This window comes from Strix uralensis, chromosome 9 (genome assembly GCF_047716275.1).
Source record: "Strix uralensis isolate ZFMK-TIS-50842 chromosome 9, bStrUra1, whole genome shotgun sequence".
Taxonomy (NCBI): Eukaryota; Metazoa; Chordata; class Aves; order Strigiformes; family Strigidae; genus Strix; species Strix uralensis.
Genome location: NC_133980.1, coordinates 14858176 through 14985068, shown reverse-complemented (window position 1 = coordinate 14985068; position 126893 = coordinate 14858176). Strand labels below are relative to the sequence as shown.

The 126893-nt window shown below is 46.2% G+C and overlaps 4 protein-coding genes and 2 long non-coding RNA genes across 11 annotated transcripts; all 6 read left to right on the top strand.

Moving 5' to 3' along the window:
• The first annotated feature begins 5348 nt into the window (after positions 1 to 5348).
• LOC141946990 (uncharacterized) lies at positions 5349 to 6615 on the top strand. Its single transcript, XR_012629987.1, has 2 exons — positions 5349 to 5596; positions 6258 to 6615. It is a non-coding gene; the product is annotated as an uncharacterized LOC141946990 (long non-coding RNA).
• A 1994-nt stretch (positions 6616 to 8609) lies between these two features.
• On the top strand, positions 8610 to 10400 carry LOC141946991 (uncharacterized). Its single transcript, XR_012629988.1, has 2 exons — positions 8610 to 8694; positions 10004 to 10400. It is a non-coding gene; the product is annotated as an uncharacterized LOC141946991 (long non-coding RNA).
• Positions 10401 to 11693: 1293 nt separating this feature from the next.
• On the top strand, positions 11694 to 73986 carry ATP13A3 (ATPase 13A3). Of its 4 annotated transcripts, none has more exons than XR_012629986.1 (34): positions 11694 to 11827; positions 13204 to 13257; positions 34737 to 34830; positions 36819 to 36992; positions 37800 to 37970; positions 38277 to 38347; positions 42015 to 42095; positions 43863 to 43932; positions 44782 to 44916; positions 45711 to 45783; positions 46544 to 46675; positions 47699 to 47878; positions 50749 to 50906; positions 51565 to 51753; positions 52673 to 52734; positions 53311 to 53461; positions 53896 to 54012; positions 55033 to 55050; positions 55142 to 55295; positions 55382 to 55502; positions 56693 to 56817; positions 57743 to 57921; positions 58392 to 58514; positions 58596 to 58675; positions 59345 to 59387; positions 59485 to 59594; positions 60427 to 60523; positions 61399 to 61471; positions 62300 to 62477; positions 63124 to 63311; positions 63766 to 63854; positions 64051 to 64131; positions 64625 to 64811; positions 69597 to 69702. XR_012629986.1 is itself a non-coding variant. In XM_074877476.1 (34 exons), exons 2-34 carry the CDS (start codon positions 13220 to 13222, stop codon positions 69792 to 69794), a joined length of 3816 nt encoding a protein of 1271 aa, XP_074733577.1. In that variant the 5' UTR covers positions 11694 to 11827; positions 13204 to 13219; the 3' UTR covers positions 69795 to 73986. The 4 variants fall into 4 exon arrangements, 3 of the variants coding, with proteins under 3 accessions (XP_074733577.1, XP_074733576.1, XP_074733578.1); XM_074877476.1 differs by lacking the exon at positions 64625 to 64811 and adding an exon at positions 67978 to 68067 and having other exon boundaries at positions 44809 to 44916; positions 69597 to 73986; XM_074877475.1 differs by lacking the exon at positions 64625 to 64811 and adding an exon at positions 67978 to 68067 and having other exon boundaries at positions 69597 to 73986.
• On the top strand, positions 71886 to 80620 carry GP5 (glycoprotein V platelet). The gene is made up of 2 exons (XM_074877479.1): positions 71886 to 72016; positions 77887 to 80620. Exons 1-2 carry the CDS (start codon positions 71995 to 71997, stop codon positions 79836 to 79838), a joined length of 1974 nt encoding a protein of 657 aa, XP_074733580.1. The 5' UTR covers positions 71886 to 71994; the 3' UTR covers positions 79839 to 80620.
• A 7848-nt stretch (positions 80621 to 88468) lies between these two features.
• Positions 88469 to 93992, top strand: LRRC15 (leucine rich repeat containing 15). Its single transcript, XM_074877480.1, has 2 exons — positions 88469 to 88979; positions 90680 to 93992. The coding sequence occupies exon 2, from the start codon at positions 90685 to 90687 to the stop codon at positions 92407 to 92409; it is 1725 nt and encodes a 574-aa protein (XP_074733581.1). The 5' UTR covers positions 88469 to 88979; positions 90680 to 90684; the 3' UTR covers positions 92410 to 93992.
• Positions 93993 to 94745: 753 nt separating this feature from the next.
• LOC141946986 (uncharacterized) lies at positions 94746 to 105019 on the top strand. 3 transcript variants are annotated; one of them, XM_074877472.1, is made up of 3 exons: positions 94746 to 95160; positions 99907 to 100058; positions 101595 to 105019. In XM_074877472.1, the coding sequence occupies exon 3, from the start codon at positions 101599 to 101601 to the stop codon at positions 104377 to 104379; it is 2781 nt and encodes a 926-aa protein (XP_074733573.1). In that variant the 5' UTR covers positions 94746 to 95160; positions 99907 to 100058; positions 101595 to 101598; the 3' UTR covers positions 104380 to 105019. The 3 variants fall into 3 exon arrangements, with proteins under 3 accessions (XP_074733573.1, XP_074733574.1, XP_074733575.1); XM_074877473.1 differs by lacking the exon at positions 99907 to 100058; XM_074877474.1 differs by lacking the exons at positions 99907 to 100058; positions 101595 to 105019 and adding an exon at positions 96059 to 97908 and having other exon boundaries at positions 94954 to 95160.
• Positions 105020 to 126893: the final 21874 nt, after the last annotated feature.

The window sequence follows — 126893 nt, the reverse complement described above, 5'->3', positions numbered from 1 at the left end:
TTGCAGCTGGTGTTTCAGGGACTGAGCTGCCCCTGGGGTCAGGCTGAGTGTGCCAGGGGCAGGATGGCCACGGGCCACGCTGGGTCCCTGGTGCCGTGGCAGCGTGAAGCTGAGTGTCTTTGAAGTGTCCTGCACTGCTCTCGGTACCACTGTTGGACAGGATCTGAGCAACCATTGTGCAAAGCAAAACAAATCCTTCCTATCGTGTCAGAGGCGCAGAGGGTGGCTCTGCTTCCAGCTGCGGGGCTGAAGAGTGAGCGTGGCCCTGCCAAGAGCCCCTGATAACCATCTCCCCTTGCAAAAGAGTTCAAGTCCTCGCTCTGCTCCAGGGTGATGTCACCTTATCAGCACTTGAAGGCTCCTGATAAAGGGATCAATCTAACTTCAACTGGATCCCCACCTGCAAACACAATGTACAGGGCGCAGCCAAAGCGAGCGTGGCCGGGGCCCTGCGTGCTCTTTCACCTTCAGGAGGGTCGCGGCTGCCCGGACCCCACATGGCGCAGCGCCGGGCCGGGAACAATAGTGGCCGCAGCAGTGCTGCAGCCGGTGGGCAATTACTGAAAATCATGTGCTTACCCCGGCTGTGACAGAGGCAATTTGTCAAAGTCCCATTTTCCTTTCCCTGATAAGATAGGGCTCGTGGAGTACAATAATGCTTTCCTGAGATACAATTGTGGCTCTTCTACCCGGCACACACGCAGAGGAGGCTAATTTTGTCCTTGCTGGGCTGGCAGAGGGTGAGAGGAGGCCTCTGTCTGGGCTGGGCCCACAGTCCAAGGGGTAAAGTGGCTCTCTGAGACCTGAGAACCAGGACATCCCCGGGGTCAGCAGGGTCATGCTGGCTCCCATGGGCTGGCACGCTCCCTGCTCCTTGCTGGCACACCTGGAAGGTGCCACGGCTGCAGAAGGAGCTGTTGCCGCTGGCTTCATGATACGGAGTCAATATGATGCGGCACAATGCTGCAGTCCTGCCAACACCTGGTAAACCTGCCTGAGGCAGGGACTGCCAGGATCATCAGTGCTCCCCTTTACCCTTGCAGGCACCCAGTGCATGCAGGTGCACCCTCACACCCTCTTCCCTCCTGTGCTTTGAACTTTATCCCGTCCTAAAGGTGGCACCATGATGCGAGGCCAGTGTTCATGCCCTGGCCGAGGAAAGCTGCCTGTTCCCAGCTGCCTGCGCCATGGCTTGTTGGCCAAGCACGAGCAGGAAGGTGATCTTGGCTGCCTGCTGCAAGCTGGTCCCTCTGCAGGCAGCTCCAGTGCCACCACAATCTCAAGAAGAAAGCAGTAAATGGCACCATTGACAAAGCCAGACCTTATGAAATCCCCAGCCTCTCTGGGAAATTATAATATATATATAAAATATTTGTGGGTGCTGGATCTGGCCTTCCTCAGGAGGGTAATGAGCAGCACACCCCTCTGGCGGAGCCGATGTTTCCATTCTGGCATATTGCTTGGGATGCACTTTCTGCACAGTTTGAAATCCGAGCATAATACTATCTTCATGAACCATATTCACCAGTCTGATAATGTGACCTGACAAAAGGTCAATGGAAAAGTTAATATAATTTATTGGCTGATTTAAAAAAAAAAATCTAATCATCTTCTTTTCCTTTTTCCTGACCCCCCACCCGCACCCAGAGCCCTGCTGACATTTTCCAGCCATTCCCAAAACAATGGCCAGGGTGGGAATGCTCCGAGTGGGCGCAGCTTTGGAGGAGGCTTTTCCTGAGGGGCTGCAGCTGCATCTGGCTGCTCGGCTCCCCCTCCCCGAGAGGTGCACAGGGGATGCTGTGCTCAGCAGAGGTCACCAGCCTGGCCAGGGACAGGGCTTGCACCAGGTCAGGTTTGGGCAGATCTAGTGGTTTCAGTATGTTTGCTGGGTGTCCTCTGTTCCACAGGGTGACTTGAGGTCACCTGCTTTGGGCGTGAAGGGGGACATTCATCTCTGCTGGTTTTGTAGCTGTGGACAGGAGGGAAGGAGGGACCAGCCAGGTCCTGGGTGTCAGGCATAGCTGCTGGAGCAGTGTGGCCAGATGTCTTGGATGAAGCCCTCAAGGACCCCAAGAACACCCTCTCCATGGACACAGCCCTTTGGGGAGGTCTCCGTCAGCTTGTGCTGTGCTGCTGGCGGGAAGGCTGCGGGAAGCCCCGATGCGGTGCAGAGGCACGTGCACGTGGGTGCCTTCCTTCTCACGCGTGTGTGAGTAGGTGGGACATGCTGTCACAGAAGCACCCCTCTTCCTTCCACAGTTCTCCCTTCGGGTTTCCCAACCACCAAGAGCATGTTGCTGCTCGCTCAGCCCAGGGCAGGGGCTTGAAAGCTGCTTCACCCCAAAACTACTCAGCAACCACTTGTCTCCTCATGCCCTGCAGTCTGTGCTGTCTGCAGAGCCCCAAGAGGTGTCTGGAGCAGCTGAGCAGCCAGATGGTTGGCAGGGCATGACCTGTCCTGAGGAGGCAGATGAGCTTGCTTTGTTAGGGTGGAGCTGCAAAGGTAATTAGTCATTTCTTATGCTAATACCTTACAGATGGAAAAGAAAGGACCCCAGAGGGCAAGGGATGATGGAAAGGATCCAGCAGCTTCTTGTTCAGCATTAGCTACTGCTTAGAAGTGGTGTCTTTGGAGCTGCCACCCTGCTGAGCTGTGGAAGGAAGAGCCCCGGGAAACCATCTTCTGACATGGGCTGGGGGAAGGAGAAAGCCCAGAGATGCCCATTTCTGTCAGGCTGCAGCACTGCTGAACTCTGTCACCATGCTACCATGGCCGGGCATGGAAAAACCTGGCTCTTGTCAGCAAGTGACTGTCCTCCTGGACTTTTTCCTGGTGCTGTCTCCAGGCCCAGCTGTTGCTGAGGAAAGGCTGGAGAACTGGAGGGAACCTGAGCAGTGTGGCTTGGAAAGCAGGGGACAAGGAAAAAGCAGGTAACTTCTAAAGGCTGTAGTTTTCAGAAAAGCAAAATGAGCCTCAAACATGAACTTTCCTTGTGTTTTGTAAAGCTGGTTCATGCACTTTTGTGCGTGGGGCTGGCTGTAGCCCAGGGGCCCCCCAGCTGTGCAGCTCTGCCCACTGTCCACCCTGCCCACTGTCCACCCTGCCCACTGTCCACCCTGCCCAGCGCTCTGGGGTGCAGCAAACCCAGCCTCCCCGAACTGGGCTCCCATGCTGGGGATGCTCCCCTGCCTCACCTGGGGAAGCTCAGGAAGGGAGGAGAGCCCAAGGGAGGACCCCCAGGCCTGGGCTCTGTGCCAGGTAGCCCTGGCTTCCTCCAAGCCTCTCACAAGCAGGAGCCTTTGGATGCTGCTGTGCTGCGCAGGTACACCTTGCCAAGGCCAACAGCAGGCATCCCTTGTGCAGAGCTGCTTGTCTCTTGTCCTTCTGCACTTACCAGACTGTGCTGCTTGTGTTCCCAAGGCTTTCTGCACACCCTAGGAACTGCTTTTCAGTTTCTCTGACCTTTGCACAAGATGGTCTTTGCCCATCGGCGCATTTAGCTCCTGCTCTGTTCCAGCTGGTGCTGGGCCATGTGGGCTGGGCTCACTGGTCCTGATGGCAGCAATGCTGCCGGGGTGACAGAGGGCATTGCAGCAGCATAGCTTCTCAGACTGTAATAAACTTGTGGACTTTGCCTGTTTAGTTGAAATAATGGAGATGGAAAAGTTATTAACGAGGATGACTGCCAGTGGGCCAAACGACCAGGCCGAGTAACCTGCTCAGCCTCCTTCTCCAAGGCACCATGCCAAGGAGAGGAGATGCACGCGGGCTCTGGCCCCTGTGCTTTCTGAAAGCAGGCCCAGCCCAGCCTTGCTCTGGAGAGCACGAAGCAGAAGAAAGGCTCCCCAGCCCTCTGCTTTGTTGTAGCAACACTGACTGCCGGTCTGCTGGGCAGTTTCCCAGGAGGTGCTGTGAGAACAAGGTTGCCTAAGTCACTTCAGCAATAACTCTCTTGCTCTGCCCTGGACCATGCTGTTAAAATTGTGTCCTGTCTCCAGGCACAGCAGGGGTTAGGAGTTGTTCTTTATCCTGGCAGGACAGGGGCATCTTGATTTGAGATCCATGATGAACCCCTGGAGAAGCTGAGGATGCCAAACCCCTGCCCCCATCCTGCCCATGTTGCAGCGCCGGTGGCATGGCAGTAAAAGGGAGATTTGTGTTTGATTCCCGGATGGGAGGGTACGCCAGCTCTCTCCTCACCCTGGGTTTCAGTGCACTTCAGCTCCTTGCTGCATGCTTGCCCGCTCTGGGCCAGCTCCCATCAGTGGTGGCCGGAACAATGTTCTGTGTGGACCTTCAGCCTGGCCCAGGATGGCTGCAAGAGCTGCTGCTTCTCTGCAGTTGATGTCAAAGGACAGAAGGTGAAAGCAAGCATTGCATATGCTATAAAAATCAAATCCAGGGGGCTTTTTTGTTCAATAGGGGAACTTTGCTATGATAAATGTCTCAGAAACTGGGAAACCAAACAGCAATAGTTCAAAGACATTTTTCCGGTGCTGCAAATCTAAAGCTGCTCATCACAGCACAGCCCTTGTTGGGCTAAGTGTAACGGGGATCGTGTCCTCGCTTTCCGCCAAGGGTATAAAAGCAAGGCACTAATTTGCAGATCTTGAAGAATGTGCCAGTGGTATTTCAGCAGCTCTAATGCTCTGCAGGCTGTGAAGGCTGCACAGTAACTGAAAGGAAATATCTTTGTTTTTATTCACTTGGCTTTATTCCTAATTCACTCTTTGATGCCATCAGCCTGGGATAATACATTTTCAGAGATATGCTTGAAATTAAGGAAATGAGTCTGATTAAGTCCTTTAAACATACTTTGAGAGAGAAATGTACAACAATAGAGGTATTAAAGGCCCTATTTTCAAGCAATTCTAATATGAAATCAAAACATCGTGGTGCTAGATGGCGAGGTCCATTAGTGGTGTGTGTGCATTCTTCAGCTGGAGAGGATATCTCCTTCTCCAGCTAGGAAGGTTGCCAGAGAGCTTGAATCTGTCCTCTGTGCTGGGTGGGCAGTGAGAGGCAGATTCATTTCACAGTCCCCTTGTAGCCAAATAATAAATGCACAAGCACTTGCCCTTTGCCAATTGTACTCTGCTAGGCAAAAGTGATGGTTTCTCAAGAGTCTTGCATTCGAGGTTTGCCTGCATATTTTTTTTAGCTCTGTTTAGATAGTTGCTTTATTTTTCTTAGCTGTCTTGGGGTAGTTTAGCTGTCAATAGGTTACCTAGTATTGTGTTTATGCTGTCCATTGGTGTGGGTGGAGCTCCCCCCATTTACTGGAATACTTCCCAGTGAAGTCAGTAGCTTTGCAGGTACCTGCTGGGTCCCCTTGGTAATTTTTCCCTCTGTCTGGGACAACTGCTACCAAACTCCACTCTCCTTCATAGTGCAACAGCCTTTGTTCTGCTGTTTCCATCACCAGTGCTGATGCGGTGCCCAAGGATTTCAGCCTGGCCCGGGGACTGGATGTGACAAGCCCCGTGCAAGCCATCAGGAGACTGGTGTCCTCGGTGGAGACGATCCATCAACGAGCTTTTGGGTGCACACTGCATGGCAGTGTTAAGAAATAATATGGTGGAGGCATGAAAGCAGGTAAAGGCACTCAGATCCCACTTTTCTTTAGGTATGATACAGGCTAGGCAAAGTCTGACAGTCCTATTGACTGAAAGACTTCTGCATTATTTAAAATAAAGAGGGGGGGGGGGCGGGAAAGGGACAAGTACCAACAGAAAGGACGTGCCAAGTAGCTGCACAGTGATTCAGTTATGGCTCTGTGGCAGCAGGAAGCCAGGGGAGGAGGGGATGGTAACTTCTGTGGAGGGAATAGTCTTCAAAGGGCCTGAGAAGTAACCTGGAGACAGGCGTGACCTCCTTTACTGCTTCCCATGGCAGTCATGGGGCTAGTGAGAGGAATGGGAAAGCACAGTATTACTTATTCCATCTACTATAAAAAGTGACTATTGAAGATCTTGTTGGAGTAAATGGAGCAATGAATTCCCCTTTCACTCTGACTGCTGCTGAAGGCATGTGACTTATTAAATATGCTGCTGTTGTAATGGAAATAACTAGCCAGGCTATTTTAAACCAAGAAGAACTGGATGTCTGGGGAAAGGGGGGAAAAAGGATTGGGTGGCACAAGAGAAAAGAGAGGTTTCATCTGTGACAATCTTGGGCACTTTGTACAATTTGCTCTTTAAGCTGTTTCACAAGCTCTTCTGGCAGAGAAGTGATAATAAATTGTTTAACAACTCAGGCTTGCCAAAGTAGTTTAAGGAGCTTTCAAAGGAGACTTTTTTTAAAGACTTGTGGCTTTCAACTGCCTGTGAATCATCCTCCTGAAGAGCAAAACTGTAACTGCAGATTGCTAACCACCATTTCACGGGTCACCATATACCTGCCTGTACGTTCACGAGCTCTGGCACACAGTTCGAGAGTCAGATGTTCCGGTGCGGATCCTGTGCCCACGTCCGAGAGCCCAGCGTAGCAGTGATGCCCCTGCTGTTGCCAACCTACTGAACTTGAAAATCTCAGCTGGCAGAGCCTGCAAGCAGCTGAGGTCAGGGAAAACAAATAAAGGTGGGAGGAGGAATGTCATGTCCACCCACAGCCAATTCCTTGCCCTTTGTGACTTGGAGCCTTATTCACTCTCAGCTTCTTTTCTTATGAGGTTCTTTTTATTTGCCTAGGGATGTATGGGGATTAGAGTGAGCGAGCCAGGGGGAATTCATCCTCTAACCATGTAAGACCCTTGCCAGGAAAGTCAAACAAACGGGGCCAGAGGTGTCCCACAGGAGGCCCCACAGCTGTCCCCAGGGAGGTCTTGGTGGTACAGGGCTAGCAGAGGTGTTCTTGCAGCATCTGGGACCACATGTAGCCAGCTGGGCGCCTGTGCGCTGTGGAGGTGGGTCTCATAACCTCCTCTGAGCTAAGGCACATATTTATACAGCCCTACCAGAAAAGGCAGGGTGGAACACGCTCATATATACACATTAAAGGGACTGAATAAATAAACAGTAGGTTTTGATTTATTTTCCCTGCTACTTGGATATCTTAGTTTTGGCACAAGATAGATTTCATACACAAATGTGATCTCCAGATAGGTTCTTATCCTGGCTGATTTAGAAATCATGTGCAAAGGAGAAAAACTTTGCAAATGTTCATAAAACAAAATGATATGTATGCTGTTTATCACAGAAGCATGTAAAACCCTTGGGCCCTGTCAGCTAGGTAACAGGTAACAAAGCCGGTCTGCCTTGAAAGATTTATAGTTTAAGATGAGAGATAACAGTGGATACAGTCAGTCTGGGAAAGCACGTAAAATGTGATTAGTCAGCCGGAGACTCACTAAATGCTGTACACCTAATAAGCGTTGTTCAGCACATCTGTGCCTTGCCTGGGAGAGTGCAGGGTTTGGTGGGGCAAAGCCGGACACGGAAAACAGTGTACGCCCTGGACACTGGGCAAAAGGTGGTGGGAGAGAGCCACTGAGAAATGTCATGTGTGAAAAATGTTCTATTCGCAGAAAGTTGTAAAGGAGCTGGTAAGTTTTACTGTGGAACCTGTACCCCGTTCAGGTTCTGGTGGAATATATGTAACTATGAAATCAAAATAGTCATGGGAAGCCCATTAAGAAAGGCTGCAAGACTTACTACTCCTTCTGTCCTCAAGCCCCAAGCTGTTTGCCTGCTCCCACATTACTGAGCAAAGTCTCGAGGAATTACACTGACTGTGAATGGCTGTAACGTTCCCAGAAGTGGTGACAGTGCTGGATTGTGTGCTCTGGCTCATTTCCTCCTGTCATCCAGTCTCACTAAGGTGAACTGAACAGAGAAGAACTGTTGTTTTTCTTGTAATTTTTTTTCTTGTTTCTATCAGTTTGAACACCTGATGCTTTAAAAGCACTGAACACCATGATTTCTAGGTGTATACCTAGAAATAACTTGTGATGCCCTGTGACCCGTCCCTTCCCTAGAGAAACTGCAGCCAGCAATGCTGCAGGAGGGCGGAGGTTGCCAGACACTTCCAGCAGTACAAACCGGAGTGATGCCAAGAGAGCTGGAAAGCAGCTGAGAAACAGCTTAAGGAGATGGGTGGAGGGAACGTGCCAACCACAAAATTAATCTCTGAATTAATAAAAGCCTGCATGGTTTGAGGTTTGTGAAGCAATAAACGAGTTCAAATTTGCCAGCGACTGAAAAAGAAAAGCAATTAGGTGTTAAGGGAAACCTTCTAATGGGGATAAAGATAATACATTAGAAGATGCAATTCGTTGAAAAATGTGATGAGAAATTAATCTTTAATTGAAAATGACTAAAGGAATTTTGATGAAGAACACAGAAATCTATGTATCAAAGCAAATTTTTTTACTCTTTTTACTAATAGGGAATGACAGAATAAGAGCTTCTGTTTAATAGCACTAATAACTTCATAATATTTTTCCTTTGAGTCATATGGTAGGCTCTTTTAACCAGTCAATACTTAGTCCAAAAAAAATCTCCTTGGCTTCTCATAATCATGTTTCTAGGTCTGTATGGGTGTCTGCTACTTCTGCTTATATGTTTTGCATCTGTTTTTCTCTTTCCATCAACATCCGGGTGGAGCGGTACCCACTTCCATCTCCCTGCCTTTGTATGACTTTCATGGGGACACTGCTGCTAAGTTTGCAAGGCTACAAGCAGTTATGAGCAAAAGTGAGTCTGAGGAAATACTTCAGTGTGACCCGAATGGAAATTGGGGGAGTTCTTCACCAATGTGTTATCAGATGACTCAAACGCTCACAATTTCAATGTCACCAGAAGAGGTTTTACGGGTTTTAAAATGAAATAAAACATCCTGCTCAAAAGGGGAGGCATAGGCAACAATAATGACAAATATAGGTGGAAATTTGGCAAGCTGATAGCAATCAACAGTTTGCAAACAGGGGTAATGAATTAGGGAAATTCAGTGAAAATATATATGGCCAATACTATTGATCACCACCCAGTGGCATTTCCTTGAGGTACAAAGAAAATCCTAGCAGTGTTTTAGGTTGGATGTTAGACAAGGACAATGACAATCCAGTGAAAAGCTGAAATGATTCAGTAATTTTTTCTGTTCTTCATTTGGAAAATGGAGAGAACAATGTCCCCATATTTAACTGGAGGTATTTTTGTCCTCCACGTGTAACCAGAGTGAATGAGAACCACTGGCTAATACCACTCTTTAAAACTTGCATGCAAAAGTATTTTAAAAATTGCCTGATAAGATCACCAACCCCCTAGTACTGATTTCTTAGCAAACACTGTGCCACTGAATTTCCAGAAAATCAGGGGAAGTAACTGTTGAGTCATTATATAAAACCCAGTAACTGGTATGTCCCAGGTAAGCAGAAATCCAAAGCTTGGTTAGACTGACACCAGCCTTTGGCAAAAGTGGTAAGGAGGACGATGAAGCATGCGGTCAACTCAGAATGAAACTGCAACAGTACTAGAGTTAACACAGGTAATTAGCAATAGAACAAGAGGGAATGGCTTTAAAGTGCAACAGGGGAGGTTTAGACCGGACATTAGGAAAAATTTTTCACAGAAACAGTGGTCAGACAGTGGAATAGGCTGCCCACGGAGGGGGTGGAGTCACCATCCCTGGATGTGTTTAAGGGTTGTTTAGATGAGATGTTGGGGGATATGGTGTAGGGGAGAACTTTGTAGAGTAGGGCTGATGGTTGGACTCGATGATCCAAAGGGTCTTTTCCAACCTGAATGATCCTGTGATTAACAGAATATACATGTTTTTAATTTTTTTTTTTTTTTTGAGTAGAGGAAGGTGACGATTCTGATTTGAGTCAGAGCAGCTCGGTATTATGGCTGATCTGTGAGCAACTGCCAAAAGGGGCAGTTTTGTTTCTCCTTTTCTTTTCCTCTTGTTCCCTTAAATAGTGGTCACGTGCCTGCCCAGTGAATCAGTTCAACTCACTGGGCCAACAGAAAACTATGCCTTTTCTTTTCTTTTTATTATTGGCAGAGTTTCCTGCTGGATCCCCGTGTTGGGCTGACTCACATTGGAGCTGTGGGGTCACTGGAGCTGGTGCGGGAAGCTGAGAGCGCTGCTGGGTGATGGGATGCTCTGCCAGATGGATATAGCCCCTGCTGGGGTTGCATGCAATGAGATGTAACAGTCAACAGCTCCCTTAATTTGCAGTGGAGGATAACTATTGGAAAAAAAATAGTACTATGTGAAAATGTAGACACTATTGTGGTTTACAGATCCCCTAAATGATTTACAGCACTCTTCAAAATCTTTAATGGATGCATCTGAAAACTTACCCCAACATCCACCCGAGGGTATGTTTAGTGAAGTCACACAGGTGTCCCTTGATTATCTTTATATGTTACCTGGAAGTAGTAAAAATAATTTCTGATATAGTGTCTGGAGAGATGCATAAGTCGGTGCATCAGTAATGGAGCGGGCTGTCAGGCGTGCCGCCCTCGCTGGCTCTCTTGGCTGGGCGTTTCTGTGCAATGCAAAGTTGATAAAATTAAATGATGGCTTCTAGGCGCTGAGAGCAGAGCGCACACAAGTCCCAGCTGAGCACGCCATGTGGAGAGAGGTGAATGGGAAGGAGCTGCTGCTGAGGAAAGTAAAAAGTACCTGAGCACTAGGCACATTCCTTGGACACCATTACATTTCCAGATAAGCGTATTGTTAGTGGATGGCAAGGGCGGTTGACAGAAGCAGAGACAAGTTATTAAAAGCAGGTGTATAGTGGGCAGCGGGGTGTGGAAGGACCCTCTGGCACTCCTGTTGGACGAGGGAAAGAGCTGAACGACCAACCCACTGGCCTTTTTAAACTAGGGGACAGGGTTGTGCCCCACACCTGACCCCGGGTCTTCGAGGGAGCCCCTCAGCGGATGGAGCCTCTGCCGTGGTGCCCCAGGGTGCGCCGAGGGGTCGCTCCTCTCTGACAGGGGGGTCTCCATGAGCCGTTCCCACCCTCTCTCACCACTGTGTAGCACAGGTGGCGGTCACACACCTGCCTCTCTGGGCGCCACGGTTGACGGTCAAGCCCGCTGTGGTGTGAGCGCCGGTGCCGGACGGGGCCAACTCCCCGAGAGAGGCTTTAAAGGTCTCGGCCCGGTGCGCCCCTGCGGTGCCGCTCCCCATCCCACCGCGGCGGAGGACCGGGGGGGTAACCCGGGCGGGGAACTCGAGGAGTCGGGCCCCCGACTCCATGGGGAGGTCTCCCCTGCAGCTTTCAGGGGCTACGTCCGGCTCCCCGGTGCCTGCAGGACACCCCGCAGCCAGCACACGCAGCACGGGGCACCCCCCGGGAACCTCCGCTCCCACCCCGGGGTGAGGCCCTGCAGCCCACCGCCCGCGGCCATCCCTGGCTGCGACCCCCGCCTCGGCCCCACGCATGCGGGTCCCCAGGGAGCCTCAGGCCCAAGCCCCTCCCTGGGCCCCGCTGCCCCAGAGGGGCCCTGTCCGCCCCACAGAGCCCCCCACGGGCTTCCCCCACCGCCCCCGCCCCGCCCAAGCCCCGCCCCCTGCCCGGCGAGGCCCCGCCCCTGCCGCCGGCCCCGCCCCCCCCCCGCCGCGCGGCACACCGGTCTTCCGGCGCTTGACGCGCGGGGCGGGGTCGTGTCGCGGCGACGTCACTTCCGCGCCCCTCCCTGCCCCCGCCCAGCGCGGCCGGCGCGTGGAGCCGGTTGGCGGCGGATCCGGTCGCGCCTCACGAGGCAGCCGCGGGCGCGCCGCCGGGCGGGCGGGGTGGGACGGGGGAGAGCCGGTCCCGCTCCGGTCCCGCGCCCGCCCCGCCGGCATGGGGCTCAGCTGAGGGCGCCGCCGGTGAGTGGGGCCGCGGGGCGGCGGGCCCGGCCCGGCAGGTGAGGGAGGGTCCGTGGGCCGGGCCTCCGGCGGCGCCCCCCCCCCCGCAGCACCCCCCGCGCCGCCTGGAGGGGCTCGGCGCGGCGGTCCGCAGTGCCCATCAGCCGCGCCGGCCTCTCCTCTGCCCGCAGGAGCCCCCCCCCGCCGCGGGGCGGCCCGGCTCGGGCGCGGGGGGTCGTGTCGGGGTCGCCGCCATGAATAGCGGCCCCCCCGCGCTGCTCGGAGCGGGTCCCGCGGCTGGGGCAGTCCCCGCCGCCGCCCGGGGAAGGGGCGGGCGTGTGGCCGGGAGCGTGTGCGCAGCGTGTGCGGCTGCCCGGGGTCTCCGGACACGTGCGGCGCCTTCCCAGCGGCCCGGTGTTCCCCCTTCCCGCCCGCTGCCCGGCCTGGCGCCAGCAGCGCCGGTCTGTCCCCCCGCCGGCTGTCCTGGGCCCTGGGGTGGCACCTTCTGCAGCTCGGGCAGAAGTCCGGTTGCGCTTCCGCCCGCTCAGCCCGGCTTCCAGCTCTGCCTGCGGGCTGGGGCTCCCGGGCAGCGGGGCATAAAGCGTTTGGCTGCTCGGGCACACGTCAGCGTGTTTGGTAGTGGCGGGGTCGGTGGGAGATGCTAGTGCTGGTGTGCCAGAGAGAAACTTTCCCAGCACAGTACGAGAGGACTCAATGCGTCTCATCCATTTTTCAGCAGATGAGTCAGTGCATTATGCTGCTGTTGACAAAGGTTATAGAGTACTTTTCTGTTGGCTGAGCTGTGGAGATGGTGGTCTCGCACTGCAAGCACCTCTGACAACCACTGCTTCATCCCAGAGAGGGGGCCTGTTTATGTTTATTCAGAGATAAACAACTACTAGTTGAATTTTTAAACACTGAGAATTGAAATGGAATTGATGAGGCAGACTTAAAAACTGCATGGATACTTAAGGTGAAGGAGAAGAACTTGAGTATCTGCAGTATTGGCACTAAAAGCTTGCTGCTACCACTAGTGCTCTGGCTTGCCCCCCAGGATCCGTGTATCCCTGCAGGTGCTGTGGTTGGAGGACACTTTTGGAGCCCTGGAAGAAGCTGTTGTCTCCCTCAGCTGAGATAATGTAGCCTCCAGCAGTGGGAGATGGTTAACTCTGAACTGTTCTAACGTGAGCGCTGATAGTTGTCTGGCCACGCTGACTGCCTGCTTCCTCTTCAGCTGAGCGTGCTCAGAGTTTTGTTCCAGTTTTACAATTCATTAATGTGTGTTCTTTGCTGTATGCACTCACTAAAACTACAGTATTTTCTTAGCTAGGGCAATTAAGATTAAGTTTCATTTAGCCTAGTCATTCCTCTGACTGTAATTTTTTTTTTTATTGTAGGTGACTCAGCCGTTGTATGTATGAGATTTGTCCACACACTGGCTCTTCAGACAGGTTAGCTGTATTTTTCTGCCATCGGTTCCATCATATCTGAAAGAGTTGCTACTTTTACCTTTTATTAAAGTAAAACTGTACAACACTTATCTCCTGTAGAGTATTGATTTTTTTGAACCTGTGGAGAAACAGCATTTTTTTTTGGCATTACTTAAATATACCCTATGGTGTAAGTCAGGCCCTCATAAACTTAGTGTCCATGTAGCAGTGTCACAGGTGACAGCAATAGATCTTGACTGCATGTACACAGAGGAAATGTTTCTCTTGGTATGTGGTGTGACAGTAAGGGCTACGTACTACTAGTTTTGTAAGCTGCTTTTTCTTGTTGGCTAATGACAAATATGATTTTACAAAGTTTAAATGCGATGTACTGTGTAAACTTTGAACTGTAATTGAATTGGAAATTTATTGGTACTGACTTAACTCTCCTGACTTCTAAGAAGCGTATCATCGAGATGGCTTGGTGAAATAAAAGTGTTGTGTATTATTGGTGTAGTCACCTGTGAGGGAGAACACTGGCTTCTGGCAGCATGGAGCGTTCCAGTGTGAGCACCTAGGTCAGCCAGGAAAAACTGTTGTGCTCCAAAGTACACAGCTTTTACAGTGCTTCAGAAAATGGTAAGAGGGATCTTCTTGTTAACTTTGGCTTTGGCCAGAGCTGACTGTCCCTGCCACAAGGAGGAGAAAGCAGTGAAAGGGATCTGAGCGATTCTGCAGACACTGTCTCCAGCAGCGCTGCTGGACAGCAGCTGCCACCTTCCTGAATACCTCCCAGGAGCAGTGCTGCTGTTCTAGGTGCTCTGCTTGGTGTCTTCCAGTAGTGCTCTCTAGACTTTGAGCTCATTATGCTCTCACCCCTTAATTTTGTTGTTAGTTGACTTCTAGAATCAAGTGTCTGATCCTGTATTTCTTTTTCATTCATTGCTTTCTCCTCTGGGGAGGGCTTGATGACTTAGGTAGGCACTAATTCATCCCTAACCTGAAGAGAGAGGGATGAAGGGTCCTAGCTGCCTGGTCAGGCAGCTTGCAGTGCCTGGCAAGGGAGTGTGGGGGCTGCCTAGTGGGGAGGGAAATGACATCATGATGGCTGAGTATATTTGAGAAACTTCATGATTCAGTCGTCTTCTGCTAGGGTGCCATGTGACAGGCATGGTGCATGAAACAAGCTGTTTTGCTGTGGTCCTAATAAATTATTTTAATAAAGAAATTAAAAAAATCTGTATTGACATGGAGCCCTCAGGTTAATTTTTCTCATTTACCTTGAGGAGGTGGTATTCTCACTGTCTTCTGTGTGGAGTATAAAACAGTCAACAAGACACAAATTTTCAGTGGTATGGAGACAAATTCCAATTATTCTGTGGGAGTAAAACAACTTTTTATCGTTAAAGCCAGATCCAAGTGGGTTGCCTGACCTGGGGAATCTGTACTAGAACTGGGAACTGATATGGAAAGGCCAGGTTTTTGCCAAGCATTTTAACCATTGCACCCTTTTCCTTTTTCTGGAAACCTTCAGATACTGTTTGCTTTATTTCTGTAGAGTGCCAGCAGTGGATTACTTTGACTTAGCTTGTCCAAGGTCTGTTGTAGGAATTACTGCCTCTGAGGTGAAAAATATCTGAGTTGAGTGGTATGCTTCAGCATCTTTAATAGCAGGCCAGGGAGAACTGTTCTAACACTTTTCCTTATTAAATGTCTGTCTGGTATGAACCTGATAGTAGCTGGCATGGAGGGAAGAGGTTTCATTCCTTTAATACCTTGTGAAACAAAGTAATTTAGTTAATTCTTCTAAAACTCTGAGTTTTGGAAATTAGAGAAAAGGGCTTCCTTAATTTCACGTTCTCAGTGCTCAAACAACATCAACATGATGTAAAAATGTATGCTTCTGCAGGGTATGTTTAGACTCACCTTTTGAATGGCTTAAAGACTTGCATTGGAGAACTGAGTGTGCATTTAAGTGTATGCTTTTTTGGGCAGGGATTACTGGGCTCCACAGCATGGCATCTAGTATGGCCAAACCTGCTTTGGGTCTGTAGGCACGATATTGTGCAAATTAGTAGGTTTTGTGTTCTTTTCAGTGGTGAAAAAACCACAACATTCTGACTAGTGCTTGGATCTGGTCATGTTTAGCATGGGAGAGTTCATACAAAATAAATCCAGGTCAAAAATCCTAATTTCCCAATTAGGCATTTAAAACATATTTTAAATAACAGTAATGCTAAAGTGTTTCCCTTTCACTATTACACAATGAGCTAAAAATAGTTTTCATTCATAAAAAAACCTGCTTCCTTTGTTAAATAATCTGCTTAGCAGAGAACAAAAGTTCAGTTTGTAGTAAACTGTAGTTGTATTATAGCCTCAAGTCTGACACCTTTATTCCTGATTGAAATAGGACTATAAACTTTAATCTTTGGTAGCTGAAAGGCAGACTTAAATAAAAAAGGATGGGTGATTCACAGTTACTGTTCAGGAGTTCTGGATGTGATCTGTGAAAAAATCTGAAGTGCTCTATCTTGCTGCTCCTTTTCTAAAATATATAACTTCAGCACCATCTGGATGGAGTGCTGGGCATGGGTTGGGATTGGGAAGGGGTCTCTGTGACCACAGAGTCTAGCTGCTTGCTCCAAAGTGGTGCAGTGTCAATCGTCTTGGTAATCCTATCAAAAGACCATCCTTCAAAATCAAAGTACCTCTTTCTTTTTTGACTTTGATCAAAGTTATGTGATGGTGACGTTTTCAGTTTAGAAGGTACATACAGCAACTAAAATGGCAACGCCTTTAGATTTTATTCTAGCTAGAGGATGTCAGAATGAAAGGTGATGAATAGCAATTGCTATGAAATCAGAGCTCATGATCCTTATAAAGGGTAGGAGGCAGAACAGCAAAATGGGAAGGCTTTTGAGAATCAGAGAAAGTAGTGAGACCAAGTTATAAGCTTTTACTGACTTTGGATGCAAGAAAAAAAATGTATGTAGAGCGTGAAAGTAAGTCACATTACGAAGAACACGTATGAAAGAATAGTAGAGGCAGATACTGGAAAGGCCAAAGTGCACATGGAATTGCAACTGGCAAGAGGCATAAAAGCTAGCAAGGTTCCTGTAGAAGTAGGTTAATAGCAGGAGGAAGATTGGGAAATGTGTCTCTTGATTCAGTGGAGAACATGTATATCTACAGAAGGTGCAGAACATTTAAAGTGCTCAGCCCCTGTTTTCCTGTTTTGCTTGTCTTCTCTAACTCATGCAGGTGCTTAATCTTATTAATATTTGTGATGAGGTAGTATTTTACACTACACTGTACTTCCACTAGATGTTCCTATGTTAGCTGGGCCTGATAAGCTTCACTGTGTAATTCTCAAAACAGCTCAAAAAATTTAAAAATATTAGCTAGAAATACTCAGCAGTACTCTAAGACTGGCAAAGGATGAGTCTTCAGAGAGTTATAATGGAAGAGAGCTGAGGAAGAGGAATTGAAGTCTGACAGTTCACTTTAAGTTTTTTCCATCAGTTGAGTTCAATAAGCAAACATTCTATTTTCAAGTGCTTGGAAGATAGCTATGAGAAGAATAGCAGCATGAACTGATTTGTGGGAAAACTAATTACGTCCAGAGACTAATACCTTTTTACGGCAGAGCAGAAGGTTTTGTGGCTATGGCAGAAGCAGTGGAGGTCTTGTCTCCTGATAGATTGATTTATTTAATAAGGTTTTCCACATTTTGATGGCTTCATAAGTAGATGGAGACATGATCTGGGGAAAGCAGTCTAGGAAATGTGCAAAATGGGGTAGATGATCCTATTTGGAAAATGGTAATGATTCAGTGTTGAAATGAGAGGTTATGTTGAAGTGTTCTGTCCTGGCTACGGTTGCCTTTAATGAAAGCATCAGTCAATTGTCTGATTAAATGTGCTTATTAAATTCTCAGGAACTGTGTTGGAGGACATGATGAGAGTTCAAAATGACCTGAAAAATAGGATGACATTCAATAGGGACAAATGCAGAGTACTGCACTTAGGCAGGAATTATCAGCTGTGCAAATGCAGGGTGAGGAATAACTGGTTAGGTACTAGAAAAAGGACCTGGGGGTGTACTGGATCACAAGTTGAACATGAGTCAGTGTCATGCTGTTTGCAGAAAAGGCAGATATCTTGCTGGGATGTTTAAACAGGAGTATTGTCTGTGAGATGTAAAGTTTAAATCCGTTGGCTTTATTTGCTGTTGGTATACTCTCAATGTGCAGACAGCATCTGTTTTGAGTGCCAAAATTCAAGAAGAATTTGGACCACTTGGAAAGAGTTCAGAGGAGAGAAATACAAATGATCAGAGTTCGAGGAAACAACTTCATAAAGATGGAAGAAAATCCGAGTTATTTTGGCAAGAGATGAGGAGAATAAGGGGAGTGTAAGAGATTTCAAGTATTTAAAAGATTTGTAAGAAGGAAATGCTATTTTCAGTGACCACGATGGGCAGGTTGAAATGGGATTGTTTCATCAAGGAGAACACTGATTAAGCTTTTAACTTTTATCACAGTAAAAATTATACTTTAAGAAGTCTTTTACTGGTGGTCATGAAGAACAAGTTCATGTGTTGGTATAGCTGGTTTAGTCTGGGGAATAGACTAATCTCTCTATTGATGTCCTTCCCTTTCATCTCATTTTATAGGATTCTAGTTTTAATTTGTGTCAAGTCTGGGCCAGGGAGGTGGAAATACATGGGATTCTTCTTGTCCGTCACTTGGTCATATCATGTGAGTTTAGACCTTGCACAGGTTCAAATGGCTAGACCGTGGTGCCTGTATCAGTTTGGAAACATACAGTGTTTGGGATGCTACTCTCTTCTCTGGGATGCTGCCTCATGCAAATGGAGCAAGTTTTCTTGTGCTGTCAGGATATTCTAAACCTTCATGGTGGAGATACTACAGGACGATAATACGTGTGTGTGTGTCTGTAACTTCAGTGTAGCAGAGCACTGAGGAATTTTTGATCATTTTAGTAGTCTTAGTAGTTTCAGATTACTGATTTTGGGTGGTAATCTTAATGCTTCTGATCCATACTTAGAAAGGTCCACCTTTGGCTTTGAAGATCTTTTTGACAGATGCATACTTTGGTATATTCACCACTACAGGGACCTAAGTGAGGACAGACAGATTTCAAAGTGGAAAGTTGAACTGCAAGTATAGCTGTGCTATTTTATATATCATTATTTTCATGCACGTTTGTAATTGCTTTTGATTGTCTGCAGTGGACTGCATGACAAAACAAAAGATCCAACTATTCCTTCTATTTTAGTGATTGGTTTGTAAGATAACTGGAATGTGTGGAAACATTTAAATTAATCCTCTGCATTTTGCTGTCATACCATGTCTCAATCAATGGAGAAAAGTACAGTTACCCTTGTGAACTCTGGCCTTTAGATCTGCCACAGCATTTAACATCAACAATGGGGAGAGCTTATCTTCCAGAGGATACGTTTAATGCAGTAGTAGATAGCAGGAGCTGAAAGTTCAGTGATGTAGATAAGGGTTGGCCTCCAATGTGGAGATTGTATGGTGTGTTGGCAGTTACGTTGCATTACCTGCCTGACTTTACCTTCACCCTGTAATAGTAGTTATTGAATCGTGTAACTTTTGGGTACAGATGAATTTCCTGAAAAGTCTTATTACTGTTGAATTGCTAGACAATTTTTTTGCTGAACAGAGGGATAGTTTTCTTACCTCTGTTTCTCAAACAGGGGAACTGTTTTTATCTTACAGGAGTGAAAGAGTCTTAACATATCTGCCATTGTCACTGAGTTGTGAAGGCTTGATCCAAAGCCCAGGGAATTCAAAGGGTTGTTCCATTGGCTTTGAGCAGTCTTTGGCTGAGGCTGCTGCTGTCTAAAACTGGTGCTTCTGTCACTATAGCAGTACTCCAGATCTGACAAGCCAGCAAAAAGTTCTTTTCAACTGGTAATTCAAGCAGGAACATAAAAAGCCTGTCAAATGTGCAGTCTTGCAGAGTGCATTCTTTGGATTAACCCTATCTTCAGTTGGTCCATTTGGCAAGGACCACAAAAAAGTTAAGTAGCGTTTCAAGAGAGGGTTTTAACATTACTTTCCTGCATCATAGCCATGCATTATTTCTAGAGACAATCTACTGAGCCTTATTACTAGCAATATTGAAGACCTGTGGTGTGAAAGAGAGTAATAGTTTTGACTTTGGTTTGGACAGCCGGGCTTGAAACGCAGCTTCTGTTTATTTGTTGTTCTGTACAATTGTACTCCTATGACAGTTATCTAGTGCTTGGGTGAGATCAATCCACGGTGAAGGGCATGTGTCTGGAGCAGAGGCAGATCTGATGTGTCTGAGAGAACAGAAGCACTTGGAAGACCACTGTTGTGCATTCTCTGTTGGTTGAAAGTATACTTGGGCTCCTGACTTCTTAAGTTTTGTTAGTTCATCTACAGATTTTATGTGTTGTTTGCAATATAAATTGCACTTTTTTATGACCGTGTCTTCTGCAGCAGAAATAGCTTTACTGTAGTAATAGACAGGCAAAAATACAGAAACACACATAATGTTTCCCCACACAAATTGTATGCCTTTTGTAGGGGGAGACCACAATCAGAAATAACTTATGGTCTTGTCAGAGTCCTTACTCTATAGCATGCAAATGTAGGTATCCTCGTAGTGCTCTTCCCTGTGCCACCCTTTCCTTTATCCAGCCATATCCCTTCCCCAGAGAGACAGCTTTTGTCAGTAGCAAGACCATTGGCATAACTGCATTCTGAGCATCCATTATGAAGGGTTTTTGTGCCTCAAACTGGTACTGGTATGCTAGTAGCATTTGTAACACCAGTTCTTAGCCTGTGGTCATTGCAGTAGTGATTATCTGATGCATTAAGTTGCTGCTGTCTCTTTGCTGGGAGATTGCTGGTCCACATAACTCCATTGGTAGAATGGATCATAGGAGTGTTTTGCTCAGCTTTCAGTGCAAAGTATTTTGAATTTGCGTAGTCTGCATCTTGCATGTGGAACAAACATAGACGGCCTCAGTTTCTTCTGCTTGCTGTTATCTTCCGATGGCATAAATGTCTGGGAAGCAATAATATATTAAATGCCATGATTGTCTGTCCAGCTGAAGTCAGGTAACGCTTTTGTTACGTGTAACGTTGATGGATGTGGTAGGAGAACTTACACAGACCATAGTCAGACGGTACTTGTGCGGGTTGATTAGCTACTGTTAACAGAAGCTGTATCAGGTTGAGCATATTTTGGTGTGCACCCTGAGAAAATGCTTTCTGTCGACTTACTGCTACATTGAAGTAGTTCACCTTTTGTAAAGCTCATTTTCCTTGGAGACTGTAAATTTTGATACTGTGGATGTTGAGCTACACCTGGGCAGTTGAGTTGTCTGAGTTCATGGGGCAGTATTTTGTGGTGAATTGTCTGCTGGGTGTTTCACTGTATCCTCCCATCTTATCTTTGCTAGATTCCAGAAGTGTGTGTCTTATATCAATGCTTTTCTCCATCAGGAAAGATCCTCATTCCTTTAATGCTAGTTTTGATCTTAGCTAAGCTAATATTTCTTAATTTTGCAAGTGTGGTAGAGTATCTATTAAATGCAGCTATTAAAATGGGCTTGATGCCTATAACATCAGCTTGGAAGATAGTAAAAATACTGTCCTTTGTGGCTGATTCCCTTCTTAATGTTCTGTAGAGATAAGGTAATGTTCAGAGCTTCAGTCTTTTTCAAAACCTTTTTGATTGTTTTGCTTCCATTCAGATAAAGTAGTTGCTTGTGAATTTCCTTTCCTGAGTGCTGTGGCCAAGGAGAAATCAAAGTGCATATTCATACAGTGAGCTGTGATAGTATTTAAGTTGGGTCCTTCCGAAGTGCTTTTGTGTTCTACCTTGTAAGTGAAGGCATTTTTAAAACTCTTAAGGTGGTTGGTATGTTGGTATGTTGGTATGTTTGCAGGTAAGTTGGGAGTTAACATCTGTGGGAAAGTTGCACACGTGATTTCTAACTATTAGTCAGACTGGTTTGCTAGCTCCCTTGGATAAAGCCTACTGCATCGGGACTGAAGCTACTCCACTGTAGCTTCTGTAATGACCATATGAATTTGAGGACTCTGCAGAGCCTGTACAAGGGGTTCTGTTTACGCTTAAGTCTTACGATCCGGTTGAAGCTTCAGATTGAGGTGTCAACTTTGAAGAGCTGCCCTGTGGTCACTTTTATGTAAACTGTGAATGTCCACCCCCTCTTCCTTTGTGTAGAAAGCCAGGCTAAAAAAACATTTATTACTTTGTGTTTGAAGTGTTCTCAGATATATTCTGTGCTCTGCCCTTGATCCCTTTACTATGGGGTTCGAAGTGCAAGATGGCGGTGGGGATTCGGATGCTGTGGCACCATCTGGAATAGAAACATTAGCTTCATCCTGTAAACCAGAAGTCCAGAAAGACTTGTGCTCATCAGAAATGGCATGTCAGGATAGTTCTGATGGGAACTTCTTGTGTTCTAGAGATATTTCAGGGATCTAGGACTTGATGATGAGGAATTTAGTACTTATGTAATTGCGAGTTTAATTCCTTGATGACTTGCAAAAAGTCATTAAAACGTTTATTTTAAATCTCTCATCTTGTGAGCCACCATTGTTTGAATGTTCTTTTATGAAAATGTACTGGTATGGTAAGTGGAATCACAGGCTCGCAGGATGGTTAAGGCTGGAAGGGTCCTCTGGAGGTCATCTTGTCCAGCCCCCCTGCTCAAGCAGGGCCACCTAGAGCCAGTTGCTCAGAACCATGTCCACATGAAATATGTGTATTTGAAATATACGTAAGGGTATTTAATGCTTCTATTACTTTTTTTTTTTAACACCAGCATTTAATATAAGCAGCAGGTGCCTCTAGGAACGTGTGACTTCTCTTCCACTTACCTGTGAAGTCTGAATATGTATGAGAGAACTGACACTTCTGCTCTTGAAAAATGATTTTTAACTGGTGTTAATTAGCTATTTGTGTAGTGTACTATTTTCTAATTTACTTGTGGCATTAATGTGTTATTTGTCATGTGCAAATTCTTAAGGGGGATGAGACATTGTATTAAAGATACATAGCAGAACTGTGGAAGATGCTGGCAAAGATGATGATAAGTATGGGATGACCTCAGTAAGGGAAACTGTTAGTCCTTTCTGCATGGAGAGAAGAGGACTGAAGGGTGTGGGATAAAACAGTTTATAAAAGAATCATAGGTGGTAGGGAGGGAGTAAATAAGGCATGACTTCATTCCCCTTCAAATACAAACAAGTAGGAGGCTTCACATGAAACTAGTAGATGGAGGGTCAAAATAAGGAAAAAAATCCTTCCCCATGAACTCAGCAGTTCTTTGCAGAATGTTGGCAAGCTTAAAATGTGCCCCAAAATATTTTAAAAAATTAAGAAAAATCCACTTGGTATTAAATAAGATGATATGGTATTTGGCTCACGAAACTCTTGAACTGCAAGTCACTGGGACTGGAGAGAGTCTGCTGGGAAGTATCATTATAGGACTCTCCCTGTGATGTCTCCTTGACATCATCGCTGCTCTTCGGAATGCTTGGCTAAGTGCACATTTGGTCCAACCTTTCAGGGACTGTTATTTTGTTGCTCTATTAGCCTTCAGCCAGGCTTTCTATTCCTTGGTTTACTTTCATTCCGAGGGTAAAAGCTACCTAAGCACTCAATGTATGTGGAGGATTGTGGCAGTCCTTAACAGTGCTTCAGAAAGCTGACCTCTGTATATATAATGCTTAAGAAAAAACAAGGCTGATGGGGGAAATCTGAGTATGGTATCTGGACCAGAGGTATCTGAGAAGAGGCTACTTGTGAATACTTGGCTAGACAGTGGTGACATTTCAGTTAGTGAAGTCAGCATTTGAGGAAAGAGTGCTCCTTGATACATTTGTTGTACATTTAATGTACAACTAACTTTCCTCCTTACAGCAGAGAAGACTGATACATCTGAGTTACATCTCTTAGTACTGTTATAAAAAAGTTTATAGGCTAGGAAAGAAAAAAATTCCTAAAAAAAGTCACTCAAATGCTGATATAAATACTGCTCTAGACATGATATGTTAAAGAAGTTTTTAGGTAAGTGTGTGGGATAAAAGTTAACTATAACCAAAAGCTGTTGTTTATTGGGAGTCTGAAGACCTTTACTGACTGTCATCAGTGCTGATAAGATTGCAGCATTTGAAGGGAGATCACGTGTCAGATTTTTGCGGAGTCTGTTTCCATTATACAGAAGATGTCTCCTACTGCTGGTGCTGTGGAAATCATTCCCAAGGGGTGCTGCAAAGTATCATTTAGACTGAGCTATTTAAGGCAGTGATGAAACATATTGTAGCAGGCTGCTGTGAGTTCATTTAATTTCATGGATTGTAGAAGTCCTTCTCTGAGGGATAACTGTTTACTAAATTGCTAAAGATCTGGGTTTGTAGGACTGTTCTGAATGACTGGGACATAGCAGCTAGGTAGACGTGGGCCAAAGTTTACGTTACAGGCATGGAGGCATTGAATTAAATGTTACAGTCGTCCTGTACATGTGTTTTTTTGTTGTCTTTGTCAAACTTCTGTTCATGGCCATAGAGAGTGGAACTTTTCCCCTTGTTTTTCTCATCGTACCTCATGTGGTAGTTCTGAGAGTAAATTAATCATTTTCAGGAGCTAAGCTGTCAGGCTGTATAAATTCCTGTGCATAAGAAAGTTGTCCTCTACAGCAGTCTAATCTCTGAATGGAACTTGTTTACAGATTTTTCTGTTATTAGAATTTGATCAAGGCAAATAAATTGTCCTGCTTGACATCTTAAATTGTGTTAAATTATTTGATACAATCTTTAATTTTTAGTGTTGTTATATGATATTTAGAGTTTTAGCAATTTGTCATGCATAGTATTCTGTTGATTGGTGGGTTGGTTGTACACAAGAAGAGCTCTTTCTTTGAAGTGTTTCTGATCTAAGTAAAGTGAATGTACTTAAGGCTTTGTATCAATTTATTATGACTTTAAAAAAATTGCACTTTCAGTAAACATTAGAAAAAACACATTTAAGTGCTGAAGTTTAACCTATTTGCATGTATAGATCTTCTTACAGAATTAATTTTTAGAAGTGAGTATGATTTGGTGTTATTTCTGTTAATCTGGAAGATACTCTGCATTTAGCAGTCACATAGTTGAACTTAAAGAATCTTGAGGTTTTACATCACGACTTCAGGAAAGTGTAAAGAAGTACTACTGCTTTGTTTCAGAATGCTCTGCTGAAAGCAATGAAAGGTACTAAGTCATACCTACAATGGGAAAGAAAAGAAAGAAGCTAAAACAGATTGGTGGCTTATGATGAATATGACTGGTTCTCTTAACTGTGCTGTGGTCATAGCTGTATGCCAGCTATATGTGCTTTTGAGAAAAAAGTTAAATGTCTAAACTTTAGAGGAAAGTCCATCTCTTGTGATTAGTCTGGTTGTGCTCGATGATCTTGTAGGTGAACAGAAATTTTATTCAAATGTTCTTGTGCTAACCTCAGAAATATTTTCCAGGAATTTAAGAGGAAGAGGAAAAAAAGTCATTGCCTCCTTTTACTGAGCATCCATACTACAAAAGCAAATATATCCCAGGAAGCAGATACTCTACATTGCACAATAAGGCGGCAGCCACACAGGAAAGGTTGGGCTCTTGGCACAGCCCCTGAGGGGAAATGCTTCCTTGAAAGGACCCATTGTTGCTGGACCTGGGTCTTCAGACTCCCAATTCTCCACTAAAATAGTTGCAGTTCTCTTGGTGCTGGGATGGGGCATCTTTGCCATCTCCATTATCTGACCATAATAGTCTTGGTTATTTAATCAAATAGAAGGACTGAGTAAAGTTCACGCCCCATGCGAGAAAGGAACTGTCTTTTTGGAAACAGTTTCAGTGCTCAGCTATTGAAAACTCACGCTGGGTGTAATGGCGCCATGCCTTACCCAAGGAGTTTGAAACAGCTTAACTTTCTCTTCCAAGAATAAATAAAACATTTCATTGTCCCTGTTGTCAAAGTCTGTGAATTCTAACCCAAATGTCTAGTGTACTCTTCCAAGAGAGGAAAGAAACAATAAGCATCTAAAATAAATGTATGCTTTATTGGATTCCCTGACTGTGGGACAGATCTTCTTTCCCTCATGTCAGCCAGGTAGGAGATCCAGAAATCTAAAAAAGAAACAAGGAAAGACTGTATTTCTGTGTGCCTGAGAGTGGGAACAAGCTTTGGGCAATTTTGACTTTCGGTGCTTGATTTATCGGTTGAAAACTTTCATTAATGTAAATAGCTGCTGCTTGAAATAAGATAAATGAGATGCTGGGAAGGTTAGGTGGTGAAGTGCTCGACTAGTTGTCCTTGATATGAATGACTGCTTTCTAAAATTATCTTCTAACATGCCTTCAATCTGTGCATGTGCTGTTGCATTAAGAACAAATTTTTAAATGGTCTGAAAATAACAATCCAAAGACCAGTTAGAAAGTAAGTTTTGAGTATAGTATTGGCTATAGTACTTTGTTATGATGATGAATTGCGATACTGAGTTTATTGTTAGATGTAGAATTATCTTTCTTTAATGTAGCATGTATTCTACTATAAACATTGCAATTGCTATTGCAGCCTGCAAAAAGTATACTTTACAAAGAATACACTCTACAAATGTAAATACAATTTTGGTTTGGTGATTGTTGGATACAATGGTCTTCCTTAAGCCTAAACACAGAAACAAAAGCTTGTATTATAACAGAAAGCCCAAGATGGGAAGTGATAAAATAGGTATTGAGTGGAGGGCTTTGTTAAAATTTAGCTCGTGTACTTGTAAAATTTCCATGTATTCATTAAACTATTATGTCATTCTTATTGTTAGAGCTTGGTTAGTTGACTAAAGTGTTAAGCTTTGTTTGTAGTACAAATTATAACCTTAACTCCTTTCAAAATATAGCTGGAGGACTTTTGATCTTCCATAGTTCTCTTAGCTTGTATGTCTTCCCAAACATTTATTGTACATTATGTGGATAACTTCATATTTAAGGGTTCAGCCACAAGCTACTGGAGAACTGTAAATTGCATTGGTTTCCATTGATGTAAGGTGCATTTCTCCGATTGAAGGTGCTTCTCAAGGAGAGTATCTTTTGTGTTTGTAATGTGGACTACAAACTTGTAAAAATATTGATATGTTAAAATAATACTGAAAGCTTTAAAAAGAAACTTAAATGACACGTGTAAGCTCATCACCGTGTATGTTGGAGTAAAATGTGATAACCTTTGGTTTTTATGGTCAGAAAAACGTGATATCCCCAGACTTTTGGCTAAGCTGTGTGTCAGATATAAAGTGATCTGTTTCAGTTTTGAAGTGGTTTTTGAGTGACATGGCTTTCATACTTTGGGGGCAGAGGCAAAGACAGGCTCTCACACGTGGTGTGAGAAGTCTCTAGCGTTGTGCTGCAGCTCAGGTGTATGGATCCCTCCAAGTCCAGGGTTTAGCATAATGCCATCTGCCCCAAATCATGGCTGTGGTCCTAGATACCAAGTGGAGGTTGTCACTGTTGATGGGGCAACAGTGGTGCACATTAGAGGTGCAGAAATGCCTAGTACAGGGCACACCTGTGTTGATGAGTTCCTTGAAGACTGTAAGAATCCATAAAAAGGGACTTTGGAAGCTGTTTTCTTTGAGGAGATACTGGGACTAAGGAGTGAGGGATGGATGAATCCTGATAACAACAAGATGTCAGAACATGGATTTTATTCTTATAGCCTTTAAAATCGACTCCTACCATTTGTAACTGCAAGTCTGTTTAAAAATGGCCTTTTTAAAATTTTCAGTGACTGCAGGTCCTGCCAATCTTTCCAAAAGCAGCCAGTGGAGAAATTTTGGGAAGTAGTACCTTATTTTCATAGCTGCTGAAATAGGACCTCTTATGTAAAGGAGAAGAACGGGAAGATAAATATGGGAGTTATGTCCAAGACACTGTGGGCAGAAGCTTTGGTTTCAGCTCTTGAAAGCTTGAAATGTTCTGTTCCAGTTTGCTTATTTTTTTAATTGTGCAGCACGTTACGTGATACGGTTTGATAAGAATGTGCTCCTAAAAATATATTTTTTTACATCTTCTTAGCCTTATGTCCCTGTCCATTTATTTATTGGTACTATGCATTTTAAGTGAAGTCAGTGTTTTTAGATTCAGCTTTTCAGGTATTGTACTCACTGGCAGTTGGCATGGGCAGGAGCTGCAAGCTCAAGTAGTAATAGCTGATAAGACTTCCTTTTTTTTATAGCTCCATTTAAAAGTGTGCTTTTTCTAGAGTGTGGTCTGTTAAGCTATACCTAGAACTTCTTCCCTCGGCTGCTGGCAATTCTGACATCAGATTAAATGTTACACACACATTGAAAGTGGTGTATTGAGTGCAGCTTTGCATGGTCATTGCTGCCAAGTGTTGTGTAGACCAGGAGGTCTCATTAGCAGGATGGCAAAGGAGATTTTGGGTCAAGAACAGGTTTTTTACCTTTTTTTTTTTTTTTTTTCTGCTGTGAAATGTTTCTGTGATCTGGGGGAAAAGAGTTCTTAATCTTTCTGGAATAATTTTGAAGAAGCATTTTCACTATATTTTTACTGCTAGTAACTGGATAAGAGGTACTTTGTTTTACATGAATATGGGTATATTATAACATTCAAATTTTGAAATAGATTTAATATTCAGAACAACTTTTGGCATTTGGCCTGAGGTACAAGTGCAGAACTGTCTTCCAAAGCACTGTTTTCTTGGATGTGCCAAGTGCTGCTGTGCAGCACCTGATACACAGCCCTCGTAGGATGATGTGAAAAGCTGGCTTCTGTGGAGGGGCAAAAGAATACACTTCTCCTTTGGCTATGGCTTTGTAAAATTTACTGCCATTCTCTTCTGCTAATGGTCAACTGTAGCCCAGGCTGCATTTTCATCTTTCCTAAGAAATCTGATGTATTTTGAAACTGAATGTATTCTCAGAAGATAGTTTTATACCTTTTCCTGTCTGTTATTGCTCTTCCAGTTTGAGTACTACTTCAGTTTTTAATTTCATAACTGCTAGAATGTCAGAGATTGAGCATTCGTTGGTGTTCTGTAAATGTAAAGCAATTGCTTACTGCCTATAGGTCCATTGCATGAATGCTGAAAACCTTTACCATTAACGTGTGGAAAAAATGGACTTGGTTTGGTAACTGCTCTCGATGTGTGGGAATGGCGTGTTCCTGGAACAAGAATAAATCCTGGTGGTAAACGCTGCCTTTGTAATGTCTGTTACCTGTTAGGATGATTCCTTCTTGTGATAAAGGATTGGAGTATGGCTCTGAAGTGCAGAAACGTTTAATTTCTGAGTGACTAAAATAATGTTTGGCTTTATATTTTCAGAATAAATGTATTTTCTCTGTGGTCTGACAGCTAGTCAGGATACAGTTGAATTAAGATGTCTGTCTGCTATGCCAGGGGAACTATCTACAGTTAAGAACATACTTCAGATATTATTTAATTCAGAAATCTGAAAAGACTTACAGTGACATCAGGCCATTTAGAAATTTAATTTTCAACTCAAGAGCGGTGAAGTGTCTTGTCTCTTAGTGGAGGGTGAATTTATTGTAATTAAGTTCTGGAAAAGGATGTTTAGTCTTTCAGTAGCCCTTAAAGATACTGTAATGGATCCTTTTGGACCCAGGAGAGCCAGACGGGTCACTTAGACACTAGATCACATTTCAGGAATATGCTTTATGTTTGATCTATATCATGATCTTTTGCTGGACAGGTCAGTTGGGTTTTTTTGGTCTTAGTTATCTTCCTGTAGAAGTTTATGCCGCTTGGTTTATTTAATGACAATGATTATGTAGGGAGCTGAGGAAGATTGACTTAATGTCTGCACATAGGTGATTTTAAAATTTGGCCTCTTTCATGCATGTCTTGCTTTTCCTGTCTGCTTCGCTAGATCTTTTCATTAGCCCTTTGTGTTCTTACCGAAGCAGTGCTGGCTGATCCCTGTCTTGTACAGAAAAGTAACTTATTTCTGCAGTGTTCAAGTAGTGACCAAGTTACCTGTTTCAGCTTTGTAGCACTTGATCTCAAAGGTAGTCTAATTTGCTGTGTGCGATGGCTTCATTGTGCTCAGTGATAAACAGTAAAATGCTGAGAGAAATGTGTGTATTTTTTAACTGCCGTCTTTATCATCTATTAGCTCCTCAATATGAGTGTTGTCTTCACTCACAACATCTGTAATACAAGGAAGGGTTTGGTTAGAAGCATATATGTTTTTAGCTGGCCAGATAGTATCAGGACTCATGCATAGACCTGAGCGGTGAGACATGTCTGGTGAGACATTTGTGGTTTGAATAGAAGGAGCTGGAGCAGGCGGCTGATGCCTGGAAGCACAGCCTCCGTGCCAGCCCAGCCACAGTCTTGCAATTGTTCGGCCACACTGGAGGGAAGAGGGGGGAAAAAAAAAAAGGCATTCCAAGCAGTGCCAAATTTTCTTTGATATGTTAATCTTTTGATAACAGTTTGAAAAGCCCTTGGAGACTTTTTTTAGATTTTAGACAAAATAGTTCATTTGTCAGGACTTCCCTTGTAGATAGGGTCTTAGTTATTAAGAACTGCCTCACTAACTCATGATAACAAAAGCAAGTGCAGAGGACAGCTGCTGGACTGCTTGTTGGTAAGAGAAACTATTTTAGTTACCTCAGGATTTTTACAAATATCAGAAAAGAATAAAATAAGGAATGTTTAAGATACCAGTTTGTAAGTTTATTTACTTGCATATTTTAAGCAGATGAATAATGACAGAGCCTAAGTATATGTAAGAACTTGATAATTTTTTTAATGCATATCCTTACATGGATTTTACTAAAGACTTGAGCTTTCAAAATTATATTATCATCTGAGAAACTTGGTATTTAAGTTACCCAGTGACTGCAGGAGATCTCAAAAGTTTCTTCTTTTGTAATTAGTCTTTCTAGATCTTGGAATTTTTCTCTTGAAACTATAAAACTTCCAGTTAAACTGGAAAACTGAAAGAATAAACTGATGGCAACAAGGTATGTATTCTAAAGCAGAATTAGTTTAAGGATTATGATCTTGGGACAAATGTTGAGGAGAACAGAAGGAAGCTCTCTGCTTTCCACCCCCCAAATCAAACTTGAAGGGTAAAATTTGCACTGAACTAATTTGTTAATTATGCCAACTATTAGAAAACTGACTTCAGATAGGCTGGTAGTCCTTCAAAAGTGTGGTTTGCAGAACTCTTCAGGCTTACTGATTGAGACTTACTATAGTTCTTTCTTTAACAACATTTTCCTTAATAAATATACCATGGGTTCATGTGCACCTTTTACACTATTGCTACACAAATGTCTATTGCCTATGAATATTTTAGAATTGCTTGATATCAACAAATAGATCAACAAATAGATATTGGTGTAGTAATTCAGAAAAGGTGCAACTTCACTGTGAGGAATGCATGTAGTTTTAAGGTCTGTACACTGCTGTAACTTCTCCAGTGATCCAATTTGTGATCTACTTTAGCTCCAAAATAATACTTAAATCTGAAACTGGAGGTGCTGTCCTACTCGTAGCTACATACTCTTCAGGACAGAGGGAAATAGCAAATGCAGTTTAATTTAATTTTGATACATTTTTTTTTTATATAGTTGCAGATTTACTGTTTGAACTTGTGATTCAAATGTATCTCTTAGAAGTAGTTACACTTTGGACACTGTTCAGCTGATCACTGCACTATTTGTTAAATTTATACCTATGTTCTAAAATGTTGCAAGTGATTTCATCCTCTTAGTCTCAGTGGCAAACAGCGTTTCTTTTACAGACCTTTTTGATATTTCCTACTTTTCTGGCTCTTTGCTTAGCTATACAATAGTAGCTCAATGTGTAAAAATTATGTAAGCGGAGCGACAGTAACTTTCACCATTTCAATTGTTTTTGTCCCCTTTTTTCAAAAGGAATAAATAGTGCTTTTTGGTTGCTATTTTCAGTTTGTTAAAGAGGGAAAGGACTTCTCTAGCTATTCACTTCAGGGAACTTGTGACAGAGAGGCTGAGTGGCAGCCCTTGCATCAGAGGCACTTTATATTTGAATAGTCCTGAGTTTATGTTGCTCCTTTTGAGTGGATTTCAACCTCGCTTCAATTGGAATACTAGTAAAATGTCATACTCCCTTTTAGTATGAAAAGTCCAAGGCTTATATTTAAATACTGAATTAAATTTTCAAGTATTGAAATATTTCTAGTTTTCTACCACATTATAGAAAGAAGTAAAGATCAAATGCAGATTGCTAAAGTCTCCCTGAATTGGTGAGATGCTACTACTTCTTTATTCAGTCTGAAGCAAGCGGTCTGAAGTCACCTCCAGAGAGGGCAGCCCTGTGGAACCCATGGTGGTGGTGTTCAACCCCAACTTTCAGCAGGGCAGTGAGAAACAAACCCAAAGCAGTTATGTGTCTGAGCTCTTGATGATGAGCTTGGGCTGATGATGTACCAAAAGGGGTAAGATTGGAGAGCAAGTGCTGTTCATTGCTGAATAGTAATGATTTTCATGACCCATCAACTGAGGAAAGATCTCTAATGTTCTCTAATTTTAGAGATTTGAATTTGAGTTTAGTATGGAAAATTACAGGCAGTATGTAAAATATTGAGAATATATGCGCTAGTTGAAGGTTGCTCAGTGAATGAGTGTATAAAATAATGCAGATGGAGCTAATGATGTGAGTTAAAAATAGCCTCCTAATGCTCCTTGTGTATTCCCTGTGTGACTCTACCCAGCTGTTCAAAGAACTCAGTGAATCACAGGAATTATTGCTGGTGCTCTCAGTGCTGAGATTTCCCTTCATGCTTCTTCAGACCGACGGCTCGACACTCTTTACTAGCTGTGGAACAGCCCTAAATTAAAGTAATTGCACTTCTCTCTCATGCTGCCGCAGTGTCCCATAAGGTGCCTGTTCTGACGTGTTGGCCATATGGAAATCTCAGTTGAGATTGATTGATCTTGAAGCTGTTTGTATTTATTTTGCTGCCTGGTGCTTTCCTGTATCAAGTACAGTTGTTGCTAGATATGTTCATCAAGATTGGAGTTTTGCCTGCAGGCACTGTTTTTGATGTTGCAGTACGCTATAGTGGGGAAATGCATGTTTGTTTAAGAGCAGACTAGTTCAAGTATGATAAATCTAATAATTCTCTCATGGAGCTGTGAACTCTATTAGAAGTATAATTCTGTAAATACACAAAATTTTTTCTGTCTGCATGGCTTCTTGACTGAAAATGTGATTGTACGGTGTACATAAAGTTGTTTGATGTTATTAATTCAAAGATTGTTCTCAGGAGCTTTCTTAACAATCCTCTGTTGGTTTAGGACAGATTTGAACTGGTTTCATATATATATATATATCTATATCTTTCCCAAGATAAAAAGCTGTTTAGTGGAGAAAAGTGGCATTTTAAACAAAAATGTCATTTAGAACTTGCATGACTTGTGTAACAGATAAGGAAGTATCAGTGGTACACATCTTTTGGCTTAATTTCCAGATTAATCTGCAGTAAGAAAGGTATTCATAGTTCAGCGTTGGATAGTAATAGAAAATTTTCAGCTTAAAGCAAGGAGCATGTGAGCTGGTATTTCTATCAAAGAAGACAGTTGTTATCAAATTCGCATCCTTCCATACAGAACAAAATACAAACTGTATCAGGCACTCAGTTTATGAAGTGCCAAGTTGTTTTTCACCTGTGACTGAGGACTGTGTTGTGATACAGTTTTTTGGTTCAAGTGTGTGTTTCTTCCACTAGGAAGGACCTTATTCAGCAGTGAGAGTAGATGTCTGAGGAGACCCAGATTTGGGCAGCAACGGAAACCTTCTCTGTTGGGTTCCTGCTTCATTTGTTGGCTTAATTGGAAAGGAGGTGGTAGCTTGCAGAGAACACGTGAGGATATGATGATGTTGATAAACTGCAGGAGTTGGGAGGAAGGACCTTTTGAAGTTGGCAAGCTGGCATTGCTGCTGAATGTAAGTGCATGGATCCAGGGGCTGGCTTTGAGAGGATCTGACTTGAAGTCTGGTGATCTGATTTGTGAAAGTGTTGGGGAGTTAATGACAGCAAAGGACTTGGTAATGGTTGTGCTTTTATCATAATGCTACCTAGTACTAAGTATTTTGACTAGTGGCATCCTAGTCTTCAATGGACAGCTGAGCTGAAATTAAGTGGATGGCTTTCACCTTGATTTTTTTTTTTTTTTGGTAACAGCCTTCTGTCTGAAAAATGTCAATTACAATAACTACTTGTGCTATGACAGTGAATCTTTAATACCTGAGGACTGCTCATATGCTGTGGTAGTAAGTGCTGTCTTCAGAGAGAGAGATTATGTGCAGTAAATAAAAACAAAGGCTGTACAGTGTCAGTGCAGAGAATGATAGTTAATCCATGCCTTGGCAGGTGAGCACTGGCTATTCAGTGGTTTTAACTATGGTAGGTAGCCCTGTGGAAATTGAATATGGGTACATTAATTATAAATTGTATGCAATTAACATGTACAGTGGTGCCCAAGTGAAGGCTAGATACAATTTTAATTTCAAGAATTTAGCTTTTTGGCTTGGTATCTTTCATTTTCTTTGTTTATGTGATGTTGAAGCTTCTGATGAACCTTGTAGTATGTTGTAGCCTTTTATTTGTAGTTCTTCCCTATTGGAATAGGGATCTGTGTGCAATATGTTCATCTTGTAGACAACTTCATATTTTTTCATGCCTTGCCCTATTCATGAAACTTGTGATCATAATCGATACTCAAAGGACCCTTCAAGATTTGCAACTATAAGAGATTTACAATAAGAAGTGAACCAATTGATAAAGATTGAATGGTAAAAGAATTGGAAAGATGACCATTAAGCATATTTTGATTTAGAAATATTAAACTAGGGACTAAACATTTTTAGCATGTACTTTTTTTTTTCTTCAGATGAGAAATTCACATCTCAGGGGTACAATGTCTTTCCTTGTGGAGGATAGCCTGGCTTCTGAAAGCATCTGATTGGAGCTATTACAGTATAGAATGATAGAACTGTGTAATCTTGACCTACTTTTAAGCTTTTTTTTTTTGCAATTTTAATTTAGTTTCCATTGTGAAGTTTGTAGAACGTACCAAAACCTGTTTGCTGCATGTAGAATTAATTGTACAAAGTTAAATAGGTACAAGCTCTTTTTCCTCCTTCAGAGCCTGCTGTTTCTGCAATATTTCACTTGTATTCATCCAGTGTTCAATCTTAAAGCTTTACTAGAGCTCCTTGGGTCGTCACTACTGGACACTAGTATTGGTGCAAATTTAAGATCTGTATTAATATGTTGTCAGTGTGTTTTATGTGTATGCACTTACAGAAAATAACTCAAAACAACCTGGTAGTTAGGTATAAAATCAGTAATGTTGCTTCAATTTTTAATTTTTGTTGTTAAAGGTCTTCCATATCTCAAGTTGAGAAGTTCCATATCGTCCTAAACATGGAGAAAGAAGAAAAGAAATTTGTCAATAAAGCAGAGGAGGATGAGATGGTAATTAATTCTGTTTGTCTATTTTTATACAGTGAAAGAAACACTTTTATGGTTTTCTTTCTAAATGGGGCATAGTACACCAGGAAGTGGACTGTCTCAGTTTAAATGAATTTAGCAATTTTATAAGGTTACCCTTGATGATAATCTTTTGGTTAATACCAAAAATCTATCAATATCTATCAAATACCAGAAATCTAGTCTTGGTATGAGGAATGTTTTTGTTGAAAGCCTTTGCAAAGGTTTTGGGTTGGGTACCTTGAGGTCAGCAGTCCAACAGATGAAAGATTTTGGTACTTAAACAGCTTTTTGTTTTTTAAAGGAAAATGGCAGCAAAGTGTTTTTGTTTTTTTCTTTCTTTTCTGCAAATCTTAAGAGCTTTTTTCTTGTCATTTAAAACAGGTTAACGCTTCATAATCTACTCTGCATACTCTTGCATATTCATATTTATGCAAGTAAGACCCACTCCCTAAAACATGGCAAGCAGTTTTATGGGTATTTGGTAGCACACAAACTTTGCTTCCTACTCAAGCAATGATATCTTTTATTACTGTTCTGGAAGACACAGCAGTTAGCTTTGACAGGAAAATAGTGGCAGCTGATCTTTACATTTCTAGCCCATTATAGAGACAGCAGAAAATATCTGGGGCATGTAGGGCTTTTTGCTTTAAAAAATGGTAGATTCCTGTGAATCGACATCCTTGTTACTTCTTTGTGTGTGCAGCTAGGAAAAGCTGCTCTTCGCTAGACCAGCTTTAATATGGAGAGTAGGCAAATACACCTTACAACAAAAAATGAAACTGAAATGCTTATGGTCTGATCACTAAAATAAATTCTTTTTGGAAGAAATAATTTTGGTTTGCCCCAAAAGAAGCATTAAACTCTCCCGCTGTCTTTCACCCACCTGTTTTTATTGGAAAGGAGTGAATACTGACTCCAGTGTGTTGGGGGGTAAGAGTATGGGTTTTGTCTCTGCTTTTTGTCAGCTGAGAAGGCTGCAAAATGAACTTGTTGAAAAGCCTTTTCTTAGGAAAGGAGTTTAAACAATTTCTAATAGTGTTTAATGAAAAGTACAAAAAAATTTGCAAAAAGTTGGTGTCAGTATGAACAATGTGGGTGGGACTCAATGGGCAATTTCATTGCCCTTTTGCAGCAGGAAATATAATCTATTGATGTAATGCGAAGCTCAGGAATGTAACACAGCATCTAGTAAGTCACAGAATTATTTTCTGTTCCTGGCTGTCATCAGGTTAAGTTGGTACTTGCCTTTGACCAAGGCACGCTTAATACTTTGTGGGTTTTTTAATGGGAGAAGAGGATTTTTCCTGCTGGTGCAAGTTACAGAACCTTTGACAGTGCGGCTTGCAGTTTCTAATGTTTCCTTAGTAGCATTTCTTGTTAAAATGAAAGGCAAAATAAGCCAGTTTCTCTACTAAAAAGTAGTGTTTGACAAATATTTACATGCTTGTTTACAAAACATGAAATTCCTCTAGCAACAAAAACTGTCTGCTAGCAACAAAAACTAATGCTATGCTAGCATTCAAAACTATGTATGCTGGCTAATCAAATGCTTGATAAAATCAGCATTTGACAAAACCAAATATGCTTTTGTTCTTTACCTGCCTAGTTGGCTTGTACTAGGTCATGGTCGTGGTGAAAAATGTGGTTGTTCACTGGGAGTTAAGACAGATTGTGTTGCAACCTAAGTCCTTAGGGAGCAATGCAGAGAGGAGACAGGTCCTGTAATTAAATGTTGTAAACAATGCATATGCTCTGCCTTTCTGAGGCTTTTACTGATGTCCTCCTTTTTGTTGCCTCCCCGTAATGTATTTTTTTAAATCTTTCCTTCCCCCAGAAAAGAAAAAGGAGAAAATGGCTTTGAAATTTGATTCGCTTTAAATACCACACTTTATGAAAAATTAATGTTGGCTTCCCAAGTCAGAGCAATTAAAGAGGGTCATTGTTTGTTATTTGTTTCTGTTTCCATGCAGGAGATCTGTGGTTATGATCTGTGTCGTTGGAAGTTGGTGCTAGTTACTGTAGGAGTGATCTGTTCTGGTGGCTTTCTTCTCCTCCTCCTCTACTGGATGCCTCAGTGGCGTGTGAAAGCAACATGCAAAAGGACTACACTTAGAGACTGTGAAGTGGTTCTGCTGAGAACAACTGTAAGTCTATGGGAGGATGTGCTTCTCCCAGTTTGCAGTTGTTTCACATCCCTCTGCTGCTTGCTAAGATACACAAATCCCTGCCTCCAATGTAGATGTGATTTTGTTTTACAGCACTGCAGAACTGTGCTCCTTGGTACTGTACATAGCTTTGCTGCCCATATGGGAAGACTGACAGCTGTTTGCAGAGGGCATAGCAGAAGGAAAGTTTTAGCTTTTGGATTTTAAGAATTAAACACACGAATGCTGTTGTCATCAAAATTTACAGAACAGATACCATGTTGATATAAGCTGATAACATGGTTTTCAGGTTTTCCCTCTCTCATTCAGGAAAGAAACATTTGTTGAATTAAGGTGTAACTGTGGACTCAGGTGTGGTTTGATTTAAAGTGGTTTTCTTCCTCCACAATTACTGTGTACAGTCCCCGGTTATGATCCTGTGTTAAGTCCTCAGTTATTTGGAGTTGCAGGGTGGATGCAGCTGAATGCATAGGAATCCCATAGTTCCTCCTACTGCAGAACAACTATGTTAAATTGTGAAGGGCTGAAGATGTCAAAATTCAAGTACCAAGGCTCATTGCTTTAAAAAAAAAAAAAAATTTTGTTACAAAAAATATGTTTTTAGAATTGTGGAAAGAAAATGTATTCTTAAGGTAGCTGATACTAACGTGGGGAATATCTTCTGTAGTTATATGTATGGGCTCTACTAATCTGTCATCTGTTGTTGACAAGTTTTGCTACAGCTATTGTAGTACAATGCTGTTTCAATAACGTTTCAACCAACTCATTTTTCCCCCTCTTTTTAAGGATGAATTCAAGATATGGTTTTGTGCAAAGGTTCGCATTATGCCTTCTTTGGGAGCCAATCCTTTACAGAATCCTAACCCCATTGTACACAAGGTTTCAAATGGCCATGCTGTTTATTTCTGTGAATCTGCTGCAGAAGAGAATAAAAATGATTTGAAAAAATATTTGCCTGTAAGTAAACCTTCAATACTACACCTGCTAATTTTCGAAGTATCTCAAGTGGTATCTAGAGTAAACACACCACAATACAGTGCACATGAGCTGCTACTTTTGACTAAAAGGCTCACTCATTCTTTGGGTGGAGCACAAATCTTTTCCTCAATAACCTGTAACTGGAAATTGTGGAATGCTATAAAGATTATTTTGAAAGAAAACTTCATTTTTCAGTGAAGTTTTTCTAAATTCGCTTTCAGGATAAAGTCAGAAGAGAGGTGTTAAGTGGTGCTAATACAGTATCTATGTCTGTTGCCCTTGCAGATTCGTTATTTCACACACCACAGCGTGAAGTATTTCTGGAATGATTCAGTTCAAAATTTTGATGTTGTACGGTAGGAATACTTTTTTCTTTTGTGTTGTGCTTCAAAATTCATTTTTGAAAAAGTACAATAACATGCCTAAGAACATGGTGAAAATCAGTATCATATTCTGACCAACTGTTTTAGCTCATCGAGTCTTTGTTTAAACCATAGTGAGAGCAGGGAGATTTTAACTTGGTGCCACTTTGGAAGGAAGGTATTTGTTTAATCTACCTTTATCGAGCATGATTCGTATAGGGTGACAGGCTGCATGCCTCTGCAGGCTTTTCGCCTGTTCTTGGAGTGTTATTTGAGAATTAGAGCACCTGTTTATAGACAGTAGTTCTCCTTCTATAAACTCATAAAAATTTTCCTTCTAATGGAATAAATTACATTTTTTGTGTTGCTGCTGAGCTAGGCCCCAAAGGAGTGTCTAGGAAGAGGGGAATTCACCAAATACCTTGTTGCTCACCTTTGTGTAGGTCTGATGCCACATTTTAGTTCAGTTGAGCTGAATTTGATCCCTCTTTTGTTACTCTTCAGTAACAAAACCAAGTCTCTTGCATTGATAGAAAATGTCTTTCAGTGGGCAGTACTAGCCGTGCTCACTGAATTTGATGCGCTGTATTTTCTTTTATCCAGCAGCACTGTTGCATGATGGTTAAAGAAGAAAGTTCTTCTTGGTTGAAGAAAGTTCTTTTTTCTGGTGCTACTGATAAGGCCTTCTCATAGTGCTAACAAGTTAAATGAACACAGGCTTCTCCGTTTTTGACAATTGCGTGTTAAAATAAGAAGTTCAGGTCAGAAATATAACCTCTTTTTAACTTAAATCAATGTTCACTGCATTGAACCATCATGTGGAAAAGTCAAGCACTACACATAGAAAAATTAATGACCAGTGGCTGAAGAAAAGAAAAACAGCCAAAATTTCTGTAAGAAGAAACATATTCTGCAAATGTTTCTTATGTTTTTGAAAAAAGTGTGTGCAAATAGTATGGAAAGTTGTCAGCAATGACAACAATTTAAAGAAATGATCATAATACAAGCAGTTACAAAACTGAGCACTCCTCTGGGAGGGTGGAAATGTCTCAGTTCATGTGTAAATAATTAAAAGCTCTGTATGCATTTTTTATGTTAAGTCTCCCATGAATTAGTGGTTCAGGTAGTGATGCTTGTCATTTTGCATTACAGGGTCTTGTTTTCCTGCCTATAGTGTTTCTAATTTAAACTGTTCAAAGGGAATATTTCCCACAGATGAGATTAAAAAAAACCTGCAAAACTATACTTTCACTCTAAGAACAGATATGGGAAAAAAAATCATACGACTCCACGTGTTAAGAAAAAAAATATTCCTTAGCATTAAAGCAGTGACTTGAAACTTGGCATTTGTTGATTGTTTGACTGTGCCTTTTGATGTTCTTGTGATAACTCAGCCGATTTATAAGCCCTGGAAAAATCTCAAATATGCCTGTGAAGTTATGTGAGCATTTATTCAATCACATTCTTGCTGATATGCCAAACTTTCATTTGTTTGATGTATTAACGATGACTGAGCCTGACCACTTGTTTAGTCAGGTACTGTAGCTGAGCTGGACACTATTATTTAGCAATTGGATGATGAAGAGGAGAAACAGCTGGGTCTGAGACATACCCAATACAGGCAGAGTACTAAGTCACTTTTGCACAAGGTCAAATAAGAATGAGAGTTTGCTGTAACTTTGAAGTGAATTAGGTATGATCGTGTAGTGAAGTACTAGATATCACCTGTGAAGTGATAGCTGAACTTATGAATGATAATATTCTGGAAAGAAGTCTTAAAAACTTGTCCTTCATTGAGATACTTTTTCTTAATCTCCTCTTGAGTTTATGTAAAACCCAGAAATTGTTATTAGCTAATAACATGGCAGAGAATCAAGCTAATATTTGTAAAGAGAGGGTATATCAGACTGGGGGCCTTAAAGTCCATAAGGCAAGCAACACAATAGTTGTAGTTGTGATCTAAGTACAGTAATGCATCATGAAGATAGATTCACCCTGTGCGGTTAGTTGTGCAAGTATCCAGAGACAGAACAGTTTGATCACATAATTAAAGACTTAGCACAATGCAGAAGGGAAGCAAATTAAGATTTCTTGGGCAACTAACTCAGTTATGAGAGCTTGCTGTTGTACCATTGTTCTTTTTATAATAATGTAATATTAAGATTACAGTTTCAAACACAGGAAATGCAAGTGTAATTGTTCTTAAACTAAATCAGACTTGGTCACATAGCCAAAGAGGATGCAGCTTTGACCTTGAATGTCTGTTTTGTTTTAGCTAGTGTCAACTGAATCTTTGAGTTGATGAGTGCTTTATGTAATAAACTGTGTGCACACAGGGATTTTTTTAAAATGGCCTGGGAATTCAGTACTGTATCAGTACTGTGAAAAGCAAATGGCATCCTGATAGAAGCATTGTCTTTGCATGGACATTACACAGATAGTATTCATGGTTGCATACCATACTTAGTTTTAGGGACCCTTCTTAAACCCACTGTTATGTTCCTTTTTGTTCAGGAAAAGAAAAATTGAATCATTTGGGATAGAATAGGAAGAAAGGCACAGTTATTCACAGAGAATTATATATTTATTAATCTAAAAATGGTAATTTTGAAATCCTTGAACTTGAAAAATTTTAGGGAAACCTTGTAGGCCTATGGCCAGGTGAACACATTAACATTTTCACCCTCTGTTCTTTTATGAAAAGTTGGCAGAAGCATGGTCCTAGCCTTTGCAATAGTGAGGATGTTTAAAACTTTCCCTGTGTTCTAGAGAATGGAAAAAACTGTTACTGTATATGCACAATAAAGAGTTTTTTTTCTTTGCTGGGACAACTCTGAATCCTTTTCAGTAGATAACTTAATAGATATCCAATATAAAAAAGACTTGTGTTGAATGCTGCTAGTTTTGTAATGTCATCTGTGAAAGCCTTTTGGAAGGTAATGATATTTTCTGGTGCATCCAAAGTATATCTACTAGAAAATGCCTGGATATTGTGCATGATATATCTCATTTACTGAGTTCAGTAGTTGAAATGATCCCATAGCAGTAAACATAATGATGTTTCAGGTGTGCCTGCTTATCTGTAGATCTTCTAAATTATAGCATATGCTTTCACATCATGTAGAAAAGTCCTGTGAAGATGAATGATAAGGAAATACTTAAAATGTAGGCTGTACTTTACCTAGTCATGGATAAAATTTTGATAGCAAGATGCTGCAAAATAGCTTCAATATAGATTTATTCGATAAATCGATTAATAATAGTTTCTAAAATGCTTCCATTACTAGAGACAAAAGATAATATGAAGAAATACTAATCCATACTGATTTCATATAATGTTTTATAAAACGTGCTCACTTTTTCTTTTTAGAGGCCTTTGAATACTAGTTATGATAGTCTTTTACTTCAGTTTTAAGTGTACCTTCATTTTGATTGAAATAGATATGACTGTCCTATGGAGTAAGATATGTTGACAAGAGGACTTCTTTTAACATCCCTGGTATCTGCAGTTGTGACAGAAATAGCTAGACAGACATTAATCTGTAGACTTTGTTCTTTTATAATACAGTGTAACTCTTGACAGAGACCTAGCTCTTTTGAGTTACTGAATACTTAAATACAAAGTTTCTTAAATAACTCACTGACTTTTTTCTTTACTTAGAGGTCTAGATGAATCTACGTTCTGTTCTTCAATTCATAATGAACACAGCACAGGACTGACAAAGGGAATGCATGATTACAGGTAATATTATAGTATTTGAGGGAAGAATTGTTTTTGTTCCATTACCTGTGCTCACAATGTTAGCAAAACTAGAAGACAATTGAGTGGTTAGTGTTTACAGACAGGCTTTCTTCAAAGAAGGCTGTTAGATGTATGAAATTCTTGTTTTTCTTACCTATGCATTGAGTAGGAACTAGACTCTGATATTGTGTTGACTTTTCTCAAACTACACTGACCATGGGAATTAGAAGTGTTGCTTAAAGTAATTCAGAATATATTTCCGAAATTGTATTTCCTACTTAGCATTTTGAAATAAGTGTACAAACCAAATAGCAAGCAGTTATGTTTTCAACCATGTTGGCAGGTATACAGTGAAATTTGACAGTTGATGTAAAACAAAGTAGGGGTTTTTTTCCACATAACTTACCTTTAAGTGACATAAATGTTACTGTAACTTACTGTCATTGTTGAAGGGCATGTATCAGTTCAGAGACAAATAGACTGATTCCGAGTGGAAAAGTCCATCAAGAGTTCTTTAGCTGGAAAGATTCTTATTTGTCTCAAGCTGCGGATTGTTGAAGGCTTGAAGGAAATGCTGGGGGAGATCACTCTGTTGCTTCTTGGTTTCTTCCCCATCCTTGGCTAGTGGTCATTGTGAGAGAGGGGATAGTGTGCTAGATGGCTGAGAAGGAATATTGGATACCAGGAAGCAGCAAACGTAGCCCAATCTGTAACTCATTTCTTATTTTAGGAAGATCAGGCTGAAACTTCCCAGGTCTCAGGACTTCGGCTTTAATTTTAAAAGCTTAGTTAGTGTCACAGCTGTGTCCCATAGCTTGCATTGATCTGTTTCTGGTTTGCATTCCCTGCTTCCCCCAAAGGCATTCCCTGCTTTTTCTTTTAATTCTGGTTGGCAAAAAATAACTGGGGGGTAAAAACTTAATTCTTTAACATGCCATTTTAGTGTAAATATACCTGTCAAGGGACACAAGTGCATAGAAAGAACTTAGTTTAGAAAAAAACATTTAAAATGTAACTTTAATGGTATGTAGTTCAGGGATTTCTTAGTGCTCAAATGTGAACAGCAAGCTGCAATATGTACTTAATTATTGATGTCCTAATTTATTGATACATTACCCAGACTAGAATAGTTTGGATTCTGTGGCATTCCTGGATTTTTGCAGATGAGACCTTCTTAGAGTTTAAAATATGGAAGCATCTGCTTGTTCATCATTCCATTTTCTGTTAGTTTGTGTCTTTTCCTACAATAAAAGCTTTTTCTTGAAGAACATCCTTTAAAGGCTTCTTCATGTCAGTGTCATTTAACCAGCTCAGATCCAATCAGAGGTTAATTTCTTGTTCCCCCTTTCATAATTTGCCTTTCTCCATCCTAAGGATAAAGCTAAGATACAGAACCATGAAAACAGTGTCTTACAAGTGTTAACTCTTACTCTGCAGTTTGAGCTTCATTTAATGACAACCCCATATTGCCTTTCAGAATTACATGTTTAATAATATTGGACCTATACACAGTTTACAGGAAAATCTTATTTTGAAAGGACATAAAAATTAAGTTACAGTTTAAATTGAAATATAAAATAATTATCTTTGCACTGGAACGCTTCACTGGGTAAATGTTTCCTGATAAACACCTTGAGAATCAGTATGATACATAAAAGGAGCCACAGATTAAGTAATATTTTATACTTTCTCATATTAATGGAATTACTTTGAAGTGAATAAGATTTCTAATAAAATTAACTGTCTTAATATTTTTTTTTAATGCAGAAAAGCATTCTATGGAGTAAATGAAATTGCTGTGAAAGTGCCTTCCATTTTTAAGCTTCTGATTAAGGAGGTAAGATCTTCAACAATTTTTTTTAAAAAAGTATATAATTAAAAGCTAATTTAAGAACAATGACTGTTGGATTGGTCTTTGAGTAATCATGTAAAACAGAAACCTTCCCCCAGAGCCCAGCAACATAAAGCAAAATGATATGGACCTTTATTTTTGAGCTCTCCAAGCTGAAGAGGCCTTAGCTATGAGCTCTTCAGAGTTCACAACCTGGTGCCTTAAAAGGATGTTAGAAAATGTGTGAGAATTCTTTGAAAGGATATATATCTTGTTTTTTGTTAATTTCAAACATAAAATGACCAGTTGTGTTCTCCATTATCAGCCTAGGGATTATATATTACAACATACACATTGAATCAAATGTGGTTTTGCATATACTTTTGTTAGGTTTGTTCCATTTTCCTTGTATCAGGTGGATTTGAATAACTGACTTGTTTATCCACGTGCTGTAATAATGCATGGTAGAAACTTTTGAACAAAGAAACTCTCCAACCTGAACTAACGGAGTAAGAGCTTGAGGTGTCAGTGCATTTATTAATTAGCAATAGATAATAACATCCAAATTAATTTAAGACTGTAACAAGGTGCATCAGATGTTCCTATTATTTTGCTTTGAGGTGTAGGGAAAAATTCAGTCTTAAAAGTATGTATTCTTGTATTAGTGAGAACTGTGTTTTTGACGGGTTGAGGATGTAGTGAAAAAGAGGGATCAGTTTGGCAAAAGAGACAAAAATATTGTATAAAGAACTGAAAGGTTTTTCTCCTCCATGGAGAAGGATGATTCTGACTCTCTTCTGATGGAGAATGCATGTGACCTTTTGGTGTAACTTTAATGTTCTGTCACTCTTCTAGGTTCTCAACCCTTTTTACATTTTTCAGTTGTTCAGTGTGATATTGTGGATCACTGATGAATATCACTACTATGCATTAGCAATTGTGATCATGTCTGTAATATCCATTGTTAGCTCACTCTACACCATTAGAAAGGTAAGTTCAAAGAAAACAGATGCATCTTTTCAGCTTTTTACTTATTGGTTTATTTTGATATGAAATTGCCTACAAATATTTAAAATTTTTTCAGAGGTATACATGTAGAATATTGTTATGGGTTTTCCCTTTTTGAGCTGCAAGAATCTGGATTTACAGTTCTCTTTGAGACCCTTCTCTGCAAATTTTCCATGATGTTGAATCAGTAGGTTGACCTCAGATAACAGAAACACTACCTCATGTAAATAAAACCTGAACACAAGTTTACGTATCAAGTTGTGTTGACAGTAGCTATTTCATCTTGCATTGTTTGAAAAAGTTTAACAAAATTGAGCACCACCCAAACGTGTGGATTGTTAAATTGGTGATGCATTTTTCTCTGTAGACTTCGTAATAGCTGATGGAAATCAAAGTAGTAATTACCCTTAAACTGCATTCTCTGAATTCAGACCAGAGACAAAAAAAAACCTCTTTACATTAATCCAAGTTCATACAACTACTGCAGTTTTTACTTATGTATATTAATGACTAAATGTTTTTAAAACATTTTGCATGGCAATGTGTATTTGCTTCCAACGTGCTGTTAAAAGTAGGAATCTGTACAGGTTGATGCACTAAAACTTTATTTGCCCGTAAGTTTCCTAAACTATGTTCAAGAGAATGTTTTGAGTAACATCTGTTGTAAAAGAATGTTAATAAAGAATCTCATCACTTCTACTTGTAGAGATAGAATGTGCATTTAGAAGAAAACAACCTGTGCTTTTAAATAATAAACTGTTTTCTCCCCTTTGCAGCAATATGTTATGTTACATGACATGGTAGCAGCTCACAGCATTGTCAGGGTTTCTGTCTGCAGAGGAAACCAAGGTAAATTTCACAGGTGGTTTGGAAAGCTGAGTTTAAACTGTTCATTAAGTGTAAGCATAAAGTTGGTGTGCATCTGTTCTTTCTTTGATCAGCTTGAAATGCTTGCATTCCTTAGCGAAGTAGCATGGGAAGAGAAGTAGTTGCAGAGTGGAATTTAGACAGAATAATCATCTGTTCAGGATTGTCTTTCTAGATGATATTTTTAGTGAGTATCAGGTTTGTTCTAGATGAGGTGCTTGTCCTATTCCTGTTTCTCATTATCTACCACTCCACGTATATAACTGTCATTGTAGTTTGTTTCTTGGCTTAAAGACATGCATGCATGGGGTTTCCATTACAATTTATTACCCAGCAGGGGCTGCAAATTGATTTCCGGACTTTTGCTCATTTGGATACCATAGTAGTTGAAGATGGTTAGCTTGTGGTGTGTGATACTCTTTTGTGAGACGTGCATTTGTGTTGGACTTGCGTCTTTATACTGAAGTTATACTGTAGTTAATTGTTAATACCTTTTGTACAAGCTTTATTCCTTTCATTTATTATGATGAACTATAACCATGTGGTCTAGAGTTTAATGTGTGATGGCATTGGGTTTATCAATGGCTTTTTCTGTATCTTTTCAAAAACTCTTCATAATGCCATTAATGAAATGGAGTATAATCTGAATTGTCACCACCTGAACCTTGGCCAAGAGGATCTCTGTCAGGTTTTGTAGATGTTGACTATTTTCAGGTAAACTTGTTTGTGTTTTAATACTCAGAAATAGAAGAAATCCTTTCCACCGACCTTGTGCCTGGAGATATCATGTTGATTCCATCTAATGGGACAATTATGCCCTGTGATGCGGTACTTCTCAGTGGTACTTGCATTGTAAATGAAAGTATGTTAACAGGTAAAGTAAACTTGACACAGTTTTGTGTGGCTAAGCGTATTAGTTTACACCTGTGTGCATGCTTAACTTGTGGTATGTTCTAGCAGAAGTGGATATGTTTATTTTGCTTGAAATGTGTATGTTCTTGCGATTACACATGCTCCTAAGGACTTATGTACTTGTGTTCTGCTTATCTGCAACAGCTACCTCGTACTGCTTGGCAACTCTAAAAATGAGTGATGGTTTCTTGCTGAAAAGTTTTCTTGATAGTTTGTCTTCCTGCCTCTTGACTTGGTGTTCTCAGTGCAGATTGAGTTCTGCAGTATGTTTCTCCAAAAAATTTTTGCCCAAACTTCTTAGCTGCTTCCAAGAATGAAGGTAGTGAGTAGAATGTGCTGCTGTATTTAAGAACAGAAATTACTATCTCAAGTGGTGCCTGTATACTCTGAAATCAGAGACCTGATGTATTTGAAGGATAGCTTCAGTGAATAGGATGGACTTTTTGTTATTCCTAGGATAATCTGTCCAAACTGGCAGCATTTAGAAAATGGTAGTTCAACGATTGTGTGTTTTATCATGTTCAATTCTTTGAATATACTTAAGCTTCCTGCTGCTGCTAGTGAATGATAAAAATTGATTGCAGCCCTAGCTTGAGTGTACTCAGTTGCCAAAGGAGCTGAAAATAGTTTTCTTCAGCTTCTAGTTTTTCTGAGTAAAGATGGGTGATGCCTCACAGCAGGAGAAGGAAGCTTGTCCTGTTTTCTTTCAATGAACTGTATTTTACACCTATCTGATTTGAAGCAAGAGGCATAAAATCTGTATTGGTGAATAACAAATAGAATTAAATAGGATTTGGATAAGGAATCTGGTGAGCTGAGGCTAATAGGTGAGAGACTGCCTTATAACGTGCTGAAAGGAAGATGTCTTCTTCCATAAGTCTGCTTCTGTGCTGATGAAGTGAGATTATGTTGTTCTACTTGAAGTTGTGAAGGAAAAATGTCTATTTTTATTTGATCTTGCTTAGAGACTCTCTTCGCTTTTAAGGTGAAAGTGTTCCTGTCACAAAGATAAATCTACCAAATCCTTCAGAATATCCGAAAGCAATGGGAGATGAAATATACAGTCCAGAAGTGCATAAACGCCATACTTTGTTCTGTGGAACCAATGTCATTCAAACCCGTTTTTATACCGGAGAATTGGTCAAAGCTCTAGTAGTGAGAACAGGTATTGATTGTTAAGTTATTCACTTGTTAACATACTACTGACTTTTGTAGGTGTATGTCAACTGATACTTTGGAGTATTGTGTTGGATGTTGCTAAGCTTGAATAAATGAGTATGCCCCAAATAATTTGATAAATGTCTTACAACAGTAGTAGAACCAGATGATGGCCTGGAGAGTATCAACTGGCAAACAAGAAAGTGAATCAGTCTTTATCATCATTTTAAAACTTACCTGAATGCATTTTCAGGTCCTTTAGATGTCTTTTATGGTTTGTTGGTTGAACTACATATGCCTTTTTGAAAAGGTTTGTCATGCTATCGGATTGGGTGGGTAGTGGGGAATGGCTTATTTTAGTGGAGGCATTGGCAATGTCAAATGTTTTTCTTTGTCCATAGTTTTGTCAAAGCGCATAACACTTGCTTAAAAAATGTTTTCAATCTAGCCCTTTCTATGGAAGTGCTTATTCATACTAGTATGTTAAAAGTTTGGTTTTAGATAATACAGATGTTCTATTAAAAACAATTGCACAGACTAAAGTAGTTGAAGGATTCTGCTTTATAAGGATGGTCTTAAGAAAACCACCACAAATAGATGAATGTAAGCTATAATCCAAGCTGCAGTAGAATTGGATAGAATAAATTTGACTACGTTGACTAGAACACTACTTAAAGCAAGTTTTCCAGCAAGTAACTTCATACTAATAAACCTCTTATTTCTCTGGTGTCTTCTCTTCACCTTTTGTTAGTCTGTTTTAGAAGTAAATGTTCTGATTAATGTCTTTCTAGAGGCTTTTATTAGTATTTTTTTCAAAGAAATATTTTCCTTCTCTTGAACACACATCTCCTTTAATAATATCCATCTCAACTTCTGTTGTTTCTTAAATAAGAAATTTTATGTGCCCAGCCTGATATGTATATACAGATAGGTGGTCCAAAACAGCAATAGAAAAGAACTGCTGAAGACTTTATTTCTTCTACTCTGCAAGAAGGATAATGCTTTTTTGTTTTTAGAAGTCTGAAACCAGGGTTTGGAACTCTTGCAGGGAAAATTGTAATTGCTTCCAACACAGGGTCTTACTGCCCTGACATCTGAAGTAATTTTTTAATCTACTCTTTGCTCATGACAGGTCAGAGTTAGCTCCTAAGTTGTAAACAGGACGAATTTAGCTCTGTGGACTGTGTTCAGATTTTACATATGGACAAGTACAAACTGTAGAGAGGAACAAAGGGATATAAAATCCTCTCTGTTCTGTCTGGTTTACAGGGATGGCTTTTGGGCAAGTAGGGAATTTCCCACTCCAGAGAACTGGATAGATGTCACGGCACTTGTAGCTTCTCACTCCTAAGATGTCTGATAGTAAGAAATAAAGTAATTCTCACCTAGTGAGATAAAAGCAAAAACCCCTTTATTTGAGGGAGGGGGATGCCACAAAATTAAAGATACTAGAAAATTTAGTCCTTGAAATAATTCTAGGAGAGCAAAACTCCATATGGTTGTGTGCAAAGACATGTAGTCTTCATCTTGTCATGAATCAGGATATGATTGATCTGCTGGGACTGTACTCACAATACTCTTCAGAGCTAAGCCTTTAACATGAAATGTTTGATGTTTCAGCTGAAATACGCATAAAATACTGATTAACTAAATATATTCATTTTTTTTGCTGCTGAACGTTAGTGTGTATGTCATTGTGGCTCCTACTGTAATTGTAAAGAATTGAAAGCTGGTAATTTTTTTAGAGAACAGAAATGTTCACTGAAGTTACCTGTGTGTCCAGTGTGTTCTTAAGACACCACATGAGGTTTTCATTTATTGTTTTACACTAGTGTGTTCTAGCCTATGCAGCTACAGAACATTCTGCAAAACCATTAAAATTTTTTTTTTTTCCTTTTTGACTGCTGTTGCAAATTACAAAGCATTCATGACTAAATACTCAAGTATATACTGACATGCTGAACTTCTCTGAACAGGCCCATGGTTTGTATTCTGCAGTAGCACATTCAAAGCCTGGAGGCTTCACACCTTGTTCCTCTTTGGATGAACTCATCCTCTTCAAGACTGATGCAATAGCTGTTTCGTTCTGATAGAACCTTGTATGTCAGATACCAGCGTGGGGGGCTTAGTCTTTGCTGTGATGGCTTGCAGACTGAGAAGCTGCCAAGCAGCTGTCACTAATGCCAGCAGACCTAACATTGATACTGAGGTTGTAGTAACAGACTTTGAAGTCTTAGCAGCTAAAAAATGTTTTGGGCATACAAAATTGGACACTTCACATGTTGAGGCAAAGGTTCAAGGCAGATCTCAGGGTATCTATTGGTGGTCTGACTAAGACCCTTAGAAGTCTAGTGTCCTAGTTTGGGTGACAAAATGAGATCAAGAGATGGGTTTCACCAAAAGATGACTCCGTGTACTGCAGTTGTTTCTGAATCTTTCTTTCTGGCTGTCAAACTTACAGAGACTTTCCATTTAAGTGCTTACAGTTGGACTCTATGAATAAGTTATTTTCTTTTTGCAAGGACTGGCTTAATTAGACAACTAATAAATATACCCACTAGCTCTGCACTCTGAGGGACAAAATGCAGTACAACAAACTGTTCCAGGTCAAACCATTTGAGGGTTTACTGCTGCTGTAGAAGAGGGGTTCATTTGCATCAGCTGCGTGTCCTTGCCATAGGAGAGAAGCACTTAGTATAATGTGCACGTACAATTTTGAAGCACCTTAATTATAGTATTGCAAAACATCTGTTACTGTATATTGAGAAACAGTCTTAATGAAATGAGTAGTTTAAGGGTTTCATTGAGGTTTTTAATATATTTGAATAGCTTTGCTCTTGTTTATACTTTTAATAACTTACTATTTTTTATTTCTAGGCTTTAGTACTGCTAAAGGACAGCTTGTTCGTTCCATACTCTATCCAAAGCCAACTGATTTTAAACTCTACAGAGATGCCTATTTGTTTCTCCTGTCTCTGGTGGTGGTGGCAGGCATTGGGTTTCTTTACACGGTTGTCAATAGCATCTTAAATGAGGTATGTTTTAATTTCTGCTCCAGAAACATCTTATTTTAGAAAAGGGTTGATCATGATTTCTGACATACTTCAGATGATAAGCAATTTGATTTTAAATGAAAATTGCTTTGCTTTATTTTGTATAATGGGAATGAAAGAGACAAGCTAAGAACAAAATTCGGCAGAGAAGCAGAATTTGGATATATTACAGTGAAATTTGAGTTTACCTCAATTTCTATTGACCCAGTTACTAGACTTTTATTTTTATTATAAGTAACATTACCATCTGACTGATACCCAGTTGGAAGAAATAGAATATAGCACATCTAAAGTATGCTGCAGGCAAAAAAATCCTTACCAAGAAATTGGTAACTGATAACTAATTTTTTTTCTCAAAAATTTCTATTATTCAATTACTGTTTTAAAGTAATTGAAAGTTATTTGCAGGGGAAGAAGTGAAAACTTGAAGTTATGGGTTGTGGATAATTTAGGACTGGATTATCATGGGGTTGCTGAAGGTGGATCAAGATTGTGCTGGATTTCTGGGCAATCCAGAACATGCTGTACTGGGGAAAGCAATGTGTGGATTTGCTTTTGGTAACACTGATGTAACATTTCAGTGGGATAGTGAATCTTTAAGTGGTGAGTTCTTGATCATTAACTCTGACCTTTATTGCAGGTTCCAGCTCATACCATCATCATAGAGTCTCTTGACATTATCACTATCACGGTGCCTCCAGCGCTCCCTGCTGCCATGACTGCTGGCATTGTTTATGCACAAAGAAGGTTGAAAAAAATTGGCATTTTCTGTATCAGCCCACAAAGGATAAATATTTGTGGCCAGCTGAATCTCGTGTGTTTTGATAAGGTTAGGTGAATTTTGAAACTTTATGTTGCCACCTGGAGAGGCACTGTGTTATATGTGGGAATTTGTATAGACTAGCAACTACAGGAAAATTCTTTAGTCTAAGTGAGATAATTGTTGTCCTATTAGCTTCCAGGTATTCAGTGTTTACCGCCTGTTAACTCACTTGATTTAGTCTGTTCTAAAAAGCTGTTATAATGCAGAGCTGCTTTCTTATCTTGAGACTCCCAAGTCCTACCTTACTACTGGCACCCCAGAAATGTGAGAGTTGGGGTCTATTTAGAGTTTTATTTAGTACACAGGCTTCTGGAAAATTGAAGGCTTGTTTCTCACTTCCGTTTATTTCAATGAAAAGCCAAACTAGCATATTCTATTGTTATTTCTTAACAGAGACTTGAGTGGAAGACAGTAATGCTGGTGGCCAGAATACTTTGCTTTTAGCTAATTCTTAGCTAAAATTTATTTTCTTCCTTAGATTTTTATTTAAAAACTTAAGTATCCACACTAAATTTATTCTTTCCTTTGTAAATATATTCCAGTTACTGTTTTAGCATGTAAGAAAGTAGTACTAACGATTTAGTACCTATTTTCTGTTGCCTCCAACCCCTGAATATAGATATGTTGAGCTATCATATTTGAATTTTAAGGGTCTGTTTCATTTGCTCTGTCTCCAAGGAGGGGCATGATTGCTTTGGATGTTTTTTTTAAGTTATTTAACAGAATTGGAACTTAGTTACTAGCAAAAAGCAAGGGAGATATTGTATTTCCTGTGCCGAAGTATTGATTTTTAAGTGAAAACAAGATAAAATATATTGTTCAGGGGTAATTTTATTAATTAGCTGTTAGTTATCCTCAGGTAAAGTAAAAATTTACTTCTGAAGGCTTTTTCTTGCCATTTCCCTTGTTGCCTTTTTTTTTTCAGACTGGCACACTTACTGAGGATGGCTTGGATCTTTGGGGAATTCAACGGGTGGAAAATGCTCGGTAAGGATAAGCTCAGAGTTGATAGCAAATATGATACGTAGTTGTGCCTTAACAGCTTCAGCAGAATAGAACAGAAAATTCAATGTGAGCTCATATGTGTTTGCATTTCTGTAATGAGCTGTAAGAATGCAACTGAAAATATGGTTTAGATGTAATGAAAGGTATAACTCTCTTAGAAGGCTGAAGTGGAATTTAATTTGTTGAATTCTAAGACCTTGTTAGGTTCATACTGCAGAAAAGATGCAGTTAAAATGTAGCATGTTTCCTTAATCCTGTCCTCCTAAGTGATGAGTTTTTGGGCTGCTAAAATGAATTAGGTTAGCTAATGACAGTGGTAACACGTCTCTGTATGAGGAATCAAACTGGATGGTGAATTAACAAAGTTTTTGAAGGAGCCAGAATTTGTGACTGTTTCTGAAGATTACAGCCCAGAGCCTTAATCTGTTTTCTGTGTGCAAAAATAGAAGTGAAGAGACTTGTGCAGTCAATTTTCTTCTGTTAATCTAAACAAACCTTTTGAATTGGCTCATAATAAATAATTATAGTGCTAAGTATATTATTACTTCATTGTTTTAGTTTCCTTTTGCCGGAAGAGAGGGCTTGCAGTGAGAACTTGCTGAAGTCTGAGTTTGTTGCTTGCATGGCAACTTGTCATTCCCTTACAAAAATTGAAGGGGTACTTTCTGGGGATCCGCTTGATTTGAAGATGTTTGAAGCAATAGGATGGGTAAGTGTCTGCTTGTTTCAAGAGAAGCATCATTTTTAAGATCAGTAGTCTGAAATTTCCTATGCTGTTACATACAAGATAAGCCATTATATGCTGTTTCAAGCTGTAACTGAAACAGCGGGCTTTTGACAATGCTTGTGTGTCAAAGGAAGTTTTAATATCTGTGTAACAATTCATAGAACGGAGAGAATCTGAAGAGCTAATTTACTGCTTCCTGATGTGCGTGGCAAAGTTTTGATGCATATAATGAACGTGTAAAATAGCTAAGTGGATCTTAACTGCTAAATTAAAACACTTAATTCTCTCAGGAAATCTTGTTTAGAAAGATCATTGCACCTTGGGCTGACTTCCAAGCCTTTTTTTTTTCTGAAAATTACATTATGGGAAAATCAAAGTTAATGAATATATAAATTAGTTGATTATTTTTAATGCAGATTTTAGAAGAAGCAACCGAAGAGGAAACAGCCCTTCATAATCGAATCATGCCAACAGTGGTTCGACCTTCAAAACAACTTTTCCCAGAATCCAAGCAAGCAACAAATCAAGAAATGGTATAAAAATTCAAAGCAATTCTGTTAAACAAATGCATTTTACCATATCCTGTGGTTCTGGCTGATATAATTCAAACAGGATCAAAACTGTGTGGTTTTTGATGGCAAAGATAGAGAAGACATGTTTGTACTGTTGTTGAAGGTAGTGGTTCAGTATATGCCACTTTCAAGGTGAGCGGACTGATTGTCAGCATTATTACTGGTTATAAAGTGCTGTGATGCTTTCTGAGCTTACGCATTTTAATATTAGTATCATTATCAAATTCTTACTGTGCTAATGAAGTGGTTAGGTGTGCTCACCTTGCAGTTTCAATTAAAACAATCATTTGTTAATGTCACTGCAGGGCACAGTATTTTTGCCACCATTGTACCTTAGAGATGTATGCTTTAAGTGCTGAGTTAAAAATAAAATGTACTTTGCAGATTTAAAGTTTTCATCTACCTGTATTTTGAAGTATTTTTTAATACTTCAGGGGGGAAATTTAAGCATGTGACTATATTCAGATTATCACAGAGCAAGGTAGTGGGAGGGTATAGCAAGTTGATTCCTCTGTATGAGTCTTATTCTATAGCAGATGGAAGCATCTTTTTTTGTTCAGAACTCAGTGTACATGCATAACAGTAATTACTGTGCAGTAGTTGACGTGAACATTCTTGAAAATTATTACATGATTTTTTTGGGGATATACTTAATCATGACCTCATTCTGAAATACCGTAGTACTTTCATCATTTACATAGGCTAAACAGACACAGGTTGGACTGTGAAAGGTAAAAGTCTTGTAAATCCTAATCAAGAAATCAAGCTCTAAAGTTCTACTATGTCTCATTTAAAGTAAAGGATACTAAACAGACGCAGTATATTCATATTCAGCTTTTATGAAATCCATTGCAAATACAATGTAACTTTATATTGAGAGTGCTGTGTAGATTCATTTACTGATTTATGTTGAAATAGTTTGTAGCTGAAAAAAACCTTAAAATTTAATATTTACAGTAAATGTATTTTTTCTTTTTTTAGGAATTGTTTGAGCTTTCGGTAAGTATTTTTTTTTTTCAATTAAGCATGTACCTTTTTTCTAGAATGTATGGGGATGTAACTGTTTTCTTCCTTCCCTCCTCTGACACAGACCAGTTATGAGATTGGAATTGTGCGCCAGTTTCCATTTTCTTCAGTTTTGCAGCGTATGTGTGTAATAGCAAGAGTTCTAGGGGAGAAGAGAATGGATGCTTATATGAAAGGTGCTCCTGAAGTGATTGCCAGCTTGTGTAAGCAGGAAACAGGTAAAGGAACAAACTATTTTAATTTCTTGTGTAACTCAGCTGTAATATGAATAATTTTAATGACTCTAAACTTGGCTTTTTTAAAGTTCCTGTTGACTTTGAGTGTGTCCTGGAAGAATACACTAAGCAGGGCTTCCGAGTTATTGCTCTTGCTCACAGAAAATTGGAGTCTAAGCTTACATGGCACAAAGTCCAGACTATTAATAGGTAAGAGTGACTTCACTTTTTTAATGAGTAACAGGCTTTTAAAGCTGCGTGCTTTGGATTAATTATGTAATGTTTACTTTTGTTTAAATTGATTGCCACTCTTGAGCTTTCTTCTGTCTTGTCATATGTAGTTCTGTGCATTCTTTTTGTACCCTGGACAATACATAGAAATTTAAGGTGAGGAAGTTTTTCTGCAATAATGTGAATTCTGAGGAACATCTTTAAGCTTGAAATGAACTGTAATACTAATTTTTTATGGTGCTAACGTGGCAGAAAACCTCATCTGATTTCTTTGTTACCTGAACATACTTATATCATCTGTGTCTATTAAAGATGATGGCATGTAGTGGAAACCCTCCTGTGCATGTTTGATTTAGTTTCTCGATCTGCTATAGGTAGCGTGTCCATTTTTTCATTGCAAAGTTTATCAGAAAGATTTGGAAGGTAGAAAGGTTTCTTCCTTCAAAGAGTAGTATTTCCTGTTAATTATTTTTTAACTGGTTCTGGTTTTGTGGATAATTCTACCTTTTCCATAGTGTTTGGAAGTGTAGTATCACTATGAAGATGCCAGCTTTGACTCTGTTCCATCAGTTCTGTGTATGAAACTTTTTGCAAAGTAGTACAAAGCAAAGAAATGGGTTTTCCAATTTCAGGTGTGAAAATCTGCAGTAGCAGTAAAATACCCAAGACCTGTAAACATAGCTGACTTTCATGTTAACCAAAGTTAATTAGTTGCTTCACTTAATTAGCTAATGTCTATTAATCTTACTAGCCTTGGTAACATAATTTGGTAGCTTGTATGTTAAGGTTCAGCTAATTTGGAAATTAGAGATAGATGTGCATTCTAAAGAAATCTTAAATTTTGGCTGTGAATGCAGTTAGCTTCAGAGCACTTTTTCTAGCAATAACCTTTTTGAGAATGTAATTTATTTTAGAAAGACTTCTGGAACAAACTAAAAATTGTGCTTGAGGAAACAAGGTTTTTCATACTGTTTTTCAATTACATCGAGGGAAATAAATATAAATGTGAGTGATGATATCTGTCAGGTCACTTTTTGTAAAGCAAATTCTTCACTTTTCATGGTTAAAAATAAACATTTCTCTTTGATAAACAGAAAATCAGGCTCTTTAAGCTACATCTAATAATTGTAATTCTTGTAATGTTCTCTTCCTTGCCTCCTTTTCTACAGAGATGCTATTGAAAGCAACATGGATTTTATGGGGTTAATTATAATGCAAAACAAGCTAAAGCAAGAAACCCCTGCTGTACTTGAAGATTTGCATAAAGCCAACATTCGCACTGTCATGGTTACAGGTTAGCGTATAAACATTCATACTCAAAAGAGAAAAATCCATCTCTTTGGTCTGGTCTTAATTATAGTGTATGAAGTCAAATTTTAGTGTCAATAGGCTGAGATTACACTGTATTTATAGCAAGAAGGAAGTTTGGAAACTGTTGTGAGAATAGTCAGACACCGATCTTTCTTTTTGGGTGAAACTTGCTTTGGTAACTCAGAGATCAGAAACTAGTATAGGGATTGTTTCTACTTCATAGCTTCCTCTTCCTAGCTCCATGCACAAGTTAATTTATACTGAATCGAAGGATGAAAAACCTTAGAGGTCTTCCAGATCAGCCTAGGTTGAAAGTCCTGGTCTAATCTTATGGCTGACCGTGCTTTGAGCAGGATAACCTCCTGAGGGTTCCTACCATTTTGAATTATGAGAAGTCACTTTGGAGGTTGGATTTTTGTAAGAATGACTTATGTCCCCATAAGCTAGGTATGTGTGCTCAGTGTTTTCCTTGCAATATGTGTGTTTGCTTTTTAAATCACAGGTATTTGGTGATTCCAAATGCAACTTTGGAATAATGTTTGGATAGGCTAGCAATGCAACTCAGTGTTTGCATGTTCTGTGACAGAATTTTAAAAGTGGTATTTTAAATGGCTGCACGTTCTCTGCTTGATTTTCAATATGTACCAAGACTTGGTCAATAAGAGATCTTTATGGCTGAACGAAGCATACAAAGTTTTTAGTGATGTTAGTGCAGGGGAGGGGTTTAACAGGCTAGGCTTTGAATTTTGCCTGTAGGCTTGGTTTGCCCTAAGGTTGTCACTGGTACATTAGGCAGTCCTCCTTCTAGTTTAAAACTGGCTTTCTTAGCTTTTCTCTTATGTGGAATATCAGTATATGCTATTGATCCTTTTCTAACTGAAACCTTTTTAAATGCGATTGTTTAACAGGGGATAACATGTTAACTGCGATCTCTGTGGCCAGAGACTGTGGAATGATTCTACCTCAGGATAAGGTCATTATTGCTGAAGCACTACCTCCAAAGGATGGGCAGGCTGCCAGGATCAACTGGCATTATGCAGATACCCTCGCAAAATGCACTAGTTCATCACCAGCCATAAACTCAGAGGTAATATGGGCATTATTATGCCCTTAGAGTGTAAGCAGTTAGTTTTACTGTTGGGTTTCTTTCTTTTTGTCTTATTCTGTTAAAAAGCAAATCTGCTGTGAAGTGTCAAATCAAAATTGATGTACTAGTTAACTTTCAGATCTTAAAATACCAAACAGCAGTAAAACAGCTGGGGAAGCTAGTTTTTCAACTGCGATATAACATTTGACATCTTAGTTGTGCAGGAGACAGGTTTTTTCACATTTCACTATATTTAGACAGCTCTAGCTGCTTGTAGTTCAAACATTAAACCACATTTTCTTACTAATAAATAAGTATTTTCATTGTATGAGGTTTTCTTTTAAGTAACATTCTCAGAAACCTCTTCTGCTGGGGAATCTCTAGGAATACCCCTGTGAGTATTAGCTTGAAATTACAAGGCATCTGTGTGTAAATACACTACAGCTAGAGTATTAAACTACTTTTGACAGGATATTCCAGTTAAATTGGTCCATGAAAGCCTTGAGGATCTCCAGATGACCAAATACCATTTTGCAATGAATGGAAAGTCATTTGCAGTGATTTTGGAGCATTTTCAGGACCTGGTACCCAAGGTGAGCGTTTTACTTGAGTGAACACTTTTAATGGTGAACAGACTTTGCCCTGTGAACATTAAGAAATCTTCTGTCTTCCAGCTTGTGTTACATGGCACTGTGTTTGCTCGCATGGCGCCTGATCAGAAAACTCAGTTGGTGGAAGCTTTACAAAATGTAGAGTAAGTATTTGCTTAAGCACAGAAGGTGGGAGGGTTGACAGTGTTTGGTGTGATAGAAGGAAGAAATTATGTATGATGCTAGCTATTTTGCCAGGTGAAAAGGGCTGGGCTAATATAACTTCCTTAAGCTGGCAAATCAGCCTATTAGCTGAGCAGGAATGAGAGTAGTACCATCTGCTGGCTAGTTGTGAAAGTTTCAGACTTTTCATGAAGTTATAAATTACCAGTAACTAAACTGACTAATGTATTTTATAAATCTGGTTGCTTGGCTTAATAAATCATCAAATGTTTTCTGTGTATTAAAGAAGTATTAACAGGATGCATTCAGTTCACTTATGGTCAGTATACTACTGTCTGTTGGTGTTAGGCCTTGCAACTATACAAAATACTACAAAAGTCTGTCTAGAGCAAAGATGCTTTACACCATCTTGGAATGATAGAGGACTCATAACCATTATTGGTTTGATTGACCCGGCTAAGTCATGTTACTTCTCTGTCTACTTCCTTATACGTATAATGGCAGCAGTAATTGCTTTCAGCATTAACGATCACTCGTTATTGTGCAAACCCTGAATAAGTCAAGTAATACAGAAGTATTTAATGAAATAAGCTAAATGAACTGTGAATAGGGAATGGTCCAGAATGCTGACATCTGTTTGGTTTTTATAGTTACTATGTGGGCATGTGTGGAGATGGAGCAAATGACTGTGGCGTAAGTATATTTTTATTTTCCATACAGAACTGTTCAGTTAAATTTTACATCTGAAAGCAAGTTTTAAAATGTTCTCTGTTTCAATGTTAACTGACAGGCGCTAAAGAGGGCACATGGTGGTATATCTTTGTCTGAACTTGAGGCTTCTGTGGCATCACCATTCACTTCCAGGACACCTAGTATTTCCTGCGTGCCAAAGCTGATCAGGTAATGCAACTTAAATGCGTCTGTGTAACTCTTCTTGCATACCCTATATTAGTATATGCTTGATGCTGTAGGAGGCCAGTTTGAATTAAAGAACAAGCTATACATTTTTAGTAGTTTGGTTTCTTTACTGAAGGTACTCTGAGCAAAGGCTTGCCATAGCATGATTTAGTAGTTTGTTAAAAACCCTCTTGTCCATGCAAAGTTAATTTTTTAGAGCGTGAGTGAGCTTTTACGCAGTTAGTATTTAATTTGATGTCTTAGTGATTATGCTAGTTTCCATAAAGGCTGTGTGTAATTGCAAACAGTAAAATCTGTCATATAATTGCTCAGCACCATACAAAGTAGAAAACAAATTTTCTAAATAGGGTTTGACCAATTTCTGGAGTTGGAAGCTAGGTAATAATTTTGGATAAAGGTCAGCCAGAGAGAATCTAGTTAAGTCTGCGTGGAACTACTGAAGTAATGCATAATCAGAAAAATTTCTGAAGTCAGCAACTCAGTGGCTGACTGCTTGTTCATTCAATCCATGTAGTTAACTAGTGCTTCATAGATGCTTTTTCAAGCAGACCTTCATTTTAAAACCTCTGCTGGAAAAGCACATAAAGTCCAAAGAACAACAAAGTAAGGTGGTGGCTCAGTTCAGGAGCCATGCTCACAACTTCAATGTACTTGAAAGTGTACCATTCTGACCCCTTTTTCTCTGTATGTCTTCAGCCTAATGTCCCTCAAAAGGTTTGCTGATGTGTTTAATTGCAGCTAACATTTTGCTAAGCAGGATTTAACTGCTTGCACAGAAAGCTTTCTAGTTACATGATTGCATTTGTTTTGACAGGGAAGGCCGTGCTGCTTTAATAACTTCCTTCTGTGTATTTAAGTTCATGGCATTATACAGCATTATTCAGTACATCAGTGTTACTCTGCTATATTCTGTAAGTATTCTGTAAGTGCTTAAGCAGTGTCAACGTAATTCAGAGATTTGAAAATTGGTAGATATTTAATAGAAATTGCTGCAAGTCTTTGAGTACACCTGCATTCTGAAAACTGTCTTTGGACTATAGAAGTGTTAGTACTTTTTGCCTTTTTTTTTTTTTTTTATTAACTGTATGAAAAACACACCTATTTTAAAAAGGCAATAACTAATGCCTGTGACTAGAAAGTCTCTACAGTGGGAAGTCCAAATAAGCATATAAATTGAACGAAAACACAGTTTTCAATTACTTAAAAACGGTCAGCATTTTAAAATAGCCTAACTTTAAATAAAGGGCAATGCATTCCTTTTATGTAAGGATTGAAAGAGAGCAACTTGCAAGTATTGAGTTAGGAGGGTGAAAAATGTGAAGCGGATTATTTCCTGCTAATATGATCAGATTTGTAATATGGCATGTGTTAGAAATTCTGTATTTTAATTTGTATTCTGATTAAGTTAAACATGCGAAGTATTAAAGGACCTTTGAGGCAGAAGCTTTGACAACCATATGACTACATATGGTGTTTAGAGAACTGTGGGCCTAAGCTATTATTTCATTTGTTTGTAAGATTCATTAATATAAGTTTGATTACAAACAAATTTCAATTACAGATGGCTTACACATCTTGAAACTGAAATTGTTTCATACCTTGATACTTCATGAATTGATTTGTGAATTGTAGAGTACTCAAGACTCCTGCAGATAAAGAAAGCCAGTTTGACAGGAGGCTGTCTTGTTTAGAGTGAAATTAAAGAATTAATGCCGTAGGAGTGTTACTGTAAGATGTTTCTTGGTGTGAAGAAATTACCAATGTTTCAGTTGTGATTTCTGTCTAGATCCTGAGCAATTTGGGAGATTTCCAGTTTCTCTTCATTGATTTGGCAATCATTTTGGTGGTTGTCTTCACTAGTAAGTATTGTGCTGGATTAGTGCTGCTGGCCTCTCAAGTAGTTTTTGCTTGGTCAGATTTTCTTTAATTGCATGCTGTTTGGAGTAAACACTGTGACATACGGTTAAGATGTTATGTCTGCTACAGTATATGCATTAAAAAAACCAAACCACTGTATACAGAGTTAAATTCATCTGAAGTTTGTGAAATGTTCTCATACAAAAAGCAAGCAGGCTGTGGGCATGATTTTAGAAAAGTAGTTCTTCACAGTACAGAAACTCATAAATCTCTACTGACGTGAGGAAACTGTTTTTGGAATCAAAATGGGAGTTGTTCCAATATCATCTTTCTCAAATGTTTTGATTTCTGCATTTTAGTTGAACTTGTGTCCACAAAATGTTATATTTGCAACCTGTTACCTAGTGAAGTGTTTGATTCCATCTATGAACCTAGCACTCAGTTTACTGACTAACAGTAGAATTCCATTTTCAAGTTTAATAGAAACTGCTTCTTTGGAGCAATGGCAGATGAAAACTGAGGAGATGGGCTGTATGTCCTTGTGCCAGACAAAGGGAATTTGGCCAGACACTACAAATTCCTTGGGTCTCATGGCTTCTATTATTGTCCCCTGCTGTCCTGTGCTGCTGGGGGTAACCAGCCTGTAGAAGGCACTGTGGCATTATTCTAGTGCAGTATAATCTTTTCAGGGTAGTTCAATACTTGCAGTTCTGGACTAATTTTTAAAGTGATGTCATCAGCAAGCCATTCTAATTCCACAGAATGTGAACAGGGTAACTCTTGAAAACCATATGATGTAATGTGTAACTTGTTTTTCTTTCTCACTGCAGTGAGTCTGAACCCTGCTTGGAAGGAGCTTGTTGCGCGAAGGCCTCCATCAGGTCTTATCTCAGGTCCACTTCTGTGTTCCGTTTTGTCTCAGATCATCATCTGCCTTGCTTTCCAAACCTTTGGGTTTTTTTGGGTCAAACAGCAGTCCTGGTATGAGCCTTGGACAACGGAATCTGAGTAAGTGTACAGTAATGATTGGAAAGCTATAGGCAATAATTGCTCTCTTCTTTATTGACCCCCTTTGGGGACTTCGTAAATAAAGCTTTTGTATGGCAGCTTGTTAGTCTGCTGAATTTTTTGTGAAAAGCATACTGATACATGGGAGTTACCCAATGGCTGAAAGGCAAAGCTGGGTCAGAGCCAGACTGCAGGGTCTGAAGACTCCTCAGGTTGGAGACAGTTGGGATCAAAATTTGAAATTAATGGTTCAGACCTATTTTAACTTTTCTATATTATAAAGTAAAACTGTTAGAGTTCCAGTAAATCAAATTAATATTTCTGAAAATGAAGAGGTGTTTTAACTTTTTTTTTTTATTGCAGTATTTTCTTACCTGTCTTCAAAGTGTATCTACAGTGATAGTTTCTAAACAGTTCATGTAGTGAACTTACAAGCCGGAAGCATAAAAGAACTCGAAGCTCAGAATTCACAAAAATTGCTACTTCCTTGCCACAGTTTTGAGTTATTTCTTACTACCTGTAATAGTTTTTCAAGAATAACCTTTTTTACTACTGTAGCAATTTGTTCTGTCATTACTTGTGTTAATAAGTAGTACTTGTTTGCATTATCTCCTTAACTCAGTGCTAAATGTTTTTTATGTTGTAGTGCATGTAATGTACTGGATGCCACAAACACCAGCTCTGCACACCATGGGAATGAGACTCTTCATGATGAACATTACATTAAAAATTATGAAAACACAACTTTGTTTTTTATATCCAGTTTTCAGTACCTCATAGTGGCAATTGTCTTTTCTAAAGGAAAGCCCTTCAGACAACCATGCTACAAGAATTGTAAGTCCTTTCTTACTATGTACAGTTCCAAGTAAAACTCCAAGTGAGACTGCACTTGTTTGTCCATGGCTTGCTCGCAATTCTGTTGTGCCACTTCAGCAGTAAAAGTGTTGCTAGGAGAACATAGCACAATTATCCTCTGATAATCACAGATAGAAATAGGGAGGTATTAAACTATATGTAGAAATTTGTGTCACTAGTTGCTTTATTTGTAGAAGTATATGTGTTATATACGTTTCAGCTCCACAAGTGAGCCAGTGAGAAATTGAGTCTGGCCTTCTGTGTCTTTATGGCTATCAGCACAACTTGTGTTGCCAAAATCTGCCTGGAAGGGGTTTAGAGGGAGAAAAGAGGTTATTTCCAGGGAGTAACGAACCCATGATACATGGAAGAAAATGTCTAAAATTCTGATTGTGAGATGGTCCAATTAAAATGTATTTTTCTTCTTTTACAGTTCTATTTGTTATATCTGTGATAGTTCTTTATGTCTTCATATTCTTCATCATGTTGCATCCTGTTGAATCTATTGACACATTTCTTGAGGTAAGATTCAGCGGATATGCAGGCATCTGTACTTCCTAGGATAACTGATTGGCTGCTTTTTGGGCAAGCTTGAACCCTTTAGAGCTTTACCTTTGCATCTCAGAGGGGAGGGGCAGAATTTATAACTCTGAACCTGTTTTGAATATGTGTTTATTTCATAGCTGTGTTCCTAACCTCTGGCAACTTTTTCTCACAGCTCGTGTGTGTGCCATATGAGTGGCGCCTAAGAATTCTCATCATTGTTATTCTCAATGCAATTGTATCCGTGCTGACGGAGGTAAGACATTCAAATGGAAAAAATATTTGTCTGTTAAGTGGTTTGGTTTTTTTCAGGGTACACGTTTATCTTTTATTTAGAAGGTCTCTCTTCACAGCATGCCAGTGTAAGTGGCCACTGTTTTCTTGTTAAGTCTGTATTCCTAAAAATGTCCTTGTAGGCTAGATTTAAGGTGTCAAGGTTTTCTATGTTTAAAAGCCTAATTTTAAAGCCTTTTTTATTAATTAAGAAGAGGGGGGGAAGTTGAAAGACTTATAAATTATTTCAACTGTTTCATGAGACAATACTCTCCATATTTATTTGCTGCATTAATTAGTTCAGAATAACATAACATAGTAAAGAGCTACATAAAATCCTTAGAGGAGCCCATCTTCATTCAGCTGGATCATACACATAGCTTATTGTTCAGAATAATTCAGGTGTATATAACTTGTTCATCTAATCTGATCCAAGTCCAGAAGTAGAGATGTTCATGCAGATCTTTTTTTTCCAGCCCTGAGCTTGTCCAAAGTCAATCACTCTGGATATTGACCTCTTCTGCTGTAATTCCAGAGTTAATGTGGGCAGAAACATGCCCTACCTTTCATCCAGGTACCCCTATGTTGTTTCCAAGAATCGAAGTTTGACAGACACATCTTCCAGAAGGAGTCTGGATTCGAAGTCAGTCATTTATTCCTGTGGTTAGTTCTTCTCCCTGTTAAATTGATGCCTTATTTCCAACCTGAATACATTTGTGTTTTGGTTGCAGCCATTAGTCACTCTTTTTTTCTGCAAGATGAAAAAGCCTTTCAATGTTATGTGGCACTTGCACACTACAATTATCTGTTTTTAGTGTATAACATTTTCTGCAGCTTCTAGTCAGTATTTCCATTAGTATGTGAGGGATTGCTATCAAGGTAACCAGAATAATGTTTGCTTGGATCATACTGTTTTGGCCTTTGAAGATTACTACAGCATTAATACTCTTTCCAGTTGACTAGTTTTTTCCCTTTTATTTGTGACTTAGTAAAAATAAAATCAACCAAGTTTTTTATGGATACTTTAATCAAAATTATCAAGGCTTTGTGTTCAAAATGTTCCAAATAGAATTTGCAATATATGCTATTACATTGCTGCGTATTGGAACATGTTTTTCAGTGTTTTCACATGATAGGCAATAACTTGTCTTTTCCAAAACATGGCAGTAATATTAATTTTTTGGCCTTTGCCTTGTTGTTAAGAAGTTTATTCTCTCCTAAAGATCCTGTGCCTTTCTTACATTGTCCTATATTTACTCTAACCCTGCTTGTGATGTTTTCTTTTATGCCCTTTAATTATTTCATTTTTTTGTACTACTAAACTCTTAATAGGTTTTTTGCCTACTTTTATTAATTAAAAGATAAATTTTATGTATATTGCTCTCTTTGCTACTGAAACAAAACAGTTATTCTGACGCTGCAGAATCGTGACTTTTTTGACTTCTCATAAATATAAAACAAACCTCCTAGGTAGACATATTTTCTTCCTGTTTACTTTTTCTAGTCAGTTTTGCTGTTTTTATTACTGTCTCTGGGAAATCAGCTTTTTTTAAGCACTAGGATTATTCCTTGGAATTGAGCTTTGTGTTGATACATGGAGTGTAAATAGGTGGTGGTTAAAATTTTCAGTCCAGTGATAAACGTTACTGAGAGAAATAAACTTACCTTCTGCTGAAAAATTACTTTGTTCTGCAGGTGATCTTTCTCTTATACAGTCTGGTCATGTTTCTGTTCTGGGAGTGTAAGGGCTCCCATAGAAAGTCTGTACAGTGTGTCAATCCATGTATCAGCACGTGCCTCTCAAGGACAGATGGTTTTCCTCTGGTTTAAATGTTCATAAGGTTCCACCCTTGGGCATTGTTGGTTGCCACATCAATCTGTAAACTTCTGAATTTCCACTAAGCATAAGCTACGCAATGTAATTACTGTAGAGTGTTTGCTTTCACCCAGTATTTCAACCCCCACCCACTCTTTTTCCTATGCAGGTTTGAGTTAGCATCTTTCAACACTTTAGTCAATTAACTGTCATTACCAAAACTGGTAGGATGATTTGTCACATTCCTTTTAAACAGACTTTCCTGTTTATCTTGTTGCCCATACTTTAGTAGTGGAATATAAGTACCTATAAAATTTAGTTTCCTTGACATTGTTTGGGACGTTCTACTTTGACTTAAAAATCTGTTTCTTCCACTTTCACTGTTAGTTGAATGCTTTGTTTAGATAGAGAGTTGTCTTCCTGTACAGCAGATGTCCAACAGAAGGATTGTCTAGTGATCCTCAAATCCCAAACCTTGTTTTACGATCACGCTTCACCTTCTGTAACTTCAGCCTGCTTTTGTTCCACCTTTTGAACTGTATTTGTCCAACTCCAGCAGTATTACTTTAGACTCCCTGAAGCTTTTTCATGTGGTGCCAACTCATTAGGCCCAGTCACAGGCTATTTCATTCCTTCACTTCCAGTATAGCTCATTGCCTTTCTGTCCTCCTGTGCCTGTCTGGATTTTCTGCTCACTACACAGTTACTGAGTAGCACAGGTCATATTCTGAGTATCTAGGAAAAGCTGCTGGTGGCATCTCCTTATTTCTTTTAGCAAGGTACTCTGTGTGTATATCACCTAGAGTTTGTTCTGCTGAGAATAATCCCTCAGTAATTGCCTCTTAATTGTCTCATCATGATGAGATACGTAAGGGATTGGATCTATCTTCTTTTGTCACACTTGCCAGTTTGGCACTTGTGTCACACTACAATCACATGTAGTTTCTTCATTGCTTCTGCAACAGGAATTGTTTCTGACTGTGGTTGTCCCAAACATGTTTTCTGAAATACTGTGTAAAGCTTCTGCTTCTTCCATGTGGGTGCCAGACTAGGTTAACAAAGCACGCATATTCTTTCTACCAGATGATAGAAAATATTGCATAACAAAGGCAGATCCTAGCAGATGTTCCTCCTTACCCCTGATGCCTGGTATAGACGTACTTAAACCAGACTGGCTGCAAGAAATGAATGTCTAACAAGCTGAAGATTTGTTGGCAAATGCTTTATAAAAGCAATATAAAAGTTTGGTATATCATAAAATCATAAGCATTATAAAATCAGTTACAAAAGTCTGGCTAGTCAGCTCCCCTTTCTCAATAGCAGAGGTTAGATGTTAGAAATGGAACCTGTCCAAAGAGCAGAGCTGTAGGCTCAAGGCCATGGAAGATACAGGTTCACACCTGTGTTGCCGGATTTGTTGAGGGCTTTTGAGTCCGCCCACACAGCCGTATGAGAATAACCAGATGTACTGAACATACTGTTCAACTTCTGCCTTCTTTTCCAAAATCTGGAACGGCTCCTACAGGATTCCTTCAGACCTCCTGCTGATGGCTCAGCTTTGCCACCCCGCTGAAGCTTTTCTGGGAATGTCACTTGTTTAAAACAAACTATGAACAAAGCATAGCTCCAGCATGAAGTACACCATAATGTTAAAGATGGTTTGAGGGGAAGCAGCTTTAAGCACTCATGTCTGTGGTGCTTCACAGGTTTTTTGGAGTATTGAAACACATTAAGAATGTGTATTTATGATTTTTATCAATATTGATGGATGCAGTTTTGGTCATTGTTGCTGTTGATCTAAAGTACATGTTCATATTCTTAAATCCCATGTGAGCACTTTAAGAATGAAAATGTTTATCACTTAAGTACTGACAAGTAATGTAAACTCTCCATTTTGCCTGGCACTGATTTAGTTATGCCTAACACACTATTTCAGGTTTTATTTGTAATGTGCACACTAACAAATGATCATTAGTTTCTTTAATTCTTCCCACTCACTGCAATGTCTCACAGAATGTCCTCCTTGATATGATCCTTTGGAAGGTTGTGTTCAATCGAGAAAAACAAGGAGAATATCGCCTCACCATACCCCAGCCGCCTCAGGTTGGAGACTAGTATTTTGCTGTCATCATTTGAGTGCATGCAGATTAATGCAGTTTTGTCTTTTTATGATCTGTTAAGTGTCTGTTGCCTTATCTTAAGCTTAAGAGTGCTTAAATTAGATTTCTGTAACTAGGATATTAAAAGGAAAGGCTTCTGGTTTTATATTTTTCTCCTTGTTGACACTTAAAGAATTTAGCTCGGTATACAAGAACTGCGAAGCAAACCCAGAGGATTGCTTTTAAGTCTTTTCTCACCTTATCTTCAGTTTGCACATTAGCAAATCTTTTTTGCGTTGTCACAAGTTAGCATGCCAGGACTGGGAATGTCTTGATTTGCTTGGAAATAGAATTGCTGATGCTGGGTCTAATCCAGTACTTTGTTAAATTAATATGGTTTAGAGTTTTAGATCATTGTCTGAGAACAGTAATTTATAGCACGTACAAATGAAACAAAAAAAATGCAAATGAGAGTACATTATTACTACTTCAGATGTTTAGGAGGCTGAAGGATTTAGCTTCTGCTTTTCAGGTGATTGTGAATCTTGTTCTGGTCTGGCCCTTCTGTCATTAATACATGAAGGAAATCTATGCGAATCTCATAAAAACTAGCTTTTTCTTTAAGCTTGTTGGCTTATTGCTTTTAGCTGGTTGTACATTTGTTCTTGCTAGAATTACAATGGTTTATTTCTCAGCACTAAATTTTATAGATGTATTCATTTCAGATTTACATTTATCCTTTTGAGACTGTTCAAGAATGAATTGCTTTGTGTTCACTGAAGAATGGAAGTTGTGCTTAAGGATCATGTTTGGTTCAGTTCACCAGTTGATAGAAATTCAGAGCATGAAGAAACCACAGAATTAGAATATATCTCCGTTACAATGTCAGCCCTGCAGATGATAGGTGCTCTGTCTAGACATGAGAGGGATCCAGTCTTGAGCATGAGAAATGGTGTTTCTCTTCTCCAGCTAGTTAAGTTACATGTATTTAGGACTGGGAGAGGGAAAATAGGAAGGAAGACTTAAGTTTAATAATTTGTGTCTGTTTTAATAACTACTAATACCTGTAGGACTTAGGTTTCACAGTGGCAGCAAGTTAAATTCTGCTACTTTTGGCTGGCTGCCTTCAGTTAAACAGTTCAGTGCTTAAAAAGCGTTTTGAGATTCTGGGAATTTGACTGCTTTTTCTAGACCAGGCTTTTATTCTTCAGTAGTAACATCATTTAATGGTGCCTGTTATACCTGTGTTTATTGAAACTATCATTTTATGTATAAAAGCTGTTGGTGACCTTAGATGTTACAATAATGCAGAATACCTGTTTTTTCTTAATGTTTTTAAAATGTCATTGCTATCATAGTATAGAAAAGATGACACAACAGAAGAATTTCTGTACTACACTTTCTAGGTCCGATGTGATAATGAAATAGTAAATTAGAAACTAAAATAATAGTTTTTCTTCTAGTGATTTACTGTACTGTTAGATTAATTTTTTCTTATGGTAATCCAATTTTCAAATCTGTTTACTTCTGCAGGAGGCTGTGGATCGCTGTGGAGTCTGTTTCCTTTCTTCCCTGTTTGGCTGTAGAGAGAAGACACCAAAAGCCAAGTATATGCATCTAGCTCAGGAACTGCTGGTTGATCCAGAATGGCCACCAAAACCCAGAACAACAACAGAAGCAAAAGTACCATCCCAAGAAAATGGTTCATATCAAATCATCACTGTAACATAACAGTGGATCTTGGTGACATGTGTCTTTAGTAGTATTCAGAAGAATGTAATTTTAAGGCTTTATTTGAAATTACAGTACACTAAATGTCAAAGTCTAATGCAGATGTTTCCAGCTGTTTTGTCTCTCTGAATACAAAGTTCCGAGTCAGACATCTTATGGCTATACATTTTAAAAATGTAGGTTCCCTTAGGCAGAACAGAAATGATTGTGTTCCTTCCACCTTCTTTTAAACTTCATTATTCCTAAATGAGATGTATTTGAAGGTTTAAACTGCAGGGCAGTTAAAACAGGTTCATTTTATTTGCCTGGAGTATCTTAATCATTGTTCTAACCTGCTTACCTGGGCACATGTTCATGTAAACCCTATGATGTAATGGTCTCATGGTAGTAGTAGAGGCACATAACCTTGTCATGTTTTGTTTTTGTTTTTTTTTTTTTTAATATTCACTGTTGAAAAGCTTTGTGCCTCAGAATGGTTCTAAAGTTCTGGTGTGTGTACCTCTAAGTTTGTCCCTATTAGTAAGGACTGTCTCCAGGTGTAATGTTTGGGTTATAAGTTTAATTCTTTAGTCTGCCACAGCAGGAATTGGGAATGCTATAGAAGCAATATGCTCTGTCCTTAAGAGGAAAGCACATTGCTTTTCAAGTGGGTTCTTAGCTGCCTTTCTGGCTAACCCCAAGGAAGGGCTTAGGTAGCCTCCAGAGGGGGAGGCATTTGGCTACACTCTAAAGTTTTTGGAGAAGGAAGGCTGGAGAATCTTAACACTTTCTTCTGTCTCATGTTTTATTACATTTAGCTATGCATTTCTCCACAGACCTTTCTTCTTCCAGCAGAAGGGTTAGATTATCCATTTGTGGACCATGATTTATTTGTAAATCTTAAGATAGTTTTCCTATATACCTTGAAGTAGTAAGACCAGAGTTACTGCTGCAAGGGAAATGAGGGTGGGAGGGAGGAATATTTTCACATGCCCACGCTTGGGGTTTGTGCATGTTGAAAACATACGCATTTCAAAGAGTCTGCTAATGTCTTAAGCACTATATGTAGCTGTATGAAACAAAATTAAGAAAAAATAGATGAACTAAAATCTGTCTTGCTGCAGAACTATAAGGCTTATATGGATTTTATTTATTTAAAAAAAAATAAAAGCTTGCATCACCAATAATGCTGCTTAAGCACCTGGGGTAGCGATACATCATTTTGCCATTAGGCGGTGTCAAAACACAAGATGGCTAGAAAAATAGGTCTGCAAAGATGTAGAGGCAGGCATTGTCTTCACACACAAAGCTTAAAACTTTTCTTTTTCTTTTAAAACCACAAATTACTTATCTCCAAACCATCTTCAACTTGCTAAACTTTCAGAAGAGTCTTCTTTGATGTTTTTGTGAAGATGATAAAGTATTGACTCGTGATCAGTCTGATTTGACCAGATGCAAATGACTGGTTCAGACACCTCCAAGCTTTAGGAGGGGATTTGGAGAAGTCACGATTCTGTAGAGATCCTTTAGAGAAGGGAGTCGGGTCCTCTAGAGTAGTTGAGGAAGGAGTGGAAGGAGGGCCCCAAACTCCCTGGCCACCTGCGATCATTCTGAAAGTGTGCATATTCTGATGATGGAATTTGAGGGGGTGTTTTGTTTTGTTTTAAATTCCTGTGGAGACAATTGCATTCCACCATTGTTTTAATAACGGGAATTTTTCAGGTCGGGCCTAATTCCCTTGTCTGTTCTGTAAGGCAGTATGGACAGTGTCCCCCGCTGTTCATGTTATGGTTTCTGCAGTGTTGAACATACTGTGCCAATGGGGAATTTTAAAGTGGTGCTAAATGGTTTGGAAGACTTCTTCCTAGAACTTGGGGGTTTAAGTTTTAGCACTTGCTCCTCATAAATGGTATGCCTATGGTGTACTATCCTCCAGTCCAGCTGTCAACTCTTCCTGATTATTTTTTTTGTTGTTGTTGTTTGCTTTTGAGGGGTGGAGCAGGAGGAAGGGGGAAGTGGTTTGCTTAGCATTCATTCAATAGAGCAATGTAAAAGTCTTATTATCCTGGCTTCTTATGGTCATAAACGTCGAACAACATCGGTAGCTTTTAAGGGGTCTGCAATTGTGGATTTGGATCAATTTATTAATAATGAACTTGAGTCAGTTGGCTACTTTCTGTCAATGTTGATTTTACAAAATCTTTGTACCATGGAATAATTGATGAAGAGTAATTCTCAACTGCGTAAGTAGTATTCAAATTTAAAGAAAAATAATACTTAAGTTGAGAAATGTTGTGAAGCTATGCATCTTGGACCTGGGAGCTGTGACTTATCCTTAAACACACAAGCTTTTACTTTCCATTTCACTGACCGTTTTAACTCGGCTGTTCCATCAGAAATGAAAGAAAATATTTGTGTCTTTCCCTTTTATATGCTTTTGCTTAATGCTTTCTCTAAACTGATAATTTCTCTCAGCTTGTTTGGTTTCTGAAGCTAGTATTTCAATCTTACTCTATTAGACTTACCTAGACAGTGAGGAGGAAACAGCTTATTAAGGTGGGCTTGTCTTCAGAGAACATTTTTGGGAAACCTTACTAAAAACTGAAATTGCCAAATGTCTTCACTTGATTGAGTGACTAATGGGTCATGAGCCTATTAAACTTGAATATTTTGCAAATGGGAGCTAGTTTCCTCAAGGTATGCATTCAGAGTTCGTAAATGTTCTTGAGGTTGCATGCTTGAGCTCTGACCTATTTGCTTCTGACGCTTAGTCAAGAATAATAAATCAGCTTTTCTGAGAATCCTTCTTGTTGTTGCAAGTTCAGCCACAAAATAAGCTTTTGCATCTTCTGCAATTATTGGGATTTATGCCTTCCTGCCCAAGAGCTGAGTTTGGCCACCTATAATTTTTCTCATTTTGAGCAGTTTACTACTTCTGGTTTTCAGAAATGCAGCAAACTAGATCTGCACTAGTGTATTCAGTTCCTGCTTTGAAGTAAGATGAAATTCAGTTTTTAGTGAAAAGAATCTCTTCTAATGTTCATCTTGGAAGTCTGAATTCGGGTGAACAGACCAATTTAGTGAGCTCCACTAGATATTGGTAGACATTTTCTTCCTGCTGTATATTTTGGCCTTACATTGAGGAGTTTGATTTATTATTAAATTATTTGTGTATGCAGACTTTAATCTGTACGTATTTTACTTTGATGTATTAGGATTTGTAAATATTACTGATTTTTAAATATTATTTATGCACATACTTAAAGGACTGGTCTATCCAGAAAAGCAATTGCTAAATAATAAATGTTCCTTGTTAGAAATAAATTGCAGGATCATTAAATTGTATATCCCTCAGGGTTATTTTTAAAGTTTTTTTTCTCTTCCCTTCAGATTCAATTAGCAGTAACTCTAGTTTCATTTATTATAGAACTAAATCTACTGTAAAAAGAAAATGCTGCGAATAACGCTTGAGTAGAAGTGGCTAAAACACCCACAGAACTGACTGTCCATATTCATCCTAACTTTAAATTGGAAACTCTTACTGTTGCACTTTTAAAAGCTGTTGGATTTTTAATTCTATTTATTTTTTTCTTTCTTCATGAAGGTTGTGCTGAACAGTCATCCCAAATTGGGCAAATAATCCTGTACTGTATATGTATATACAGTATAATACTAAGCAGATGTGGAGTCCTTTTTATGCTGCAAATTTTTAATGCTTATGTTGGTCGTCACAAAATGAGAGAGCTAAAGTTCTGTAGGATTTCTCCCATGAAATTCTGAATTGTAAACTTAGGTTTTTGTACGTCTAAGGGAAAGCTGTGGGTTTTTGACAATTTTTAGAGTCTTGAATATGTTGATTTTATACAGTAAAGCTTCAGGTTTTTAAAGCTATTTTCAACAAACTGCAGCTTGTTTGATAATTATGTAAACCAGAAATTACTCAGTTTGTCATGAATTCCTCAAGCCTAACACAGATTAAAAGGTTCATCATTACAGCGCTCTCTAGAAGCTCAGCTTCCTTTTTATTTTTAAATCTGAAATGATGCTACATCTTTGTATTTAAAATATGTATTGCTGCTCTAGAATGGTACCCTGTTGTCAAGAGGCATACATAAATAACTGTACAATAGAGTTGTAAATAGACTTGTAAATCATTTTTGTGACTGAAGCTCTTTGAAAAATAAAATTAAAATGAACAGATATTTTAACTCTTTTCATTAGTTTCGTGAAATTGTTCTTTATACGGTTAGATCCAAAGCTTGTTGCAGAATACAAATTGACTCCCACTGATGTCACGGGTATCTTGTTCAGTGCCTCTGCGTTTTGGAGGATGGGGCTGGAGAAGTGTGCATGCTGCGTGCTAGCAGGTCCGCGGTGGGATCATACTGACTGTACTTTCACCTGGTGGCTTATGAAAGCCATTTTAAAGTCGGACCTTGTACAAGTGATAGCAGCTTGTTTCTACCTTCTGTTATCCAGATGTTCCTTCTGTTCCTTAACACGTGGGAGGCATTATCTTGAAAAAACTCTTGGGCAAATGTTCCTGGTTGTGAGCTGTCACTGTTGCAGTCGTCTTCAGAAAAATCACACAGAAATGAAGATATCTTTTTCCATCCTGCGACTTGCCTTCCATTTAAATATTCATTGGCAAAGCACATTATTTTAAACTTGAAGACAAGATACTTGATACACCTGGTTACTTGATTACAAAAACCTAATCTTTCAATTTTGAAGCTAATATTTTGCTGTCTTAAAGCTTTTCTCTCTTCAGAATCTTTCAGGCTTTAGGTTTTGTTGGCCTGTGACTCCAGAAGACCTGGAGGAAAAACAGAAGCCATATGGGTCAATCCTGGATTGTTTAGTCAAAGCGTTAAATAAAAAACTTCATTCCTTACTCAAATTGCTTTGACACCAATCCTCCAAGAAAGTAAAAGTCAGAGCAGCCTTTTGAAGGTACATATCAGTCACTTGGTTGTTCAAAGCAGATGTGTCCACTCGAAAACCCAATCCACCTGTGTAGCAGACTGTGGTGAAACTAACAAATTGGAAATTTCTGATCATAATTCATGTTGAAATGTAGATTTCTGACTTTACCCAGATTTGCACTGGGTTGGTTGAAGCACATACTCCAGTCTGAACACTGTCAAAGAAGCTACAAGTGTGTTTTGTGCTGTTGCACGTGTGACTTCAAACTTTCTCCTGTTCTGTGAGTGGTCTCAAATTCTACTTTTGGAGTTGCATACAACCTATGGAAGCTTATTGCTTACACAACTGAATGTAGGCAAAATCTGCTGAAACCTAAAATATTCTTTAAACATTCACAGTAGTTAAGCAAATATGGGTGAAAGTGTTATCTAGAGGATGCGTTTTGCTGGTTTACTTCCCATTTAAAGTGCAGAATCATGGTGAAGCCTGATTGCCTGCTATTCTCCTAGTAAGTTCCTCTAAAAAGCAGATAAGTTTCTAAGGTACAGTTCAAAACTCCTTTTTCATGCTCATCTAAGTTTAGAAACTTGCAAGAAAGTAAAAAAGCACCACAGTAAATGATACATGTGCTCAGTATTCTATGAAACTAAGTTCAAAACTGATAGTGACTTACTATAGTAACAGTATTAACGTATCACTTCTGGCATCCTTTCATAGTCTTGAGAAATGCTAAGGGGGTGGTAGAAAGGGAAAGAGTCTGTAGACCAGAACATGGTAAATGACCAGCCAGGCTGGTGTCCTTTCTGGAATGCCAGGTGTCTCGTGTGAGAGTTTGAGAAAACTTTAATGCACAGGAATGTATAATTATGACCCTTATGTGGACCTTACTGTTCTCTACTGTTAAAATCTTCAGTTATGGAAGTTTAAATACTCCTTCAAAAAAATACTGTTAGCAGCTCTAGATGTTTGAGATCCATAGGATTATCCAGTTCCTGTGCCAGTCATGTGCTTGTGGCCTTAATCTCTTGCAAAGAATTTCTACCATTTCATTGCAAAAATGTGTGTCTTCTAGCACTGCTGAGTGTCTAAGCTTGTCTCATTGAATACTCTCACCTTTTGTTACGTGACCAGGAAAACAGACATCCCCAGTCTATAGTCTAGCATTAGCCTGTTTCTTATTTTACAGACTCTGGCCTGCAGTCATGCCCTCTGAGGGACCTGCATTTGCAGTCTGTAGCATAACAGTTTGGGTTTTTTTGTTTGTTTTTTTTTTCCCCCCTATTTGGTTTCTAGATCCTTTTTCTCTTGTCTCACTGAATCCTGTAGGTTCTCCTGTGGTCTTGGGTTGAGTTGGTGCAAGTTGAGATGCCAGTCAGGGCTTGAAACCAAAATTTCTTGGTGCGTTTCTGCCCTGCATGGAAGGTTGTGCTCAGGCACCACCCAGAAGCGGCTCGGCAGCTGCCGGCTCCACGTGCTGTGGGCTGAGGTGCCCTGGGTGTGCTCATCAGCGTGCTGAGGTGGGGATGGGTAGGATTGGGGACAGGCTGCCTTACAAGTTCATTGAGGTGAAGGCATCACTGGTTTATGAGAGATGGTTGGTTTTGGGCTGGGGGGATTACTAGGAGGGCAAGATTCTCTGAAAGATTCTTCTTTGACATGGAAAAGTCCTTTAGAAGGGTGAAATCTCACGATCTTTTTCTGGTGAGTTAGCCTCATTGAAAGAGTTGTAGAAGGCCCAGTAAGAGCTTGCTTTGCAGCACCACATTGCTGGTAGTTGATACCACTGGATGCTGTGTCCTTCCCTTCCCAAGGAAGGGATGTAGATTGTACCAGTCTTCAGTACTCTGAACCTAACCAAGAATTTTTTTACTGGTTTTTTTTTAAGTACTTCCTTTTGCTTTTTTTGGTGCAGCAGCTGTTTTTGATCCATGGTGGTATGTTCTTGTCAGCAGTTCAGGCATGTGAGGAGTTCTGCTACCCCACCTGACTTCTTTTTAAGTGATGGGGTTTGTACCCATGTCTGTGGGGTTGATATGGGAGAGCTTCATCCTTGCCCCTGGAAAAGGGTATGTTGAGATGGAGCTGCTCTCTTCCCCCGGTGTTCTTGGTGCTGAAGACTGACATGATGGTGTTGGCTATTCCAGTTACATCTGCAGAACTTGCTCAGCTATTCCAGCAGTCCCAGCTGCTGCTTCTCCTGCTGATCAGCCAGGTGCTTGACTTACAGGTTTCTGATATACTTGGACTTGCTGATTTCACTAAGGAAGTATTTCTAAACTGTGGATCTCTGTTTGACTTGCTCTCTTAAATATTATCGTTATAGCTACAATGATTGCTTTCCTGTTCCTTTTTTTGTTTGGAAATCTATACAACTTTCCAACTTTGTGACATGTTTCATGCAGATCTACCTTTATTGCTACAGCTTTCTAGCTAACTTCACGGCCCTTCTTTCCTCTCATTTCATCGTATTTTTAATACCACTGATAACTTAGTATTGTGTTAAGCTGTTGAAATGAGACTCGTTGGTTATCAGAGGCTCACTACTGTCCCGTGCTACCTGAGTTCTTGTGTGTTATTTCAGGCTATGTCAAAAATAGCCTGTTGCTTCTTGTGTGTTCTTGGGCTGTTACAAGAAGCGATCACTTGCTAATGCTGAGAGATGATTTAACAGAACTGTGTGCTGTTTTGCTTTTGGCCACTTAAAATATAGAACACCCTTTGTACCTCCATTATCTATTTTTGCAGGCTGAACTGGAGTTTTAAACCTCGGGTAGCCTACAATAAGAAAATATTGTGGGTGCAGGACCTTTTGATAATTTTTTTTTTAAAGACTTTCTGTGTGTAACTTAGTATAATGCTTTTCTGTTTAAATAAATACATGCCTTATGACTACTTAGTTCCATCATGATTTTGATATGATTTTATTATACTTTACCTTGTATACTATATATACAAATATAAACAAGGAATACCTGATTTACAAAAGAGCTTTATCTGTACTTCTCAGTGTAAGCTGTCCACCTTAAAAATATTTGCAGTCAACAGTAACAGATTTTGAAGTTTGCTTTCAAGCCAAGAGAAATCTTGCACACATTTGCAGGTTTTATGATATATTCACACAACTTTGGCTGCTAAGTTATTAACTACCTGTGATGAAATCCTGACTCTCTCTTATCTCTTGTAACAGCTTATGTTTCTGGCACTTCAACAAGGATGTTGGTGTTGCGTTTGTCAGTGATGATCAAGCTTTTCTTCCAGTTGGATGCATCTATTTGTCCTGAGAAGTGTGACTGCTCTTCAAAAAATGCAATTCATTGCTCTGGTCCTCACATAAAAGACCTGGAATCGTTAAATCTGCCTTGCAACATGACAGAAATTCACATAACAGACACTAATGTAACATACTTGCGGGATGTTTTTTCTGGGATGGTGGAACTGCAGCATCTCATCTTGTCTTCAAACAACATCTCTCTGATTTCACCAATGGCTTTTAAAGACTTAAGAAGGCTAAAAGCCCTCAAACTGCTAGATAATAAGGTGGTTGAACTTCCCCCAGAAGTGTTTGATGACATGGTACAGCTTCAGCAATTGATCATTGAAAATAACAGGTTGAAATCCATCGAAGAAAATCTGTTTGACAAACTAGCTAGTTTGCAGGAGCTTTTCTTGAATAAAAACCAACTAACAGCACTTCCTAGTGGCATGCTGAAGAAACTTGCCAAACTCAAAGTACTGAACTTGTCAAGAAATTATTTGGCAGCACTGCCTAGAAATATATTTAGTGCGTTAAGCAGGCTTGAGAAGCTGATGCTGTATTTTAACAGGCTGTCTTCAATAGAGTCTGGTATGTTTGATAGCCTGAAGGAGCTGCTGGAACTCTTCCTGCATTCCAATAACATCCAGTCCATCGCCCCTGATGCATTTCATTGTCTTCATAAACTGAGAAGCCTAACGCTCTCCAGAAACAAGCTTGAGGTTTTGCCTCCTGGGCTCTTTTTGCACTTGCATGACCTCTCTAAATTGACCTTGTACAGGAACCCACTGAAGTCTCTTCCAGAAGTATTGTTTGGAGAAATGAGGCATCTTGGTAGCCTGTGGCTGTATCACACAAAGCTCTCAACAATACCAGATTTTGTGTTCAGTAACTTGACAAATTTAGAGCTTCTTGTGCTGAGTTTTAATCCAGAGCTTAGTGTTCTTCCTAAGAATGTATTCAGTGGTCTGAATGAACTGCGAGGCCTTTCTCTGCATACAAATAATATTTCCAGTTTGCCAGAAGGCATCTTCCTGAGCCTTCAGAAACTGCAGAACATTTCCCTTTTTGATAAGAGGCTTGAGGTTCTTCCTAGAAACCTCTTTCATAATCTCAAGCACCTTCAGAAAGTTTACCTGAATAGTACTAAACTGCAGTCTCTTCCTGGAGACTTCTTTACTGCTTCACCTGAGCTGCAAGAAGTCTTCCTTGATGACAACCCTTGGAAATGCGATTGCCAAATTCTTGGCTTCCAAGAGTGGCTCCAAAAGAGCATGGAGATAGTTAAAAATGTGCTATCTTTAGTGTGTCACAGCCCACTGGCACTACAGAATATTTCTCTTGTAGCTCTAACAGTTGATCACCTGAAGTGCGTGCCAAGCACAGCCATTACATCCTGGACATTCAGCTCAACTTACTCCCAGACTTCAACTTCTCTTGTGACGGCACATTTAACATCATCTTGGGAGACTACTGTAGCAGCGGTGCCCGACATGGACACCAGCACACCCACATCAATTCCTCTTGCAACTCCAGGTTTTACCCACTCACATGGTGAAGATGTCAGACAGCCTAAGTTTCATTTCTCAGCTGTTCCAACCCAAACTTCTCCCAGCATCACAGTACAAACCAACAGTGTCAGAGGAATAGATTTAATGACTCTTGCCTGGTGGGATGGGTTGCCAGCCCGCAGGAGTGCTAAACCCTATTTTAATACTAGAGTTGCTTATTGTCAGCTATTCTTGTGCCTTCACAGTTTGATTTTAACACTCCAGACTGTAACCATTGTGCTCAGTCTATATGTGATGGGTAAAACCAGGCAACTCTTGCACTCCAAAAATATTCCTGCTCAGCCTGTAGTTCTAGTAACATTTTTAAGAAGATAGAGAATATCATCCAAAGAGAGGATTAGAAGCATTGTTTTGGATGCATTTCAAGCAATTGGACAGTTGACACTTGATTTGGATATGGATTATGAATCTTCATAGCAAGAACCATAAAGACCTTGTCTTTACAGCATAATGAAAATGCGCTTTTATGTACCTTACAGTGTTTGCCAAAAGTGGTTGTAATCACTGTATATTGCTACAGCACTTGGTGCGTGAACCCAGAGGAAGAGCTGAAAGAAAATCTGTGGTCACCTTTACGTGTGTACTACTAGTTTCCTGCTCTGGACTGCAGCCCTGTCCCTGCCAGACACCACTGCCTGCTGTCAAGCTCATGCTGCTCCGATGGAAGTGGCATCGACGTAGGGAAGTCTACATAGGAACATGGCTTTAACTGGGCTTTAAAGGTTGCCTGTAGTACTCCAGACACTCTTATGCCTTATGCTGCCTGCAATGTTTTGTCTCCTTATTGAGAAAACAAATGGTATTTTTGGGAGGAGATGCTGGAAAAGGCCTTTTAAAAATGGAGGTGGGGGCAGAATGGTATGGCGCAAGTGTCTTAGTTTTTGCTTTCTGTCCTCGGCCCCTTTCCAGGACATGGCAGGAGGAAGGGGAACCATTTAAAGCTAACAGGGCTTTCCTCTAGCTTAACCAGAGGAAGGTAAGTAAGATGCTAGGCTAGGAAGTATAATCTTGATGTATTTTGTTGTTTGCTTGTTTTTCTGGAAACCTTGTAACATTACTACAACTCTGAATTTTAAGTAAACACTTTCATCCTTAAACTTTGCCCAGTGGTCTGAAAAGCAAGGTGCTACTCGCTGCATGATGCATTGAATTGTTGAAAGCAGAGTACCCGGGCAGATGCCTGGGACTGAGGCTTGGTTTCCCAGGAGCGTAGCTGGTTTGAGAGCTGGTCTTGACTGAGCTGGGAGAGAAAAGGGATGCTCTCTCCTGGGCTTGGCTGGCAAAACATGGGTGTGCAGCAAAGTGTCAGGGAGCCTGTCTGAACTGAGGGCCCTGAAGCGTCACCACATTTTTTGAAGTTGGCTGGGGAACAGACACACCTCCATCAGATTGCACTATGCAGTAGCATATTTAGTCTCTGTATTTTTTACCTTTTCTTATTACACAGTATTACGCCCTGACTTCCAGCCCTTTCAAGTGTTGATATACAAAGGCAACTACAAGGCAATAGTGTGAGTTTTGGTCTTCATGCTGAAATGTTTATTAATATTTTCAATTATGTGAATATTTTAGTTTGTAGGTAGACTGGTAGCTGTCGGACTGCATGTGCTTTGGTAGCTCTTGGATTTTATTGTTAGCTTTTTTCTTAATTATGTGACTTAGCTTGTTCTCAAAAGCTCTAACGTTGTGCTCAAAAGCCTCTGGATGTGGTTTCCTGGCTCCTTGGGCAGGAGGCCCTATACTCTAGGAGTCCTTTTGTAGCCTTACTGACTTTCTGACTATTGAGGTCTTTCCTGGATGGCCTTGAAATGGCACATTGTAAGCCTGAGGTGAAGAGAGCTTGCATTTGCTGCAGGTTTGTTGCTTGATCCCTGCTGTGTGTTACTCCAGGCGATGAAAATAAACTAGAGGCTGCTTTGTTTCAGGGTGCTCTGCTGCTGGACTTGAATTCTTCTAGGCTGTGAAAAGAGACTATGTGCTTCTATGGTGTTAAATAACCATTGTCTTGCTGGTGAGGTTTAACAAAATTTAGCAAGCCTGGCTCCTAAACAAGGAGAAATATGAGTTGCTACAGCTGATGCAGAGCAAACTGGGACTGAATTCATAAACAGAAGCTCTAGAATATTTATTGCTATATATTATAAGCACAAAACCAACACAAAGCTTTCTTGGTGGTGGTTCTGGGTGATTGCATGCTAGTGCTTAAAAGAAGATAGTTGTTACAAATTTAGGTTCTTGGTTGGACAACTGTAATGACCAGTTAGTGTTGTGCCAGCTCCAGTGCTGTCATACTGATGCCACGCAAGCATCTGCTTGCAGCAGGCAGGAGATAAGTATAATCTGGACTAACAAGGAAATTGTTCTACAAACGATGCTGGTTATTGTTTGCCTTGGTGAGGCACTGAAGCAGCGCACCCGTGGCTGTGGGCACTCGGATGCACACTGTCTGATTTCTAAGAAAAAGCAACAGTTTGGTTGCCATATGGGCATACAACACCCTGATGTCTGACCTCTGGAAGAGCAGTGGGTTAGCAGCAGCTGCCATTTTTCCGCACCCTCCTTTGGCCACCCCAGCCCTGCAGTGGGGCCAACTGGGTCTCCACTCAGCTCCTTTGGCTCCCATTCCACAGTTGCTGAGCTCTGGCACGTGGGGGCTTTGGCACATGGCTGTGCACAGTCAAGTGCTAAGAGGAGGATGATTCGTCTTTACATGCTGTCATCGGGCTTTCCCCACTCTTGAGCCAGACGGGGAAGTGAAGTCAGCAGACAACAAAAGGCTGGAGCAATAAGAGCCTGGGGTGTTTTACTAACTCTTCCTCTGAGCTGTCCTGTTTTGAGCCGCCTCTGATTCATTGCTTGTTGCCCAGCAGAGCTCAGCCCTTCCTGCAAAACTCCCTGGCCTGGGAAATCCAAGGATATGCTTGTTTATATCCCATCTCCGTTTTGCCTGGAGGTCAGGTGATGGTGGCTATGGCAGGTGGGGAGGCAGCAGGAAGGGCTCTTCCAGAAAAGTGCAGCTGCACCTCAGACCCTCTCTCTGGGCACCACTGCTTGCTGCCGTCTCCAGACACCGATGGCTTGCCATCACCAGTGTATTGGCAAGCTTCTTCCTGGTCCCTGCATCCCACACCTCCATGATCTACTGCCCAGCCTTCGGCACCAGGCTGGGCATGGGGGTACAGTGGGCTGGAAAAGGTTGGAGGTGTCTAGTCCCTGGTCTGGGGGGTCCCTGCTCCTGGGGAAAGGGTGGATGCAAAGCACATCTGCACTCAGTGTCTGAGGGGATCAACTTCACACTCTTGGCTCCTATATGGGATGCAGAGTCATGGGTTAACAGCCCTGCATGTTAACCAGTCCTCCGAGTCCAGGAGCTGCCTCGGGGGACACATCGTCATTGGGAGTGCTTGGGGTACATCACAAACGCAGCCTAGCCAAGGGTCTTCCGTAACTCGGTTCCCTCAAACGCTTGTTTCTGTGGCAGTTGCTCCTGCTCTCTCTGCTTTCAGAAATCCTGGAACAGTAGGAGCTCTAATCCCCCATGCTGGCCCATGCGAGTACACAGTGTGTTTCCAGCCTGATGTCACGGCAGGCACCATTCTCCTTTGCTTGTCAGGACTTGAGTGCAGAGAGTCCCCTAAGAGCCGGCTGGTGAAGAGGGAATTAACTGCTGCCCTAAGTACTGGCAGCTCTCTGCCTGTTTCCCAACTGCTGCAGGACCCTTCCAAGCCACACACACCTATGTCCTGTGCTTGTGTCCCTGGTGTCTCCATCCTTTCTGTTTCAGCTCTGCCAGGTGAGGCCAGTAGCTGCTGGAGGGCCCTTGTTGCTGCTCGCAGAGGGGGGTGAGCTCAGGTAGGTGCCTACCAACTGCAGCTCAGCCCTCCAGTGCACAGCAGTGAGATCGGAGCCTGCACCTTAGATCTTCCCTCTCCTGATGGCAAAGAGAAGCTGGGTGATAGCAGATGCGCTCGGAGAAGGCACCCAGCAGTGCTCTGTGGTTCAGGAGTGCGTGCAATGGCTGGCTGCAAGGCAGCAGCTCTGGGAGCCCCTGCCTGACGTTATGGAGCATTGGCCGTGTCTCCTCCAGGCCTCCAACCAGCACATCTCGCCTGGGGATGCTGATTCAGCAGCCACGATATCAGAGCACGGCATTTCCTAGGGATGACAGAATAGCTGGGAGGAGATGCAGCCAAAGGCACGTACCAGTGGGACAAGGCTGGGGTTGCAAGTGTTTACAGACTCTCACAGTGATTAGGAGGCCTGAAGCTCCTGCTTTGCCACTGCTTCATCCAGATGGGCAAGCTCTGGAGGTGTTGTGCCTCCATTTTCGTAGCCAAAGTCTGGCCTCACATCCCCTTCCCACCTGGCTGTTTATGGGTTGATAAGGCCTTTTGCTTGGGCCATGGGGCATGAGTCCCACTTCACTGCAGTGTCGGGGGCTGCTCTTGTGCAATTGCTGCTGTAGGACTATTGTGTTTCTCCCCCACATGCCAGGCTTCCAGCTGTGCCTTTTGTGTCTCTCTAGATGAAAAAAGCCCAGGGCGGGGAGCCAGTGACGGCTGGCAGCGGCTCCCCTGCCTGCTGTGTTCTCCTCCGCCGGCTTCCCCTGGGCCCTGGGGAGAGATGGGGCCCCTTCCCCCTTGGGGTGTTGGGAAGGGGACCCTGGGGCACACTCTGGTGCCAGGGATGGCTTTACAGAGATGGAGAACAGTGTGAAGCTGATCCAGCAAACACCTCATGATGCATGAGCAGAGACAGTCCCCTGCCCTTGCCTCCTGCTCCAGCTGATCCTTTCCCCCCCACCTCTCAGCGCCCATCGGACAAGCTCTTTCCGCTTTGGATTATCTCTCCAGGCGGATTTGGCTGCAAGCCCCGCATTCCTTCCAGCCTAGCGCTGCCCTGAGCCTGCGCCAAGCCCTGTGTGCTTCTGCTATCGCTCGGGGATGGGCCAGGACCGAGCCTGAAGAAGACGGTTCTGCTGCCTGGGCGAGTCCCACTTGTGCTGGAGATTCTAAATGCCATTTTTCTCAAGCTCCAAGGGGGTTGTGATGGGTCTTGTGCTGGTGCTTGGATGGAGGTTAGTCTGATGGTCACCCTTGCACCCCATTCTGGAGAGACCAGGGCTTCTGCTTCTTCCCAAAATTCCCACCCTGCACATGCACTTTCCCAGGGAAGGCAGGACATGTCCCTATCCCTTGGGGCAGATGCAGAGGAGGCATCCTGTAGCTATGAGCAGCAAGGCAGCTCTGGCCCTGCATTCCTCAAGCATGGAGCTGAAAATGCCCCGGGAGCTGGATGAGTGGCCCAATGGAGGAGCTCTCTCGTTGGGCTCCTCAAGGGTTAGAGTGGGTGTGTGGTGGGGAAGGGGCTGCTGGTGCCTCCCTAATGAATAGGGGGCCCCAGCACTGGTGCCTGAGGGACGAATGCACCTTCTTTCACCCCTCATCTCTGGCTTGAGCCTGTGTGTCCTGCTGCAGGGCTCAGGCCTGGAGGTGTCCGTGCTAAAGCACTGAGGGGACCCCTTCCTCTGGCCCCTAGCCCAACCCTCCACCCTCCTCCTCCGCTTCAGCAGAGTTTGGCCCAATGCCCTGGGACAGCCGGTCTCTGTGAGCACTGGGGGCCACCGTGGGGGTTTCTCATAGCGTGGTGAGCACTTTGCAGCAGTGCAAAATAACTGAGGGGGTCCCAGCCCTGTGCTGGGGGCAGCAGTGGGGTCTGGGAATGTCCCATCCCTCCCAGGGAGGCTATTTCAGCTAGAGCTGGAGGTGTGAGGGGAGCAGGGGCTGAGGCGAGAGCTGGGGGGGAACTGGGGCTGCTGGGCTGTGCAGCAGCACGGTGTGGGTGAGTGTGCTCAGCTGTTTGGCAGATGAGCAATGCGCTCTCCCAGCCAAGCCCACAAAGTGCTAATTTTAGCGATTACATGAATTTTTCCAAGCAGTCTCAAGTCCCTTGGTGATTCAGAGCCGCTTGGCTTTGCTGGGTCCGCCACCCCGGCCGTGAGGATGCGCTGGAGGTGTGCCAGTGCTGACAGACCCAGCACTGTCCCGCTGTCCGGGAGCGAGGCAGACCTCCCCAAAAATAGGTGACACTGCTCTTCTGGGGCTCCTGGATCCTTCCTGGCTGGTGGTGTTTTGGGGCTGAGCTTGGCATGGGGGAGCATCGGGGCTTGTGCAAGAGGTCACAGAACAGACAGGAGCTGTGGTGGCACTGAGAACCCAGACTGTGTTAAATGCAAGTGGCTCAGAGAGTGTGGCCAAGGGTTACCTGCTTCTGGCCCTGCCCACCTCCAGAAGCCCCAGGCAGGCTTATGTCAAAATGCAAGTGGTAGTGCTAGCTGAGACCACTTGCCCCAGGACATCCAGCCCTCCTGTGGGCTCAGCAGCAGGTGGAGAAATGCCTGCAGAAAGTGCTGGGGGCTCTCGGGTGCAAGGGCACCTCCAGCCTGGGCTGTGGCTGTCACAGTGGCTGGGCTGCGGGGCAGCACCATGCGCTTTGGCTTTTCCCCGCACTGTGACATTCAGCCACTGCTTTTGGTGAGGGATCAGAAAACTGTGCTTGTGCAGAGGAGGAGGTCTGGGGGCTCTGGGAGAAGGAGCTGCCACCCAGCCCAGCCGTGACCACAGGTTTCACTGCCAGCCCTATCTCATGGGGACACAGGGTCTGGCAGATGCCCACCCTTGGGCTCCATCATCCCCTTAGAGGTGTAGGGACACGGCAGTGACTCTGTGCCATCCCAAGCTTGGTCTGAAAGGTTCAGCCTTTCTCTGGCCGGTGCGGCTGGAGGTGGGGAAGGTTCCCAGAGCACTGCTGGACCCTGGGGCTTTCCTGTGGTGCGAGGCTTGCTCCACACCATCCAGCACCATGTGAGCTCCCAGTTATGCAGAGCATCCTCCCTCTGCAAAACGCTTACCTCACCCTCACTCACACCACATGCTGTCTTGGGGAACTGCTTCTCCCCTCCAGATGTGCAGAGCGTGTCCCTGCTGCTGTCTCAAGCTCTCACACCCTCTGCTTCTCTCCCTTGTGCGTAGCCTGGGGCAAGCTCCTGTGCGCTCACCTCCGGGAGTGGCTCCCTCTCTGCTGCGGGTGCGGTGCACAGGCTTGAGTTGTTACTCAGCCTTACTTTATTTTTAGGGATGTCTTGAAAACAGATTCATTCTTCCAAGCCAGGAGCAGGAGCCAAGTTCCCTAGGCCTGGGCAGAGGCAGCTGGGTTTTTGACAGGGCTGTTATCTGAGCTCCTCTGAAACTTTGGGCACTCTGCATGGCTGTAAGGGCCATAACCTGACCACCCCCCCTTCCTGGAGGCAGGGTGTTTGAGGGTACCAACCACTTCATCCCTGTCCCCCCCTGGGGCACCACTGCTTGGAAGCAGCTGAGTCTGACATTCCTCTGTGGACTGGGCTTCTGGTGGTGGTTTTTCGGAAGTGCTGGGGTTTAATTTCTGTGTTGCCTTGCTGAAAAGCTGTGTGCTTCTGGGATGAGTCAGAGCAGGCCGGAGCCCAGCAGTGCTGGTGCTGGCGTCAGTGTCGGGCAGACAGAGCTGGCGATAAGAGTGAGATAAGGCCATGAGAGCCCTGCTTTCCTGCAAGGGCTGCAGGCAGTGGGCAGCATCCAAGCCCACTGCCTGACCTCCAGCTGCACTGCTGTCAAGGAAGCGGGGAGGTTATTTTGGGAACCACAGCGCTGGGAAAATCTGCTGTGTCAATAGAGCGTGAGCTAAAGCACTTGTGGGTGGTGGTTTCAAAATGCCCCTTCTCCATGCCCAAATGCCTGAGCTTTGTCCCAGGAGCAGGCAGGGAGGGTGGCTGGGGGTAGCCCCAGCCTCATTGCTCGGTCCCTGGCTGGGGAGGGGTTCGTGGCCATCCAACATGTCCCACAGCAGCCAGGCCCCCCATACAATCTGACATACCGGCAGTGGTTGCGTCCGGCTGAGGTCCCACTCCCTACCCTCTTCCCACGATCCCTGTCACCTTCCTCTGAGTCTGGCTGGAAGTTCCCTTCTCCATCCCTGCAGTTTGATGTCTGGTCCCCTCTTTGAACAGGGTCCCTGTCCCCAGCACTTTCCTGTGCTCTCCCATCCCTCATGGCACGGCAGGACACACTGCAGTGTGGGGATGGAGCAGCCTTCCTCCCGCCTCTCCGGCAGCAGTCCCGTGTTGTTCCCATCTTGAGCAGCTCGTTAGTGCTGGCTGGGACCTGAGCAGGGGCTGCTGCGGCTGGCGGAAACATGGGTGGGCTGAGATGGAATTAGACATGGTCAGGAAAATACCAGCTGCCCCGTGGTTAACAGAGGGTTGCTCCAGCTCCGGGAAGCCCAAAGGGGCCATGCACGCTGGCTCGCCTCAGCTGCTTCCTCCTGAATATCCCTTCCCGGCAGCTGCTGGACTGGGGCTGCCCAGGAAAGGTCGGGGGGGACCTGGGCTGGGCGGTGGGGACCAGGGGAAACCCCGTGCACCCATGTGGGCTGGAGGGGGTATGGGAAGGGTGGTAGCAGGTCCCCTGAACAAGTGGGTGAGACGGACTTGTACCCTGCTACCCAGACACTGCTGGGTGCTGGGCTCCATCACCCGTGTATCGGGGCTGCTGAGGATGAAGAGCAGTGTACGGGCTGCGGCACAGCCACGGCAGCCCCTGGGAGATGGCAGTGTGTGCTGTTTTGGGGCTGCAAGGCTGCCTGCAACCAGAGATGAGGGGGTTTCTCAGCACTGGCAGGCACGGCAGTGCTGGTGGGAGGCACTCTGGCTTGCTGAGGGCTCTCTGAAACAGCCTGGCCTCCAGCTGACACTAGTCATGCCTCTGACCGCTGCTTGGTGCCCACTCCTGGCCTGGGCTGGGTGAGGTGCCTGTGGGGCAGAGCTTGTGGGTTCCTGGCTCATTTGCATCTGTGGCTGGGGGCAGTGAACCAGAGCTGTGGCCCTGGGCAGGGTCAGCGTGCTGGGGGGCTGCCGGAGGTCCTGGTGCTTGCAGAAGCTGTAGCCAGGGAGGCAAGTGCTGTGCATGTGCCGAGGCGATGCTGTGGAGCAGCCTGGGTGTGAACGTGTGCCAGTGAAGGGCAGAACTGTGCCCAGGGACCTGGCTTTGCCTCTCCTGCCCCCATGGGCCTGGTCACCCAGTCGTGTCCCACCAGGAGCCAGGGGGGCTGAGCTGCCATCTGGGTGCTGGCTGACACGAGCAGCATGTTCACGGGGCCGTCTGCTTGTCTTCAAACAAGAGCACTGGGGTTCAGGAGAGGGAAACCCAAAACTTCATCCTTGAGACTATTGCTGTGTTTGCCGAGGAAATAGGAGTTGGAAGCAGCTCTGCTCCAGCGCTTTCCCTAACCCCGACGCTGCCCCTGTGCTGATTCATTGATTTGGACGGGTTATATACTGGGAGGGGAAGCATGAACCACACTCGGCTCTCTTGCCAGCACAGAGCTGTGCTTGCTCGGCGCTCGTGGCTGCAGGACACTCGGGTGAGTCTCTTCTCCTCTACCAGCCCTGTGAGCGGCCCCGGGCCCAGGGAACTCCCTGGGCAGCTCTGAGGGGTGGTGGTGGCGTGGTGGTGGGATCTGCACGTTCAGCATCTTTTGATTTGATGGAGATGTTTGTCTTGCAAGGGTTGTCCAAAAAGGTGAGACCACTCAGGCACTGTGGGAGCTGAAATAGTTACATAGGCAACGTATCTGAAATAATAACCAATAGAGAAAATTAAGGGGGGCAAAGTAACATTTAGGGGGGCTGAGGTTAGGAGCAGTGGGATATTGCGTGGCTGAGCAGTAGGGAATATTCAGCCCCTTGGTCTGTAAGCTTTTTGTCCCTAGAAGAAAAGAGGAGATAAATTGTTTTCAGCTGTCTTTCCTGAAGGGCGCTCCAGCGTGGATGCTCTCTGAGCTGCCTTACCAGGGAGTGACATGAGCTGGGCTTTTGATGTGCAGAGTGTTTGGGGAAGTTTATAAATGGCTCGCTATAAACGAAGCTGTTCTTGGATGCAAATTGTTTCCATATGGGAAACATAAACTGTGCTGGCTTGTGGATGGTTCCTCCCTCCCCGCCGGAGAGCCAGCGTGTGAGCATGTTCCCTGGAGGGAGCCCGGGGCGGGGGGCAGGGGCTGTGTCCCAGCACCCCAGGGTGCTGTGCCAGCCGAGGCACCGTCCCCACACCCCTGTGCTGCTGAACTTGTCTGGCTGAGCCGTGCTTAGGGCCAGGGGAGCTGTGGGTTTTCTCCCTCCCTTGTGCTACTCAAAGCTGTTAGCGGGGGGCTGCTCCATGCCAGCTTGGCACAAGGCTACTGCTTTAATCTAGGGAGGGAGGAAGCTCCCAGGCCAGAAGAGGGAGGAGAGGGTGTCCACGGTGACCATGCTTGTGGGGTGATGGAGGACCCCACTGTAAAGCCCTTGGTCCCCCAAGGGTCCAGGGTTCCCTGGGCACTACTCCTGGGACCAGCCTGCATACAAGTGCCCACACTGGGCACCCTGCTCTCACAGCCCAAATCAGTCAGGGCTGAGACCTTCTGTTGGGCATGGGCTGCAGGCAGGGCCACCCCTGTACCCAGCCTGGGCTGGGGAGCTGGCAGAGGGTCCCATTGTCCCAAGCTTCTGCAGGGTTGGAGTGAAAGCATGCCTGGGCAGCGGGTGCCTGCACTGCTCTTGGCTCTGCCACAGGAGCTCAGAGCTGCTTGCTGCCAGGCAGAGCCAGGAGGGTGCTCGGGGGTGCTGGGGGCAGCACCTTTCTTCCTGCCCCCACAAGCACCCTCTCGGCTGCGGGTGCTGCAGACTGGCTCTGCTGAAGGTCTCGGCTGCCTGCTGGTGCCAGGAGGCCAGTGCCACTGATAGCAGCTCGCCACGCTTGCTGCAAAACAGGAAACCGCGCTCCTGGCTGCTGGAGGAGCCAAGCAAGGGGGACGCCAGGGATGCCACTAATAGCTGTGGTATGGCAGCCAGGCGCCGTGGCCCCGGCCCTGTCCCACTCTGTACTCCTGCCTGGGCTATGCCCAGCCCTGCCTGCTCCTAGCCTTCCTCACCCGTCCTCCTCTGCCTCACTGCCATGCTGAGGGCAGGATGGCCACGGCCTCAGTGGCCTTTTCCTGGGCAAAAGCATCACCCATCCCTGGCAGTGGCCCTGGGAGATGGGAAATCGCAGGGACTGAGCTGCCCTCCTTTGTTTTTGCTGCAGGCCCAATGGAGCAGGGAGGCTGGCAGTGGTGGCTGCTGCTGCTGGTGGGCATCCAGCTGGCCAGTGGCCAGTGCCCGGAGCAGTGCCAGTGTGTTCGCACAGCCCAGGTAGAGTGCTCCGGCACCGGCATCACCACGGTCCCCAGCCCCATCCCTGCAAATGCCATGACCCTCCAGATCATCAACACGCGCATCACCGAGCTGGGTGACGCGTCCTTTGGCAACGCCTCCCTCCTGATCGGGCTGCGCATTGAGAAGAACAACCTGTCGCGCATCAGCCCTGGGGCCTTCCAGCACCTGCCCGACCTGCGCTACCTCAGTCTGGCCAGCAACAAGCTGCAGGAGCTCCCTGTGCAGGTCTTTGAGCCCCTGGGCAAGCTGGAGTCTCTACTCCTCTCCAGCAACCAGATCCTCCAGGTTGAGCCTTCCCACTTCGACCACCTGAGCAACCTGAAGGAGCTGCAGCTGCACGGAAACAACCTGCAGGAGCTGAAGGAGGGGGTGTTCAACCAGCTTACCAGCCTCACCAAGCTCAACCTGGCCAGGAACAACATCGAGCGCCTGCCGCCCAGGGCCTTCGAGCGGCTGGCGCGGCTGCAGGTGCTGCGGCTCTATGAGAACCGGCTTCGGCAGATCCCAGCAGGCGCCTTCGATGGGCTGCCGGAGCTGCAGGAGCTGGGGCTGCACCAGAACCAGCTGGAGATACTGTCCCCGGAGCTCTTCGTGCACAACGGGAACCTGCAGAAGCTCTACCTGTCCAACAACCTCCTCACCGCCCTGCCGAGCGGTGTCTTCTTGCCCCTGCAAGCCCTTGCCAAGATCACCCTGCATGTCAACCGCCTGCGGGACATCTCCCCCGGCGCCTTCGGGCCCATGCCCGACCTGCGGGAGCTGTGGCTCTATGAGAATGAGCTTTCCACCCTTCCCACCGCTGTTTTCAGCAACCTCACCCAGCTGCAGCTCCTGGTCCTCAGCAAGAACCGGCTGCGCTCAGTGGCACCAGGGGCTTTCCGGGGCTTGGGGGAGCTGCTGGAGCTGTCCCTGCACTCCAACGCCCTGCGCCGCCTGGATGCCCGGGCACTGGAGGGGCTGCCCAAGCTGCAGAACATCTCCCTGCACCACAACCAGCTGCAGGCGCTGCCACGGGGCCTCTTCGGGTCCACTCCAGGGCTGCGGCACCTGCAGCTGCACTCCAATGCCCTGGAGTACCTGCCCGCCGGCATCTTCTCCCCCCTGGCCACCCTGCGAGAGGTGAAGCTGCACAACAATTCCTGGCGCTGTGACGAGGGTATCCTGCCCTTGCGGGGCTGGCTGGAGGACAACCCCCACAAGGTGGGCGACACTCCCCCGATCTGTGCCCAGCCCCCTGCCCTGCGGGGCACCCCCATCACTGGGCTGCCGCGGGACCAGCTCCTTGACCCCCGGCTCCCCACTGCCTCCCCCCATCCCAGCACCCTGCTCCCCGCTCACCCCTCTGAGGTGGCTTTGCCGGAGGGTGCCTGGACGGAGCCCCCCATGGGGTTGCCGGTCTCCCCACGGGAGGAGGAGGAGGTGAAGGAAGAGGAGAGGGGGCGGTGGGGGCTGACGCGCATGCAGAGCGGGGTGGTGGTGGCGGTCATCGTGCTGGTCTGTGTGGCCCTGCTTGCTGCTCTGGTGGCGCTGGTGGTCTATGGCTGTAGGAAGAAGAGCCATGTTGTGCTCATGAGGATGAAGGCACCCAATGAAGCCTGAGCACCCTGCAGACCCTGGGGGGAGCAGTGCTGGTGGGGCATCCCCTCCCTATGGGGCCAAGGGGTATGACAGTGGCTCTTCATCAGCTGCCCTTGCTGACTGGGATGGGCCAGCACCACCCCAGGTGCTGCGAGTCCCCCTGTCCTGCTCTGCTTTGTCCTGTCCCTGCTCTGCAGCAGGGCATCCCCTCCGGGTGACCTCCCATGTCTACCCTCTGTCCCCAGCCCCTCCTGCCTCCAGTGCAGCCTCTGTGCTCATTCCCTGCCCAGGGGCCAGTAGCTGGGGTGCAGGGTGCTGGGCAGGGCCCTTCAAGGAGGGAGCCACAGCCTGGCCATGATGGTGCTTACTCCAAACCACAGGACTTCCCCATCCTTCACCTTGCATTGTCCTCTCCAGGGCTGCCTGCCCTCGCACTGCCTGCTGTCCAGCCCCTCTTTCCCATCTTCCCCTTGCCACCGCCATGCCTTCAGCCTCTGGCCCTGCCTGGACAGGCAGGCACTAGCCGTCACGCAAGGCCAGGAGCTGAGTGAGCGCCTTCGCCCCCAGCAGAGCTATAGGTCCTTGTGCTGCTTTGTAGCTCTCCTGCGTCCGGGCAGGGATCCCCGCGGGACTGGGCTGCCAGGGCTGCTAGGGTGGCACACCCTGAGTGACTTGGCCGCGTCCAAGCTGCCCTCCCTGCCTTCAGGCAGGGCAGGCCAGAGCACAGCCAGCATCTTCCTCTGCTCCAAGCAGCCTCCTGCTCCCCACGCCCTCGTGCATCTCCTGCCAGGACAGCCGCGGGGCAGCGTGCTGGTGTCTGGGTGCAGCGGCAGCCCCCTGAGCCCTCGCTGCATGTTGGTGCTAACCCTCCTGTGGCTGTGCCTGCAGTGCCCTGCCCCAACCCCGCGGGTGGCTGGGGGGCTTGTACCAGCCCCCACTGTGGGGGAATTATAGGGATGGGATGATGGGTGTGAAATGTCTGCCAGGGCTGGGAGAGGTTCCTGTGCTTGTGCCCAAGGGCTGCTCCTGCTGCAACCCATCCCTGGTCCTCGTTGCCTCAATACCCTCGTGCATGCTTCACCAGCTAGTGAGCAGCCTGTTCCGCCTGGCAAAGCTTCTTCCTCTTCCTCTTCCTCCCTCCAGTGTCCTCTGTACATGCCCAGTCCTGCTGCCTGCTCACAGACCTCAGGCAGTGGGGATGCTGGCAGCACACAGTAGGGGGGTCAGCAAGCACCGGCTGCTCTGCAATTTGCAGGTGGGTGCCGTGGCACCCCCCTGCAGCCCCTGCATCCAGTGGCCACCCTGCCTCCTCCAGCTGTGGCATGGCCACGGAGGGGTCCAGCTCACCTCTGCATGCGGTACGGTGGTGCCAGGCTGCCTGGGGATCACTGCCACTGGATGAGGGTCACACCTGGTGTGCACCCCATAGTGCTGGCTGCTCACAGCACCCCAGGAGCCAGTGCTGGCACAAGCAGCCCTACGCTCATGCACATGATGGGATGCTTCTCTGGGCTGAGACCTGCACAGTGGTGGGAGACATGGAACTGCGCCGCGGGGCTGTTGGGTGCTGCTCTGTGACCTCTCCATTAAAATGCAGTTGTCCACCCCCAGTGCCAAGAGCTGTTTATTCTTTCCTCAGTGGTGAGCAGCCAGGGAACGACCCAGCAGGGACAGGAGCTGCAATTGATTTCCACTCTGGAGAGATTTTATTTGTGTTGAGGAAAAGCCCATACAGGCTGGTGGGGCTGGGAGAGGGTTAGTGGGCTGTGGTCACAGAGCCTGTGCTGGTCGCTGGGCTCCAACCTGGGGTGAAGGAGCAAGGAAGGCTCAGCCATCCAACAGCAGTGGGATGGCTTTTGGAGAGTGAGCTGAGACCTCAGCAAGCTCCTCGATGGAGACACAGACTGCCTCTTGCACAATCCACTCCCTGGGGCAGGGCCTCCAGGGTTAACCCAGCACCACCCCGGGGTGGTTGGGAGCTCTCTTGGCTCCCTTCAGAGCTGCCTGCCTCTGGCTTGTGCCAACTGAGTTTCTCTGTGCATCACAGTCTGCTCCATCAGTCTGGCTGAGTGCACTTAAGTTTCCCTTCCCCCGCCCCTGGCTGCCAGCACCCCAGCCCATTCCAACACAGGCAAGGCAGCCCTTAAGGTGGTATATGCTGCTCCCCCAGGAAGGCTGCAAGCTCCCAGGGAGTCCTGGTGGTCCACGGGTCCCTCTGGCCAACCCACCACTGGCTGGGTGCAGATCACAGGCTGCAAAATACCTGGTGTATTTCAACAAGATGGTCCCAGGGTGGTCCCTTCCCCATGGCATTGCTTTGCCTTGCTAAGCTGTGCCTGGTCCCCTCTCTTGTGCAGGAGATGTCTGCTAGCACCATTTCCCAGTGAGATTTAATAAAGTCCAGGGGATCTCTTGGGGGATGGCTGGAAACAAATGTGCTGAGCTTGTTGTGAGAAATGTGACAGCAGCGCCCTGCCACTGTCTCCAGGCCAGTGGACATCCGGGGCTGGGACCTCGCTTCCCTGCCAGGATGCTTGCTGGCAGCTGCCTCTGGCCTCACCTCCAGTCCCTCTGGGGCCGGGTTATTTTTTGAAGCACTCCAAGGACACGGTTTGTTGTTGCTGATAAGCAGCAAGGGGCAGCTCCGCCCCAGCAGGAACAGCTCGTCAGCCAGCTTCCCATCCGCCCCAGAAAATATTGTCCCATCTTGGCGAGCAGCGTCCCTGCAAACCTGCCGCAGGTTTGGTGGCAGTCTCCGCGATGCCACACTCGGTAAGTGGTGGCTATGCTCCTCGGGTAGTCTGGGGGGCCTGCGATGGGTGGGAGCTACTGTTGGCTCTGGTGAAAACAAGTGAGATGGTGGAAAGGGAAAGCCAAGCCTAACACTGCGCTTGAGTGCCGGTGTAAGTCCAGGATAGCCCCAATTGTGTGGGGGGTGTCTTCAGGTGCATGTTGCTGTGGGGTGGGCAGCATCCCCCATCATGTGGCAACACTGGCATGTATCCCAAGTAGGGAGGGACTGGCAGAGGTTTGGAGGCCACTGCCTCAAAAAGTGCCTCCTGTGGGCTGGGAACAGGCATTTGGTCAAGCTGAATACCTCTCGGGCAGGTTTGATGCTGCTCTGGTTGCTTGAAGAGAAAGAAGTACTTGATGGGCAATTAGAAATGCAACTGTTGGAGCCCACTTCTTTTGTCACTGAGCACAGAGCAGCCCTGCAGCTCTGTCCCCATCACCCAGTGTGTGTAGCCCATCCCCATGCTTCACATGCTTCCCCACCCCAGAGCCCAGCTTTGTGCCCGTGGAGACATCCTGCGAGGCCACAAGTTCCCCCAAGACCCCCGTGGGACCACGTGGGTCCTACCTTGGCTGCTGCTCTGCAGGACATGGGGACCTTTGTTGTCACAGGGTGGTCTGGGGTGGGGCTGGGGTGCAGGGGAAGAGCCCCGATGCACCACATGAGCCAGGCAGGGAGACATCTGGGAGGGAAGCACTCCCCATTCTTGCAAGGGGTGGTGTGGGCAACTGGAGCTGGAGGGATGCCCGTGCAGTGCCCCAGAGGTTGCTCCCATTGCACTTCTGGCTGCAGGAGCTGCACCCCCAGCAGCACCCACCTGTGGGTGCAGATTTCTGCCTCGCTGAGGCAGGGGATGAGCCTTGGCTCCTTTTCCAGTGCAGGCTGGTGGTCTATGCACTGCTGGGGCTGGGGTCCCTGCTGGTGGGGGGGCTGCCCCTGCCCTGCCCTCCCACCTGCCAGTGCTATGACACCTCCAAAGTCTTCTGCTCGGAGGAGAGGATGCGGGAGATCCCGACAGGCCTGCCAGGGAATGTCACCCAGCTCTTCTTCGTGGAGACGGCCCTGAGCAGCATCCGCAGAGGAGCCCTGGGCTCCAGCACCACCCTCACCAAGCTGGTCTTCCTCAACAACAACATCCAAGAGCTGGAGGCTGGCGCCTTTCGGGAGCTGCCCAGCCTCGCTGAGCTGGAGGTGTCGGGCAACCCCTTGGCAGCAGTCAGCCCAGAGGTGCTGGTGGGGCTGCCCAGCCTCATCAAGCTCTCCCTGGGTGCCAATGCCATCCACTCCCTGCAGCCAGGGCTCTTCACCACCACCTACCATCTGCAGGACCTGCGCTTGCCAGGGAACAAGATTGAGGCGCTTCCTCCCAACATCTTCCACCCTCTTCAGCGCCTCCAGACCCTGGACCTCTCACAGAACCTCCTGACTGAGCTGCCGGCCGGGCTGCTGGCTCCCCTTGCTGCCCTCCACCTCCTCAAGCTCAGTGACAATCTGCTGGCACAGGTGTGCCCCGGTGCTTTCAAGGCTCTGGGCCGGCTGGCCGAGCTCCACTTGGATGGTAACCGGCTGGAGGAGCTGCCGTCCGGCGCCTTTGCCGGACTGGGGGGGCTGCGGCGGCTGCAGCTGCAGCACAATGCCCTGGTCAGCCTGGCCCCTGACATCTTCACCAGTCTCCCCAACCTCACTGTTCTCAGCCTGGAGGGTAACCGCCTGGCCACCCTGCCTGCTGCCCTCTTCACCAGCACCCCTCACCTGCTCTACCTCTCGCTGGCTCGCAACCAGCTGGAGATGCTGCCCCAGCAGCTCTTCTCCAATCTGTCGGCGCTGCAGACCCTGGTGCTCTCGCACAACGCCATGGGCTACCTCCCCGCTGGGGTTTTCCAGGGGCTGGCGGGGCTGGTGACGCTGCAGCTGAGCCACAACAACTTCTCCAGCCTGCCGGCTGGGCTGCTGGCCGGGCTGCCCCTCCTCACCACCCTGGCGCTGGTCCACAACCGCCTGGCCCGCCTGCCCCCAGGGCTCTTTGATGCCAATGAGGAGCTGGCGCATGTGTTGCTGGCCAACAACCCCTGGGCCTGCGACTGCGGCCTTGCCTATCTCCTGGGCTGGCTCCAGACCTTTGCTGAGCCCCTCATCCATGCACAAGCCTCCTGTGCCAGCCCGGCTGCTCTCCAGGGACGGTCCCTGCTGGAGGTCCCCCAGGGGCAGCTGGAGTGCCCGGGAGCTCCTGGTGTTCCCCCAGAGGAGGGCTGGGATGGGGAGCCGGGGGAGAATGCTCCGGGACAGTGCACCTACAGCAACGCTGAGGGCACTGTAAGCATGGCCTGTGATGCCATGAGCTGCCAGCAGCTCAGCCTTCGCTTCCCTCCTCCTACTCCTCCCGGGCAGGCATTGGGGCCAGGGTTGGTGTACCAGGATGCCTGGGTGCTGCGCTCCCGCTGTGGCACACTGCAGGTCAGCGTCCTTGTCAGAGCACAGAACGAGGATGAGACCACATCACCAGGTCCCCCCGCTGTGCCCTAGAGCTCGGGCAGGCACCTGCTTCTGCTCTGCTCTTGCATTGGCACCCTCTGGACCTGTCCGGGAAACAGCACCCCGTCTCTTCACTACCCCTACCACAGTCATCAGCCAACACCAAGCTCTTCACAAGAGCTGGCCTGGTGGTATTTATCCTTCCAGCTATGCGTTTCCTGTGTATTTCAAAGATAATTAAACTGTATGTATTATTTCTGTGCAACCAGTTCCCATGGCAGAGAGAGGAAACTGTTCCCCTGCCTCTGCCCGTGTATCTGGGGGAAGCGGCGAGGGTCACTGTGGTCCGATGGGGACTGGGCTGGGGCTGTGCCGGAGTGGCACGGTTGCAGGTGCCTGGCGGTGGGGAGGTGCTGCTCTCTGGCGTGCTCAGCTCTGCCTGCTGCAGCTCTCCAGCCCCACCTGCCCCGCTTCCCTCAGCAGTGCAGAGACCCAGCTGCAGCCTGGCGCTAACCCCAGGGCACGGGTTTGCTGTGGGGTGTCCAAGGGTGGGCGAGCGCTGCCGACTGCCCAGCGAGGGACACAGGCTGTGGGGCTACAGGGTGGGCTCCAGCCCAGGACTGTGCACCAGCAGGTCCCCCACCCACCCTGGCAGGGCTTGGCCTGCAGCCCCTCAATCTGCTCCAGAGAGGCTCAGGGACCCATGGAGATGGGGCACAAAGTCCCAGCAGCACTGTCCGCCCAGGGGATGGCAGGTAAAGTGGGTGGTCCCCTAAAAGAGCACGTGTGTGTGCATGCACATGTGTGTGTGTGTTCATGGGTACGTGCATGTGTGCGTGTGTGCAAGGCGCACACCCAGCAGGCTGACGCCAGGAGTTGCGGTGTGGTGTTCCTGCACCATCTCCCAGATGCTGGGACCTGGAATCTCCTGGGCCAGGCAAAGCTGGGAGAGCCCTGCCTGCACCTGGCCAGCCTCTAAGCGAGCCTTCCCGCAGTGACAGGGGAGCTGGGCTCCTCGCTTTTGATGCTGGGCTGGGTGTCTCTGCCAGCGCCTTCCCGCTGCTGCCCAGCCGGGAGCAGAGCAGAGTCTTCATGTCGTGTTAGACTGACCTGCCCCGGCAGTGGGCGATGATCCCAGCCGTGCTCTGGACTGCTGGCCCCATGCTCCCGGAAGGCAGGTGGGCAATGCTGCACCCCCAGACACGGTCCTGCTCAGCCACCCTGGACAGGGGACTGCCACCGTGCTGCAGCCATCTCCCAGGTGACTCTGGTGTGGCCACCTCCAAGTCTGGACCAGGGATGCTGTGGCTGGCTGCAGCTCCCCAAACACTGGCACAGCTGCCACACCACAGCCTGGGTGTCACTCCTGCTGCAAGCTCTGTCCCCTCATGCACGCTGGTTCCTGCCACCCTCCAGCCTCTGGAGCAGCCTGGGACCAAGCGGGGACCTGGATGCATATGGCATTGACAGTGAAAAGGGGTAAGGCTGCTGAAAATGTGCAGTAGTTTGAGTGTTTTTAAATTTGCCAAGAAAGGTATAATGAAGCCCGGCAAGCACAAGCTGAGCCTTATTAAGAGCAGGGAAAAATCGGAGAAGAAATATTTAAATGCAATTAGTGCAATTATCCATTGGGAAGTGATGGATGCCTTGTCACTTTTAAGTCTTTGCATCAAACAGGGTGTTTCTTCCCACAAGATGCCCTGCACCAGCCAGGAGCCCTGGATGTCATTGCGGGAGGGTCTTTGGCTTGTGCCAGGGTGGAGGGGAGCACAACGCTCAGCCCCAGCCCTACGGCTGGTGAGGTGTGGAGCTGTAGGGCTGAACCCAGAACTCAGGTGTCAGTCTGTGTCTGGCCACAGACATTAACCCTGTTATAAGCTTAAACAAATGGCTTCAGAGCAGCACCTTTAGCTACATAAGCCAATTCCTGAGGAAGGAAACAGCCAGATATTTTTAATAGGAAAAGCTTTAAATAGGAAAACTCATTTCTGTTGTGTTGATGGGGGTGGTGTCTGTGAAGCTGGTGGCTTACACTTGGTGGAGATATGAGACTGCAGAGACCGTCAGCTACAAAACAGGCTGTCCTGGAGATCTTCAGGTTTCCCTGGATGTGACTAGTCAAGTGGCACGAGCCGATAACGCTTGGGGAGTACGTGTCTGCATCCTCTCCGAGAGGTTTCTGCAACGGCCTCCCACACTGGGGGCACAGCTTCGCTGCCTGCTCCCCGGCTGTGCCTTATCTCCCCACGCAGACCTCTGCCCTGACCCCATGCAAAACCAAGCCTTGTGCCTGTGCCGTGGATAAAGAGCTGGCCAGGTGATGGAACCCCCTGTCTGGTGGCCTCACTCCTCACACGGCACGGCTCATTCTGGCGGCTGGACTCGTTCCCAAGTGCTCGGCCAAGTAAGTGATGCAAAACACTTTTTTTGCTATTTAAAATGTGCCGGGAAGGGCGGCTCTGGGGGACTGTTGATTGTTTCCTTGCAGCAAGGAGCAGGAGAGGCTGCAGTGCCATGAGCTGGGGCTGTCCCTTCGTGTCCCTGAGCTGCTGGAGGGTGGGACAAGCAAGGGACCACACTGAGGTCCAGCACAGCCAGAGTGAGGGAGGGTTTTAAAAGAGCTTTGCAGTTCAGAACTGTTTATTTTCATCCGAACGCACTCAGCCCAGCCATTCCCACCTGCGCATTTAACCCATTGAGCTGTCCCTGCAGCTGAAGTGAAGCAGGCACTTTTGCACCCACACCCCCGGCTCCTGCACCCGAGTCTCCCTGGGTGAGGATGGGCAGAGATCAGCAGCAGCTTCTGCCCTGGGGAACCCTGTGGGGCAGCTGGCACATACCTCCCATCAGTTTCTCTTCAAACCCAGTGGCTTTCAACCTCCTGTATTTGCTGACCTCTCGACATTTTTCAAAAAAATAACTTTCATAGCAAATTTACCCTCCAGCATAAGTTTTTTCACATGGTCAGCTTTGATAGACACCCAAGAAGCAACCCACAGCCCTTTCCGCTGCTCCCACCCAGGGCTGTGAATCACAAGCTGGAAACTATGGTCCCAGTACAATGCTCACAGCTGTTAAAGCCCAGCTCATGTGTTAGCTGACTGTTTCCAAATCACTCAATGGAAGTGGTGGGCTTTACATGGCTACTGGTGGGTGTACATCAGTGACTTCACTTTCTAACTGCAGGTCAGAGCCCTATATGTTAGGTATTAAAGAGTTTATCTGTGGAAATGTCATAGTCCTTTAATGAACCTTGCTCTAAAGCTTGGTTTCTGTTCACAAGTTAACCATTTCTATCTAACAGAGGTGCCTAACCAAGGCCAAAATATGATGCCATTAGCAAGAATCCTGACAAGGAGATGCTTAGAAGCCATGTTTTAAATGTTTTAAATCACCCCCCTGAACTGAAATAGCAAGTTCATCCAGCACAGTGTGGAAATTCTCAGTAAACAAGGTCATCTGGTCTTGGCTGGCTCCTGGAACCTTTGCTGATCCCTCATTAGCAAGCGCAGGGCTGACTGCTTCTGTTGTTGCATGAATGGGCTGTTGCCCTGCTGAGTAACTGGACCCACTGGGGCAGTGCTAATGGGCAGCAGCACTTTGCCTTCTTCACCCAGACAGAGGCTGAGCCCAAATGTGGGAGAAGAAGGGCCAGAGAACAGACTCTCCAGCCCTCGTCCCTCCTGGAGTGTCTCCCAGTGCCGAGCCATGAGCTGGCTCACTCCCCATTCTTCTCCATCCCTCAGTACCAATGGCAGTGAACTCTTGTAAATGCAGCGTACATGGGCTTGTATGGTCTCTCTCTTTCTCATAAAATGAGTCATGATATGTGAATAGAAGAGTCCTGAGAGCTGAACAACAGTGTGCTACCACAGTTCATGAGCTATGGACAGAGATTTTTTTTGTTCTTCATAACTGATTTTTGAAACCTTTTTTTCAGGACGATGTACCATCATTTCCTTTTCCTTTTCTTCCTCTCCTTCCATCCCCATAAATGCCAAGATCAAATCCCGGGTGAAGATCCATATGAAATGCCCAAATACTACCAGGAGGTCTACAGAGGGACAAAAAATGATGTCAAAGAGATCCCAAAGATTGCAAAGCCCTTCATTTCTGAGATGATCTTTGTACAAACCAGCATCACTGCTATAAGGAAAGGTGCCTTCACGTACATGCCCAACCTGATCAAGATTTTGTTTATTGGCAACAAGATCAAGACAGTTGAACCTGGAGCCTTTGATAATTTGGGCAAGCTGAGGGACTTGGACATCTCTGGTGCCTTGTTAGAAGAACTAGCTGTGGGCACTTTCCAAAACCTCCCAAGCTTGCAGAGGCTGGAGCTGAGAGACAGCCACCTCAGACACATCCCCAAAGGTCTGTTCGATGGGCTGGAAAATTTGGGAAAGCTCTCCCTGCACATCAATGCAATCCCTTCTCTTCCAGAAGGCGTTTTTGATTCTCTTGTCAATCTAACATTTCTGGACCTGTCTAGAAACAGGATCACAACTCTTCCTGGGGATGCCTTTAGCAAACTCCGCCAGCTGCAAGTCCTCCGGCTGTATGAGAATGAGTTGCAGGACCTCCCAGAGGGGCTGCTAGACAGTCAGCAGGGGCTGCTGGAGCTCAGTCTCCAGAGGAACCGGCTCAGGGAACTGCCACCCATGCTCCTGAGGAGCCTGCCTCACCTGGAGACACTCCTTTTGGACAACAACCTCATCAAGCTTCTCCCACCTCAGGGCTTTTTTGGCTTAAACAAACTGAAGCTGCTGACTCTGGGTTCAAACCACATTACGGAGCTCTCCTGCTGCCTTTTTGACGTCATGCCACACCTGCGGGAACTGGATCTGGGCAGGAACAGTTTGGCTACACTTCCAGATGGCATCTTTGCCAACCTCACATCTCTTGGCAAACTCATCTTGTCTCACAACCAGCTAGCAGCCCTGCCAAGAGGAGCCTTCACTGGGCTCAGCAAGCTCTTGGACCTCCAACTGGACACAAATCAGCTCTCTGCTCTGGATGATGAGGTGTTTGCTTCTCTCCCAGATCTGAAAACCCTCAACCTTCGGAAGAACCAGCTGGTGAGTGTCCCGCGAGGGCTCCTGGACCCCCTGAAGAAGCTCAGTTCAGTGTATCTGAGTGGGAACCCATGGAGATGTGACTGCAACCTCTGCTACCTGCACAGCTGGATCCTGGGCAACAGGGAGAAAGTCAAATTGCCCACCCAAGTGTCATGCAAGAGTCCACCCCACCTGTCAGGGCAAGCAGTGACATCACTGAGGGATGACCAGTTAATTTGCCCAGCTACTCTGCCTCTTTCAGTTTCTTTTACCCCATCTCTGCCATTCACCTCCACATCATCACAAGGGTTGTCAACCTTGCTGTCACCTGGAGCCTTGCCCACTGCAGCACCAACCACACTGTCATTGGCAGCCTTTCCCATCATGGCACTTCCAACCATGCTGTCACTTGTGGCCACCTCTGCCACATTGCCAACCATGCCAAAGGAGGCCTTCTTCACCACTCCATCACCAGCCATGCCATCTAAGGCCTTCATTACCACCCCATCATCAGCTGTGCTGCCGAAGGTCTTCATCACCACCCCATCATCAACTGTGCTGCCCAAGTCCTCCATCACCACCCCATCATCAACCATGATGCCAAAGGCATCCATCACCACTCCATCATCAGCTGTGCTGCTGAAGGCCTCCATCAACACACCATCAACAACTGTGCTGCCAAAAGCCTCCACTGCCATCCCATCATCAACCAATGTGCCCAAGCCCTCCATCACCACACCGTCATCAACCATGATGCCAAAAGCCTCCATCACCACCCCATCATCAGCTGTGCTGCTGAAGGCCTCCATCACAACCCCACCACCAACTGTGCTGCCTGAGGCCTCCATCAACACACCATCACCAAATGTGCTGCCAAAGGCCTCCATTGCCACCCCATCATCAGCTGTGCTGCCCAAGGCTTCTATCACCACCCCGTTGCCAGCTGTGCCACAGGAGGCCTTCAGCCTGTGTCCAGCTGCAGCCTTCATAAGCCTACAGCCTCCTGGGGCCACCAGCCCAGACCCTGCACTGTCCACTTTAGCTTCTGCCACTACACTGGTGCCAACCAGCCCACTGGCAGCCAGCACCAGAGAAGTTCCTCCTGCTCTTCTGGTGCCCACAGAGAGGCCAGCCACCATCCCACGGGGGACACCCAGCATCTCCTTTGTCTCAGCCCCCCCCAAGGCACTCTGGCCACCCCCCAGGGCTGCTGTGCCAGGCATGGTCCCACTGGCCTCACACTCCCCATCCCACCATGCTCCCATGCCAGACAGGGAGCAGGACCATGCCACCACATGGGGTTTGTCCACAGTTGGTGCCCAGCCTGCTCCCAGCCCTGCAAGCACCATCCTGCTCCCGACACCTCCCGTCCCCCCACTGCCAGACCATACGAGCCCCTGGTCGGTTCCCCCACTCCTGGCCCCCAGCAGTCATCGTGCCTGGGGCTTTGCCCTGCGGTCCAGCCCGTGGCAGTGCCGGGTGTCCCTGGCCCTGGGCCTGGCTGCGCTGGCGCTGCAGGCAGGCTGCATGCTGCTGTGGGGGAGGCTCGCCCTTCTCCTTCACCGAGCCACCCGCCGCCGGGGCAGCCCCGTGCCACCGGTGAGGCCGCTGACCCTCCAAGCCCTGGCTGCCCCCGGGCCCCCTGAGCAAGCCCAGGCACTGCTGTGAGCTTCACTACATGACCTGGGCAATGCCCATCGTCCTCCTTTGGGGTCTGAAGCTGTGCTGGCCACGGGGTGCCTATGTCCTGGGGTACGGACCGTCCCCCCGGGGTGGGTGTCCCAGCACCCAGGCTGTTTTGGGGTGCCTCCGAGCTGACCCCTGGAGGTGTTGTGAGCCTGGGGAAACTATGCGCAGTGTCACTGCCTGACGGGCCCTTCTGCCAAGCGACACTAGATGGCATCCCGACACAGGCAGTGGCTGCCACCGCCTGGCCAGGGCCACCGGGAGCAGAGAGGGCGGCCAGTGGCCCTGGAGGCACCGCACCGAAATGCTGGAGACCCCTCACCCGGCCAGCCGGGGACCTCGCTGGACCTCGGGCACGGCCCGCTCTTGCTTGCAGGGTCTGGCCGGGGCTTCTGTCTGCATCTCCTCCCCATCCCTGGCAGGTACCTACCTGCAGGGTGCAAGCAGTCCTTGGGGAATGACATCCCAAGGCTTCCCGCCCTGTGCCCCGGCTTCTTTGGCGCGTCGTGTTATGGGATGTGTCAGTGCCCATACGTCCATCACAAGACTCTGACCTCTTCCCCTCTCCCTGACCCTTTCCTCCTCACTGATATTAAAGTCTCCCCCGCACCTCTGCTGTGCACTGAAGGGCTGGCGAGAGTAGTATTTTCATCCCAGGGCCATTCTCCCTGTGACTGGTGTGGGGGATTCCTGTTGCTTGCTGGAGCGTGGGGTCCCCAGCCACTGCCGGCCCTCAGGGACCAGAAGAGTCATGTCTGAGCATGGCCAGCCATGTGGTTCTCATAACATAACTTCACCTGATGCTGAGCCCATCTGCAGGCTGGGCACTGGCTCTTCGGAAGCTTGGGAGAAAGGGGCTAACTTGCCTTATAACTGAAGGGTTGATGTGCACCTTCACCTCTGCAGTCCTGGGATGCTGACAGGACCAGGAAAGTGCCACACTTAAACAAAAGTGGCTGTTTCTGAGGGATTTCTGCCATTGCAGGAAGTGCTGAAACTTTCACCAGAAAACTTTAGCCCAGGAGATTTTTGAGCCAATGAACACAGGGGTTGTTCCTTGGTTTGAGTCTCTGGGTACTTCAGTTTGCTCTAAGCTCAGTGTTGACTTCGCCCTGTGCAGGCAAGCTGCTCTCAAATTTGATCACCCTGGTTACTACAGGGTCATAGGTGTCTGTCTTCAACTCCTTGCTTTTGCTGCCAGCACCTGCTCCATCCTGCCCTGCCTTTGGGTGCGCTTCCCCAGGTGTGGGGCATAGGGCTGCCTGGCTTTGGGGGGTCTCAGGGGGAGAACCCCTGAAAATCAGTAGTCCAGATGTGTACTGGGCAAAGAGCCTTGGGGAAGCAGCTCAGATCTCCTGGCCAAGGACCCCTGAGCAGCCCCTGCCTGGTGCAAGACCAAGGGAGCGGAAAGGGGCTTCATATCAGGGTATGTGCCTGCAGCTATGCGTTAGGGACCTGGATATATGTCTTTGCTAAGAGCCTGTGCAGTGTTACAGGCCCTTCGGCTGCTCCTTGAAGTCCTGCTGACGGCTGTGAAATACGGGAGGCGAGTGTGGGGCAGCACATCTGGGCGGGATGGAGCGAGCGGCTCCAGGGCCAGGGCTGGCACGACAGGTAATGAGACACAGATGAGGGGGAGGGAGTGTTTTTCCTGGCAGTCCAGATGGGCTCAACTTAATACTTGATTTAGAGGGTTTGAAAGTGGGGCCTGGCTGCTGGGGAACAGAACCTGAGCACTTCCCGAGGCGGTGAGGGGGGGGGTCTCCACTGGCTTTTCAGATATTTAATGGCCCAGCGCAGTCTAAACAGGGAAGTACTTCGGGGTGAGATTAGCACAACATAATCACATCTTAAAAGGTCTTCAGAGACACAAGGCACGTCCGCTCTCATATTAATTACTTGTTATTAATAAAGCTGGGGTCAGGCTAGAGGTGTTCGCTCTGGAGCATGCTGATTCCCTCTGCAGAGCAGTGGTGTATCTGAAAGCAGCACAAAGCCCTGCAGCCTCCACCTGTGCCCATCCCACTCCGGAAACCGAATGGCCGACATTCCTACAGCAGCCTTTAAAACTAATTTGCCCCATAATACCCCAAAAGGACCACGTCTTTCTAAGTGCCCGGAACACCTCTGAGTGCTGTAAAATAATAATAGCCAGGGTGTTCTCAGCACGGGAATTTCCTGCTATGATTGATTTCTAATTTGCAATGAAAATACAGCCGCCCGTGTTCCCGGGGCCAGACTGGTGCAGCTGGCTCGCAGGCAGGAGCCAGCTCCCTCCATCACTGTGGGGCCAATCCCTGGAGGGCTACAGGTATGCTGGGCTGGGAGGAATTAGCAGCCATTCCTGTTTGCCCCTGCTCACTCTGGTGTCCCCCAGAAGGGAAGGAGCTGAGAAGCGGGTGGGATGCAGGATGTCCTGGGGGTGATGTGCCTGGACAGCCTCAGGGGGAAAAAACGCTTGGGTTTCCTGATCACTGAGCAAGAGCAGCCAGAGAGCATGTGGGAATGGGGCAGAGCACAGGAGGATCTGCACTGGGGAGACCAGTGTACAGGTTTGCCGCTTTGGAGCTGCACCTCGCTGCGATGCCAAGGAGAGGCTTTCCTTCCAGCAGAGAGGTATGTGGCCGGGGCAGATGCCCAGGGAGTGCACAGCCCCCAGCACACCCTCCCCCCTCTGCTGCGGGCAGTCCAGGCAGCTCTTTGCAGGACAGCCATTGCACTGAGTAATGCTTGATGATTTTTTAATCCTTGAATTCCTCTGGTTTCTCTGAACTCAGGTAGGATTTTAGTATCCACAGTACCCTGTTGCAAGGAGTGTCCAGGACTGGCCATGCACCGAATGAAGCATCACCCCTCCTTGCTCTCCCCTCGCTCACCACTCCTTGCATGGGATGACCCTGGTTCTTGCTTTGGAAAAAAAGGATGAGCATCCCTGTGTGGCATCTGCAGGCTGCTTGTGACACTGTAAACCTCTTCCCAGTTGCTGCGACTGCCTGAGGTCCTCATAGTTAGCCTCAGGTGACAACCAGTTAGAAGCAGAGACGAGACACTGCGTGCATGTCCTTGAGTGTCGCTGGGACCAAGTGCTCTCCAGCACATCCTGGGAGTCCCACAGCCACCACTGGCTCTCTTCCTGCCCTGTGCAGATGAGACGTGGTCCCCACAGCCCTGTCACTTGTGCTGCAGTACCGACCTGTAACCCCTCTGGCTGTCAGCCCTGCTGGGAGGCCCCTGTGCTGTGGGTGCAGTGGCCTGTCCCTGCCACCTGCCTCAGGTCCCCTTCCTGCCCCTGAGGCACCCCAAGGGCAGGAAGGGGCCTCACGAATGACAGCCCTTTCTTGTGGCTGGCAGGAAGGGGGACAATGAACACCTGCATGGGGGGTTTGTACAATAATGCAGGCGGGGAGCAAACCTGGGCCTCCAGCGGGCAAGTCCCACTGCTGGCTTGCTGCTGGGAACCTGCCCCAGCCCGCAGCCGCGCTGCCGTGGCTTCCTCCGCAGGCGTCCGCCTCATGTGCTGGTCCTAAACATGTGCTGTAGCTGTGCCGGGAGCAGCGTCTCACCAGCTGCTGGTGTGGTTTGAGCCCCCACACATCTCTTGTGACTGCCTTCCCCAGTGCGGTGGGGGGCTGGGGGCTGGCTGGTCTGTGTGCTGTGGGCAGCGGAAGAAGGGGCTGGTTTGGGACCAGGTCCCATAGGAGCAGGGATGTGCTGGCAGTGCCACCTGGAGGGGTGGGACAGGTGACATGGGACCTGCAGTGTGAGGACCCCAGCTGGGGTAGCTCCCTGGCAAAGGCAGCTGCGGCTCCTGGGATCAGCCTAAGAACCAGCTGGGCAGGTGTGTCCAGCACCCATCCATTCCCTATTGCACTCAGCAGAGATGACTGTGGGCTGGCAGGCATTTCTCAGCATTGCTGCTGTGCCCTCTCAATGCTGATGATGGTTTTGAACACCAACACCACTCCTCCGTGTGTCCTCTGGACAGTCTGTCTCTCCCTCCCCATCCTTCACCTGCAGCATCCCTCCCCCTGCCCGCTCACAGCACCTGTCCAGCCATTTCAGGCTGCTCCTTGCCGAGAAGCCCTGGGAGATGCACAGGGCAGGAGCTGAACTGGCACGTTCATTCACCTGCTTTGGCCTTGGCATCTCTCAGCTCTCCTGCAACAGGGCTGCAGCCATGTCCCACCAGGGCTGGTGCCTGACCCCCCCAGGGCAGCTGGGGCAGCAAGAGGACACCCAGGCATGGGGGACAGAGCTCAAGGGGGTACAGGACTGGCACCCCCGGTGTTCCCATCCTTGGTCCTCCTGCTTCATGCCTTGTGCTGCTCATGGTTTTATCCAGGATTTGGGCAGGGCATGAGAGCAAGGGCAAGGAAAACCAGCGGGCGCATCCTCCCTTGGGCAGCAGGAGAGCCCAGAGGGGAGGAAGTCGCCTGTTTGTTTAAGGTGCAAACAAGTGCTGTTAATCTGCTGCCTGTTTGTATTTCTTTAGAGCCCCCGAGTGACGGGGGAGGGGGGGGGGGAGCGGGGGGGGGGTGGGGAGTGGAGATGGGGTCTCCCCTTTGTGCAGGGGCAAGGTCAAGCTATTGGAAGTGGAGGTGAGAAAACACAGAGGGGCAGCTGGAACCTGCTTTGGGAGGGAAAGATTTTTTTCGGCTATTTATGATAATTAGTGGGAAACGTTCCTCAAGCGTTTCAGATGATTCTGTAATGAAGTTGGGCCGAATGTTCCCGCTTTGTTCCCCTGGAACCATTAAAAATCCCCCTTCTTTGGCTGCCTTAATGCAATGCTGAAAAGGCACAATGGCATAAAAGTGGCTCTGGGCAGGGCGGCACGCCTCCTGCCCCGCCAGATAGAGCCCTTCAGAGCCCAGATTTTCTGGGTTATAAACCTCAGTGCTTGCAATGTTCATGTGAAGGCTGATACGGATCCTGCACCAGGGCTCCTTCACATCCTTGATGCTGGTCGGTGCATGTGAGTGCCAGCCAGCCAGCACCCGCAAGCCTGCAGCATGCTCAGGGGAAACAACGGCCGACACAAACACACCGGAGTGAGAAAGGGCAAGCACAGCCAGGGATGCCGTTGCTTTGCTTTTATAGAAAATCTGCTTTCAGACTGTGGTTGTGCTGGGAGTTTGCTGGGGTGAAATGCTGAGCTGAGAGGGGACTGATCCCTGCGCAGGAGGAAATGGGGAGTCCAGTCCCAGGGAAAGTGCTTCTGAGTCAGTGCAGTTCTGGGCCAGATCCTGCCCTTCCACGAGAGCCAGGCAGTCCCCCAGGCACCAGCGCAGAGCAAGGCACGTGAAATCCAGCTGTGATGCTCTGTCTGGATCACTAGCAGGCTGCAAGAGCTGGCTCATTCTCCTCTTGCTTTTAGCAGTGTAAGACTTCTCTGGCATAAGTGATGAAAAGAAAATCCACCTGCCTGATCTCACACATCTATCAGCGCTATTTCCCCAGGGATGGTGTGTGGAGCTAATGGGATCTCTCTTGCTAAGGCTGTGATAAAAAGGGAAGGCAGGAGCTTTTAGCACCCTGGTGGGGCTGGATGTGATGGTTTTTGGTGTCTGCATCAATATTCCCATCCTGACTCCAGCCGGTGAGCTCAGTGTCCCAAGCTGTGCACAGGGTTGCAGCTGGCAGCGGGGAGCTGCTCCCCTCTTGCTTCTCCTTTGGCTGGGCAAGGGCAGCTGGGGACCACTGGGACACCTGGCACGAGCACCCGGCAGCAGCACAACCCTGTGGTGCTGCGAAGGCAGGAGGGTGCTGTGCCTGCTGGCCAGGCACCTGCCTTCCCAACCACAGCCGGTATTATTTAGACGGCAAGCGCTATTTGGAATCACGTCACCCTTAATGCCCACCCGCTGCCCCATGGCTGGAGCCGACATGCCCCAGTAAGGCATTAAATCATCAGGCTGGGGAGGAGAGGTTAAGGGCTGGGAGCACCGCTCTCCGGGAGCTGCCCCGTTTCTCCACCTCGCCTGCCCTGGCTGTAATCAAGCAATCATGTCAGCCCCCTCTCTCGTTTCAATAGGGGAAAATTTGCAGACAAATTCCTGCCAGTGGGATGCTGGAGCTCTCCTGGGTGGTGGGATAAAGATACCTGTCACCTCTGCACACTCATGCTGGGAGCATGGCTGGGGAGCCCTGTGGCTGTGGGGCTGGTGACTCTGGCCAGTGTGGGAATGGGCTGGGAGGGCTCCCAGGAGGAGCAGGAGGGTTTCCCCCGAGATAACGTATGGCCCGCAACGGCAGGGCAACACAATGAGCCCAGCTGTGAATAGGCTGGAGTCCTTACCTCTGGTTTCTGTTATGGCAGGTCCTGAAGCACCACTTGAATTATGATGCCTTTGTCAGTCCCCATGTCTGATCCAGGGATCTTTTTTGGCGAAAAATCTCTAGATACACTGTAAATTTTCTTTGGGAGCTGGGGTAGAGGTACTGGATAGCTGCTGGCACTGGGATGAGTATTTGGCTGATGTCTGCAGGCAAGGGCAATGGGTCCTGAGTGAAGAGTGGTATGTTTGGTCTCGGAGATGGGGTCATCAGTGCAGGGTGCTGCCTGCATCATGCTTTAAGCCTCCACACTGAGCCAAATTGCTCTCTTTGCAAAGTTCACTGTGGGAAACTGGGTATCTCGATGTGTAAAGGTGATGATATCGAGCCTTGTGGACCGTGGCAAATCTGTGGCTTCCCGAGCAGCACGCAGCAGCTCTGGCCAAGACACAGCACGTCTGATGGACCAGGCAGCTCCGGTACCACCCCCATCCCCGCCGGCACACCTCCACCCCTTCACTCTGCTTCCCTACTAGGTCCAGCGATTGCTTTCCAACAAATTATTTCCATAAGCTCTTGGCAGCGGCTGGAGACAAAACCTCAGGTACGGAGTGGCAGCATGCTCCTGACCTTTCCCACCGCTGGACAAATGGAGCCGGCAGCACGAGGCGGGTGCACAAAGGCGCTGTGCCGGCCGGAGCGCTGACCCCGCCGTGCCACAGCTACCTGCTGCTCCGCCACAATGGCCCCGCGGCCCCGGCCGGCCTGCCGGGGCGATGAAAAAGGGTCCGAGATAATAATGAGCCTGACTACCACTGCTCTCTTCAGAGAACCAAGTCAACTCCTTGCGAAGAAAGACAAAAAAAAAAAGAAAAAAAAAGAAAGAAAAACCCCTCTTGGATAATAAAGAAGTAACAAATGAAGACTGAAAGCCTATAGAAGGCGTCTTAACCCAGCGAAGAAAAAAAATGTCAACATCTGTGGAGCTGTCTGCAAAAACAGACCGAACCTCTAATGAATACCCTCTAGAAAAGGCATTCACTCGAGGAAAGGCAAAAGGCTACATTTTTCTATGGAGGTATAAAGATTTTGATGAATCTGCCCTTTCCCTTTCCAGTGCAGTTGAACCAAGCACTAATGTTCATCTTCAGCTGTATTAAAGTGTGCAGAGGGGGGCGGAGGGGGGAAGAGTCTTGATCTGAAAGCTTATGAGGAGGGTGGCTTTAGGTAGCCTGGATAGATGTCTGAGCACTAAAGCAAGGAAGAAAAGCAACAGGCATTAGAGAAAATACTGTTTAACAAGAGTTTCTTTAGTCAGCCCATTTGAGCAGAGATTGGTGTGCCATAAACGTAATCCTCTTAGTGCTGACTTAAACGTGTTTGTACAAAACAGGGAAATATAATATGAATGTAATAGTCACGTTTGCTAAAATGCTTAATAAAAAGACAAGAGTCCTTTATTTTGATCTTCGGCTCCGGTGCGGGCTTGGGGCACAGATGTTTTCTCAGAAGTCTGCTTGAAAAAAAAGAAAGAAATTCAGAATATGGCTGTGTCCTGGCTGGCTGTGCGGCGCCGCACCGCAGCATCTTCAGTGGCTTTGTTGCCAGCGAAGCCAGCCCTCACTTAACGAGACCCTGGGCTTGCCAGCGTGCGAGGTGAGCCGCTGTGGTTTTGAACCTATAAACGCTTGATGAGGAGAGGTTAGTAAACAGGGCGTGTTTCAGGTAGGAAGACACAGGCAATTTTCTTTACTGTCCCCAGAGGCATTCCTGGAGAGAACAGTGTTAAGGAATAGTCCCCAAATGGAAAGGGTGCAGCTCCTCCCGAGCCAGACAGAGTTTAGGTCCCAGGCTGTCAGATTCAGACCCAGACGGAGCTGTTGTGGAGGGACCATAACAGTCATCCCCAGGTGTTTCCTACCTTGTACTATAGACACAGCAGGAAAACCGATGGGTAGAGTTGCTGTAATCACCATCCTGACATCTGTGCTAATCACAGATTAATTTTAAAGACATGAGATAAATTTTGCAAGGGTTTCGGGATTTTTTTTCTTTTTTTTTTTTTCCCATTTCTGTAGAATAAGCATGGAAAATGCTAAATTGAAATGGCAGTGTTTGTTTTTGACTTAGCTTTCAAAACTTTCAATTAGTGTTGATGTTGTACAGCCATACCAGCTAATGTTAAATATATTAGATGTTTGTCTTAGGCACTGTTAGTACTTCACATTGCGAAACACCAGCAGTACAGGCAGAAGATATGGTGATACAATCAGGTCACTTTTCCAGATCTAATAGTCAAACATTGCTATTCCACAGTAAATTTCAGACCTTTCTTCCTACCTGGGACAAAGAGCAGTGCTGTAGTATCAGGCAGCTCACACGGTGGGTCAGAAAAGGGCATCTCCATAACTGCCCTTGGGCCAGTGTGGCTCTGAGAGCCTGGTGGGCATGCTGAGCTCCTCTCTGCTCTCGCATGGCACCAGGAAGCTGTTGATAGGACTAAAATAATGTATTTTCCTCTGTGTTTCTCAAACAGATATCATCTTGTCCCAAGAAGCCATGGTTCCCCCTTGGACCAGGTCTGGTGGGTGCTGGTGGTTGGTGCTTGGTGGCCCACAGGACTTGGGCCAAAGCTTGGGACAAAGCCAGGGTTTGTGCTGCAGGGGTAGCATGGGGACAGAGCTGCTTGCTTTCTGCTGCAGCAAATGTCAGTGCAAACTAGGTAAAACTTGTTTCCTGAAGAAAATTTCCACTCTAATAGGAAAAGAAATGCCCCGGCAGTTTTGGAAGCAGATCAGATGTTTTCTGGTATGGCCCACAATGTGTACAGCAAACGCAAGGCATTTTCTGTGGAGAGCAGATATTTTCCACAATAACAACATATTTTGTTTTAAAAAAAAAATCATCCGGCCTCCCAATTAAGAAGAAAGAAAAAAAGCTTTGAAAGCAGATATTTTCTGACTGCCAGGGTCCTGTGCTCAGGCGCTGCAGCAGCAGGCAGGGATGAAGCAGCCCCTCCAGCTGCAGAGGAGCGAAGGGGAGCCCGGCGGGGGGGTGAGCTGGGGTGGTGCCTGCGCCTGGGTCCTGTTAGTGGGTACGTGCGGTCGCATTGTTGCCATGTGGTTCAGATCCCTGGCATCACCCAGCTCTTCTCCATCATGCATCACCAGGTGGGGAGGGTGACAGGTCCTGTGTTTCCCACCAGGCGCTTGCTTGGGAAGATGTGCTGGGGCCACCGAGGTGGGTGGCAGCTCTGGGGAGAAACCAGGGGCATTTGGAGCCAGGCTGGTGGGGACACGCCTGTAACGCAGCTCATCCAGATCTGTGCAGCCAGACCGCGATGGCTGATAAGCTCTGCTGATGGTCTTGGACAATCAGTCCTGGTTTGGGTGTGAAATGCTGAAGAAAGACTGAAAACAGCCAACTTGCTGCCTGCAGAGAACAGATGCATTTTTGGTAGTTGAAAAAAATGAAATGGGTTAATTATTTGGGTCCACCATCACATTTTTTTGAGACTGCTTCCTTGGCTAAGGGAAAATGAAACGGGAGATTTTTCCACGGGACAAGGAAGCTCTTGGTGCTCAGGAATGCTTGCTCAGGCAGCAGTGCCCTTGTGCTGTGCTGAGCAGCAAACCCCATGTGTCACATCTTCCCAGGTGCTGCGGGAGTCAGCGCAAGTGCCAGCGCAAGGCAGAGTGATGGGCATCAGAACAGAGATGCGGAGCTGGCAGATACTTGCCGTGTCCCAGTCACCCCTTGCACCCCGGGTCTGAACTTCTCAGGCAGCGGGCGGGGTGTGCAGCCCCATGTTGGGGAGGAGGGGGGCTGAGCGTTGGTGAGCCGGGTCTGGGACAGATAAATGCAAAGGGCTGAAAGGCACAGCAGCCCTGGGGGTAGTGGTATCATCTCCTTGGTGCCTCCTCCTGTTCTCTCCCACACCTTCTTTGTTTCTCTCTCTGTTATCCCAATGGTGACCACAGAGCCTCCAAACCCTGCTGTTTCCTCCTGGCACACCTGGTTCCCGAGCCTCGTGTGCGAAAAGCACATTTCTTTACAAGCAACATCATTACTGTAACGGGAACAACGCAGTTTACAACCCAATAAACCCCATGTCCTTCTGTGCAAGCTCCTCTTACGTGATGTTAATGCTTACAAGATGTGCAACGCTGTAGGACAGCCCCGGTAACCAACGCCCCAGCAAATGGCTCGTGTTTTACATTGCTGTGCGGCCACAGCCTCTGCTAATTAATCCCAGGGAAGAGCCTCCTGCTATCGGCAGCCCTGTGGCCACTGGGTGCCGGTGCCCACCGTGGCTCCCGCTCCTGGTTCCGTGGCAGAGCATAAGGCTCTCTCCTGCCTGCAATGGATGCCCCTGCCACAGCCCACCCTCGATCCCTGCTTTCGTCCACAGCTTGGGGCTGTTTATAGCCTGGTGCTGGCTGTGGCTCGGTGGGATGCCTGGGCGCCGGGGGAAGCATGGCATTGTCTCGCAGCGGCGTTGTGATCACACACTGCGGCTAACGTGATTTACATCCCGTATTCGACCTCTGGCAACTTCAAAGCTTGGGCGAGAGGGGGATTAAGTGGAGGGGTTGGGGCCAGGGGAGCCAGGGGGGGCCCGGCTCACCTTTGAGCTCCCGTCATCCCCTCCCCACCGGACTCAGGATAATCATCTCCCTTTGTGCTGCTGGGGAAAGCCGGGGTGCAAACACAGGGACCTTGTCAATATTGGTTTTTGAGAAGACTTTTTTCTATTCTCCCATGTCTGGAGTTTTTGTACCTAAATCCCCCTGGGGCTGCCCAGTCTTCCCCTGGGAAATCGGGATCCCGGGGGTCCCTGCTAACACCAGCCATTGATTGAAATTTCACACCCACCTGTTTGCACACAAGATTTAATTTGGTTGATTCTTCATGCCCTTTTCCTGCTTAATCGTCAACCTATTGACCTTAATATTAAAAGGGGCTAAGGGCGAGGGAGAGAGAGACTACGTTTCTGTAAGAGAACAAAAGCTTCCAGAGAATAAAGTAGGCACAGCCAGCCCTGAGCTAATAAGTCCCTGCTGCACACAGGAGCAGAAACCCTGTGCGTTGCCCTTGGCTGGTGCCACACTCCTCTCCTGTGTGAACGGGGCATGTTTCACTGCCTGTCCCTTTCCTTGCTGCCCTTACAGGTTTAAGGGCAGATGGGATGGGAGACCACCCAGATTGAGCCTGGGCACCTACCAGCCTGCTCTGTTTTGCTTTCCACCCCACACTTGCACAGGGTGAATGAGCCTTGCTGAAGCACCTCTTGTTTGATGGAAGGTGCTGGGATGCAGGAAACTTTGCTCCAGTGATGCAGCAACAGCGGGCAGAGGTCAGGAGCATCCTTGTGCTGTGCTGGGACATCTGCACGGCAAGTGCCGGCCTGTGTCATGCCCCGGTGCTGTGGTGTGGCTCCTACACACACATCAGAGCAGCATCCGTGCCGCAGCGTGAAGCCAAGCCCAGTCCGGCGCCACAGCCTGAACCCTGGGCTAATGCTGAGCCCTGCTGCGCTCCAGCGACCCACTGGCTTGATCTGTGAGCTGGAGCTGGGCCAGCAGCCCAGCTGTGCATCCTCTGCCCGGTGCGAGGCAGCCTGTGGGGAATACCTGCCCCAGCCTGTGAATTAAAAGAGCACACCAGCTAGCTCTGCCCAGGGGCTGGCAGCCCACAGGAGCAGCACTGAGGCATGTGTCTGCCATTGCGCAGTGGCCAGGCAGCCTCCCTGCTCACTGGGGGTCTGGCTGCTCTCACACTTGCTCTGCCTCTGAGCACAGGCAGGGAAACGGCAGGAGAAAAGGCTTTTGGTGTCCACCGAGGTGGAAGGGAGGGGGAAAACACAGCCTTTAACCAGCCTGATGGAATGCAGGGTGGGACTGTCTGTCCCTGCTGTTTGGCTGGCAGGATGCACAGAAACCCATAGGCCAGGGCCTTGTGCTAATTTGCCGTCATCCCCACAAGGTGCCGGGCAGTGCCGGGACGGTGGGGGCAGCAGGAGGGGCTGGTTGTGCTGGTAAAGGCAGGGCACAGCCCACACGGCCCCAGGTGTGAAGTGTTCACACCCACGGGGACCAGCACATGGCTGCTCCTTGCCAGAGGCATGTGTCCAGCCCAGGGGTGAGACCCCAAGCACCAGCTTTGGCTGTGGGGGTACCCGCCAACCCAGACCCCGGGGGGCTCAGACCACTTTCCCTGTATCACCCTGTTTCACAGGGTATAGTTTTTGGCAGTTTCTGCACTTGCAGATGTAATCTGCCTGCTGGAAAATGAAAAAGGAAAAGGAGCTCTATTTTTTTCCCCTGCTCTGCCTTAGCTGACGTGAAACTCAAGCTGTGTGGGAGCCTGCAAGCGTGTGTGGCTGTGCTCACACGTGTGTGCGGCGAGCCGCCCGTGTCCTGCGCCCTGGCCGGGGCCGTGCCGGGGGGGGGTGTGCGGATGCGGGTGCATGTGTGCCTTTCCCCAGGGGGGCTGTTTCGGTCTGCAGAGTGCGGTTGTGTTTATTTAATATCTGACGTCCCTTCTGTCTTCAGCACTGACATTAATTGCCAGACAATGAGCAATGGAGCCCAGATGTTCCCCGGCGGTGGCCTCCCTTCCTTCGCCAGCGCTATGCGGGTGATAAAAAATCTGAGGGGGAGTCGTGTTTGGGCCGCTGTTGCTGCAGGGCTGTTAGCAGCAGCACGCGGGGGGGGGGCTCGCAGGTCAGCTCCTGCAGCTGGGGATGCCCACACATGGGCAGCTCCTGTCCCAGCCCCTCTGTGCCGGGAGCCAGGCATGGGCAGCGCAGGCATCGGGGAGCAGGAGCCGTGCAAAGTGCTGGAGGTGAAACCCACCGGCAGACGGACTGATCTTCAGGACCTCCCCAAGAGCCTCCCTGCCTGGACTGTGGCAAAAGGCTTTCACAGGCTGTGTCCGGCTGCCGCGCTGCTGGCATGCTTGCTTGCCAACCAGAGATTAACACTGCAGCCTGTCATTTCATAAATATCCTTACTCACAAAACAAGAGTCTGTTTTACAGCAGACATGGCCTTATCGGAGAGCTGCAGTGCTGCTGGGGCCCCCACACATCCAGTTGAGCACCTGTGCTGTGGTTCCGCGGCTACTCTGGGTGCCCCCAGGATTTGTCTTTTAGAAGTGGGGGAGGATTGATGAAATACTGCTGATGGGTTTGTGAGGGCTGAAATGGCTGGGCTGGGCAGAGGAAGGCAGCATCCTCTCTCTGTCCTCTGACATCAGTAGGACATGCCACTGAGGAAGATGCTTAGGTGGTTTGTGGAGAGGCAACCCAATTTTTTGCTCTGCCAGGGGCTTAGTATGCACCCACTGCTAATCATTAACCATTATTCTTTAATTGGGAATGAATTATTAGAACAAATGTCACTGGGACTAATGCATGGGATGGTGTTATTTTTAGAAATGATGTCTGTCATGGTGGCATCACTTCCTAAAGGGACGCGCGTGACAGGGAGTGTAACCAGCAAACTGGCCTGACCAGCAAATAACCCCTTGCATGGTTTCCATATTGCCTTTTTAAACAGGAAGGGAACATGATACAAATGCTTTGCGAATTATGATCTGAAAAGTTTTCCTGGCAGGTTGTCACATGAGTTGTTAGTGTCATTCTTTGACATGCACACTCACAGCCTTTCTGTACCACTGGTTTAACCCTCTTGCCCACCGTGAGGGCTGCCAGGTGGAGCTTTTCTACCCCCCTTCTCGGCTCAGACCTTTTCTCAGGTACCCCCGAGATGCGATTTCACACCAGGGCCTGAGCCAGAGCTCCCCAGCTGCCGAATTTTGGGTACAGCTTGAGGGGTTGGAGAGCTGGGGCAGGCAGGGAGACATGATGCCCACTGCAGCTGTCCCCTCACCCCAGGGCTGCCAGGCTGGGAAGCAGCTGAATAACTGCTCCCGTGCACCATCTCCTCTTCCCCCGGAGCTCTGGGGCATCCTCACCCCCAAAAAGCATCCCCAGCTGGGGTGGGGAGTGTGCGGGGGCCTGCTCAACCCGGCTGGGCTGTGCGTGTGGGCGGGGGTCCCTGCCCGCGCGTGTGCTCATCTCCTTCTGGGCTGCCTTGGCCACGGCTTCGCGCAGAGCCCAGCTGCGCTCTGGCCGGGGAACATCCGCTGTGGAAACCTGGGAGGAGCTGACAATCCCCAAAGATTGGCTGCACACCCGGCCAAGCAAGAGCTGCTGGCTCCCGGCCTAATTCGTTGCAAATGTGCTTCCATGTGGTTCCAATCTGGAGCCCCCGCTCCCCCCGCGCTGCCCCCCGGGGCTCGGCAGGGGCCGGGAGCAGCCGAGCGGGGCAGAGCCAGGAGCAGCCCCGATGCTGGCCCAGGCACGCGGCAGCCACCCAGCTCCCCAGCCCTGAGACATGTCCCCTGGCCAGTCCTCTCCTGGGGGGCACAGGGAACCTCCACCCCCTCCAAGGGGTGAGACCAGCTCATGGCAAATTGCTGCTAGGGACATGATGCCTGGAAAGGTCCCCACTGGCCTGTACCTTGTGGAGGGGCTAACTACTCCTTTGGCACTTAGCCCAGCCCCAAGCATCATCTTCCCGTCGGGGTTTGATTTTTATCTTCCACTGGGTGATTTGCAGGGGCAGCACCGGGATGGCAGGCAGGAGCGGCCAGCATCCTCATTTAGTCTTCACTTCACCCTCCCCAGCTGTCGGCCAGGGCTGCGGCCACCTCCTCCCATCCTTGGGCACGGGTGGGCTCCTAGGGCACAGCACTCTGTCTGCCCTCCCTGCCAGCTCCTGCCACGTTGGCAGGGTTTGGGGCAGGAGAGAGAAAGGCTGGGTCCTGCTCGCTGCACTCCATGTGTGGAGGCCTGCCGGGACTGCTGGCAGTGCTGTGTCGCTGTGCTGTCCTGCCTGTGAGACTCTGCTGTGCTGCACCTGAGCCTGCCTGCCCCTGTGTTTCCTTGCTAGACTTGAAGCGTATTGCCCAGAAGCAGGGCAGCTCTCTCAGCCTCCCAGGATCAGCACTATGGGGACTCAGGACCAGAGAGTTCCCTGCCTACACCCCAGTGCACAGTCCCAGCACCAGCACTTCCAGATGGGTCTTCCCTTTATCCCATTCACACACCCAGGTTTAATGTCTCAAACTAGCACAAACACCATGTATTCATCTCAGATCTCCACCTGAGGGTCTTTCCCCATCTTTTGGGGTCCTTGCCTATGTCCTGCAGTGCCCTTTCGGTGTCACCAAGCAACTTTAAGCTCAATTTAAAATGAGTCCAGACTCAAACACCCTCTTCCCCACCATGCAGCTCATGCATTTGGAAGGAGATTGCATCAAAGCTTCAGAATAATAAAATATTGACCCATTAAGCAAAGTTGCAGCCCCTCTCCTCTCCTGTGTTTATAGCTGGATTAAAAATGCCTGGCACAGGGTTAACCCTCAGAGCATTGAAATAAAATGGCATCAAATGAGTTCAGTTCTCCTCAGGTTTCAGGAGAAGCAGGCTGAACCATGTGGGGGAGCGAGCGGGGCAGGGGCCGGCACCTGCAATAACATCTTCGGTGTCACTGCAGGAGTGGAAAAGGAAATGAGCAGTCAAGGAGCCGGGAGCAGCACGGTGGTGGCTGGGCAGGCTGGGCTGTGATTGCCGCTCCACCACCCCTCGCCAAATCCTGATCGCCCCCACGGGCAGTGCTGTGCCGCCGGCACCCCGGGGTGGCCGCGCTGCAGCCGTGGGCAGCGTGGTCCCCTGGGCTGCCTCCAAGGCCCGTAGCACTGGGAAGAGAAGAGTCACCTGGACGTGTGGCTGCCATGGTGGAGATGGCGTCTCTCCGTCACCCTTTGCCTCCAGCCATCAGGGTGGGTCCAGGTGCCAAGAAGGGGAAAATCTCCCCAACATGTGCTTTTGGATCCTGGGGAATAAGCGGCTTGGCTGAAAGGCAGAAGAAGCAATGATAGCTGGGGAAGCTGTGGGAGGATGCACCAGTGGACATCACCCTGCAAAGGGCTTTGCCACACACCACCACTGCAGGGAGGTGCTGGGATGAGCTTGGACGGACCCTGCAGAGCATGAGCTGCACGAGAAGCCCCAGCCTCATGAGATTGGGCTCCCTCCTTCCATAAAAAGCCAAGCTAACCCCTCTGGGCAGGGCTCAGTGCTGCTGTCACCCTTGCAGGACCAGTGTCAGGGTCTGCGTTGGGGCGGTGGGGAGAGCTGATGCCTGGATGCCCTGCGAGGTGTGCAGCTCTCACTGTGCTGGAGCGCTGCTGCCCTGGTGCAGCCAGGCGTTGCGCTTGGCTTTTTAAGATCAGAAAGGTTTTTGAACTGACGTTAGCTCTGGTACGAGGAGGAGAGCGTACAGCAGGGTAATTAAAGTGTAAGAGCGAGGCTGGGTTTGCCTTTAATGGCTTGCAGCTGCAAATATTTTTCTGTCTTCTCGAGCCCACTTGTAAGCTGTCTGGCTGTATTTCTCATCCTGGCCAATTAGATTCCCATGTGTGCTGCAGGAGTGAAAATATAGAAAGTGAATAATCCTCCAATTCTGCTCCTCGCTGCAGAGGCCTTTGAACCTCTGGCTGCCGTGGTTCCCTTCCACCCAAGCCCCACTGCCGCCCCAGCCAGCCACCTCCATGCCTGCCCTGGCTCCTCTCTCTGCAACTGAACTTCACCTCTAGCAAATCTGCCTGGGCATCACCGCGATTCATCTTCAAGCCTTTCTGATCAAAGCTAGGGGCTTTCCCCCCACCACCTCCTTTTTGCTGAGTTTTACAGCCATTTTCCCTTTTGGATTCTGGTTTTCTGCCAGAAGTTCCACTCTAAAATCAAAAGGGGCAGTCCATTAATACAAGGCAGCTGTAACAAGTACACTATTGTGTTGTCTCTTCCAAGGTACCCAGGATTTTTAATAAACTGTGGGGCGTGGGGAGCTGGTTGCCTCCAAGTAAGGGGAGGCAAAGGGGGCGAAGAGGGAGCTGGCAGAAACCACAGTGCCATAAAACACAGCCCGGCAGCACGGGGCCCTCAGCACGCTCGGCACTGCGTGGCGGTGGGAGCGGTGCAGGAGGCACTCAGCAGCCTCCCGGGCTCCCTTCCAGCTCCAGGATCAGGTATCGGTTGGGAAACGCCGCTCGCTTTGATCCCTGTGGGCTGACGAGGCTCTTTGTCAGGACCCACGCGGTGAAAACAGGCTCACCGCCCCGACTGCCCTGCACTAGGCTGCCCGCGGCTGCCAGGGCGGCTCGCTCCAGGGATGGGAGCTGCAAGTCCTGGGGGAAGGCGGGGGGCCAGGCAGGGTGGGGTGCACAGAAACTGCTTGGGCTGCAGTGTCCCTGTGCTCCCTGAATATGTGGGACACGCAGTGTGGGTGGCCACAGTGCCTTTACTACTCCCAGCCATCCGGGTGGAGGGAGGGGAGCTCGGCCCCCGCAGGCACCCCCAGCCCGGGGGATTGGGGCTGGCTTGTCTCTGTGCTGCAGCGCCAGCTCTCCAGCCCCGTGGTGCCGGCAGCCTCGTCGCCCCACTCGGCACAGCTCTGCCCTTGCCTTGGCTGCTGGGCTGCAACCTGTCAGCACCGCTTGCCTGAGAAATGCCAGGCGCATGGCTGGGCTTGGCGGCCGCGGCTGGCCCAGCAACATCCACAGCCATGCCAATTCCCAGCCCCGGGGGGCTGCGTCCCTGCCAGGGCAGCCCCCTCCCAGCCACGTGCTCCTCTGCCCAGTCTGGGGGATGGCCTGCCGGCACGGCTCACTGCAAGGGGCTGGTGGGACACTGCTGCGGTCAAGGGCACCCGTGCAACCGCTGGGAAGCTGGTAGGGAGCTCTGGTAAGTGCTACGGGGTGTAAACCTGAAACAGCCATGGCTGTCAAGAGCCCAGACCCCGGTCCCCAGTCAGGTTTGGGTCTCTCTGGGAAATGTCAGTGTTATTCCTGATTCTGGCTCTGCCCAGCTGGGGAAAGTCCCCAAGACCTTCTCTGTCTCATTCCCCATGAGGCACATTAAGCAAGACTCAGCAGGGCTGCATGCAAAACACCCTGTCTGGTCAGGAGCTGTAAGTGATGCCCCTCGAAACCCCCATCACCCATGGCCGAGCTGCCAGAGCCAGGCGGGCAGAGCAAACCCCAGCTGGAGCTCCCACCACTGGCAAACTTGGTCAAGCACCCCTCACTGCAAATGCCAGTGTCTCCTGCCGTCCGCTCCCGTGGGGTGCAGGGAGCACCCTACAGCGGGGTGAGCTGAGGGCAGGGAGGCAGGTTCCCGCGCCGGGGTTTGGGAGCAGCGGGGCAGAGGAGCTGACCCCACGGGCTCGCCATTACAAGTCAAGGTGAGGACGGACTGGGAGCAGATGGGACCTGCTCTGCTCGTGAAAGAGCGTTTCTGCTATTTATGCTAAGCGGTGGGAATGCCTCTCAAGCATTTCGGATGGCTCTGTAATGAGGCCGGCCTAAATATGCCAGCATTGTTTGTGCTGGACAATTAAAAACTCCCCCTTGCCACATTAACGGTGTCTCTGGTGGCGGAAGGGCCCGGGAAGGCGCGGGCGAGGGCAGCCCACAAAGCCCGCCTTTTGTTTCGTGCTCCTTTGAACCCTCTCAAAGCCCCCGTTTCAAGGGGTGGCTTTTGTTTTCTTTTCAGCAGGCCTGAACCCAGAGCCGCCTGTTGTTTAGCAACACAGAAATGTGACCTTAATTGACTCTGCTCTCGGGTGCACTGTGTAAATCACTTCTGGCACCCGGGGGGAGTGTGTGATGCGCACCCCCCGCTCCCCAGCCCCGGTACACCGGGGGAGCATCCTCCTTCTGGCCAGTCCCAGTCCCCGGCACAGGGGGACCCCGGCTCTGCACAACCCGGCTGGCAGGGGGGCGGGATGGCAAGCGGGGCTGGGAATACTCCTGCCCCTGTGGCAAAGGGTTTCCCGTTTCCATGGGGGAGCAGGGAAAACCATTTCCCTCTGCTCTTCAAACCCCTTCTGCAGCCGGTGCCTCCTGCTTGTGTTTACAGTCCAGCTGGGCTGGTAAGCCTCTTTACCTGCCTTCCCCGGGACTCACCGGGTTAAAGTTTATTGCAAGATAAATTAAATGATGATAATGAAAATGATTAAGTGATGAAAAGGTAACAACTCCTCCTGCGAATGTCTGACGCGCACTTAGCCAGACGACTTATTTGTAGAATACCAGGGGGCTGATACATTAACAGATATAATTTGCGGTCTCCCGAGGAGAGGTTAAGGGCTGGGAGCACGGCTCCCCGGGAGCTGCCCCGTCTCTCCACCTCGCCTGCCCCGGCCTTAATCAAGCGATCATCTCAGCCCGCGCCTCGCCGGCCCCCTCGCTCCTTTCAATGGGGGAAAATTTGCAGACAAATTCCTGCCAGCGGGATGTTGGAGCTCTCCTGCGTGGTGGGATAAAGATACCTGTCACCTCCGCCCGGCCCCACCGCCGGCTCACGCTGGGAGCGCCGTTCAAGGAGCACCATGCTGATACCCTTATTTGATTACGCCTCTTCATGCCTTCCTCTGTGCGGGAAGAGCTATTCAGCAGCAGCACCGCGGCGCTCCCAGCACGGGCTGGCCCCGCTGCTGGCCTTTTGTTAGCCCCGCTGGCGGCACGCCGGGCGTCAGGGCTGCACGGGGGGCCCCGCGCCACCCCCCCACCTGATGCTTTGCAACAGGGCGCTGGCCAGGCTGTTGATTTTTAACCAGAAAACTGTAAAAACAAGGGGAAAAATAGGATTTATATAGAATGATGAAAGGCTCTGTGAGATAGCTGCTCCATTCCTCTTGCTTCACCATGCTTTTGGAATGATGGAGTCACAGCTGCCCAGTACCTCTTAGCTGGATCCAGCAGGAGATCCCAGGGGCACATTACTGGGATCAGCTTTGGGTGCTGCTGGCTGCTGGGTGATCCAGCTCCTCTGTGGCCTCGGGAGATTTTGCTTGGGTTTGTGAACTTGCAGAGAGGGGATCAGTGGTCCCTCTGCCCCAGAGCTCGAACCTCAGCAGCTGGAGATCCCTCTAACATAAAGAGCTTTCAGCTGCAATCTCAACATAAATGCCATTTTGCAGATTTTGTGACCAGAGCCACCTGCCCCCTGCTGTGCTACTCACTGCTCCTGGACAATGCCACCTGCACCCTGCCTTGTCCCAAGGACCAGCAGTGGCCACCTCACCTGCCAAGAAGAAGAGGTGTGCCCTCTGCAGCCAAAGCATTTAACGGGCCACCCCACGCTGCCCCAGCCCCACAGCCCCTCTGTCATCTCCAAATGTTTCTTGTACCTTCTGTTAAATATGCTGCTCCAGGTGATGCTGGGGTGGGAGCCCCCAGCCAGCCCTGCAGCAGCCTGGGTTCCTGCCTCTCCTTCTGGAGTTAATCACCCGGACTGCTAGAAATGTGGAGCAATTGGCCCTTGTTTTGCTTTTCCCTGCTAGATTAAAGAGCTCTTAAGTACATGGCTTGTTATTTCTGCCAAGGTACTTACGCACCAAGGTCCTTGTGACTGTAATCAAGCCGCCTCTTGATCTTCTTCCTGATAAACTAAGTAGGCTGAGTGTCCTGTCTGCCTCCATCAGAAACATCCTCAGCTCTTGTGCTCTCCCAGGGTTTCTCTGCAGGCTCTCCAGCTTGGGGCATAGCCTGCTTTGGTGATGTGCATGGCCTTGGCTGTGCCAGGATAGGCTCCCCTGTGCCAGCTCCTCCAAAACAGCCCTTACATCTTCCAAAGCCCGTGGTGAAAGAGATGGGGTGGCTGCACAAACCTCCAGGCTCTCCCTGCCCGTACAGATGGAAATCCCCCTGCAAAGCCTGTGGGCTTTGGGCACCTGCCCCTTCCCCCTTTTGCCACACCAAAGTGTGCTCCAAGCATTAACAACCCTCAGATCTCCCTCCAGCAGGTTCTGCTCCACTGGGCAGGAGCAAGGCTCTGGGGAGCTGTGCAGCAATGAGTGTGGTTGGGGCAGAGCATCTCTGGAAGAGAGGGGACTCTCCAAGCTGCCAGGGAGGGACTGGTGAAGACCAGCCCTTACCTGGTGTCATGTCCATCTTCTGACCCCCAAGCACAGCCCCAGGTTCTCAGAGAGTGGGCTCCGGTGCTGATTGCTGCCAGTTTCTCCACCTTAGCAGCTGATGGCTGGCTGGAGAAAGGTGATCTGGGTGCCCACAGCACAGCAAGGAAGACATCTGTCCTTGGATGCATGGTGTCACCTGCAGAAGCTCAGTTCCTTGAGCCAGAGCCGCGATGCAAATAGCTCCTGCGGTCTTTGCTGGCTCCAGTCACTGTGCAGAGAGAAGTGCCAGATGGGCTGAATCACCACTGTGTTTGTAAAGATAAAATGACACTCTAGTACTTAATTAATCATCGATATCTTACTTTTGACCAAAATCCTCCCATACTGCAGGTGTGTGGGGCTGTTGCAGACTGGGGCTAGCTCACGTTAACAAGTGCTTCCCACCCTGCAGGGAGCATCCCCCCCATCCCTGGTGCCGGGCTGGCCCTGCAGCCCCATGCACGCTCACCACCCAGGCCAAAGAGTGGCATTTGCTGGACTCAGGTCACTGCCCTCCAGCAAAGGGGCTCTCAGCCGAGCCCCAGCAGCACGTCCTGCCACCGGCATGTCCTGAAAAGGACCTTCCGCCCCAGCCCCAGCCCATTGTCCAGGGGCATAATTGGAGGGAGAAGTGAAATGGGGCTATAATGAATTCTGCCGCTATTCAGCGGGGCCAGGAGGCAGAAAGCTCGCTGCTCCCGCCAAAGTGCTGAGGCTGCTACTTCCATTCTGCGGCCAGAGGGGAGGTCTCCGGAGGGCAGCTCGCTATTGAGGAGGCTCTGGGGTTGAAACAACACCCGGTGTCTGAAGTTTTACTCTTTCTGTGCGAATGTGCTCCTATGTGGCTGTGCACAGGGTCCTTCCCTGCAGACTTGGCAGGGCTGTAGCCAAGCTTACGCTCCTTGGCTTGTACAGCGCAAGGCTGCGGCTGCATGACACGTCAGGGTGTCCCTGTGCCCATCACTGTGTTGTGCTGACACCAGCCTCAGCTCTGCTGCCCTTCTCCCAGGGCCAAATCCTCATTCCCTTCTCCCTGGGGTCCTGTGCAAAGCTCCCTCAGACATATGACCCCCCTCAGGCCTGAGACCAATGCCTGATGCACCCCCAGCACCCAGCCGCACAAGCACAGCTTCCCTAGCCCCCTGTCAGGGACTGCACTGCCCCCCCTCTATATTTTTGGGGGTGATCG

Coding starts and splice junctions, on each gene's coding strand:
- ATP13A3 (XM_074877475.1), top strand. CDS start 13,220: ATGTATGAGATTTGTCCACACACTGGCTCTTCAGACAG. Junction 42,096..43,862: donor AAGGGAATGCATGATTACAG/GTAATATTATAG, acceptor TTTTTAATGCAG/AAAAGCATTCTATGGAGTAA. Junction 53,462..53,895: donor TGTTTGAAGCAATAGGATGG/GTAAGTGTCTGC, acceptor TTTTTAATGCAG/ATTTTAGAAGAAGCAACCGA.
- GP5 (XM_074877479.1), top strand. CDS start 71,995: ATGAAGAGTAATTCTCAACTGC. Junction 72,017..77,886: donor GAAGAGTAATTCTCAACTGC/GTAAGTAGTATT, acceptor CTCTTGTAACAG/CTTATGTTTCTGGCACTTCA.
- LOC141946986 (XM_074877473.1), top strand. CDS start 101,599: ATGTACCATCATTTCCTTTTCCTTTTCTTCCTCTCCTTCCATCCCCAT.
- LRRC15 (XM_074877480.1), top strand. CDS start 90,685: ATGGAGCAGGGAGGCTGGCAGTGGTGGCTGCTGCTGCTGGTGGGCATC.